Source organism: Schistocerca americana, chromosome 1 (genome assembly GCF_021461395.2).
Source record: "Schistocerca americana isolate TAMUIC-IGC-003095 chromosome 1, iqSchAmer2.1, whole genome shotgun sequence".
Taxonomy (NCBI): domain Eukaryota; kingdom Metazoa; phylum Arthropoda; class Insecta; order Orthoptera; family Acrididae; genus Schistocerca; species Schistocerca americana.
The window spans coordinates 1,041,016,316-1,041,140,022 of NC_060119.1; the positions used below are offsets into that span (position 1 = coordinate 1,041,016,316).

A 123,707-nucleotide genomic window follows, 5' to 3' on the forward strand; every position below is an offset into this window, starting at 1 on the left:
TCGATGTACTGTGGAGACCTCACGCCCCACGTGTTGAGCAATTCGGCGGTACGTCGACCCGGCCTCCCGCATGCCCACTATACGCCCTCGCTCAAAGTCCGTCAACTGCACATACGGTTCACGTCCACGCTGTCGCGGCATGCTACCAGTGTTAAAGACTGCGATGGAGCTCCGTATGCCACGGCAAACTGGCTGACACTGACGGCGGCGGTGCACAAATGCTGCTCAGCTAGCGCCATTCGACGGCCAACACCGCGGTTCCTGGTGTGTCCGCTGTGCCGTGCGTGTGATCATTGCTTGTACAGCCCTCTCGCAGTGTCCGGAGCAAGTATGGTGGGTCTGACACACCGGTGTCAATGTGTTCTTTTTTCCATTTCCAGGAGTGTAATACTGGCTACATTTCTTTGTGTGATATATCTGGAATCTAAAACAGTTGTTGGTAAAGCACAGCGACATGTTATCGTTAAAACTGAAGTATTATCAAAGGTCTTTCCCTTACGAACCAAAGCAGTTACCGACATTTGGAGTAAAGTGTGTAAGTAGGCTGTTTAGGTTTTTATTAGGATTTTATGTTGGTAAAGCCACGTAGCGCTCTGTATGAAAATCAGTGACTGTGCTATGTGAAGTCTGTGGCTGGTTTGGATTGTTGGAATATTTGATACTGTAGTGTTGGGCAGCTGGATGTGAACAGCGCGTAGCGTTGCGCAGTTGGAGGTGAGCCGCCAGCAGTGGTGGATGTGGGGAGAGAGATGACAGAATTTTCAGAGCGGACGATCTGGACGTGTGTCCATCAGAAAGAGTAAATTTGTAATACTGGATATCATGAACTGCTATATGTATTATGAATTTCGAACATTATTAAGGTAAATACATTGTTTGTTCTCTATCAAAATCTTTCATTTGCTAACTGCGTCTATCAGTGGATAGTGCCTTCAGTAGTTAGAATCTTTTATTTAGCTGGCAGTACTGGCGCTCGCTGTATTGCAGTAGTTCGAGTAACGAAGATTTTTGAGCGGTAACTGATTCATGAAATGTTATTGTCAGTGAGAGCCATTCTTTTGTAGGGATTATTGAAAGTCAGATTGCGTTGCGCTAAAAATATTGTGTGTCAGTTTAGTATTCCTCAGAATAAGTAAATAGAGAAATGTCTGAATACGTTCAGTTCTGCTCAGCTGTTTGAAAATCAAATGACGTAAGAGGTTTATCAGCACTGTAATCCATAAATTTTTCTAAGGGGACGTTTCAAATGTTTTATTTAAGAGGGACGTTCACTGTAATGCAACACAATTTTTCATCTGCCAATTTCCGTTCAAAAAAGCGTAATTTGTTGTGAGGCGCCGTGGAATTTTCCCGCTTCATTCCCTACGCTTTCATGTAGTTCTGATAGGTGCTGTCGCTACACGTAGGCTTCAAAATGGCGTCTGTAATGGACGTGCGTTCCAAGCAGAGGGCTGTGGCTGAGTTTCTTTTGATGGAAAATCAGAGCATCGCAGATATTCATAGGCGCTTGCAGAATGTCTATGGAGACTTTGCAGCGAACAAAAGCACGGCGAGTCTTTGGGCGAGGCGTCTATCATCATTGTAACAAGGTAGCGCAATCTTGATCGATCTTCGGCGTGCCGACCGGCCTCACACAGCTATCACTCCTGCAATGTTGGAACGTGAGAACACTCATTCGAGGTGATCGACGGATCACAATTTGACACTTCACTGCTCAAGTGGACGCCTCTGTTGGAAGTGCTTATACACTCTGAAACCAGTTGGGGTCTTCAGAGGTGTGTTCCTGCTGGGTTCCTCGCCGCCTAACTGAAGACCGTAAAGAACAATGAAGGACCATTCCGTGCAGAACTGCTTAAATGTGATGAGACTGATCATGACAGTTTTTTGTCGAACATCGTCACAGGTGGTGAAACGTGGGTTCGTCAGTTGGAACTGTAAACAAAACGGAAATCTATGGAGTGACGCCACACCAGCTCGCCTCAGAAGAAAAAGTAAAGCACCACATCCTCAGCTGGTAAAGTCAAGACGACGCTCTTCTGGGGCTCTGAAGGGGTTATTTTGTCCTCCCTCGTGATGCAACGATCAGCTCGTATGTGTATGGTGCTACCCCCAAGAAAGTGAAGAAACGAATTCAAAGTGTTCGTCACCACCAAAATGCAAAGAAACTTCTCCTTCCCCATGAGGAAGCAAAGTCTCACATAAGTCTGCACATACGACACCGGCTCACATAACTTCATTGGTCAGTTTTTCCCCATGCGGATGAGTAGCAAAAACAAACCATTAATGTTTGGATACAGCATTAGTAGCGTACTACTTGACGCAGTCACGTACTTTAAACATCGGTGTATAATAAACTTTGGTTTATTGGAAGAATTTTAGGAAAGCGTGGTTCATCTGTAAAGGAGACCGCATACAGGACGCTGCTGCAACCTATTCTTCAATACTGCTGGAGTGTTTGATATCTGTACCAGGTCATATTGATTGAGGATATCGGAGCAGTTCAGAGGTGACTGCTAGATTTCTTACCGGTAAGTTCTAACATCAGGTAAGTGTCCCGGAGATGCTTCGGGAACTCAAATGGGAATCCCTGGAGGGAAGGCGACGTTCTTTTCAAGGAACGCTGTGTTGAGAAAATTTAGAGAACCGGCATTTGAAGCTGACTGCCGAATAATTCTGCTGCCGCTAACATACATTGCACGTAAGGACCGCAAAAATAAAAGACAAAAAATTAGGGCTCATACGCAGGCATGTAGACAGTCGTTTTCCCCTTACTCTGTTTATGAGTGAAACAGGAAAGCAAATGACTAGTAGTGGTGCACAGTACCACACATCGTATGGTGGCTTGCAGAGTATCTACGTAGATGGAGATGTAGATCTAGCACGTTCCGACTTCCACCTGTTTGGTCCAGTTGCTGTAAGACATAAAGAGTACGACTCCCGGCTGGTCTCGGCGGAGGTTCGAGTCCTCCCTTGGGCATGGGTGTGTGTGTGTTTGTCCTTAGGATAATTTAGTTTAAGTAGTGTGTAAGCTTAGGTACTGATGATCTTAGCAGTTAAGTCCCATAAGATATCGCACACATTTGAGTCCGACGCCGACCAGTGGAGTGGTACCATGCAGGCATACACGCCCTCCGAGTAATGGCCGGTTCCCACTAGGGCTGCCGCGCTTCAAAACCGCACGGCAGAGGCGTTGTTGCCATGGAAACGCCGTCAGCGGCGCGGCACAGCGGGGTCTGCGCCACGGTTTGCCCATGTCGAAACGTTGCCGCTGCCGCGGCCGCGTGCTGCACTCCGGGTCCGCGCCGCCAACCACAGAACGCACTGAGCGTGACTTCAGGTACGGAAACGCGGACCACACGAACTTCCGCCGAACCCCTGGCGCGGACGCAGTCGCAGCTATGAAATACTTATCATCCGATTTCAAGGAAACTATTCGTTAGAAAAGTTTAATTCTAGTGCATGTTACAGCCAGATATCTTCTCTCGACAAAGTACCGAATTTCTTTTCGTTATTCGTTGTGGTTACATTCTGTATGCATTTACGTAAACCATTACACGAAATTTTAATGAGTGTGCAGAGGTAAAAGCGCATTGCTTGGATCATGCGTACAGTTCATTTTAGGGAATACATTATCGTGTATGAAATTTAGTCAACATATCGAAATTGTTTTTAAAGTTGAGAGCAGAACGATAGGTATCAACGTTCTCGAGATATTGAATGATATGTCGGTGAACGGGCTGTGCAGTGACATCGCGCTCGTCGCTGTCGATGCGACCGACACTTCGTCCTGATTGTCGTAAACCATGTGGTTGTATCAACCGCAAATTTCGTAAATGGTTCAAAAGATTGAAGCGTATTTTTTTATATATATATAAATCTCCGACACAGCCGGGAATCGAACCCGGACCCCTTAGGACGGCAGTCCATCACTCTGACCATTTTTTTTTCCCCGGCCAAGTACTCTATCAACTTTTTGCTATTTTTCTCAGACCGCTTTTTTTTTTAACCTAATAAAATGTTAGGGAAAAAAATTGGTTGTGGCAGGACGTGAACAACCGCCCCCCCCCTCCCACACCCCCCAAAAAAACCTCATTATAGGACAGTGACGCTATTCATTACACTTTTTTTATGTTAAGGAAGGTAGGAGAGACAGAAACCTTTATTATTCACAAAATCAACTTAGTGCGTCCTGACACATGATAACTGTCCTGGAAGGAACCTCGCTGCCGTCCAATCATGCAGCATGAAATAATAACAAAATCAAAGTGGGGCCACCTCCGGCACCCTAAACAAAATCTGAAGTACATCCATTTGCTAACTGTGCAAGCGTTAGTTCTTCCTACGTCGCACACTCGCATAGTGTTCTTAATCGATCATTTTACTTCGTCGGTTTCACAACGAAAGCACCGCCGCTCATCTTTGCGCACCCGGCACACCCCAAGTATATGGCGGATCCGCAAAAACCGTTACTAGGAAATTGGCATACCAATCCTTGTACTTTTGTAGCCGTAATTGTTTTGTGTGTCCGTCCTGCAAGTATTGCCAGTAATCCAGGACGTTCAGTATTTCGTACGTGTGTCTCTATAGATGTAATGGACCGTCATATCTGTGATCCACGCCACTGCGTTCGTCTTATGACGCGGAAAATACGTTTCCTTAGGAAAAAATACTATGTCAGAATAGACTGCTGTATAGATACTGCGCCGCATGAACGCGATTATCTTTCTTGCGAGAGTCCAGGCAGCCAATGCCTCGCCGCAGACCAGCCGAAGGTCGTCCGTATCCAGCACGCCGCATTGCTGACACAAGGGCGAATCCGCCAAATGTATTGCGTACTTTTTATCATTTGTAGGGCATTTCCGGTTGACGACAATGTACCATGTTGATCTGACTGTTGTAGGTAGGTGGGGGTGGTTGACCGTGCGCCACACCACGTGCCAATTAATAGCTGGATGTTTCCGTTCCACCCTATTCCGGGCGATCTGTCGAAGAAGCAGATGGTACACGTCCTTCGATGTCGACTGTCGGGTCGTCGGTAAACGCTCTCGAACGTAACTGTGTTCCACGATGAACGTGCGCACATACGTTAAAGGGGGCGATATATGGCCGACACTGACTGGAGGAAGATGCGATGTTGGTACGAGTTCTTCGATGATCGTCCCCGTAAGCGAGTGATTCCTGTTGCGCCACCGTTTGAGCATAGTATTAATATACATGGCACGCGCCTTCTCATGCACGTTCACTGAACGAACGCCCCCATCTCGCGCTGGGTAAGCGTGTTGTACTGTACCTTAAAGAGTTGTCCCAGGCATACATAGTACCCAAAAGCCGCCTGAATCCTCATAGCCATCATGCGCGTCAAGGGGAGAAGGTGTGTCAGATGGCACATCATGAGCACGAGATAAAGTTTGACGAGTAACACTCGCTGCAGCATATCCATCGACCGTAGGGCGTTTAGTCAACTGCCGTGCGGACTCTGAGTAGCAGTCTTCAGTAGTTGTCCGCAGCCGTTCTCGCTGTCTCTTTATGCAAGGTGATATCCAAACAGCGGAGGGTTTGCACCGCAGGTAACGGTCCTTCCGTTCCTGGGTCTAGTCCACGCCCCACATGCATGAATTGTGATTTTCGGTAGTTGACCACACTTCCAGCTGCCATCCCATACGTCTGTAGCCAATCCAGTGCTGTTTGAGTCTCCCCCCTCATTCCGTACGAGGAACACAATGTCATCCGCGTATGCTCTGCATTTGAATGTTAAATGCCGTAGGGAGATCCCAGTAAGGCGGCGGCGAAGGCCTGCGAGGCACGGTTCTAAGGCGATCGCATAAAGGAGGATCGACGAGTGGCAACCCTGTCTCACTGATCTTAAGATCTTAAAATACTCAGTTCTCCCTCCGTTGACTACCATCGCTGATCTGGCGCCGTGCATCAGCCGCATCACAGCATTGGTCAATAATGGCGAGACACCCATCCTGTTCATCACCGCCGCGAGGTACACATGATCCACGCGATCAAAAGCATGATGCCGGCCGGTGTGGCCGTGCGGTTCTAGGCGCTTCAGTCTGGAACCGCGTGACCGCTACGGTCGCAGGTTCGAATCCTGCCTCGGGCATGGATGTGTGTGATGTCCTTAGGTTGGTTAGGTTTAAGTAGTTCTAACTTCTAGAGGACTGATGACCACAGATGTTAAGTCCCATAGTGCTCAGAGCCATTTGAACCATTTTTTTTTTTTTTTTCAAAAGCATGATCGAAATCTACTGCAACCATCGCCCCCCGGAGGCGGCATGCAGCCGCGAGGGCGACTACGTCACGATAGTCTCCCAAGGCTGTGTGGATACTACTGATGCCGCCAAGACAAGTCTGATCGCCATGTATTCGATTCTCCAGCGACTTTTTGATACGACTGCCCAGGATGCGCATGAAGATCTTGTAGTCACTATTAAGGAGGGTCAGGGGGCGATAATCACAAGGCCGTTTGCCACCACGGGGCTTCGGTATCGGTATCATGAGCCCTTCCGTGAACTGAATGTGAACCGGTACTTCTTGCCGCAGAAGCTCATCAAACATACATAGTCACATCGGTGTCATAATGGTCACAAAGGCACGGTAAAATTCCAACGGGAATCCGTCTGGACCTGGGGACTTGTTGCAGGCACCGCGCGTAATCGCTTCCTCCAGCTCCTCATACGTAATTTCAGATAACCCGTCCGCTTCCCTGTTCACACTCGTCGCGACTGGGATCTCTTCCAGGACGTTCCCCAGCTCCCTCTGACCCTCCCCGTTGCTCGCATAGAATCTGCTAATATGATCCGTGAACGCCTGTGCAATGCCCCTTTGTGTTGTAAAACGACGGCCATCGCCGAGATCGATCTCATATATTAAATTCCTGCGTCTTCTTCGTCTTTCCTTTATCACATAATGCATCGAGGGAACCTCGTTGGGCAGGAAATCCTGCGACCTCGCACGTATCATCGTACCTACCATCCTCTGTGTTGCAAGTTGTACCAGCTTCGCCTTAACTCGGTAGACGGCCGTCTGGCGTTCTGATGTAGGTGGTTGAGCTAACAGTTCCCGGAGAGCCGTAAAGTAAAACTCCGTGGTCGTGCGCTGCCATTGAGAAACCTCCTTCCCGTAACCTATTAACGTCCTCCGTAAAGCTGGCTTCGCGCACTCGATCCACCACTGCAGGACAGAACCGAAAGAATTTTGTCGACGGAGGCAGCCATGCCAAGCGTCCTCCACCATACGTCGGCATTCTGTATCTCGCAGGTGGGATACGTTCATCTTCAAAATACCTCTCCGTCTCCATACTTGCTGTCTATCAAGGTTAACCGTACAAATATATGCCTCGTGGTCTGTAAACGCTGTCGGCCATATTTCTGCGTCCACCGTCGACATTGCCAACGCTTGAAACGTAGATCCGATCCAAACGGATCGCGGAGTGGCTAGTGCAAAATGTATATCCTGGCTGGTTGCGATACTTCAGGTCCCATGTATCGACTAATTCCAGCCCGTTGATCAGCTCCTTAAGTTCTTGGCTAGTAGTATAGTTAGGTTGTTGGTCCTTTCTGTCGAGAACACAAATAAAATCTCCGCCGAGTATGTAAGCATCGAATCGTCCCTGGAATAACAGTGTAACCTCATGGGCGTAAAAATCTGCTCTGTCCATTCTCTTATCCGAGCCTGAAGGTGCGTATATGTTGATCAAACGTATTCCACCTGTGGTCACGGCCGCACCACGGGCAGAAGGCAAATACTCCGTCTGCACGTATCCCTTCCTTTAATAATATAGCTGTGCCAACGCCTCTCTCGTCACACGGGGAACAGTAAATGTCGTAACCGTAAAAGTCCGAGGGGGGAAGTAACCTAACATCCTGTAATAGTGCTATGTCTAAATCCGCAGCCTTTATCATGTCACTGAGCATCTTGATTTTTACCGGCGTCCCAATGCTATTGATGTTAACAGATCCTATCCGATAAGCTTGTTGCATGGCGGTCAACGTAGATAGGGTACCGTACGGTCGCTTATTTTACCGTACATAGGCTGCTGTCGGACTAACGTGCCCCGCCGTCCCATCATATGGTCTGCCGTTATTCCGTGCACTCTGCCGGTTTTACACCTGGAGAGTGCGTGGGAGCAGTTCCTCCGGCATCATCTGTTCCCCACGGGGGTGGGTCTTCTGACCAGTCCCCTAGTGTCCCATCGTTGTCGTGCGGTGCAGGCGCCGTAGCCTCCTCAGTAGCCTGTTGCCGTCTATCGAGCTCCTTCGCTGTGTCTGGAGCATCGACAGCGGTAGGTCGTACCGCCGTCCCGCTGGCCACCGTTGCATCCACGCTAGGCAGTTCTTCTGTATCCATGGTCGTCTGTTCTGTACCCGTTGTCTCAGAATTGTCTGCTATGTCAGAGTGGTCCTTCTCCACCGTGAGGCGGCGCTTCTCCCGGAGTTTTGGTGATCGCTGTTTACGTTGCCGGGCCTCGGAATCAGAGGTCAGCATGGTCTCCAGTTGTTCGTGGGGGACGTCGGAATCGTGCGCCGTCGTATTATCGACGTCTCCAAGTGCCTTATCTGAAGGGGCAGCAAGCGGCACCGAAGAGAGCGTGTCCTGTGACTGCTGCAGGCGGTCCAGCGCAACGTCGTCCTTCCATGGTTCGCCACGATCTGCCGCTGTCTGTGTGTTCTGGTACGCGTCTGTCTCGCAACCCACGTCATCGCGTAATGCGGCGACATAAGTCATGGGGAGCACAGTCGGATGCGGTGTGAGGGGTGGATCATCCCGTGGCAGCTGTAATAACCTTCGTTGAGCACACTCAGAACGTACGTGTCCCTCCTTCCACACCCAGAGCACGTCCTTGGTTGTCCGTCGTAGATGACAATCGCCCTACAACCGGCGATGTACAAGTATGAGGGAACGTGTTTTCGGAGTTCGATCCGTATTTGTCTGACGCCATTGAGGACAGGATACGTCTTGAAACTCGACCATTTTTCAGGTACGTGGGATAGGACCGTTCCGTAAGGACGCAGGGCGTCTGTCACCAATTCTTCTGGCACTTCGAATGGAATCTCAAAGACGCGGATCGTTCGGAGTCTCATGCCGGCGTGTTCAACTGTTACCGCTCCAACATTCCCGTCCGAATGACAGAAACGAAGTCCTTGTCGGTGTCGAAATAGGAGTTCGTCACATGCCGCTTCATTTATGAGCTTGACATAGACCACGCTGATGACTATAGATAAGTGTATTCCAACTAGAACGTCGGGTTCGATTTTCACCTCGTCCCGTAAATAACGTTCGATCTCGTAAGCCTTCGGTCGAGCATATTCGTTAACAAAACTAAATTTCAGTGTCGATTTGCGGAACGATAAGGCCATGATTCGTTCTATGTATACCGCGGCACACCACTACACACTTAACGTAAACACCTCTCGCGCAGACATGCGGCAGGGACGTAAACACCGTCCGAACCGCTGCGCCCCTGAAGGCTGACTGCCATCTGAGCTATCCAAACACGACTCAGGCCCCATCCTCACAGCTCTACTTCCGCCATTACCTCGTCTCCTACCTTCCAAACTTTACAGAAGCTCTCATTCTGGATCCAAAATCTATTTATCTACCGATATATAAAAGTACCTACAGTTTTCCAAAATGGATAGATGAATTTTTTAAATGACATCTAGTAGCATGTGGAATTAGTATTACAGTGACATGGAACACGTTAATATTTACAGTAATCTATATAGACTTACAGAAGTTAAACCGAAACTAACTGCTGGTATGTCATAAGATGTAACTTGCTAAGTATCTACAGCTATTGATTATTTGCTTTGGTAAGTAACAAACGTTTTTTTCTTGCTCTGGTGTACTTTATTTGTTCAAGACGCGTTTCGCCTTTTACTTGAAGGCATCTTCGGTGGAATCTAGAATGGTTCAGTTTTGTTTTGATATGTGATCCTTGCAGATTATAAAACAGTTCACATCTTTTTTACGTAACTGATTACTTACAGTTAATCGAGTTTTTGGCGGACATCTGCGTTTCCCCTCACCTGCGCACATGCTGGAGGTTCAATTAAAACTTAGATTATGGAACATAAGCAAATTTTCATATTAGCTCTGCTTTCTTCTGTCACTAGCTGTAGGCATTTTACCGAAAACTCTGATTTAAAGTCGTAACTACAGTGTGCTCACTTCATGTCCTTTCGTGTTTGGTTTGTTTATGTACATGTTGCCAACCTAAAGAATTATATGCTGAAAACAAATGTTTGTTTATTTCTGTCCTCCTCATACATGTACGTGTGTGTGGCTAGCAAGTGAGATAGTTATACAAAGTTGGCAGTAGTAGTTGTCTGACAGTGGTTGAAAGGTTTGGTGTTCAGCTGATTTCAGCTTTGGTTCAAATGTTTTGTGGAGGAGTTCATGTATGAGTAAATTCACTGCTTACATTAATAGATAAAAAAGTAGAATAACATTTCAACAAATCATTATTATGAGAATACTAGCACCTAACCTCTTTGCCCTCACTCTTACATGAACTACTCCACAAGATATTTAAATCAAAACTCGAATCAGCTGAACACGAAAACTTTCAACTGCGCTCTGGCACATGTATATTACATTCGCATTCAATTTCTTCAGCTCACCATGGCTAACTACATGAACACATAAACAGATTTAAAGAAAACAGAATGAACAGAGTTTAGTTTTCAGCATATGATTCTTTAGGTTGGCAACGTGTACATAAACAAACCAAATAAGAAGAGGCATAAATTGAACACACAGTAGTTACGACTCTAAATCAGTTTTTGGTAAAATATTCGCATGTAGTGACAGAAGAATAATTATGCTCCACACCAATTAGCGCAAAGAACATAAAAATTTTGAAGGAAAAAGTCTCCAACGTGAAATTAATGTGCTTAGGTTTCGTAAGTGATTTTATAGTGCGATCTACAGCCTGCGATCAAATGAGTGGAAACGCAGACTTCAGCCAAAAATTCGATTAACTGTGAGTAATTACTTATTCACGTAAAAAATAAGACTTGAACTGTTTCATAATCTACAAATAACACAAAGGTTCCACTGGAAGTGCCTTAAAGGAAAAAGCGAAAAGCGTACAGAGCAAACAAAATACGTCACAGGAAGAAATTGGCTTTTGTTATTTACAAAACGAGTATTTCTGTGCTTGCTGCAGGTGATAGCCACGTAGACAAATTTCTTATTTATTATTTCGTTCTGCCTTAAGATACTTTGTTTATCTGCAACGTTTAGAATACTTTATAATTACATGTAATAACATTTGATTGCCAACTACTCTTTCCAGCATCGCTAAAACAGTTTTTATAGTCAGATGTATAGTCTTTGATAAGTCGATTTCTTTTACCGAATGATTTTAACTCCCTGATCGAATCCCTGTGTCAAAGATCTTGGTTTAAAGCACCAAATATAATATTATGTGTATTATTTGCAATGTCCATAAAGTCTCACTGATCACAAATGTTCAAATGTGTGTGAAATCTTGTGGGACTTAACTGCTAAGCTCATCAGTCTCTAAGCTGACACACTACTTAACCTAAACTATCCTAAGGACAAACACACACACCCATGCCCGAGGGAGGACTCGAACCTCCGCCGGGACCAGACGCACAGTACATGTCTGCAGCGCTTTAGACGGCTTGGCTAATCCCGCGCATCCCACTGATCACAGACTTGCAAGTAGTTATGAAGGACCAGTCATAATAATTGCTTTCACAGTTACCATTTTAAGCGTTATAATCCAATTGCCGATTCCATATTTGGTTCCCAAAATACGGAATTTATTTTTTGTTTGACCTGCTTTCCGCGACAAGAGGCAATTAAAAATACACTCCTGGAAATTGAAATAAGAACACCGTGAATTCATTGTCCCAGGAAGGGGAAACTTTATTGACACATTCCTGGGGTCAGATACATCACATGATCACACTGACAGAACCACAGGCACATAGACACAGGCAACAGAGCATGCACAATGTCGGCACTAGTACAGTGTATATCCACCTTTCGCAGCAATGCAGGCTGCTATTCTCCCATGGAGACGATCGTAGAGATGCTGGATGTAGTCCTGTGGAACGGCTTGCCATGCCATTTCCACCTGGCGCCTCAGTTGGACCGGCGTTCGTGCTGGACGTGCAGACCCCGTGAGACGACGCTTCATCCAGTCCCAAACATGCTCAATGGGGGACAGATCCGGAGATCTTGCTGGCCAGGGTAGTTGACTTACACCTTCTAGAGCACGTTGGGTGGCACGGGATACATGCGGACGTGCGTTGTCCTGTTGGAACAGCAAGTTCCCTTGCCGGTCTAGGAATGGTAGAACGATGGGTTCGATGACGGTTTGGATGTACCGTGCACTATTCAGTGTCCCCTCGACGATCACCAGTGGTGTACAGCCAGTGTAGGAGATCGCTCCCCACACCATGATGCCGGGTGTTGGCCCTGTGTGCCTCGGTCGTATGCAGACCTGATTGTGGCGCTCACCTGCACGGCGCCAAACACGCATACGACCATCATTGGCACCAAGGCAGAAGCGACTCTCATCGCTGAAGACGACACGTCTCCATTCGTCCCTCCATTCACGCCTATCGCGACACCACTGGAGGCGGGCTGCACGATGTTGGGGCGTGAGCGGAAGACGGCCTAACGGTGTGCGGGACCGTAGCCCAGCTTCATGGAGACGGTTGCGAATGGTCCTCGCCGATACCCCAGGAGCAACAGTGTCCCTAATTTGCTGGGAAGTGGCGGTGTGGTCCCCTACGGCACTGCGTAGGATCCTACGGTCTTGGCGTGCATCCGTGCGTCGCTGCGGTCCGGTCCCAGGTCGACGGGCACGTGCACCTTCCGCCGACCACTGGCGACAACATCGATGTACTGTGGAGACCTCACGCCCCACGTGTTGAGCAATTCGGCGGTACGTCCACCCGGCCTCCCGCATGCCCACTATACGCCCTCGCTCAAAGTCCGTCAACTGCACATACGGTTCACGTCCACGCTGTCGTGGCATGCTACCAGTGTTAAAGACTGCGATGGAGCTCCGTATGCCACGGCAAACTGGCTGACACTGACGGCGGCGGTGCACAAATGCTGCGCAGCTAGCGCCATTCGACGGCCAACACCGCGGTTCCTGGTGTGTCCGCTGTGCCGTGCGTGTGATCATTGCTTGTACAGCCCTCTCGCAGTGTCCGGAGCAAGTATGGTGGGTCTGACACACCGGTGTCAATGTGTTCTTTTTTCCATTTCCAGGAGTGTAGTTTCATACGACGTTCGTGCATCCTTTAATACGCCTGTGAATGGTCACATGATATCTGAAGTCAGCGGAAAAGCCTCCGCTGCACAAAAAACTTATGCCAGCATATGTAAAAGTTCATTACGATACATTTTCCACTGATGATTTCTACATAGTTCGAGAACTGCCGCCGGGCGGGGTGGCCGAGCGGTTCTAGGCGTTACAGTCTGTAACCACGCGACTGCTACGATCGCAGGTTCGAATCCTGCCTCGGGCATGGATGTGTGTCATGTCCTTGGGTTAGTTAGGTTTAAGTAGTTCTAAGTTCTAGGGGACTGATGACTTCAGAATTTAAGTCCCACAGTGCTCAGAGCCATTTTTTGAGAACTGCCAGTGAATTCGAAAGTTATGGGTAATATGTAACCAGTTATTGGTTGTTGTTTCATGAAGGAATACATGCCACTTTTTGAGAACTGCCAGTGCATCGAAAGTTATGGGTAAAACGTAACCAGTTATTGGTTGTTGTTTCATGAAGGAATACATGTCTTATGGAAAATACTACAAATGGCGCAGTGGTCATAAAGTAATTAAACTTCATCATTTGCTGACAGTTGCCATAAGGAAACTGCACTCAAGTCGTAACTTTTCCCTAACAAAAAACTGTTTGCAGAGACTAACAGAGATGTATACACAAACACATCACAGATATATTTCCTAGGGGCTACATTTAACAAATATTGTGGAAATAAATACGCAACTGACCTAACTAATGAAAAGTGATGTTATTTGCAGTGGGGCTGCATAAACAAGAAATAAAATTCGTCTGTCTGTTCATACACTGTTCTACGGTAGTCTATCCTCTACAGGTCTCTTCATCTCTACATAACTACTGCAACCGACATCCATTCTAATCTGCTTACCATTGGCAAGCCTTGGTCTCACTCTACCATTTTCCCTCTATTACCAAACTGACGATTCTTTGACGCCTCGTAATATGTCTTGAATTATTCAAGTTCCATCCCCTTAATTTGCTACCATTTACTGTCTCTTTAGTTGTAAACTGCAGCTCGTAACCAATAAATTATTGTCGGTTTGCGTTTGCACCGGGAAATGTCTTATAATTTAAAATCTTGTTTCGAAAACTCTGTTCCAAATAAGTATTATTCTTTCATGATTCTTAAGCAAGGTGCTGGCGATGATTACATTATGCTGTGTGCGAAATTGTATCAGGTGGCTTCCACTTTCATCCCTTCCCCCAAGCCTTTGTGTTCTTACTGTTTTCCTGTACCTGCTACCGTATCACATTTTAAATTTTTGTCACGCTTAACTATCTGAATAACCTCATTTATCGTACATTGTTTCAATGTGTTAGGAGATAGTGAACAATCATAAACGGTAGTCATGAAATCTGTTTATGGTGAAATGAGAAAACATGAATAATCTACATCTACAACTACATGGATACTCTGCAAATCACACTTGAGCGCCTGGCAGAGGGTTCATCGAACCACCTTCACAATTCTCTATTATTCCAATCTTGTATAACGCGCGGAAAGAATGAATACCCATATCTTTCCGTACTAGCTCTTATTTACCTTATTTTATCGTGGTGATCTTTCCGCCCTATGTAGGTCAGTGTCAACAAAATATTTTCGCATTCGGAGGAGAAATTTGGTGACTGGAATTTCATGAGAAAACTCCGTCGCAACGAAAAAAGCCTTTCTTTTAATTATGTCCAGCCCAAATCCTGTATCATTTCTGTGACACTCTCTCCCATATTTCGCGATAACACAAAACGTGCTGCCTTTCTTTGAACTTTTTCGATGTACTCAGTCAGTCCTACCTGGTAAGAATCCCACACTGCGCAGCAGTATTCTAAAAGAGGACGGACAAGCGTAGTGTAGGCAGTCTCCTTAGTAGGTGTGTTACATTTTCCAAGTGTCCTGCCAATAAAACGCAGTCTTTGGCCAGCCTTACACACAACATTTTCTATGTGTTCCTTCCAACTTAAGTTGTTCGTAATTGTAAATGAAATATGTGAAACAGTACATTGTACAGAAATTGAAAAATTGGTATGTCATCACCCAACTTCGTCTTTCCTTCATGTAGGTGTAAGATATAGTTAATCAGATGCACCGGACGTTTCAGTGGGTCCCGCCCTGTACCTCAGTGGCTGTCCGTCGTGGGCTACCGTTTCCAGGTGGGAACGCCAATTCCGCGAGCCGCTGCGTCAAAGCGGAAAACGCTTGCCGCTGCCGTTGCCGCACGCTGCACTACCGCACTGTAGTGGGAACCGGCCTTAAGGTGACGTAAGAGCGTTGCATTGAAATGAGAAATATAGGATTTTGCAGTCAGAATAGCGGTGAATAATATCTACATCTACATCTACGAGGGCTATCCACAAAGTACATAACGTTTTGGAATTAAAAATAAATAAAGTATTGGAAAACTTTTTTATTATATACGGATGAAAGCCACACTTAAATACTACTTTTCTATGTAGTTGCCATTTATATTAAGGCACTTATCGTAGCGTTGGACTAGCTTGGAAATTCCCTCGTCGTAAAATTCGGCCGCCTACGCCTTCAACCACGTGGTTACCTCTTCTTGAAGCTGTGCGTCTTCATCAAAACGCTGCATAGCCAACCACTTCTTCATTGCTGGGAATAAGTGGAAGTCGCTCGGTGCCAGGTCGGGACTGTACGGCCGATAAGGAAACAACTCCCACTTAAAAGACTCGAGAACTTCACGAGTGGCATTTGCCGTGTGGGCCCGGGCGTTGTCGTGAATCAGCAAGATCTTTGAGCCCAACTTCCCCCTGCGCTTGTTTTGTATTGCTCTTCTGAGGTTGTGCAGAGTGTGGCAATACCTTTGAGAGTTTATTGTAGTGCCTCTTTCCAGGAAATCCACAAAAATCACACGTTTTCTGTCCCAAAAGAGGTAATCACGTGGTTGAAGGCGCAGGCGGCCGAATTTTACGACGAAGGAATTTCCAAGCTCGTCCATCGCTACGATAAGTGCCTTAATTTAAATGGCAACTATGTAGAAAAGTATTATTTAAGTGTGGCTTTCATCTGTATATAATAAACAAATTTTCCAATACTTTATTTATTTTTAATTCCAAAACATAATGTACTTTGTGGATAGCCCTCGTACATACATACTCCGCAATCCATCATACGGCGCGTGGCGGAGCGTTCCTCGTACTACAACTAGCATCTTCTCTCCCTGTTCCACTCCCAAACAGAACGAGGTAAAAATGACTGCCTGCCTATATGCCTCTGTACGAGCCCTATCTCTCTTATCTTATCTTTGTGGTCTTTCCGCGAAATATAAGTTGGCGGCGGTAAAATTGTACTGCAATCAGCCTCAAATGCTGGTTCTCTAAATTTCCTCAGCAGCGATTCACGAAAAAAACGCCTCCTTTCCTCTAGAGACTCCAACCCGAGTTCCTGAAGCATTTCCGTAACACTCGCGTAATGATCAAACCTACCAGTAAGAAATCTAGCAGCTCGCCACCTGAATTGCTTCTATGTCCTCCCTCAATCCGACCTGATAGGGATCCCAAACGCTCGAGCAGTACTCAAGAATAGGTCGTATTAGTGTTTTATAAGCGGACTCCTTTACAGATGAACCACATCTTCCCAAAATTCTACCAATGAACCGAAGACGACTATCCGCCTTCCCCACAACTGCCATTACGTGCTTGTCCCACTTCATATCGCTCTGCAATGTTACGCCCAAATATTTAATCGACGTGACTGTGTCAAGCGCTACACTACTAATGGAATATTCAAATATTACGGGATTCTTTTTGCTATTCATCTGCACAAATTTACATTTATCTATATTTAGAGTTAGCTGCCATTCTTTACACCAATCACAAATCCTGTCCAAGTCATCTTGTATCCTCCTACAGTCACTCAACGACGACACCTTCCCGTACACCACAGCATCATCAGCAAACAGCCGCACGTTGCTACCCACCCTATCCAAAAGATCATTTATGTAGATAGAAAACAACAGCGGACCTACCACACTTCCCTGGGGTACACCAGATGATACCCTCACCTCCGATGAACACTCACCATCGAGGACAACGTACTGGGTTCTATTACTTAAGAAGTCTTCGAGCCTCTCACATATTTGGGAACCAATCCTATATGCTCGTACCTTAGTTAGGAATCTGCAGTGGGGCACCGAGTCAAACGCTTTCCGGAAGTCAAGGAATATAGCATCCGTCTGATACCGCCGGCCGGAATGCCCGTGCGGTTCTAGGCGCTACAGTCTGGAACCGAGCGACCGCTACGGTCGCAGGTTCGAATCCTGCCTCGGGCATGGATGTGTGTGATGTCCTTAGGTTAGTTAGGTTTAATTAGTTCTAAGTTCTAGGCGACTGATGACCTCAGAAGTTAAGTCACATAGTGCTCAGAGCCATTTGAACCATCGTCTGATACCCTTCACACATGGTTCGCAAGATATCATATGATGTTTTAGAATCCGGAATAAAACCTACCTGCTTTCAGAAAGAAAAGTGTTGCAATCGTTATTGAACGGCCCTCGCATCTTCTCCATCCTCGCGGCGATGGACAAGTATTATTACAATCATTAATAGAGACGTGAGCCACAAATGTCACAGGTGTACAGACGCTACGTCAGGGACATTCGTACGTTTGCGACCACAGCAGGAGCGGAAAACTCCCGCCGGCAGCGGGTATCGCCGTTTCGGCGCCCGACTGACGCATCGCAGTCCGGCTGCCAGGCTATTTATACAGCGCGGCGCAGTGGCACACCGCCGCACGGCACCGCCGCTGCCACTCTGGCGACCTCAGTACCTGGCATCGCGGCCGTGGCATTGTTCTCGCGGGGGACCCTGAGGGACGGAACCACAGGGGCGCCATTCTCAGGGCGCTTCCTCGGCAGCCGCCAGCGACGTCCACTGAGCAGACCCTACTCGGCGGGTACACTGCGCAGCTGGAGCACTTCCACTAAACAAACTCAGAGTGAGCAGTGACAGCACCAAGGACACTCATCGCTTCGAGGTAACCTACCAAACGTTCTTAAAAATAGGTGCCCAAGAAGCAAATTGGAGTAAGTTGTCAGTTCCTTACTCTATTTCATTCCATTCATCTTTCTCTATTGTTCTGGAGGTACCGTCACAGCCGGCCGGGGTGGCCGAGAGGTTCTAGGCGTTACAGTCTGGAACCGCGCGACCACTACGGTCGCAGGTTCGAATCCTGCCTCTGGCGTGGATGTGTGTGATGTCCTTAGGTTATTGATTGGCGACTCCATGGCGTGTTGTGTGCACCACGACCAAACAGTGGATAGAATTGGAAGGAAAATCAGCATTGGCCGTATTATGTTGTTTTATTGTCAGCAACATCGATTTTCGGTCACTTAGTGACCATCCTCAGTGCTGTGATATACAATTAAAATTGGTAGGCACCGGTATCAAGCTATAACCACAAGCTTAGAGCGATCACATGTGATTTATTTAATCGTTCTAAGCTTGTGGTTATAGCTTGATACCAGTGCCTACCAATTTTAATTGTATATTACGGCACTGAGGATGGTCACTAAGTGACCGAAAATCGATTTTGCTGACAATAAAACAACAAAATACGGCAAATGCTGATTTCCCTTACAATTCTGTCCTTAGGTTAGTTAGGTTTAAGTAGTTCTGAGTCTAGGGGACTTCAGATGTTAAGTCCCATAGTGCTCAGAGCCATTTGAACGATTTTTCGTGCTGTCATAGTCGTACGCCTACAGTAATGAACGACACAGTATGTCAGTTTGAAAATACAGTGGGTCATAAAAGTTTAGTCTCATGTACCGGAAAGCCCCTTTGAAATGAAATACAGTTGAGGAGCCCAAATAGGGTTCTCATTTTTTAATGTTTTATTGGCTACGGCCGCTGAGCCTTACACCTTTTCGTGCTCAAGTGAGTTTACTTCAGAGCCTTGTTTCGAGATAATCTTGGAAATTCCGCGATAAAAAATACGATCTACAGGTCCGTGACAGAGGGTGAGTCACGTAAGACGTAACACCCCTTTTATTTCGTGAACGGCTCCAGAGATCTAACCGAAGTTTCTGACAAATAGTAGTACGCTAAGGGTATTTAATACAGAATCTTAACACTTCTATCGATGAAGATAAATGAAGCAACTATCATTTTTTAAATAGAACGACATATTTTTTAACGGCGTGCGAAAGCACTTAAAAAGAAGAGTATGGTCATATAGTGCTTGTTAATTCAGAGATAGAAACACTTCCCAAAAGAATCCCAGAAATATTCTGAAATTCAGTAGGAATTAGAGCGAATTCGGCTGTTGCATTGTTAACACGCTCATGCCGAGCTATTTCACTGTATCAAGTCTTTCGATTGTGTTTTGTCTGTACTCCAGGACTAACAGGAACTGCGTTGACTGTCCTCAGATCGTATCTGCTTTAATAAATGGTTCAAATGGCTCTGAGCACTATGGGATTTAACAAAAAAAATATTCAAATGTGTGTGAAATCCTATGGGACTTAACTGCTAAGGTCATCAGTCCCTAAGCTTACACACTACTTAACCTAAATTATCCTAGGGACAAACACACACACCCATGCCCGAGGGAGGACTCGAACCTCCGCCGGGACAAGCCGCACAGTCCATGACTGCAGCGCCTAAGACCGCTCCGCTAATCCCGCGAGGCGTACACCTGATAGATGGTGTTTTTTAAAATTTCGCACCAGTCGCATAACAGTGATGCTGCTAGCGCCACTGTGAGAAACAAAATGGTCGTGAGTATTAGACACCTTTGAGATTGGAGTTATTGGGCTGATGTTAGTTAAGAATGCCTTTAAGACGACAAAGACACCATTCTTATCACCTCACTTAGTTAACGGGGTCGTGTACTAGGGCGGAACTTAACATCTGAGGTCATCAGTCCCATAGAACTTATAACTACTTAAACCTAACTAACCTAAGGACGTCACACACATCCATGCCCGAGGCAGGATTCGAACCTGCGACCGTAGTAGTCGCTCGGTTCCAGACTGAAGCGCCAAGAACCGCTCGGCCACCGCGGCCGGCTCTGCTTTAACATTTCTTGCATGTAGGCATATACAGCACTCCTGAGAAGTTCGACGTGCTACTTCAATATGGCGAATGTCAAACAAGTGCTGTCGGAATGGTAACTGATGAAACGACACTGGTTTCCATAAAAACCTGGAAACGTACGCACATTTTAAACACATTTCTGAAGCCGCATCTGATGCACCAGAACCCAGCATATGGCGCAATGCCGTATACAAAACTTATGGCTTACCCTGTACGTATGTCTTATAGAAAATGAGGTTTTTTTATGTTAGGTTGGCTCGGCTCTAAGCACTATGGGACTGAACATGTGAGGTCATCAGTCCCCTAGACTTAGAACTACTTACGCCTAACTAACCTAACGACATCACACACATCCATCCCCCAGGCAGGATTCGAACCTGCGACCGTAGCAGCAGCGTTGCTCCGGAATAAGGCGCCTAGAACCACAGCGTCCGGATTATGTTAGGTTGGTGAATAAGTTCATAGCTTTTTTGTTTTGCATGTTGGTATTCCGGTCGCTATGGGTTTGAGTTCAGTAGCCAGCCGTTGTGGCCGAGCGGTTCTAGGCGCTGCAGTCCGGAACCGCACTGCTGCTACGGTCGCAAGTTCGAATGCTGCCTCGGGCATGGATGTGTCGTGGTGTCACCGCCAGACACCACACTTGCTAGGTGGTAGCTTAAATCGGCCGCGGTCCATTTAGTACATGTCGGACCCGCGTGTCGCCACTGTGTGATCGCAGACCGAGCGCCACCACAAGGCAGGTCTCGAGATACGGGATAGCACTCGCCCCAGTTGTACGGACGACATTGCTAGCGACAATACGGACAAAGCCTTCCTCTCATTTGCCGAGAGACAGTTAGAATAGCCTTCTGCTAAGTCCATGGCTACGACCTAGCAAGGCGCCATTAGCCTTACCTAGTTGAGAGTTATCGTATAAATGTCTCAAGAAGAACGTTGTAAACCAACAAAGATTAAAAGTTAAGTATATTCCAAAGCTACGTATTTTCTTTATAGCAGTCATAACGTATCCTGTTGCAGACTTGACGCCAGTCGGCGTGTGTGTATGCGTGCCTTTCGGCTCCCTTCTCAGTGTGGCGTAGTTAGCTTGTTACGCCACAACAGATTGGCGACGAGGAAGGGATCAATCTGTTGTGGCGTAACAAGCTAACTACGCCACACTGAGAAGGGAGCCGAAAGGCACGCGTACACACACGCCGACTGGCGTCAAGTCTGCAACAGGATACGTTATGACTGCTATAAAGAAAATACGTAGCTTTGGAATATACTTAACTTTTAATCTTTGTTGGTTTACAACGTACTTCTTGAGACATTTATACGATAACTCTCAACTAGGTAAGGCTAATGGCGCCTTGCTAGGTCGTAGCCATGGACTTAGCAGAAGGCTATTCTAACTGTCTCTCGGCAAATGAGAGGAAGGCTTTGTCCGTATTGTCGCTAGCAATGTCGTCCGTACAACTGGGGCGAGTGCTATCCCGTATCTCGAGACCTGCCTTGTGGTGGCGCTCGGTCTGCGATCACACAGGGCGACACGCGGGTCCGACATGTACTAAATGGACCGCGGCCGATTTAAGCTACCACCTAGCAAGTGTGGTGTCTGGCGGTGACACCACAAAAGGAATGCGTTACTCTTCGGTTACACAATAAACCAGTCAAACTACACGCTATAAATTCAACTGAATACTTAGCAATTACAATTACGAACACCTTAAACTGGATAGAACACAATGAGAATGTTTTGAGGAAGGTGAACCAAAGACTGCGATTTATTGGCTGAACGCTTAGAAGATGCAATAGATCTGCTTGTCCGTCCTCTACTTACCAGACAGGATTAACCAAGTGCATCGAGACAGTTAAAAGAAGAGCAGAAATAAGGACACACAGGATTTGGGGTGGACATCATTAAAACAAGGGCGTTCCTCGTTGCTGCGGGATCTTGGCACGACATTTCAATCACCATCATTCTTCTTCGAATGCCATGGTAGCGCGGTTCCGGACTGAAGCGTCTAGAACCGCTCGGCCACTAAGGCCGGCGGAACAGCTGACTCTGGCCGTATTCCTTTCCAATCCAGTGATTTTCTCGGAATCTTCTTGCCAAAGATTTCAACGTCAATACTAACAGATGCTATATCACTGTAATTGACTTTCCTAGAGCTACTGAATAAAGCTGTGAAAAGTATACGAACCCATTATAAAATTAGTTGTTTCAATATCTCGGTTCACAGGCCTCTCAGAGTTCAGAACACTATGCGTACAAAACATTACGTACCCCTCGGCGTACTATAAATTGCGGAAAACCATGTACAGTGACCAAGAGAGTAACACGCGTGTTGAGTTCGTAGTGTATGTACGTCGATGCGCTGTACAGCGAAACAGACGCAGTACGTTAGATAACTACAGTTCTATTCCTTTTAAAACGCTTGTAAAAATGCTAAAGCAAATTGCAAGAGATCTCGGTTTACACTCTGCATAGAGGGATTCACATTTAGTAATAAAAACCTGTCTACATTGTGAAAATCAAATGTTATATGTGTTTGGATGCCTGACAGTGCCCATTATTTCTCAGGTAATTGTGAACCGATGCACGTCTAAATAACACGCAGTTGTCCCGTGATTTACGAGCATCATTCGCTTTAGTACACTGTTCGACAGTGACAGTAACTGTAGCATTCGAAGAAGCAACCTTTCTTGAAGTGAAATAGTCAATAATTGAACTTTTGTTTCCTGAGCCAATGTAGATGGAAGACTACCCACTGTACGCTTGCCCATCTTTATAGGAATGATGTGCAGTTTGTGAGCTGCAGGATTTGATTTGTTAGTAATGTTAGTGTCATGATTTGCCGTTAGGCGATTGTAGTGGTACGGCAACATAGGGTTGAAACACAGTAATCGGTGTGCATTACAATTGCAGGCAGTCAACATGGGTCTGGGACAATGTGGGCAGGGCTTTTTTCGTAAAACTGTTTCATCAAAACAGCAATAATGCTGCTTCTCTTCGCGAGTGTCGACGTATTACGAGACACGGAGAGGTCCTCCTTCCGGACCGGAGTTGAAGAACATGATTCTGAAGTTCGAATTAATTTGGTTATTTTTCCTAAGAGAGACCGACAGCCAATGGAGTCATAAATTGTTGAAGAAGTTTCTGTTGCCATGGCTGAGGACGCTGGATGCAATGTGTGATCGTCAAGCAGTGCACCACCTGTGTCACGACAGCTGAACATTCCATGGTCCACTGTTCGGAAAATACTTCAAACAACTCTGAAATTATGTCTCTAGTGCGGTACCTGGCTGTCATGGATGCAGGTGGCCATCATATTGAGAGCGTTTGAAACCCAGAACATTGTAAGGAATTAACTGTTACCCCCTCTCGCGTCGAATTTAAAATATATTTCTTTGAATGATTTAGTCATTATTTCTCACCTGCATGTCCTTACTAAATGTTCCTACTAAGTTTCATCAGCCTACGATAAGTAGTTTTTCATGGACGCCCCCTCAAGTAGCGAAGGTTCGATTATATCCACCCCGTGTGTGTAGGACGTATCGATCATTGTGGCGAAGAAACTTTGTGCTGTAGAGGTAAAAGAACCCTTCGTTACACATTCTATCGTGTCTTGTACAGTGTATATGTTGCTCCAAACGCAAGACAGAAGATGATACGTGGGTTCTGGTTATACCGAGAGATCTCTTGAAGTAGTGCATTTTTTGCGTTGATGCGGACTAGAATACAAAATAATTTTGACATAGTTGCATTATCTATCATGAGGCTCAAATAAAACATGGTACAAATATTGCTAGGATTTTGCTGACACTTGACAGTTTGGTATAGGAGTGGCAGACATTCCTCATCTTTTTCTGGAGACATTATCAGAGGCCTAAACTACTCAGGAATCTGTTACAGTCTGTTGCAGTCAAACAAGCTCAGTGATGCAGACTTCATAAACAACCTTTCAGTAACTTACAGGAATGTATCTTGAACACGTATTCATCATGCACTGTCAGTCATGGATATAATCCTTAGTGACTTGTCAGGCACGCCTTATCGTCAACATGTACTCTCCGCCAATATTGATGCCACCGTAGCAATTTCGTTATTGTCGTCCTGTGTCTATCCACAGATTGCTAACTCCTTCTGTCATATTTGCTACTGTTGTCGTTTTCAGTCCGAGGACTGGTTTGAACCATCTCTCCACGATGGTGTATCCAGTGCAAGCCTGTTCATCTCGACATAACTCCTGCGACCTGTATTAGAGCTGGATCTCTCTCGACAATTTTTACCTCTCGAGCGTCATTCCATTACTAAACTGAGATTCCATCATACCTTAAGCTATGTCCTATCAACGGATTCTTTCTTTTAGTCAGTATGTGCCATAAATTCGTTTTTTCCCCAGTTCGGTTCAGTACCTCCAATAACCAAATTCTGAAAGTAAAAGCGACAAAATACAAGGAGAGAAAGGTTATACATTACGTGTACAGGAACTAGACTGAAGTTTTAAGAGTCGAAGCGCCTGAAAGGGAAGACATTAAAGTTCAGAGAAAAGAAATGAACACTTCGGTGTTTGCAGATGACCGCGCAATTCTGTCAAGGGCGGCAAAGTACTTGAAAGTTGAGCTGAATGGAGATCTATCCATCTAATCTTCGGCATTATTCTGCAGTACCACATAGAAAAACCTTCTATTCTCTTTTTCTTCGTTTTCATCTTGTCTGTACTGTTTGTGGGCACGTTTCACTTTCGTACATGACTGCACTCCGGAAATGACTTCTGAACACTTATAGCACATACATATTCGATGTCATCAGATTTATCTTTTTCAGAATGTTTTCCTTTCTGTTGCCAGTCTGCATTTTATGTCATCTGTTGTTCGTTCATAATCGCCCAAACAAAGAAATTCGTCTTCTAATTTTAGTGTCTCATTTCCTAATTTAATTCCTTCAACATCACCTGATTTAATTTAACTGCATTCAAATATCCTTCTTCACTGGTATTCATCTTCTAACGCGTTTTAAAGACACTACCCGTTCCCTTCAATTGCTTTTCCAAACGCTTTACCGACTCTGCCAGTACTACAAGGACATCGGCGTGCACTGAAGTATTATTTCATTTTGAACTTTAATGTCTTTTCCAAATGTCTTCTAGGTGTCCTTTATTGTTCTCGGTGTGCAGATTTATTAAGATCCGGGATGAGCTACAACTCTGTCTGCACCACTGTTCCCCTTTTATGTCCTTCGACTCCTACAACTTGTCTAGTTCCAGTACAAGTTGCACACAGTGTTTCATTCCCTGTATTAATACCCTTATTACTTTCAGAATTTCAGATGGTATACTGCAGTCACATTCTAGAAATCTAGAAATACTACAGGCGTAGGTTTACCTTCTTCGGTCTGTTTTCTGGTATACATCATAAGACCAGTGTCGTCTCGCGTATGCCAACATTTCTATGGAAACAAAACGCATCACTCCAAGGTTGGTCTCTACCAGTTTTTCCATTTCTGTGTAAACAATTTGTGTCTGTGTTTTGGTCCAAATGTCTCTAAGCACCATGGGACTTAACATCTGAGGTCATCAGTCCCCTAAACTTGGAACTACTTAAACCTAACTAACCTAAGGACATCACACACATCCATGCCCGAGGCAGGATTCGAACCTGCGACCGTAGCAGCAGCGCGGTTTTTGACTGAAGCGCCTACAACAATTCGGCCACAACGACCGGCTCACAAGTAAGCCCTCCATACTGTAAATCACGGTTTTTCATGCGCTTCAAATGTGTTGTAGAGGCGCTTACCCTGAATACCTGACTATCCGGTTTTTTGGCGACGGGCCTTGGTTGTGAGAAAATCGATATTGAAGTTCATTACGCGCTTTGTATACGCGTAACATTATATACAGGGTGAGTCACCAAACATTACCGCTGGATATATTTCGTAAACCATATCAAATACTGACGAATCGATTCCACAGACCGAACGTGAGGAGAGGGGCTAGTGTAACACAAACCTACGTTTTTTTAAATGGAACCCCGTTAGCTTTGTTAGCACATCTGAACATATAAACAAATACGTAATCAGTGCCGTTTGTTGCATTGTAAAATGTTAATTACATCCGGAGATATTGTAAGCTAAAGTTGACGCTTAAGTACCACTCCTCCGCTGTGTGTACGTTTACCTCACCCCTCATCGTAATGTACATGTGCGTCAGTGAAAAAGACCAATAAAAAGGTGTTAGCATGTGGACGTAATGTGCTGTTCCAGTCTCTTCTGTACCTAAGGTCCATCACCGTTCCCTTTGGATCCCTACGTAATTCGGTGCTCTCCGATACACACGATCGAACAGCGGAGGAGTGGTACTCAAGCGTCAACTTTAGGTTACAATATCTCCGGATGTAATTAACATTTTACAATGCAACAAACGGCACTGATTACGTATTTGTTTATATGTTCAGATGTGCTAACAAAACTAACGGAGTTCTATTTAAAAAAACGTAGGTTTCTGTTAAAAAACATACTTCCGTGCATTTTGTATGGTTTGTATTAACCACTTACACTAGCCCCTCTCCTCACGTTCGGTCTGTGGAATCGGTTCGTCAGTATTTGATGTGGTTTACGAAATGTATCCAGCGGTAACGTTAGGTGACTCACCCTGTATATTCCGAGCAAGCCAGCGTAGCGCAGCGGTAAAGGTTCACGGCTACTACGCTGGATGTAGTGTTCTGCTCGTGTAGTTTTTTTTTTTTTTTTTCAAAATCGACCGAATTTTTCAATTTGATTTGAAAGAAAATCGACAAACAGTGTAATGTGTGCGACATTATAAAGATATATTCAGTTATTAATTTTCTCAAACATTCATTCCGTTTGTGGTTCGCAGTTGGAGTTCCAAATATTCGTACAACAGTCGCTTCTTGTATTACCTGAAATCGATCTCCACCCTTTATCGTCCCCTCTCCCGTGAATACTGACCGAGCGAGATGGCGCAGTGGTGAGACACTGGACTCGCATTCGGGAGGACGACGGTTCAATACCGCGTCCGGCCATCCTGATTTAGGTTTTCCCTGATTTCCCTAAATCACTCCAGGCAAATGCCGGGATGGTTCCTTTGAAAGGGCACGGCCGACGTCCTTCCTCTTCTTTGCCTGATCCAATGAGACCGATGACATCGCTGGCTGGTCTCCTTCCCCAAACAACCCAACCCCAAGCCAGAAGAAGATCCATAAGTAGAGGAGTTGAACGAATAATCAAAAGGCGAAATCACAAATGTCATTAAATATGCCGTAAATCCCATCCGCGATTTGAATCTCGCAACGAATACACCGCCTAGCGCGATCTCTGCCAATACCGTTGCAGTTGGTGATGACATATGTATCGCAATACGGGACCTCTTGGCCGAAAGACAGATCATTAATGATTATGAATTGATAGAGTTCAAAGAAGAAGATGAATTGGGGGAATATGATGCGAACCACAAACGGAATGAATGTTTTAAAGAATTAATAACTGAATATATCTCTATAATTTCGCACACCTTACACTGTTTGCTGATATTCTTTGAAATAAAACTGAAAAATTGGTCGATTTTATAAAAAGAAAATTACACGTGTAGGATTCCAGCGCTGTAGCCATGAACTTTTACCGCTGCGCTACGCTGACTTGCTCGAAATATATGTTACGTTACAGGTATACAAATCGTGCAATTATCTTCAAAATCAGTTTTTTCAAAATCCAAGTCCCGTCGATAAAAAGCCGGATAGCCAAGTACTCCGGGTAAGGACCTCTAAAACATATTAGAAGCGCAAAAAAATACGTGATTTACAATATGGAGGGTCCCCTTGTCAGTGTTTTGCAGCCACGACTTATCACATTGATAATTTGGCGATATTTACACCTGTCAGTACCTTATTCTTCACATTAGGAATGACTACATTCGTCTTGTAGTCTCAGGGTATTCCGTCTGTCTCAAATACGAGGAGCGTTCAATAGACAATACAACACATTTTCTTCTTGGCCACTTTCGCTTGACAAAAGGCGAAATTTTTTATGAGACGTCGTGAAATTTTCCCTCTTCAGCGTCTACAGTTTCATGACGTTCCAACAGGTGGCTGCGCTATACGTAGCCTTCAAAATGGCGTCTGTAACGGAGGGGTGTTCCAAGCATAGAGTAAATATCTCTGGAGTGAGCATTGCGTTCTGCGCATGTTGTCAACATTAAACCAGGATTGTCACATGTTTTCGGGACTTCGCTGTGCGAGTGTGCTTTCCGCAGAGTTTGAAGTTTATAATATCAAGAGTTTTTGTTGTGCTTTCACCGTTTGTTGATAGTGTAATAGCGATGGTGAATTACTGTTGTTGCTACGTATACAAAGAAAAATATGTGAAAGGAGGGATAGCAACTTTTCATGGGTACTATGTTTAAAAATTTCGAGACGCATTATAATTAAGGCTTGATTCTGTAGACCTATTTTTCTACGATTTTATGACTATATAATAGATATTACGGCTCTTACAAAAGCTTGCAAACAACCGCTTCCTCTTTTCAATTTTCTAGTGGAACAGGAAAGGGAATGGTTAGTTGTTTCAGCAAATACTATCCTCCATGCATTTATCAGTGACTTGTCTATTATGTATATAGATTTGAAAGACGTGAGACAGATAAATTCAGCAGATTGGGAGTCTGTAGTTGTCTTCGTATAATATGAGTGTCCAAATCTTTTTGTTTACTATAAAGTTACAGTAGGAGACCAAGTTAAGTGTGTCTAGGACTTGGAGAATGATTATTTGTGGTTTATATTTTAGTTTCCTGAAGGACGAACAACGAGTAAAGATGTGGCTCCAGAAAATAAGTAGGAGTAATTTTGTCCCCACAAAATATTCCAAAGTATGTTCAAAACACTTTGAAGAGGAATGTTAGGCAGAGAAAAATTTGGACGTGTGTGGCTGAAGGTAGATGCTATACCAACTATTTTTAATTTTCCACAGCACCTACCACCAATTTCTGCATTCAGCTTAAATACATTTTCTGCACAAATAAAATAAAAAACACAATACTGTAGCTAATCAAAGTGCACATTCATCTTCTTTGGTGTATTTTGCCTTCAATTTATTTTCTTCGCCATTTGATTAAGAAGCGTAAAATATTAGTAAACATGTCCCCAAACTCTTTCATTTGTGTCACTTTCCATTTCCCTTAATGGTGTTGTATGGGCTGACTGTTACATGACCAACTTTATTTGCTTTACGGTACATTTATTCTCCGATCGCCTTTTTTCCCCCTTGTTACTCAGTCTACTATTTATTTAATAAACTGGGAGCAAGTACGTAAAATGAGTTAAATAAACACTTCAAAGTGTCACCAGTAAGAAAAATTGTGCTTTAGGTCGCAAAAACGAGAAAATAAATACGCAGAAATAGCAGAAAAAGGACGATTTAGCAGGGATATAATCGCTAATGTGTGGCAAATTCGGTGTTTTTCGGACACTTGCAAAAGTACTAGCGTACTGTCGAGTCGTTTTGCAAGACTATCACTGCAAAAATGTACGTCAGGCTCTGTAATACTATAAAGTGCCGTATCATACCGAAAACTACCAAAAATCGAGTGCATCTGATCTGTGACACCTATCGCAAAGAAGCAGAATGCAATATCACTTGACCTTAAAAGTTACGTAGCTGGTTTATTCCCGGTATCAAATGGATACTGTTAAAATGTCTGCGCAACAGATATAAATATTCCATGACACGTACGAAAAGAATCCGTCTGTACTAGGGATGTAGTGACATTCGAAATATACAGGGCACTATACGGACAAACACACGACGTCCCGAGAACACGTGACCAGGCCGGCAATGTATGTTGACAACACAAAATCTGTTCTGCGCATGTGAATGCTCACTCCAGAGATATTTACTCTATGGTTCCAAGCAGAGAACTGTCAAAGAGTGTCATTTTGCGGAACACAAGAGCATTGCAGACACTCATAGGCGCTTGCAGAATATCTACGGAGACCTGCGAGAGAACAAAAGCACGGTAGAGCATTGCGCGAGGCGTCCGTCATCATTGCAACAAGGTAGCGCAATCCTGTCCAATGTCACGTGTACCGGCCAGCCGCTCAGAGTTGTGGCGCCTGCGAAGTTGGAACGTTTCGACACTCTCATTGGAACGTTTGGGCGCTCTCGTTCGATGTGATCGAAGGATCAGAAACACCTCACTGCACAATTGGACGTCTCCATTGGTAGTGCTAACACACTCGTCCACCAGTCGCGGTGCTCAAAGGTGTGTGCCCGCTGAGTTCTTCATCGCCAAGCAGAAGACAGTGAAGAGCAACGAACGAACATCTTCGCGGAATTGCTTGAGCTCTACGGGGCTAATAGCAATAATTTTTTCAGGAATATCATCACAGGTTCCGACGTCGACCAGTAGAGTAGAACCATGGAGACATACAGCCCTCCCAGTAAGGCGACGTAGGGCCGTCACATTGAACGGAGATTAAGTTGAAAAATAGAATTTTTGTAGCCAAGAGAGTGACGAATAATATGAATTGGAATCCTGAATAAAACCGACCCGATTCCAGAAAAAAGGAAATGTGTTGCGTTACTTATACCCCTGCTGGAATAGTTGTGTCATGGCTTGCTCGAACAAGGATATGAATATTTCCGAGGTAATATAGCGCTTGCAGAAATTACTAGCATGACCCGTGGTTAACCCTCACGGATTATGAAAGAGTATACTAACAGCCTCCGCGGGCAAGCGCGAGGGTAGCGGATAGGGGGGGACCTGGTGCAATGACTTTCGCCGACGCCCGACAGCGTGCAGGTGATTCAAGCCTGGCACCGCGCCGCCCGCGTGGGCGTCTGTTGGTGGTCGCGGTGCCGCCCCCGCGCGTGGCTGCCTGCCAGTGCCGACAGCTGGGCCCGTCTTTGTGACAGAGTCGCCTCTGCTGCTGCTGCCGCTGCTGCTTTAACTACCCTTTGTCAGGCGAAGGTCCGTTTCTGTTTAGTATTACTCAGCTGCGAGTTTTCAAGGAGTAATTGCTCCTACACTAAGGAGAGTAAACGACTAGTTGATTTTTCAATAAAGTTTTATAGTTTATGTTTGCATATGTGAAGTTGAAAAACGCCATTTTAGTTTTGCCCATCAAGTCACGCCTCAATTTACGGAGGCATCTATAGTTGCTTGAAATATTGACACGTCCTCAAACTATTGAGACTGAATCACAAGGAACCCCTTGAGGCCGTCGCTGTGGCCGAGCGGTTCTAGACGCTTCAGTCCGGAACCGAGCTGCTGCTACGGTCGCAGGTTCAAATCCTGCCTCGGGCATGGATGTGTGTGATGTCCTTAGGTTAGTTAGGTTTAAGTACACTACTATCCATTAAAATTGCTACACCAAGAAGAAATGCAGATGATTAACAGGTATTCATTGGACAAATATATTATACTAGAACTGACATGTGATTACATTTTCACGCAATTTGGGTGCATAGATCCTGAGAAATCAGTACCCAGAACGACCACCTCTGGCCGTAATAACGGCCTTGATACGCCTGGGCATTGGGTCAAACACAGCTTGGATGGCGTGTACAGGTACAGCTGCCCATGCAGCTTCAACACGATACCACAGTTCATCAAGAGTAGTGACTGGCGATTTGTGACGAGCCAGTTGCTCAGCCACCATTGACCAGACTTTTTCAGTTGGTGAGAGATCTCGAGAATGTGCTGGCCAGGGCAGCAGTCGAACATTTGGCTCTGAGCACTATGCGACTTAACTTCTGAGGTCATCAGTCGCCTAGAATTTAGAACTAATTAAACCTAACCAACCTAAGGACATCACAAACATCCATGCACGAGGCAGGATTCGAACCTGCGACCGTAGCTGTCGCTCGGTTCCAGACTATAGCGCCTAGAACCGCACGGCCACTCCGGCCGGCAGTCGAACATTTTCTGTATCCAGATAGGCCACTACAGGAACTGAACTGCAACATGCGGTCGTGCATTATCCTGCTGAAATGTAGGGTTTCGCAGGGATCGAATGAAGGTTAGAGCCACGGGTCGTAAGACATCTGAAATGTAACGTCCACTGTTCCAAGCGCCGTCAATGTGAACAAGAGGTGACCGAGACGTGTAACCAATGGCACCCCATACCATCACGCCGGGTTATACGCCAGTATGGCGATGACGAATACACCCTTTCAATATGCGTTCACCGCGGTGTCGCCAAACACGGATGCGACCATCATGTTGCTGTAAACAGAACATGGATTCATCCGAAAAGATGACGTTTTGCCATCCGTGCACCCAGGTTCGTCGTTGAGTACACCATCGCAGGCGCACCTGTCTATGATGCAGCGTCAAGGGTAACTGTAGCCATTCTCTCCGAGCTGATAGTCCATGCTGCTGCAAACGTCGTCGAACTGTTCGTGTAGATGGTTGTTGTCTTGCAAACGTCCCCATCTGTTGACTCAGGGATCGAGACGTGGGTGCACGATCCGTTACAGCCATGCGGATAAGATGCCTGTCATCTCGACTGCTAGTGACACGAGGCCGTTGGGATCCAGCACGGCGTTCCGTATTACCCTCCTGAACCCACCGATTCCATATTCTGCTAACAGTTGTTGGATCTCGATCAACGCGAGCAGCACTGTCGCGATACGATAAACCATAATCGCGATAGGCTACAAACGTGATGGTACGCATTTCTTCTCCTTACACAAGGCATCACAATAACGTTTCACCAAGCAACACCGGTCAACTGCTATTTGTGTATGAGAAATCGGTTGGAAACTTCCCTCATGTCAGCACGTTGTAGGTGTCGCCACCGGCGCCAACCGTGTGTGAATGTTCTGAGAAGCTAATCATTTGCGTATTACAGCATCTTCTTCCTGTCGGTTTAATTTCGCGTCTGTCCGCCCCGGTAGCTGAGTGGTCAACGTGACAGACTGTCAATTGTAAGGGCCCGGGTTCGATTCCCGGCTGAGTCGGAAATTTTCTCCGCTCAGCGACTGGGTGTTGTGTTGTCCTAACCATCGTCATTTCATCCCCATCGACACGCAGGTCGCCGAAGTGGCGTCAAATCAAAAGACCTGCACCAGGCGAAGGGTCTACCCGACGGGAGGCCATAGCCACACAACATTTCCATTTCGCGTCTGTACCACGTCATCTTCGTGGGGTAGCAATTTTAATGGCCAGTAGTGTAGGTCTAAGTCTAGGGGACTGATGATCTAAGAAGTTAAGTCCCATAGTGCTTAGAGCCATTTGAACCATATTTTGAACCCCTTGAGTGCGAGGTCGCAAGTTCAATCCCGAGTGTGGCTCGTTTGAAATTGTTGTGTTAACAGTTATGATAGGGAAGATATTAGCTGCTAATCTCACCATGTGCATCAGTAGGGCAATAGAAATTGAGTGTCCAGGAGGTGCAGAGATCATCCTTCAGTGGTATGTATGTATTACACTTCGACATTCAGGAAGTGTTCGAAAAAAGCCTTTACTTTGCGCCATGAACACCGAATGAAAAATGGCACGCCACAGTGGTCGAAAACGTTCGCACAATCAAGATCGAAGGTGAACTCCTTGGGAATTACAAAACGTGCATGACGTTCAGCCAGTTATCTACTTTTAAACAATGCATTTAGAATCATATTGGTGTAAATGGGTAATGCGATCTGATGGAATTTGATGACATGCAACCGAATGAGAAACAGTCTGCCGTAGAACTTATCGTGATACTGGCCATCCTTTCAAGCGTGGCTGCGCACAATGCGAGAATATGTTTTAAAGGCACGGGAAAAAGAAACATCCAGAGGTGGAATTTGTCCAATGGTTCCAGGCGGTAAGACTTCCAATGTCGCACACTTTTTAAGAGTTATAGTTTACTCTAAAGGAGTACGGTTTTTTACGCAGGTCAGGAATGAAGCAAAAGCAAAAGCAGATACTGGCCAAAAGCAGTGCTTATATCGTATTTGTAGTTCTCTTACGCCAATTTTCGCACTCTTGCTTCCTGTGACGTAAATATTCCCTACTGCCCTTGCAAGATCACGCTTACGAAAAGAATCGTACGAGGCAAAGCACCTCCAACTTCTCGCAGTACAATACATAGCTTTGCAGCCAATTTTCTATCCACATTAACAGTCGGCATAATTGTATACGAATGCGATAAGGCACTGAATCACACTCATGTTCAGAAAAAAAAAACATCTCGAACGAATAGAGATATGAAGTTCATATTCACAAGACATGTACACTAGTATGATCTGCAGAAATGATAAGCATATGAACCATGTCGGCCAGCGGGCTCAGTGTCAACATTGACTCCGCGGTGCAACAGGACGCAGCCGGCAAAATGTACCTGCTGCTCTCGTTGTCGCTATAAACCGAAGATAATGGATCACTGTGGCTTGAGTAGACCAGCAAGATGCCTCGCAGACGTATGCACGAATCATACCGTCAAATAAGTGAATTTGAAAGAGGGCTCATTATTGATATGAGAGAATGTGACGCATCCATCTCAGAAATTGCTGCTCGTGTGGGACAAAGTATTTCAGCAGTGCAACAGGTGTGTGGCGAATGGTTCACGGAAGGCCGTAGAACATGACGAGATGAGTCAGATCGCACAATCATGAACATGAGTGTAGTTGACCTTAGTACAACTCTACTGGTACTTAAAATATCCAAGGTTCCTTTCAAGTTCATTTTCTCTTAGTAGGAAATGTCAGTTAGCAGTTAATATTTTTCTTGTCATGTTTAACACAATGTTTTCAAATGAATCTTACTAAAGACTGAACTTGCGACCTCGCACTCAAGGGGTTCCTCATCTTTTGATCTCACTGTCGTTAGAGTGTAATCATGGAACTAGAAGGGGGAGGATGGCGACCCACTCGTGACAATCCATTTTGCCCACAGGAGGGATCTCCGGTGCTCATTTGCGGGCGAGCTGAGTGAACCTCGGGCCGTCCTAGAGGGACTGTGACGAGCAAAAATCTCTTCCCCTGTCCACGGTTGAATTCAGGATCTTCAGAGCCGGAATCCGGTGCTCTATTCGCTAGACCTCCGCGGCCACACTTAAGAGCGCCAGTAACAAAATTTTAATCATCATCTCGAAAATATAACGTTGCATAATAAATACTTTATCTGTTTACATATACATGTCTGCATTCACAACAATCAAAACATCGCCGCCCATTGGTAAAATGGGGTATCGTGTGATAAATCGTTTTCGGCAGCAGCAGTTTGTTTGAAAAGACCGCAGCTACTTTTCTGTCATACTCTGACCTGATGGATGTAGGAAGAGTGCAGATTTTCTTCACGACGGCACAATGGGCAGGGGGGGGTGGGGGGGCTCTTACATCTCCTCTGTTTCAAGAGGCGTGTCTTGTGTCTTGGTAGCTGTTTGTAATAGACTGACTATACAAGTGAGGGGCTGTAGCCGGTAATGTACGTCAGTTACACCTTGCAGTGCTCTATCTGTTCCTATTGTACTCTAAAGACGATGTCCCCTTCGGTGCAGAGGATATTGCCGTGGCTTCGTTTATGAAATGATGCTTTTAAGGTTGTAATAATAGAAAAACCCTGTTTCGCAGGAAAGAGCCCTTCTTTACAGGTTGTAACGGGTATAACTGCAGATATTTTTATATGTGGTCCTTGAATATGTACACACGTAAGTGGGCTGGTTGCTTTCTCTGCGTCAAACTGTTTTCCACCAACACTTCACAAACATTATAATCTCCTTCCTGCACAGTCGTAGCTGCACCTCTATATGGACTATACTTGTCGGTATAGAATAACCGTCAAGCGTCCAGGCATGTCAAAAATTGACCTGCTACCAAGGGTAAAGTAAGCATTAATGGCTTGCTGTTGCCACATGTACTTGGATGTATTAAGCACCCTAAAACATTCTACTCCTAATAGCTACAACTATTAGTCTGCAAATGAAGTAAATACTGATGTAATATTGTTCAGTGCACTGTCTTCAGTCACAGAAAAAATGTCTACATCTAAAATCGTTATATTCAGTATAATTTAAGATACGTGCTATTTTACTCTGTGCTGTAGGTCTTACAAGAGCATCGTTACCACCAAATTCTTGCGCCAAATGAATACACAATGTGTCACATGTGTAAATTTTTAACACACAAATTCAATAATGCTTGATAACCCTTCATCGTAAATATTCTCAGCAGTGAAGCGAGTTATGCACACAACCTGATGCAATTAACAAAACTTTACACTCGTTACCATCAATGGCTTCGGTCGTCACATACACGACCCTTCATGTTGGCCATCGCCAACTCACTCGAAGAACACACCCTCCTGATGGAATTAACCGTCTGAATGAAAGAATTTATCCGTGACAAAGTTACGATCGATAGTTAAGTTTTATCTCTGACAAAGGTTATCTCTGCATATCACGTGTAACTCTGGTCACGCCCACTTTCTACGATACATAAGTCGCTCTCAGACGTCCGACCCGTCAGTCGGCAAGACTCACCGGAGGAGAAACACCCCTCTGAAGATGTCCAGCGAAGCACTGGACGAAACGTTAGGAGCTGAAGAGTTTCATGGACCACGACCTTACATCCCGCAAGGTTTACCAGAAGATATTTCATCCGGTAGTGAAAGCCTTCATACTATGAAAGAATTAATACCGTTTTCAAATACTGAATAGTGACATTACATAGGCGACCGCTTATTGTCGTAGCCGCCAACCTCTTTTCCTTTTTCTTGTGCCTTTGTACAGCATCGGCGAAGGATCGCCATAGTAACGGATTTGGCGTGATTAACTTAATTGGTGGCTGGATGATCTTCTTGTCACCGCAAAGTAATCTCCCTGGAGGGAGGAATGTGTGTGTCTCAATTGTCCGCGTGTAGTGTTATTCAAGTGAAAGTGAGCTAAAGTTTTCTACATGTTTGCGAATCATGTAACTGAGGCGGGGCTGGAGTACCAACCCGCTGTTCACCGCTTAAGAACCACATCTAGGCTGTCCGGTTCACCAATCCTCGTCATTAATCCGCGCTAATTCGATCGGGGATCGGTGCACCTACCCGTGTCTTTATCATTGCTTTAACATGAACGGATATCCGACTTTGATAATATAGTACTTCATAAAACTGACGTTAGTGCGCCCCGTATTCAAGCATACTCAATCACCCAACACTAACCAGCAATGACAACAGAGCTGCTGTTCAAACATTTCAGTCAATGAGGCCCGAAAAATCCTCGCTACCTGGCAATGGTCGGCTACACCCAGCCAATATGAAGCGACCATACTGTCTCCAGGTGACGCCGTAGCTCGCCACCAAGCCGCCTCCATTTCGTAATAGGCTGCTCGACAGTAGCGTTGCTACATATTGCACAATACTACGATTTTATGGATACTCATTTTCCATAAATTTTAAAATCTCCTTGGCCGTCTTTTGTCGTCGAGAAAGATCCTTTGTATTCATTCAAGGAACTAGGTGTTCAAACTAGGCCGTCACGATATATATATATTTTCACAAAACGAATCTGTGATAAAAAATCCGTGCCTACAACACTAGGCGAAAAACGACCTTTATTACCCATTATCATTTACGCAGTACCATAAAGTGTCTGACAAGTAGCAAAGCAACGTAATGTAAAAATCATTTCCCAATGTCAACTGAGTCTATTCCGCTAAAGAATTTCTGGCTAAAAACTGGTAGCCAGATAAAGAAAAACTTCAAAATGAAACTACGAAGGTTGGAGCTTCAATAGTGGCAACTATTTATTTAGATCTCATACAAAGCAGATACGTGTTTCATAGTTTTACTGACCATCAAAGTGGTCACCAGCATTGTGTATAACACCTTGCCACCGATGTGGAAGTCGTAGGATACTCTTAGCAGCGCCAGTTGTGTTGACAGCTCAAGCTCCGCGGTCTATTGCCCGACGAATTCGTAGCAATTCTGAATCGAATGCCGAGAAGTGTTTCCTTCAGTTTAGAAATCGAGTTGAACTTACGAGGGCTTAAGTCAGGGGAGTGGAGTAGGTGGTACAGCACTTAGCAGCCTCATCAATCAAACAAATCAGTAACAGCTTGCTTGCACTGTACGTGATTGAGCATTGTCCTGCAAAATGATGGTCAGGTCCTGCAGAAAGTGTCATCACTTTGTAACCTCCCCCTCACTTATCGACCTTAATGACAGTGAAAAATTAAACCGCGTGCACCTAATGGATATTTGGGAAAAGCAATCTTCACCGAAGTTAATTTGCCGGTAAAGAGGGAGGAAAGAGTTACATCTAAAAGAAAGGAAAAATGCAAATGAAATTGGTGGAAATTAAATTTGAGAACAGGGTAAAATTAATAAAGAAAGTAAATGTTACGTTAACAATTAATTGGAGTTAATTAGATATTGAGATTTGGGGAAAATTACGGTCGCCAGTCCTATGGACAACTACTATAATAACTGAAAAAGAAAGGTTATTGCACATTTAACTAGCACATAAAGCGTGGCAACTGAAGGTTGACACGTGTTGTGTGAAAACTGAATGTTTGTCAGAAGTAATAAATTTTGCTACACTCTGACTTAATTTAGCAAAAGAATTAATAAAACCAGAAAATTGAAAGTTAATTTAGTGACTGAAATTAATAGTGAACATTGTTTCTGAAGCACTACGAAATTCAATAAAATAAGGTTAGTTTGGGCTACCTCAACAATCATTTCAAAAGCTACTTGAATCTACGCAATTAAGAAATAAGAGATTTAACTTTGAACTTGAATTAAATTATTCAGAACAATTAACAATAGTAAAATTTAGTACGTACCAAGCTGAGCTGCAGTCACAGGAAAGCTAAAATACGGTAACAAAACTCGCACTCTTAATTTGTGCTTGTGTAATCTAAATATTGTAGTCAGCTATGAATACTTTAACTGAATTTTGAAATTAAAGCAGTGAAATCGAATATTACTTTATTGCTGGCGTTTGAATTTCAACGACACTCGAGTTCATTTCGGAAAAGGAAGGGACCCTGCTTGGTAATGCAATTCGGACAATGAGCAACAAAGGTTCATGCTAAGTTGCTGTAATTTAGTTTGGCAAACGGAACAATATTAAAAGCTGAGTTCTGCCATACAGTTCTAAAACTTTACGTGCTTCCAGTCTTCCTTGTTGGTTGATTGAGGGTTTGAAATCGTCGGTCGAGGAGGTGGCGACAGTCACTCATTGTCGGCCGTTGCTGTTGCAGAAACTGGATGATGGCGCGCCTTCTTCTCGACACGGTCACCAGGCGAAACGGGCTCTTGATGTGCGCCAGCTAATGCTTTCCGTCCGCGACACCGTGTGAGAAACTATAATCGCAAGTCGAGCGCAATTACATGCTGCCAAACCCCGAAAGCGCGGCAACTCGCGGGAGAGTAACACAACACACATGCTCCACCGCCCTACTCCAGCCAGACTCCCCCTCTGGTCTGACCGCGCTCCACGCGGCAGAGTTAACACTACCAATAATCCTAAACACTTTGGTTCTCCACACGACCTATCGATGTATTCGTTCGATAGCATAGTTTTCCCTAGGCAAGACCCAGCGTACAAATACAAATAGTATTTACAAACAAACCAATTATACACATAAATGCATATATATATATATATATATATATATATATATATATATATATATATACACAAATAGTAAAACAATTACAATATATAAAGACACAGAAATGTCATATCTTCAGGTAACAAAATAAGGAAAAATCTATAGTACAATAGATGGAAATAGAAGGATATGCGTTTCCGGCGCTATAACTTTTGTCTCTAAGCTGGTCGTAAGTTGTGTTCCAAAAACGAACAGCATAGAGACAGAAGTGATGACACGTTCTTCAGGACCTTACCATTATTTTGCAGGACAACGTTCAACCACGTACAGTGGAAGCTGTTACAGATTTGTTTGCCTGATGGGGCTGCTAATTGCTGTACCACCTACTGCAATCCCCTGACTTAAGCCCTCGTGAGTTCAACCCGATTTCTAAGCTGAAGGAACACTTCACGGCATTCGCTTCAGAACTGCTACAAATTCATCGGGCAGATGACCGTGCCGCTCGAACTGTCAACACAACTGCCACTACTAAGAGTATCCTACGACTGGCAACGTGTTATAAACAACGCTGGCGACTACTTTGAAGGTTAGTAAATCTTTGAAACACGTATCTATTTGTATGAGCTGTAAATAAATAGTTGCCACTATTAAAGTTCCAACCCTCGTATATGGTTCCAAAGACTTTTGCAAGTCTGAGAAAACTATTATGTATATATGAAGACTGAAAAACTAATGAAAATTTGTACCAAGGACAGGATTCGAACCCTGATCTCCTACTCTCTACGTAGTGAAGCTAACCACTACGCCCATTTTGGCACAGTGGTTTGCACCACTGCACAGTCAACTCTAAAACGCCTCCCTCCTCAAGCCAAATTCCCATTCACGTCTCAGTCCACTTAGTATATCCCCTAAACTCTAACAGCATTCCTGAGGTGCTATTCCAACATAGTAGGAGAGCCTCTACAATGCTTAGGGGAAATGAGCCGGCCGCTGTGCCGAACGGTTCTAGACGCTTCAGTCCGGAACCGCGCTGCTGCTACTGTCGCAGGTTCGAATCCTGCCTGGGGCATGGATGTGTGTGGTGTCCTTGGGTTAGTTGCGTTTAAGTAGTTCTAAGTCTAGGGGACTGATGACGTCAGATGTTAAATCCCATAGTGCTTAGAACCATTTGGACGATTTTTTAGGGGAAATGCCAAGTGGAGTGAGGCCTGAATAGGTATTTGGAGTGAGGAGGGAGGCATGATAGGGTAGTCCATACAATTGTGCAATTGTATAATTTTACAAAGCTATGATGGTTAATGCGTCTGCCTCGTGTGGAAGGGACACCAGTTCAATCCTCGCCTTTGTATAAATTTTCGTTCGTCGCTTCAGTCTGCACATATACATCACAGAAAAGCGTAGCTGCATGAGTAGGACTAAAAAAATGTGTACATTAATGTAGACGCTAGTCGCGTACACATGTTCTGTAAACTGACTCGTACCCTATCATTTCGGTAAGAATCGTTCAGATAGTCTGTGGAACATGTAAATAACTGAATACCACGCCGAGTGGACCTGTGGCCGTCCTGGAGAGATTAGAAGTAGGAAAGGTCCCCCCGTTATCTGGGATTAAACACAAAAGATCTAGGGCCGAAGTCTAGAGCTTTACCTGCTACCTGCTAGACGACCACGGACACATCTACACAGTACAGTTTGCAAGTTATTAAAGTCTTAGGTTATGAAAGTAATTAACGGACATCCTGTACGTCAATGTTGACCATTGGTATGGTGTCATAGTCCTATATCATGCAGAAAAAAATTGCGTAAAGTTGGGTGATGTGTGTATAAAATATACACACTTTTTTGCATCATCGGCCTTCTGACTGGTTTGATACAGCCCACCACGAATTCCTCTCCTGTGAAACCTCTTCATCTCGGAGGAGTAACACTTGCAACCTACATCCTCGATTATTTGCTGGATGAATTCCCTCTACAGCTCCCTTTAGTACAAAAGAAGTTATTCTGTGATGCCTTAACAGATTTCCTATTATACTGTCCCTCCTTGTGTCAGTACTTTCCGCATATTCTTTTCCTCGCCGATTCTCCGGAGAATCTCCTCATTCCTTTCCTTCCTTCGTTTTATGACGTATTAAACCAAACTGACACTGGCGTGTACCTTTCTCGTGTTCTGTTTTCCTACTCACAGTTGATATCGAGTTGGCTTTGGAAATACCCAACTAATGCCATCCGATCCTGAAATCTGTCACTGTAAATCCCAAAATCTCTCTCTAAAGTTCAGATATAGATAAGTACAGAATTTTATCGGCATCGGCCTGATAGGAGATATTTGGAATCTTCGCCGGCGTCTTGCCAGTATATAAGAGCGCGAGCATCATGCGACCCGGCGAGGTGGTTCGTTGCAGAACCCGGGAGAGCAGCAGTGAGGCTTACGAAGTATGGTGGTGCGCAGGCCGCTGGAGCTGCGCGCGGTCCCCATGGAGCTGCGGCAGTGGATACGCGGCGTGCTCGACGGCGCCAAGGACGGCCGCGCGGCCTGGGACGCCGTGTGGGCGGCCGTGCTGGACGGCGTGCTGCGCAGGCGCGAGCTGCCCGACGCCACGGCGTTCGACATCGAGCGCGAACTGCACACCTTCCTCAAGGACAGCAACACCGTGTGAGTACAACACCGAGAAAGAGGCGTATCCTTATTTCCAGGGTGACAATTATTGATCTACACTACTGGCCACTAAAATTGCTACAACAAGAAGAAATGCAGATGATAAACGGATATTCATTGGAGACATATATCATACTAGAACTGACATGTGATTATATTTTCACGCAATTTGGGTACATAGATCCAGAGAAATCAGTACCCAGAACAACAACCTCTGGCCATAATAACGGCCTTGATACACCTGGGCATTGAGTCGAACATAGCTTGGACGACGTGAACAGGCACAGCTGCCCATGCAGCTTCAACACGATATCACAGTTCATCAAGATTAGTGACTGACGTATTGTGACGAGCCAGTTGCTCGACCACCATTGACCAGACGTTTCCAATTGGTGAAAGATCTCTAGAATGTGCTGGCCAGGGCAGCTGTGGAACATTTTCTGTATCCAGAAAGGCCCGTAAAGGACTTGCAACATGCGGTCGTGCATTATCCTGCTCAAATGTAAGGTTTCGCAGGGATCGGATGAAGCGTAGAGCCACGGGTCGTAACACATCTGAAATGTAACGTCCACTGTTCAAAGTGCCGTCAATGCGAACAAGAGGTGACCGAGACGTCTAACCAGTGGCACCCCATACCATCACGCCGGGTGATACACCAGTATGTCGATGACGAATACACTCGTCCAATGTATGTTCACCACGATGTCGCCAAACACGGATGCGACCATCATGATGCTGTAAACAGATCCTGGATTCATCCGAAAAAATGACGTTTTGCCATTCTTACACCCAGGTTCGTCGTTGAGTACACCATCGCAGGTCGTGCGGTAGCGTTCTCGCTTCCCGCGCCCTGGTTCCCTGGTTCGATTCCCGGCGGGGTCAGGGATTTTCTCTGCCTCGTGATGACTGGGTGTTGTGTGATGTCCTTAGGTTAGTTAGGTTTAAGTAGTTCTAAGTTCTAGGGGACTGACGACCATAGATGTTAAGTCCCATAGTGCTCAGAGCCATTTCTGAACACCATCGCAGGCGCTCCTGTCTGTGATGCAGCGTCAAGGGTAACCGCACCCATGGTCTCGGAGCTGATAGTCCGTGCTGCTGTAAACGTCGTCGAACTTTTCGTGCAGATGGTTGTGTTGCAAACGTCCCCATCTGTTGTCTCAGAGATCGAGACGTGGCTGCACGATCCGTTACAACCATGCGGATAAGATGCCTGTCACGTCGACTGCTAGTGATACGAGGCCGTTGGGATCCAGCACGGCGTTCCGTATTTCCCTCCTGAACCCAACGATTCCGTATTCAGCTAACAGTCATTGGATCTCCACCAACGCGAGCAGCAATGTCGCGATACGATACACCGCAATCGCGATAGTCTACAACCCGACCTTTATCAAAATCGGAAACGTGATGGTACACATTTCTCCTCCTCACACGAGGCATCACAACAACGTATCACCAGGCAACGCCGGTCAACTGCTGTTTGTGCATGAGAAGTCGGTTGGAAACTTTCCTCATGCTAGCACGTTGTAGGTGTGAATGCTCTGAAAAGCTGATCATTTGCATATCACAGCATCTTCTTCCTGTCGGTTTAATTTCGCGTCTGTACCACGTCATCTTCGTGGTGTAGCAATTGTAATGGCCAGTAGTGCATAAGAAAAAAACGATGATTAGTTAAAGTTAAGGAGTGCAGACACTTTATTTAAAATGTAACGTCACTACGGATATTCGCATTTAGGTTGTGAAATTTTCGATATGCCTGCCATCATTGGCGATGATGTGGCGCAAACGATATCGAACTTCTGCATGACCCGCTGAAGTTTCGGAACATCGATGCTGTCGATGACCTTCTGAATGGCTGTTTTCAACTCAGCAATGGTTTTGGGGTTATTGCTGTACACCTTGCGTTTAATGTAGCCCCACAAAAAGGAGTGGCTTGTGTTCAGATCCAGACAATAAGGCGGCCAATTGAGGCCCAAGCCTCTTGGTACCTCAGAGCCAGAATGCGGTCTCGAAAGTGCTCCTCCAGGACATCCTGCTTCGATGGAGTCGAGCTCCGTCTTGCATGAACCACATCTTGTCGAAGTCAGGGACGCTTTGCGTAATGAGGATGAAATCATCTTCCAAAACTTTAGCTACCGTGCCATCAAGGAATATGGCACCCATTATCCCGTGACTGGATATTGCACACCACACAAATCACTTGAGGGTGAAGAGACTTCTCGATCGCAAAATGCAGATTGTCAGTCCCTCAAGTCCTTCAGTTCTATATATTGACTAACCCGTCCAAATAAAAGTGGACTTTGTCGCTAAACCAAACCATACATGGACATACTAATTCCCATCATGCCCCGAGGCCAACCGTGCAGTCTGAACGTCCCAACGCAAACGGTTCAGAAGTTATGACGATTTTATTTAATATAGTTCAACAATGGCCACCCTACATTTACTTATTGGCATTTGGCGTAAATCATGAAGGCAGAGAAGTCAGTAATGTCAGAGTTGGTGTGTAATATCGTTTAATAGTTTACTCATCTTGAGTGTTAAGGGGCGATCCGTTATTATTACTCAAGAGGAGATAAGCTTCTTGCCCAAGATCATTTATAAACAACTTTCACTGTCGACTACAGGTTTCGGTAAGCGTGGTTACCATCTTCAGATCTGGATAAAAGGTTATTACACGTCTCCTACACCGTTTGTGCAAGTGCTCTTTCTAAAACATTGCCAGCTACGCGTGGGACGAGCTCAACGTGGCATCGCCACGTCGTGTTTGTATTGGTTCAAATGGTTCAAATGGCTCTGAGCACTATGGGACTTAAAATCTGAGGTCATCAGTCTCCTAGAACTTAGAACTACTTAAACCTAACTAATCTAAGGACATCACACACATCCATGTCCGAGGCAGGATTCGAGCCTGCGACCGTAGCGGTCGCGCGGTTCCAGACTGTAGAGCCTAGAACCGCTCGACCACACCGGCCTGCGTTTGTATTGGTGTTTTAACCTTAACGCGCCGACCCATTGTTCAGCTCGTACCTCACTTGCCTGGCAATGTTTTATAGAGAACGTTTACAGCTGGTGTGGGAGACGTGTTATAATTTTTTGTAGAGATGCGAAAATGGTAACCATACCTACTGAAAGCTGTAGTAGACAGTAAAGGTTGTTTACAAGCGATATTGGCTAAGAAGCTCACCTTCTCTCAAGTAATATAACTTACACTCATTAGTCTATTATCAGTTAAACTTAATGGTACACTTTGTAAATTCAACACAGACCATGTGTCACCTTCTGACTCTTGATTCCTTGTGTCAGATTTTTGACGTTACTAGCTGTTATCCGCGGCTGTGTTCGCATACCAGACTTACTTCTGTGAGGAATATCATAAAATAAATAATATCTATACTAATAATGAAACTGTTAAACCTTAGTGTCTGAATGTTTGTCTGCTTGAGCGCGCTAATCTCCAAAATTACTAGACGAATTTCAGGGAGTTTTCACAGAAAATTTGAACCTAACTTGGGGTAACGTACAAACTTAATATCATGAGAATCGGATCACGGGGAAAAGATATTGTACTTTAAAGTTTTACGTAAAATCGTTTGATCATCTTCGTAGTTCGGATGTTTAATCATCATGCCGTAGTACACAAAGGGATCAATGATACCCCTGTAAGCTTCTTTAATTCAGTCACACATGTACACTTATAGAAAAAAGCGCAACACCAAAATATAATTAATACAGAGTAGTGAAATTTCAGGAATACATTTGTCGAGGAAATACATGTGATCGACATTGTACGGTCACAGATTAACGTAAGCCCGAGATCAGCCATTGCAAATGTGAAATGCTGGTACGTTAATAACCGGTGTAACCGCCAGAATGTTGAATGCAAGCATGCAGACGTGCCTGCACTGTGTTGTACAGGTGCCGGATGTCAGTTCCTCGCCTGCTGCATCTACTCGTTCAATACAGGGACGGTTAATGTTGGTTGTGGATGATACCGGACTTGACGTCCGATAATGTCCCACGTGTGCGCGAATGGAGTCCAAGGCAATATGTCGATACTCTGTACAGCATGTTAGATTACACGAGCGGTATCTGGGTGAGCGTTATCCTGTTGGAAAACACCGCCTGAAATGCTGTTCGTGAATGGGAGACCAGCAGGTCGAATCACCATACTGACGTAGAAATTTGCAGTCCTGTATCATACAAAATCGCACCCCAGACCATAACTCCAGGTGTAGACCCAGTGTGTCTTGCACGCAAACAGCTTGGATGCCGGCCCTCAATTGGTCTCCTTCTAACCAACATATTTCCATCGCTGGCACCGAGGAAGAACCAACTTTCATCAGGAAACACAATAGATCTCCACCCTGCCCCCCCCCTCCCCCCAGTGAGCTCTCTCACTTGACACCATTGAAGTCGAAAATGGTGATGGTTTGTTATCAGTGGAAAGCACGCTACAGGGCGTCTGGCTCGGAGATCTCCTTGAGGTAACCAATTTGTAATGGTTCGTTCTGTCACTGTGGTGCCATCTGCTGGTCAAGTGGTCAAGTTGCTGCTGCACGTGCAGTACGATCCGCCAGAACTGTAAGCCGAACACGATGGTCTTCGCTCTCGGTAGTACCACGGGGCAGTCCGGAGCCCGCTCTTCGTGCGACCGTACATCCTGATGACCACCGCTGCCAGCAATCATGTACAGTGGCTACATTCCTGCCAAATCTTTCTGCAATATGGTAGAAGAAACATCCAGCTTCTCGTAGCCCTAATACACGACCCCGTTAACTAAGTGAGGTGATAAGATTGCTGACTTTGTCGTCTTAACGCCATTCTTAACCAACATCAGCTCAATGACTCCAATCTCAAAGGTGACCAATACTCACGACCATTTTGATTCTCACAGTGGCGCTAGCAGCGCCAGTCTTATGTGACTGGTGCGAAATTTTAAAAAACACCATATTTCCGCGAGGTAAACGGAGCGGTCTAAGGCGCCACAGTCATATGGACTGTGTGGCTGGTCCGGGCGGAGGTTCGAGTCCTCCCTCGGGCATGGGTGTGTGTGTTTGTCCTTAGGATGATTTAGGTTAAATAGTGTGTAAGCTTAGGGACTGATGACCTTTGCAGTTAAGTCCCACAAGATTTCACAAATGTTGGAACATTTTTTCAGATGTAAAAACACGTCTCCCATTTTCGTTCATGTTTCACAACTCTTTCTTGGTGTTGCGATTTCAGTGTTTTCGGGAGTTTATGTCTGTGATAGAATTAAGCACTCCAATGTTATTTTTGCTATTACAAACTAACCTTGAATTCACTTGTCTGGGATATGTGGATTTACTGATTTTACTTTGTGTATTAAACCTAAAGACTTCGCTTTGCTTCTTTCGACACGTTTTATTTATATTCTTTGCTAGGAAAAACGAACTACGTGATTTCGGTGCCTACTTGTTACATTTTGATTTTGTGTTTACGAATAAAAATTCCTGGAAAATGGTGGCCTCATTCTGAAAGTTTGTAACATCACTCTTAATCATCATTTATACCCCTAGATTACCATAAAATTAATCTTACATTTATGCTACTACACACACAGAAAAGGTGAAGTTTCATAACCCGGTCCCCTTCCTGGTGATGGAATTTCAAACCCAGCAGCGTATTTCCCTGGAACTGCGGGCCGTGGGCGCTGGCAGAGACAGCTGCCAGTTGACTACTGGTGTCCGGCCAAGCGTCAGGATGGAAACGCTTTGCACCTTTGCAGTCAACTTTCGTAAAATCATCTATTGGTTCTTCTAAGACTTAAGTTGCTCAATCGGTGGAGGGGCAGTTTAGTGGCGACTTATGACTGCCACGCATGGTAAATAACGTGCGCCCCATGTCGTATACGATCAATATTGTCAAACATAAGTTATGATAATTACGACGATGAGCAGTTACTAGAACACGTGTGTATTATCACTATTTCAGAATTGTACAGTACTTACAAAGAATAATATGTGATAGAGTCTGAAGTGTGCTGTTGAAACATCCCCTTAGAAAAATTATGAATGACAGTGCTGGCAAACCTCTTACGTTATTTCATTTTAAAACAGATGAGCAAAACTGAACGTACTCAGACATTTCTCTCTTTACTTATTCTGATCATCACTAAACTGACATACAATATTTTTAGTGCAACGCAATCTGACTTTCAGCAATTCCTACAAAAGAATGGCCCTGACTAACAATAACCTATACCTTTCATGAATCACTTACCTCACAAAAATCTTCGTTACTCGAACTACTGCAATACAGCGAGCGCCAATACTGCCAGCTAAATAAAATATTCTAACTACTGAAGGCACTAACTACCGATAGGCGTACTTAGCAAATGAAAGATTTTGATAGAGTGTTCAAAAGTCATAATATATATATATCAGTCCATTACATCCAGTCTTACAAATTTACTCTTTCTGATGGACACACGTCCAGATCATCCGCTCTCAAAACTCCGCCGTCTCTCTCCCCGCATCCACCACTGCTGGCGGCTCACCTCCAAGTGCGCAAAGCTATGCGCTGTTCGCATCAAACTGCCAAAACTACAATAGCAAATATTCCAACAATGCCAACCAGCCACAGATTGCACACAGCACTGTCAGTGATTTTCATACAGAGCGCCAAGTGGCGTTACCAACATAAAAACCTAAACAGCCAACTTACACTATTAGACTTAGAACTAGATCACGAAACTATAGCTTCCTTTTCTTACAAAACAGCTGAAGCGCTGTTTCAGTCCATCTCTCGGACTCAGATTGTTCTTCCTTTCACAGAGAACAATAAACTGAGCAGTGTCGCCGCTGCGGTGAACAGTTTCGACGAACACACAGGCAGTAAAAGTAGGCATTTACGGATGGCTGCCGCAGCACGTTTGCAGCGAAATAATGTCTTTAAAAGAGCACACTGCTCGCTTTGTAGCACTGTAAATAGTGCAGAACTAGCACCATGTGGTCATGTGACCTTCCAATGCCGACGTAAGTCATTTCAGTCGAATGATGTTTGTGTGCCACTCGGTTGTATAGACTCAAAGCAATAAAATGGAATGATAGAGAGGAGCTTTCCGTTTAGATGTACCCGTGATCACACCGTTAATGAACTTGCCATATTTGGCGTATGAAAGCGGACTTTCCAACCTGTCTACAGGGAATGATGTACCACTGGCGGCCGTGTAATACACCATAGGGACAATGACCATAAAAGCATCCTAACCGACAGGGACTGGAGACCTTCTTGACGACAATTATTCGTTCCAAAGCCGACAGGAACTGCTGTTGACAGAAATGTAGGTCCTCTCAACCAGTTTCTAACAGGATGAAGGGTATTCCATGCATGCAACGTACATTTGAAATCGAACACAAAGCAAAAGACTGTTAATCACACCGGTACATCCAGTGGCACGTATTCAATGAACCTAACAACACAACCACTGGAGATTAGCTCAGTGGACGCAATTAATGTAGTCCGTCATGTCGTGAGTCCTTGTTCTCAAACTAAGCAAGATGATGAGTGTACCATCAGCACTATCAAGCTTTAATCCACAACGTGTGGAGCGTGTATGTTTCAGCATTTTCGGTGACGAAATGTTACCCTTTCTTTTATATCTCCGCTTTCCAAGATACCAACAGTCGAACTCACAGCGCTGCACAAGTGAAGACTGGAGGGTGAAAAGCTTCTAACAAGGGAAACTACCCATCGTACTCCCCTCAGGTTTAGTGGTAAAATGGCCCAGTGGGTAGCCCGTCGAAAATTGAACACAGATCAAGCATGAAAACAAGAAGAAGGTGTAATGAACTCTGAAAAAAGGAAGCAAAATAGAACAGTGAACGGTCCTAGCTCAAGATGTGCAACATAGAGCGAAAGTCCATAGCCAAGGTGTCGTAGTTACGTGGCCACGGCATTGGACTACGGTGGGGGAGACCTGTGTTCAATTCTTCCTCGTGCCTCACTTCTTTTCATAAAATTAGGAGCTGTCCGACCGTCATTGACGTGTGTATTCGCTGTAATCAGATTTGTGTCTTTGTCGTAGTGTTAAGTCCGTTTGCAACAGAGAGGTGTAAGGAAGGGACCTCCGGACGTACGTACCTCCTATTTGTTCTGCATAAGCAACACATGCTATGACTACTGCGTTCCGTTTTGGAAATTTTGACTCCTTTGTCGTAACATAGTTCCCACCCGTTTATTTGTTGTTCTCATTTCTGTGAGAGGTCTACGCGGCATCTCGCCTGTTCTCACATTCATCACTTTTACTTGCGACGGTAATGTATTCTTACATGACTGACGTTCCGTAAGTAATGTATGGTATGACAACTGCCAAGGTTACAGAAGAAGAACAGACACGCCAATGACCGGAGGGAAAGTTCATAATTTTGAGAAAAATGCGGTAAAAGGGAGACTTGATCACGGATCTGCCGCTTTACAGTACAACACCTTGATCACAGAACCATGATGCTGTGGTTCCTGCAATTCGCTCTATTTACACATCTCTAGCTTGGACCGCTCAGTGTTTCTATTTTGCTTCCTTTTTCACAGTTCAATACATATTCTTCCTTTTTCCGTGCTTGATCTGGGTTCAGTTTTACGGACTATCCACTGAGCCGTTTTACCAGTAAACATGAGGGGGGTGCAATGGTGAGTTTCCCAAGTAAGTGTCAAATCTCACATTTGTCGGAAGAATGGCAAAACAATATATCTCTCCTTGCACATAACAGATTAGTGCCCAAAAAAACGGAGATGGTATTCTGACACAAATCAGAAAATAAGTATTTTCTGAAGAACGGTCTAAGTGCATTAACGGTTCAAATAGCTCTGAGCACTATGGGAGTTAACTTCTGAGGTCATTAGTCGCCTAGAACTTAGAACTACTTAAACCTAACTATCCTAAGGACTTCACACACATGCCCGAGGCAGGGTTCGAACCTGCGACGGTAGCGGTCGCGCGGTTCCAGACTGTAGCGCCTAGAACCGCTCGGCAACCCTGGCCGGCGGTCTAAGTGCATAACTACGAAACTGAATAGATCTTGTTACCAATAAGAAACCTTTAAATATTCGTTCTTGCAGTTTGTTAGTTGGCTTGATTGCGTCCGACGAGTAACGCAAACAACAACAAATGAAACATAAGCGTGAAAAGCAGTCTGAAGATGAACGATTTTTGCAGGCTCTGAGAACGAATAAGTTCTCGCTCCATTATGTCCCATACGTGTTCAATTTTCAAGAGGTCTTTCTGGTCATGGTAGCTGTTGTACACCACGGAAAGCACGTTGCAACCCAGCACCCATATGTGGACGTGCATTGCTCTGCTGTAAAAGCTCGTGACCTCGTCTTCGAAGAAATGCACGCCAATAACAACCTGTTCATTGTAGCGCACAGAGGTTACTTTACTCTGCAGAAAAATCAAATTTCACGGCGAATTACAATTGATGGCCGCCTGCACCATAAAGCTGGGATGGAGCCTTGTGTCGTGGGCGAATGTACTCCTGAAAAAGTCGCTCACTAGATCTACGCTATATACTCACATACATACAAAACCCATTTCAATTACTGAAGACAACAGAGTTCTGTTACACACCCCATTCAACTCTTTCATGGGACCAAAGTACCTGTGCTTGACGATGGCGTCATGTCAGTGGTAGCACCCGACGGAAGCAGACATGATCTTAATCCCGCTGGAAGTAGACGGTTCCCATGGGGCCTTGGCACACAGAAGATGTTACGTGTGGCCGGATTCCGTCCTTCAATTATTTCGGTCGGCCCTACTACTCGCATAATGTGTCGATGTTGAACGTCCAGAACCTAGTCTAATTGCGATACATCCAAACAGGACCAACGTCCTGTTACATCGGAGAATGAAAAATGCGTCGAAAACCTCTGTTGAGGAATGCTGCCCCAAGGGATGTTGCTGCTCCTCGATAACGGACAACTACATATCGCAAACAAAATATGACGCAGGAGTTACGCCTATTAAAGTGGGAGACCTCGAGCACACGTCCTAGAGTCCTGAACTCTCCCCCATGTGATTATCACGCCTTCAGTCCGTAAAAAGTGGCCTTGAGGAGTGGACGATTCCTATCGGACGATGACCCGCAGAATGCGGTTACGGACTTCTTCACGCAGCAGAACACATTGTTTTACGAAACGAGTGCTTCGGGGGAATGATTGTCTCAAAGCTCACGGTACTTTTTCTGATCGACATTCCGATTCTGGACTGTGGGGTCTTCGAACGGAAACTTTTTATCGCCCCTTATAATTCTCTTGTGAAGAACAATAAGTAACACGAGATTTATCTCCTTCCAGTCATACACAAAAGAGGCATGTTTTGCAAGATAAGGCCCCAAAATCCTGATGTGATTAAAAAACTATTTATGGTATCTGTCAATAATATTTTTTGAAAGGAGTAGAAATACAAGATAAACCAAATCCCTTAATTCAGCAACAGACAACGGGATAAAAACGTCAATGTCAAACAGAAATAGGCCTGCTCCTAATCTTGACTCACGTGTTAGAAGAGAAACGTGATGTCTAACACAGAGAGCTTAATATTTCTGATGATAATGTTTACTCACATAGCTTTGCGTGATTCAGACTGTCACCGAAGAAGATTTAGCAATCCGCAGCGTGCTTTCGCATCTCATTTTGAAATAAATTTAATCCAGAATGCTTTGGCTCCATAGATAGTGTTACTCAGATCATAACTAAATAATGGCGTTATTTACGCACCGAAAAGTGATATGAATAGCCCGTTCAGAACGAGATCATGGACTAGTAATGGTAGAGTCACGCGTTGCCTTCGCCATCTAGGAGTCTATCTGTGAAAGTGAAATGTTAGAAGTGAGATAGGGTTGAATAACTTCTGTTTTTATCTACTGTCGCAGTAGCCTACTACAGCGCAGTGAACTTAGCAGGTTCATCGTTCTCATAATAACAAGCACTCACGTTGTCACGGAATTTATATCTAATACAAAGAATTTTTATTTGTACTGAAGTTACAGTTTCGCATTCAGTTTTCGTGAGAGATCCGGACGGATACAAATACTCAATACAGAAGTGTCTTACGAATAAAGTGCATTATTTGATCATGCAAGGCATTTTATTTTAGAATGTCACAAAATTTTTTTATCAAATCTTCGTAAAATTTCAGTTCTAGCTACGAGTTCAATGCTTAAATTTGCTAGCGGTTTTTTAAAAAGAAAGGTTTTCATCATCCGTCAGCACTCATTCGTGAGTTCGAATTTTGTGCTTTTAACTTATACTGGTTTAAGGAACAGTTGGGCAACTGTGAAGTTAATACACTGAATTCATCTTGTTTCCGTTTAAAGAATTACTTGACAATAGTTTAACACCAAAACTGCGCAGCAGAACAACGAGCGAAACTAAAACAAATAAAAATGAATAATAAAAGGGTCATATGTCTTGTGAAATGATTCGTCTAAATGTTAGAAATAAAATATGTTACAGAAATATTTGACTTACCTTCGAATGAAACCCGAAATCTTGTACAGCAAATGAGACGCGTTCTGTGTTTCTCTAATCTGTTTCACCATTTCGCCAGTTTCTTTTCAGATTTCTTTTTACTTTCAATTTTTGTTCAGAAAGCATGAAGTATAATTTATTTAAATATCTATCAGTACTCTTTTATTATTAAGAGTAATATAGATCAAGAGAAAGCAGAGACGTCTCAATTTATGCTGTAATTTGATTTTATTTTTTCGATGTGAAAGAACGAATTCACAATTTCTACATCAAAGTAACTTCTTATGCTCAAAATAGTTAGACCTTGAAGACATGAACTTTTTTGATAGCTCATTTATGTAGTTGGCAGCCAGTATTGGTGAAATATTTCATTTTCTCCTTAAATCACTGATTGCGTTTTACTTAATTACCATTACAACTTTGAAAGAATTAAATCATTTTTGGAGGAACAGACCTAATGCTGGCTAATTTGATACGCCATTTATCGACTTTCCACTTTTAGTTCGGTTAAGAAAATTCGGACAGTTACTTTCCTCAAAATCCTAACTAATTTTTCTTAATTACCTTTATTATTTGTAAGGAATTAAACCTTACATTTCTGAACTAGACTTCCCTCTGGTTCATTTGATATCTCATTTGTCCATTTCCGTCTGTTATTTATAAATATTAGGACAAAAAAGATAGTTTGATCTTTTAGAGTGCCTGATTTTCGCTCCACTGAAACATTAGACCAAATATGACAGCTGTGGGAACATTAGATCATTCAAATAATAAATCGCAGTTGCGGATCCAATTTCAATGAGCAGCACTGCAACAATCTTTTCGTGATAATGTAAAGCCTTTTCTGTATCATCAGGGGCAGTTCCGACATTTAGCTCAGATGTATTGATCCGGGAAAAACCAACAACGTCGAAATGCCTGCAGTTCTAGTTACATTCTTGGTGTACTTTAGTCGAAAGCTCTACATTTTAGCTTTACATCCTTTGTAATTTCATATGATTGGCTTTCCCAGACCGTATCTGCCACACGTTGATGGAACAAAGCTGAAACGTAAGGAACTAAGTTGATGAGTGCTTCGGTGCTGGATGAAATAAATCGATACAGTTTCATTTACTTTGTTTAACAATGTGGTCAAAACTCAGCTACAGCAAGAAGTTTTAGCTCTCTTAATATTCCAAGTGGACACTTTAGAAAAGCAATTAAATACAATATCAGTAATTCTCCACAGGTAAATAATCTGAACAATGAGGGCAAAAGCAACTATGAGCCGCCTTAAAAGGCAATAGAATAAATAAACACAGTAATTAACTCAGCGTCTACAAGGCGACCAATATGTTTAAATACAATTTTAAAACAGTTACAATATGTAGCTCGCTTTAGTTGGCAACCAATATATGCAGAATTTAGAAAGAAATTTGGCAACTAACCATGACAGCAGTCAGATTAAATTACCAAAACAAAGCGCATCAGAATATAACCATCCCCGTCTCATCATCGGATTTTATTATGCTTTTGAATTTTTACAATGTGTCATCCATGAGTGTAACAAAATCGCTTCACACTGCATATGTACTTCCCACTACCAGGAAGATCACCACACAACGGTATGTCAAATGTAAAAGTATTGGTACAAATATAAATATAACTATACTGCGCTGACTGCAAGTTGTCAGCTTCACTACCAGCTGGCAACAGACCAGAAGGTATAAAGCAACTCTTGAAGAGGAAGCTTTAAGAAACGACGCCCTGCATTGGGCTGCCTTATAAAATTTTTAGTTCTCTACAATGTCAAGGTCCATAAGCAGTAAGAGGTTGCCTGAAACACACGAGGTTTTAAATAATACTCCGACAAGCACACAGAATTAAACCTTTATTTAAAATATACAAAGTAGGTCACATATTTAGTCTTCAGGCAGTAAAACAAAAATTAAAGAATATACCAAAAAGCAATCATCTAAAAGGCCGTCAGTGTGAGAGGCGACAAAAATCAAAATATAAATACCGTTTAACGCAGAAGTATGACAGAACAAGTCCAAAGCTAAGTAACAATAAACGTGAGGGGTACTTCCGCCAGAGGCACAGAATTCATACAGTTTTATATACAATGTAAACACAAACAAAATGGATTATATACAATATCCACTCGCCAGCCTACTGCCGCGTCTATGCCGACAAGGCAATCCTCCATCAAATACTAGGCAGAACTTATCAAAATTTAACAAGAAGCAACACACTTGCTTATTGCAAGAACAGGGGATAACCAATGCGCCCACAGTGGTCAGGTCCGCACAATACAGGGTGTCCCACTCAAACCATCCTGTTTTCAGGGACGCAGGAGAGAAAAACCACAGTAGATACGACAATGAAAAATGCACCACATTATAGAGCATCTCAAAATTAAGGCATGTTCTTGTGAGTTTAGTACAATTCTAAGTTACTTGTGTAACCAGTCAATTATAACTGGGACATTTCCTGACTGGCTAAAATATGCAGATGTTAAGCCTCTATTCAAGAAAGGGAATAAAGAGATACCATCAAACTACAGACCGATTTTACTTTTGCCAGCATTCTCAAAAATTTTAGAAAAAGTAACGTACAGGCAGCTGCTCAACCATCTGACCACAAATAACAAATGGCTCTGAGCATTATGGGACTCAACTGCTGTGGTCATAAGTCCCCTAGAACTTAGAACTACTTAAACCTAACTAACCTAAGGACATCACACACATCCATGCCCGAGGCAGGATTCGAACCTGCGACCGTAGCGGCCGTGCGATTCCAGACTGTAGTGCCTTTAACCGCTCGACCACTCCAGCCGGCCACAAATAACATGTTATCAAAAACACGGTTTGGATTTCTGAAGGGTTCTGATATAGAGAAGGCTATTTACACCTACAGTGAAAATGTACTTAATTCATTAAATAACAAATTACAAGCAGCAGGTATTTTCTGTGATTTGTCAAAGGCATTTGATTGTGTGAACCACAACATCCTTTTAAGTAAATTACAATTCTATGGTGTCACGGGCAGCACTGCAAAATGTTTCAAGTCATACCTCACTAACAGGAAACAAAGGGTGTCAGTGCAAGGGACTAGTTAAATAAGTCATCAGTCACCATCAGAATGGGAAGAAATTACATGTGGTGTCCCACAAGGATCCATCTTAGGGCCATTGCTTTTTCTTGTGTACATTAATGATCTCTCATCAGTTACACTGCCAGAAGCAGAGTTCGTTTTGTTTGCAGATGACACAAGTATTGCAATAAATAGTATGTCAAGTGTAGTTCTAGAAAGATCTGCTAATGATATTTTCATGGATATTAATAAATGGTTTAAAGCCAACTCACTGACATTAAACTTCGAAAAGACTCACTATATGCAGTTCAGAACCTGTAAGAGGTTTCCACCCAGCATATGCATAAAATACGAAGAAGAGCAGATAGAAGAGGTTGACAGTCTCAAATTCCTGGGATTACAACTTGATAATAAATTCAGTTGGGAAGAGCACACCACAGAACTGCAGAAACGCCTTAACAAATCTGTATTTGCAATTCGAGTGTTAGCAGACAAAGGCGACATAAAAAGGAAAAAGCTTGCATACTTTGCCTACTTTCATTCCATAATGTCATATGGTATAATATTTTGGGGTAACTCTTCAAGTCAAACAAAAGTTTTCAGAGTCCAAAAGCGTGTAATACGTATTATTTGTGGAGTAAATTCACGGACGTCCTGTAGAAACCTCTTCAAAGAACTGGGTATACTAACTACTGCCTCTCAGTATATTTACTCATTAATGAAATTTGTCCTAAATAATAAATCTCTTTTTCCAACAAACAGCTCAGTTCATACATACAATACCAGGAACAAAAATGATCTGCACAGGGACTTAAAAGCACTTACTTTAGTTCAAAAAGGGGTCCACTACTCAGGAACACTCATCTTGAATAGTTTGACAGCAAACATAAAAAAATTAGTTACAAATAAAGATCAATTTAAAAGGAGCCTGAAAGACTTACTTGTGGCCAGCTCCTTCTACTCCATTGACGAATTTTTTAATAGAAACAAATGATGTATTGTATATATTCATACTATTAGTATTGTTATTTTAGCTTAAAAAAATTGACATGTTCCACATCCACGACGATCTCCTCAGCACGGATCTATGGAACGAAAAACTAATCTAATCTAATCTAAAGAATTTGTCTTCTCGCGTCAGAAGCGCCAAGTATCGTCGCCAGAGTGCACTATGGTCGCATGAAGTGAAAATGGCGACTCCACAGCAGCGTGCGCAAGCAGCAGTGGGGTTTGCAGAAACAAAATCGCCGATTACTGTGCAAAGAAATTATCGTCGTGTGTATGAATGTGATCCACTTGATGTGGAAACAATTAAGGAACGGTATAAGGAGTTTCTAGCAACAGGAAGTGTTCTGAAACATTCTCGCGGTGCACGTTACGGAATTTCTGAATAGACAGTGGAGGACATCAGACAAACGTTTCTCAGAAGCCCTTGTAGGTCAATTCGTCAAGCATCTAGGCAACTTGATGTACCTCGATCAACATTGCATCGTGTAGTTCACCAGCGTCTTCGTATGTGTGCTTACAAAGTGCAAATTCTGTAACTATGGACAACGATTTGCTGCGGATGTGCTCAGCGTATTGATATGGATGCCAGCTTCCTGGAAAGATGTTTGATTTCATTATGCAGCGTAAAATGTGGCCTATCGTACGAGAGTAGTGCATAGAATATTTGCACCATGCTAGTGACTTATATCTCACGTAGTGACATGTAAATCCAAATACGTTTCTGACTGCTAGCTTTCATTATTATATAGGAACTGCTTTACTGATGCTCTATAAAATACTATTTGTTAAAACATCATTTACTAAATATTGCAGTTGTCTTGTATCGATAACCCCTCCCCAGTGAGCCGAGAGGTCTCAATGCAAGTAGCTTTGCAATGTGGATCGAGTCAAGTAAGTATTAGCTGGTGCCTTTATGAAGTAACCATGTACATCGACCGTCAACGTATAACGCTTAAACGGCCATTATTTGCGTCTGTTTTGTATCAAGTGATACGTAAAAACGTAGAAACAGGAATTACAGTTTTATTTTTGTTTGTGCCTGTGAGGTGTTATCTAACTAATGTTTACCAGGTGTAGTTTAATCAGTATATATTATAAAAAAGGATGAATGTATCTTTGTACGTTCCACATCTCCTCCTAAACCAATTGACCGACTTCAACCAACGTTGGTACTCATGTCCCTTAGTGGCAGGCAACAATTTCTGTGGGAAGCGGGAACAGCCTACCTATCATAGTTCAAAAAATATGACGTCATAAACAGAGATTCGTGATAAAATGCCGCTTCATGCGTGAATTTTTAATAGATTTATTCTTTGCTACTAAGACACTCCTACAGTCGAGTCAACTGAAGGAAATATCTGTAGCCCGCCAGCGCTTCTGACAGATTTCGCCAGCCGGGGTGTTCGAGCGGTTCTAGGCGCTACAGTCTGGAGCCGAAAGACCGCTACGGTCGCAGGTTCGAATCCTGCCTCGGACATGGATGTATGTGACGTCCTTAGTCTAGCTAGGCTTAAGCAGTTCTAAGTTCTAGGGGACTGATGACCTTAGAAGTTAAGTACCATAGTGCTCAGAGCCATTTGAACCAATTTTTGGAAAGATGTTTATTCTCAGATGAGGCAATCTTTCATCTATCAGCAAGGGTTAGTAGGCATAATGTTCGGATTTACGGTTCGAAAAATCCGCACGTTGTCATTGAACATGTTCGTGACTACCCTAAATGAAACCCCTGGTGTGGGTTAATGCACGACAGGATTGTTGGACCGTTCTTCTTTGCGGAGTAAACAGTGATTAGGTCAGTACATCTGGATATGTTGGAGCAGTCTGTGTTCCTTCAGATACAAGACTTGCAATGCAACATCATTTTTCATCAAGATGGCGCTCCGCCATCTTGGTCAACGGCTGTTCGCCCGCTCTTGGATAAGAAATTTCCAGTCGTTGGATCGGACACAGAGGACCCATTGCCCGGCCACCACGTTCAGCCGACATTACGCCGCTTGATCTCTTCTTGTGGGGATTCGTGAAGCACCTCGAGTATGCGACCAAAGTGGACGATATTCCTATGATGCGACTTCGTATCACTAATGCGATTGTAACAGTAACAGAGGAAATGTTACAAAGAACTTGGCAAGAAATAGGATATACACTCAATATTCTTCTGGAAATGGTTCACATGTAGAGGTATATTGATGATAAATAACTTCTTTGAGATGTTCTACAATGTGGTGCATTTTTCACTGTCGTATCTACTGTGTTTTTTTTTTTTTTTTCTCCTGGGTCTTTGAAATCAGAGAGGTTTGAGTGGGACACCCTGTATAACAGCGTAAAGTGCCTCGATTGTCAGGATAGCGGAACCTTACGGCAGAACAGAGGGTTTCCCAAATTCAACACCTCTTCCCAGGGCCCGATATTTGTAAAGCAGATGTTCAATGTAGTTTCCACATTGTTCGTGGCTGAAATTAAAACCACCACAAACTCCCTGTCCACCAGGCAATCCAGCGTATTCCTGCACTCGGACTCATATTTCATATTCTCGACTGGCCGCTGCCCCAGCAGGAAGCAAACAGCCACGTCATACGGTGTGGCTACTCCCTTTAAACGGTCAACACGTCTGCCTCGACACTCCAAGCGTATCCAATTGCCGAAGTTAATTCCTCGCCGTTAAACGGAGCTGTCGGCAGAATGTTGCCCACAAGTTACAGCACTGCAGCGGACACACAGCCAATCCTTCGCTGTAGTTCATACGCGAGCATTTTTGTTCACGAACTATTACTCTGGTGCCGCTGGCGGGACGCCCGAGCCACAGTAACCATACAATGCGCCGAAGAAGTTACGCTACAGAGGCAGGTATCGATAAAGACTCTGGCAGGGCTCAAAAGCCTCCGAAACGCCTCACAAGTAGAAATCTGAAATGTTAGTTATTATTACGTCGTGTTTTTATGTATACCCGTATTTTGAACATACAGTTATGGAAACAGCCTACCAATTATACTTATGCATAAACCGTTCTTTTGTTTCATATTCTTCAATTACAACATTTGCGGTTTCTTCAGGAATCCTGTATAGGTATAAATTCTTGTTATGTAATTTATTTACCATTTGACCTTTACCTGATATCGTATCTTACATACGAAATGTGTAAGAAAAGTAATCAAACTGACAACACTGCGAGCAATTTGGCAACGCTTTTTGTTCTATTTGTTTTGACAGATGTCTTCAACCCTTCCAGATTCTCAGTCCGAGTTTCAGCTCCGTACAGGACGTGATTTTTGAGAGCGACATCAGCGAAGCTGTGTTTTTGTTGGGTGTTATGAAAAGGGAACACGGGATTGAAAGCGACTTTATGCCACAAAGTTTCACTTTAAATTTGGGGAATACGCAAGTGTGGCGTTTGAACAGTTGAAGGGGAACATTCCGTTTCAAGATAACAAGTTTTCTGCTGTCAAAAAATAATTTTTAAAGGCCGAGAACACGTTAAAGATGAGCCTCTCTCATAGAGACCTTCAATTTCAAAAACCGACGTTAACGCCGAACGTGTGCTTGCTCTTCTGAGATCAAACTGGCGTCATTTTGCTAGTCTGTAGAACATTCAAAAGAATGTGATCGACATTTTAAATGCCCTACCAGTTGAAGCGTTTCAATGTTGATACCAAGTCTCGGAAAAACGACTCCGCCTGTGTACAGCTGCCAAAAGGAACTATTCTGAAGGTAACAATATTGTTGCCGGAAAAAAAAATAAAAATTTTGGCAGATAAAAAGATCAATCTCATTACTTTTCTTACACACCTGTCAAGACCACACCAGCTTCCTGATCTCTCATGTCGATTTTCTAACAGTCTCTCTCTCCCTCTCTCTTCTCCGTCCCTCCGGCCGGACAGGCCTCGGAAGGCCCAACGGTACCAACCTACCGCCGTATCATCGTCGGCCGACAGGTGTCATTGGATGCAGATTGGTGGAGCATGTGGTCAGCACATACCCCTCACGGCCATTTTCCGTTTTCGTGACTGGAGCCGCTACTTCTCAGTCAATCAACTCGTCAATTGGCACCACAAGTGCTGAGTGCACCCCATTTGCCAACAATGCTCGGCAGTCCTGGACGGTCACCCATCCAAGTTCTAGGCCAGCCCCACAACATTTAACTTCGGTGATATGATGGGAACCGGTGTTACCACTGCAGCGACACCGTTAGCTTCCAACAGACTACACATGCGAAAATTATTTATTACCGGCACTTTAGTCATTATGCCAAAGTGTAGTACAGGTTGAGATAACTGACAGCACTGTGTTGTGTGCTACGACATAAGAAATCTGTTATGGCTTTTAGTGCTTTACCCTTAGGTCTAGGATAGTTTCAGTGGTAATGGCGAGGCGCAGCACTTAATAGTACGCTCTGTGCACAGAGAGGAGGGCCAGCAGGAGGCAGCCGGTGAGGCGTGGTGCACGAACCGCGGCGGGCCGGCGGAGGCGTGGAGCGAGCTGTGGGCGCGCCTGGCGGCGCGGGACGGAACCTCGGAGTGGCTGCATCTCTCCAGCCGCGGCTGCGGCCGGCACGCCGAGCTGCAGCTCGTGGACGCCGTCAACGCGAGGCCGCAGCTCAGGTGGGTGCTCTGCAGCCTCAGCTAACGGCCTCCGTGTGGCTACACAGACGAACAGCTGGCCAAAGACACTGCCCACCATTAATCACACCATATCAGTACGAGCTAACATCCCAAAGATGTTCGGGCTTACATGCGGTTCCTCTTCGTCGAAATGTCTTGGCTCAAACTCGTCTAGGGGTTGAACCGCACGTGTCATATTGCACGCCCTAAATTAGACACTTGTGACCCTTTGGTTAAATTGTCTGGCTGATGGCAAGTTTGCGAAATACCAAGTTAAGATAACATACAATAACAGTAATAATAATATAGGGAACTAAAGTAACGACCCATAAATGATGTAGGCCACACAGTTGCGTTTTTGTTAGAATAATTTTTATTCGGAAAGCAAACTAATAGCGAAAGTGGTCGTATTTAGAGTTACTGTTACACTCGAGCGCATATCTGTTTGATACAGTTAGATCATTCACAATCTCATGGCGAAACACAAGTCCAATACTCCGCCTCCCTAACTACACGAAAAGTTAGAATTCACACCAGGCGCGCGGCTGCTCACCGCTCAGTGACTAAGTCCCGCCACACCACACAACGCGAAATTTTCTAAGTCGTTTCACTTTCCTAGCTCCCTAAAGACCCAACTTCCGCTTTCGCGTCTCAGTCCGAACTGTGTCCTTTGATGTCTAGACTAGCACTGTACTCTTTGGTGTCTCCATCCGAACTGTACTCTTTGGTGTTTAGACCAGAACTGTTCTCTGCCCATCTCCGACCGCGTTTCCTGCGCGCCGAACATCTTCGCTCAACTGACTAGCGCAGTTCCCTTTCCTGAAGCCGCCATCTGATTGGCAACAGCTTATTCTACATTACTTTACATTTTAGCATATTTAAATAATCAAAGCCTGACAACGTTCGTGTTTAAATAAAGTAACAATAATATCCATTACATAATAAACGTTAAATTCTTTTAATGAAACCAATACAATTTCCTTCCTAACTCTGAATGTCACGGCCAGTAGCCATGGACCAACGTGCTTTCTGATAAATAAATAAAGAACAAAAGTAACTATTATCCACTAAACTATACAACAAATATTCTATTACCTAATGATTCAATAAGGTGTCGTGCTGTCATCGTTCAATGTGTTTTTTGTGGAGGAAATGATGATCTGATGCTTAACTGAAAATACTGATAATTTCAATTTACTATATCTTTTAAACAAATAAAGTTACAGAGTTGATATTTACATCGTTTGTCATTTGATGATGCTCTTGTATATGAAATGTCGATCGTTAAGATCGACCAAAGCGTTCACATTTTACCATTCAGATCTTTGTTACAAAACTTGTTCATTCTACTTTAACAGTAAATCACAAACTATTATAGGTATGATCAACATTCAAGTTTTATTGGGATCACCATGAAAATTTATGGAGGATGGCAGATTAAAATTACTGTGTCTTGATCTCTTGCAATACTGCAGAATTATATACTTTCCATAAATGGTTCCCTTTATAGCCGATCTTAGGTCCACCATATTTAACACTGCTATGTCTCCTCGAACACAAAGGGTTTCCCTATGACGTAGGTTCTCGTCTGTCTTACTCGCACACTACAGCGCTTAGGCCACATTCAGCACAATAGACGGTTTACCCATCTCGTGGCGAAGATGTTCGTTTCACAGTTCCTGAAGGCTGACCCTTTCGGCCATATAATTAAATGAGAGCGAAATGCTCGGTAACTCACATAAAGAAGGATCGCATATAATTTTACTTGTTGTGGGTTCATAATGGCTTTGAGCACTATGGGACTTAACATCTGAGGTCATCAGTGCCTTAGAACTACTTAAACCTAACTAACCTAAGGACATCACACACACCCATACCCGAGGCAGGATTCGAACCTACGACCGTAGCGGTCGCGCAGTTTCAGACCGAAGCGCCTAGAGCCACTCGGTCACACCGGCCGGCCTTGTGGGTATAAGGTATAGTACTAAGAATACGTAATTATGTTAAGTTACTCCATAAGTTCGTAGTGTTTTTGTTTTGCATGTTGATAATGCGTTTTCTATGACATTATTTATCGATGGTCACTTTTTATTTGTAAAAGTTCACTATAGCTATCCGAGTTTACAAATTGCGATGTTGTCATTTGAAGATAGTGAGTGGAGCTATAGACGCTAGAAAATAGACTGCCAAGAGGAGAAATCGGAACATTTCCAACATATTATTCTGTTTGAGTTCAATAGGGGAATGGCGACAGCGGACGTAGCTAGAAACATTTGCGCTGCGTATGGGGACAGTGCCACTGGACAGAGCACGACGAGAAAATGGTTTTCACGTTTTAAGGAGGATCGTTTTGACGTTAGTGACTCTCCATGTTTAGGAAGACCATGGGGGCTTGATAAAAATCGTTTAAACGCATTGGTCCACAAAGAGCCACGTCAGTGTACTCGAGAACTGGAAAACGTGGTGAACTGTGATAATTCCATCATCGTGGACATTTACGTGCAGTGGGGAAGGTTCAAAAATCGGGTGTATGGGTACCGAATACTCTAAGCCATAATCACAAAATATCTGCGGGTGACCACGCGTGCATGTCTGCTTACTCGTCATCAATTGGCTCGTGAACAACACGGACAATTCCTATCTCGTATCTCTACTGGTGACAAGAAATGGTACCTTTATGCTAACATATAGAAAAGGCTTGCGAAGTCATTCCGCAACCACCTTATTCCCCTGATCTTGCGCCATCAGATTTTCACCTTTTCTGCTCTCTATCGAGGAACCTTCAAGGAGCTTACATTCCGAATGGAAATGCGGCTGGCTCTGAGCACTATGCGACTTAACATCTGTGGTCATCAGTCCCCTAGAACTTAGAACTACTTAAACCTAACTAACCTAAGGACATCACACAACACCCAGCCATCACGCGGCAGAGAAAATCCCTGACCCCGCCGGGAATCGAACCCGGGAACCCGGGCGTGGGAAGCGAGAACGCTACCGCACGACCACGAGCTGCGGACGATGGAAATGCGCTCCGAACGTGGATCGACGAGTTCTTTGCCTCGAAACCACGTGATTTCTACAGTCGCAGGAATCGAAAAGTTTCCCTAGCGTTGGCAGACTGTTGTAAACAGTCAAGGAGATTTTATTATTTATGACTACTCTCCGTTATGTGTATTACTGTGTTTATCAAGCAAGCAAACTTGGATAGAACGTGAGCAGACTTTATCTGTTCATGTTCATTGCAAGTCAGCCCCGTATCTATGTAATCTTGTGATTTCTATCTGAACCAGGATACTGATGACGGCTAATACCGAAACTAGTAAAATGGATTAATAAATGGAGGAATACTGGATTCTAGTTTTCATTCCATTACAGTTGCTTCGCCTGCGACTAATCCAATTGTGAACTACACAAATTACACATATAACTGCTGCCTCATTCAGTGACGGCGGTCTGTTACGCCAAGGGGCTCGGGTTCGATTCCCGGCTGGGTCGGAGATTTTTTCCGCTCAGGGACTGGATGTTGTGTTGTCCTCATTATCATTTCATCATCACCAGTGGAAGGCAACGGGAAACCATCACTGGAATCACTTCCCTCGACGCTCATGCGATGGACGTCTCTGACGAGGCTTCCCCCATGGGGGCCGTAAGGCACAACACAAAGTTTAAGTTCATTCAGGGAACCCAAACCAATGGCTGACAGTCCGTGGTGCTCTACACGTCCTCATGCTATACATGTGGGTACTACTTGTCTTGCTGCAAAGAAGCCCATTACTTTACGTGACTGTACAATCATGGACGGCTGAGCGGGTAATGTGCCCTCTCAGGCGCTCTTTACGTGGAGCCGCTTAAATCCTCCATGTCGTTGATTTCGACCTTCCTCAACTCAATGATTCCATATCTGCACTATACTCATGGGATTCCGATCATTGGGAGAACGATAAACCGCTGTCTTGGTAGACCATGATCTTGCCACTTTCTGTAAGTATGGGACTTAACTTCTGAGGTCATCAGTCCCCTAGAACTTAGAATTACTTAAACGTAACTAACCTTAGGACATCACACACATCCATGCCCGAGGCAGGATTCGAACTTGCGACCCTAGCGGTCGCGCGGTTCCAGATTGTAGCGCCTAGAACCACTCGGCCACTCCGGCCGGCTTTCTGTAAGTAATTCGAAAACTTACTGGTAGATGAGAATCGTGCAGCATAATGTTTCCTGATTTACAGATGTAAGTTGGTCATGTGGTTTTGACTTCTGTATGTCATCGATGTGCACGTTAGAGAAAGAGAGAGAGTAAGTTACTTAACTGTTAAACAATCTTTGGTCTTGTTGTGGCACAGTCTTTGGCCCTGCGCAGTCTGATACATTCTTAGTTGAAGTGTGGTAGGTGATGGACAAATTCAGCAGTACTCTGTTGACCTGTGATTTAAAGAATGTGGTAAAGGACAGCAAGGATGAGTATAATCTGTGCATTGAAAGGTGAAAGGAATATATATTTTGAATACGTTATTATTTCTGAAGAGAAGTTTGAGAAAAGGCTCCAGCATTGCGCAGCTAGGAATGATTATTGTCAGCTAGTTAACCTGATCGGAACTGAGCGAAAGACCAACCCACTTCCCTGAGTCATGGATTAACAAAAAAATGGTTCAAATGGCTCTGAGCACTATGGGACTTAATTTCTGAGGTCATCAATCCCCTAGAACTTAGAACTACTTAAACCTAACTAACCTAAGGACATCACACACATCCATGCCCGAGGCAGGATTCGAACCTGCGACCGTAGCGGTCGCGCGGTTCCAGACTGTAGCGCCTAGAACCGCTCAGCTACTCCGGTCGGCCATGGATTAACATGTTAACTGATTATGCTGTTTGATTTTTATGGAAAATCTCTTTTAACATTGTTCATTTTGTTAATCATAATATTGTTCAGACTCATGTTGTGTGTGAATATCACGCGAAGTATTACTCTGTTGTTTTTTTTAATACATACTTCATTCTAAAATCATTGTCTTGACATATTATTTCATAGGAATATTTTGTCTCCTCACCCCATTGTTCGTCGTTACGCTTAACCGCATGCAACAGTCTGAATGTGTATTTACAAACAGAAAACTAGCTGAGCCGCTGCCTGCTTGGTATTTGCTGTTGATTTTTTTTTTTTTACTGCAACAATGTTGTAAAAACTAGAGGTAGTGATAATTTGCATTAGTGCCAGATAATTGTTTTTACTTCAGTTGCGCATTTAACATAAAGACAAGCTGCACTCAGATAAGGTGCAGTTCAGTTCAAATTAGGTTCTGTTTAGTCAAACGTTAGCCTTCGAGTTGAAGTCGAATAACAGTTTGTGTGTTCATACTTTTGGTAATACGTAGACTTTTATAGAGTGGGAGGTAAAGTTATGCTAAATTTCATAGAAAAACGTGGTGAGGAGGTTACACAGAATATAGATGGCGTCATCCCTACCTACTCTGGGTGGTTGCTCTGAACTCCCATTTGCATATGTCGACATAGTATACGCACCAGTCCGCAGCTCGTGGTCATGCGGTAGCGTTCTTTGCTTTCCGCACCCGGGTTCCCGGCTTCGATTCCCGGCGGGGTCAGGGATTTTCACTGCCTCGTGATGACTGGGTATTGTGTGATGTCCTTAGGTTAGTTAGGTTTAAGTAGTTATAAGTTCTACGGGACTGATGACTACAGATGTTAAGTCCCATAGTGCTCAGAGCCACTTTTTTGTACGCATCACGAGTCGACCTTTGTCGCAAGCCACGTAGAACTACTTAAACCTAACTAACCTAAGAACATCACACACATCCATGCCTGCGACAGGTCGCGCGGTTCCAGACTGTAGCGCCTAGAACCGCTCGGCCACTCTCGTTGAGGTTCTAATTTCACTGGTCAGCAGAGCGATAACTGCCATGCAGGAGAAGTAGGTCTTTCCCTACATGATTGGGACAGTATGGGACACATTATTGTGGTGTTTCCATATCAAATACTCTCTGTTTGTGTAATAAACTCACGAAGGATAATGCAGCTTACACAAATTTTGAATGGAAACTGCTCGTAGAGGGCAAAGTATGGGAAATTTCATCCTGGACATGACTTTTACTTTGGCTGTTGCGTCTAACATCTGCCGCAAGTACTTGATTCTGGTGAAACTGTTGCCCTGACCACCTGTAGTGCCTAACGAGACGATTACATGAGCTACTATTGCCCAACTCCTCAAGAGACCATTGCTCTGGGGACCAATGCCGTTTAAATGTATGCTAGAGGCCACTTCAACCATAATAAGCATAAACTTTCCCTCGCTGCGTAGTTCAGTGGTTGCATTATTCAAGTACTTGAGCTAGCCGAATATCACATGCTGTGAGATTAGGAATACGGAGAAATTTGGTGACGCCCTGTGACTGGATACTTGTGGTTCAAGATGGAGGAGAAGCTCAGGCTGGCGAAGAGATCCTTTCTTGATTCCCCATAGATGAACGATACTAGGGGTGGGTGCGTATATTGTGGGATTTCACAATTGGGAGGATGAAGAGCGCGGTTGTTGGCTCTGCTGTGATACATCGACCATACGAGCTGTGTAGAAGGTTACAACAGCTGACAAAGAAATGTATTTTCGGCAAGACAAAATACTGTCCAGTTGCTCCGTGCATGAAAACGATGATGCCAGTCCGAAGCCGAGAAATCAAATGATTTCAATCCCATCGTAGTAACTCTGTAGTAGGATGCACAATCTGCCGAATCTACTCTTGTCACTATCCACAAGCTGCAATGGTCAGTAAATGATCGTTGATCAGACTGACTAACGCTTGAAAGACATTTTACAAATTGGTGCCGTTATTAACTAAGCCAATATGAACATCTAGACATGTGCTCCGGAAACCACTGTACAGTGCATGAAGCAAGATGCTAGGTACCAATATTAGGTAGTTTCTCTATTATTTCATTCATTAGCATGGTTTTTCCCCCCCATGAACCATGGACCTTGCCGTTGCTGGGGAGGCTTGCGTGCCTCAGCGATACAGATAGCCGTACCGTAGGTACAACCACAACGGAGGGGTATCTGTTGAGAGGCCAGGCAAACGTGTGGTTCCTGAAGAGGGGCAGCAGTCTTTTCAGTAGTTGCAAGGGCAACAGTCTGGATGATTGACTGATCTGGCCTTGTAACAATAACCAAAACGGCCTTGCTGTGCTGGTACTGCGAACGGCTGAAAGCAAGGGGAAACTACGGCCGTAATTTTTACCGAGGGCATGCAGCTTTACTGTATGATTAAATGATGATGGCATCCTCTTGGGTAAAATATTCCGGAGGTAAAATAGTCCCACATTCGGATCTCCGGGCGGGGACTACTCAAGAGGATGTCGTTATCAGGAAAAAGAAAACTTGCGTTCTACGGATCGGAGCGTGGAATGTCAGATCCCTTAATCGGGCAGGTAGGTTAGAAAATTTAAAAAGGGAAATGGATAGGCTGAAGTTAGATATAGTGGGAATTAGTGAAATTCGGTGGCAGGAGGAACAAGACTTCTGGTCAGGTGACTACAGGGATATAAACACAAAATCAAATAGGGGTAATGCAGGAGTAGGTTTAATAACGAATAGGAAAATAGGAATTCGGGTAAGCTACTACAAACAGCATAGTGAACGCATTATTGTGGCCAAGATAGATACGAAGCCCACACCTACTACAGTAGTACAAGTTTATATGCCAACTAGCTCTGCAGATGACGAGGAAATTGAAGAAATGTATGATGAAATAAAAGGAATTATTCAGATAGTGAAGGGAGACGAAAATTTAATAGTCATGGGTGACTGGAATTCGAGTGTAGGAAAAGGGAGAGAAGGAAACGTAGTAGGTGAATATGGATTGGGGCTAAGAAATGAAAGAGGAAGCCGCCTCATAGAATTTTGCACAGAGCACAACTTAATCGTAGCTAACACTTGGTTTAAGAATCATGAAAGAAGGTTGTATACATGGAAGAACCCTGGAGATACTAAAAGGTATCAGATAGATTATATAATGGTAAGACAGAGATTTAGGAACCAGGTTTTAAATTGTAAGACATTTCCAGGGGCAGATGTGGACTCTGACCACAATCTATTGGTTATGACCTGCAGATTGAAACTGAAGAAACTGCAAAAAGGTGGGAATCTAAGGAGATGGGACCTGGATAAACTGAAAGAACCAGAGGTTTTACAGAGTTTCAGGGAGAGCATAAGGGAACAATTGACAGGAATGGGGGAAAGAAATACAGTAGAAGAAGAATGGGTAGCTCTGAGGGATGAAGTAGTGAAGGCAGCAGAGGATCAAGTAGGTAAAAAGACGAGGGCTAGCAGAAATCCTTGGGTAACAGAAGAAATATTGAATTTAACTGATGAAAGGAGAAAATATAAAAAAGCAGTAAATGAAGCAGGCAAAAAGGAATACAAACGTCTCAAAAATGAGATCGACAGGAAGTGCAAAATGACCAAGCAGGGATGGCTAGAGGACAAATGTAAGGATGTAGAGGCTTATCTCACTAGCGGTAAGATAGATACTGGCTACATGAATATTAAAGAGACCTTTGGAGATAAGAGAGCCACTTGTATGAATATCAAGAGCTCAGATGGAAACCCAGTACTAAGTAAAGAAGGGAAAGCAGGAAGGTGGAAGGAGTATATAGAGGGTCTATACAGGAGCGATGTTCTTGAGGACAGTATTATGGAAACGGAAGAGGATGTAGATGAAGATGAAATAGGAGATACGATACTGCGTGAAGAGTGTCGCAGAGCACTGAAAGACCTGAGTCGAAACAAGGCCCCCGGAGTAGACAACATCCCATTGGAACTACTGACGGCCTTGGGAGAGCCAGTCCTGACTAAACTCTACCATCTGGTGAGCAAGATGTATGAGACAGGCGAAATACCCTCAGACTTCAAGAAGAATATAATAATTTCAATCCCAAAGAAAGCAGGTGTTGACAGATGTGAAAATTACCGAACAATCAGTTTAATAAGCCACAGCTGCAAAATACTTACACGAATTCTTTACAGACGAATCGAAAAACTAGTAGTAGCCGACCTCGGGGACGATCAGTTTGGATTCCGTAGAAATACTGGAACACGTGAGGCAATGCTGACCTTACGACTTACCTTAGAAGAAAGATTAAGGAAAGGCAAACGTACGTTTCTAGCATTTGTAGACTTAGAGGAAGCTTTTGACAATGTTGACTGGAATACTCTCTTTCAAATTCTAAAGGTCACAGGGGTAAAATACAGGAAGCGAAAGGCTATTTACAATTTGTACAGAAACCAGATGGCAGTTGTAAGAGTCGAGGGACATGAAAGGGAAGCAGTGGTTGGGAAGGGAATAAGACAGGGTTGTAGCCTCTCCCCGATGTTATTCAATCTGTATATTGAGCAAGCAGTAAAGGAAACAAAAGAAAAATTCGGAGTAGGTATTAAAATCCATGGAGAGGAAATAAAAACTTTGAGGCTCACCGATGACACTGTAATTCTGTCAGAGACAGCAAAGGACTTGGAAGAGCGGTTGAATGGAATGGACAGTGTCTTGAAAGGAGGATCTAGGATGAACATCAACAAAAGCAAAATGAGGATAATGAAGTGTAGTCGAATTAAGTCGGGTGATGCTGAGGGAATTAGATTAGGAAATGAGACACTTAAAGTAGTAAAGGAGGTTTGCTATTTGGGGAGCTAAATAACTGATGATGTTCGAAGTAGAGAGGATATAAAATGTAGACTGGCAATGGCAAGGAAAGTGTTTCTGAAGAAGAGAAATTTGTTAACATAGAGTATAGATTTAAGCGTCAGGAAGTCGTTTCTGAAAGTATTTGTATGGAGTGTAGCCATGTATGGAAGTTAAACATGGACGATAAATAGTTTGGACAAGAAGAGAATAGAAGCTTTCGAAATGTGATGCTACAGAAGAATGCTGAAGATTAGATGGGTAGATCACATAAGTAATGAGGAAGTATTGAATAGGATTGGGGAGAAGAGAAGTTTGTGGCACAACGTGACCAGAAGAAGGGATCGTTTGGTAGGACATGTTCTGACGCATCAAGGGATCACCAGTTTAGTGTTGGAGGGCAGCGTGGAGGTTAAAAATCGTAGAGGGAGACCAAGAGATGAATACACTAAGTAGATTCAGAAGGATGTAGTTTGTATTAGGTACTGGAAGATGAAGAATCTTGCGCAGGATAGAGTAGCATGAAGAGCTGCATCAAATCATCTCAGGACTGAAGACCACAACAACAACAACAACAGAATGGTTTTATCCGCGCCGAAATCTATCTTTTTTTAATCTCGTGATCCCTACGCAAAATTTGTTATCTAAGCAGCAGAATGTCCACACTCTTTCTTCAGTACCTGCTCTCGTAGTTTGTCCAACAGTGTCACGCGAGAGCAACTTCGCTTTTCATCCAGAGATTTCCCTTTATATAATATCTTACTCATTATGAAGTGGTGACTGTCATGCAGTCATTGGTCTCACCTTTATAGAGCCACGATCCCTGTCGTGATCTTTACCGGCTCTCAGCTCATCACCAGATAAGACGATATTCATACCTGTTTCAATCTCGCTTTTACAGGATCCTACAAAATAGTAAAGTGTTGGCGCTAGCTTTTTTGAATGTTTTTCCTAGATTTTAACTTCATTGCCTTGTTTTATTACATTATCCCTAAAAGCCGTTGGTCCTCGTAATGAGGTGGTGTCGAATGCGATTCGATGTCCATATGTTCCCTCTTGGCTGTTTTTTTCGGAACAGTGTAGCCCTGAACATTTCTCACACTAAGTCGGAAATTGTTGTATGGTGCGTACTGTAACCACAACATAGTGTAATGAATCTCACAGGTACCTTACGTCCCAGGAGTTCTGAGTACTGTACCTTCTTGTTTAGGCCTTCCCTTAATTCGCAAGGGCAGGGGACTGAACACAGATGTAAGTTTGTGGGTGTTCAGGAACCGTTCTGAGGTGTTTTGCTTTTACACTTCGCCTGATGCGGCTTGCGAAATTAGCAGGATCATAGCCATTTTCACGATAGAATTTAATACTTCCCTTAGATCTTGTGGCAGATTTCCGGCGTCGCAAAAAAAGCACTAAGGTCTTCAGAATACTGTGGTTCTTATTGGGATGGCTTTGGCAGGGAGTGTGCAGATATCGGCCCGTACGGATGAGTCTCTTTTGTGCTGTATATCTCAGTTACCCATTGGATTTTCGACGGAGGAGAGCATAAAAGCCGACACGCCATCTACCTCTACCTCCACCTGGAATTTGATGTAGACATGAATGGCGTGCATCTGAGCCAATACCTTTTCCAATTTTCCGCATCCTTAGGGCTAGGTAACAAATGTGTCATCCATATAGCGATGAAAGCGTACCACACTTCTGCTGTATAATCCGTGCCCTGGGGGTTGGGATAACAGCCCAGTTGTAGACGTGTGGTCTGCAGCTGGATGTGTATAGCACCAAGTACATATTGCAGTGTCCTATGGCTCACCTTGCGTCTGCTAGGCCTGAATGTCCCGCTCGCAACAGAAGTACATGCTCGGTCGTGCTTCCTTTTATGAAGTGATGCTGCAGCTACACTGAGGCGACGAAAGTCGTGAGATAGCGGTATGCACACATACGGATGGTATCGCGTACACAAGGTATAAAAGGCCAGTGCATTGAGGGAGCTGTCATTTGAATTCAGGTGATTCTTGTGATAAGGATTCAGGAAGCTGAGTTACATGGAATGAACTGGCTCTTGTGGTCCAACTGAACCGATCATTGCCTGGGAATTATTATATTCGTCTGCTTGGAGACCGTTTGCAGCCATTCATGGACTTCCCAAACTACGACGGAATTTGTATGGATGACAATGGACCATGTTCAAAAATGGTTCAAATGGTTCTAAGCACTATGGGACTTAACATTTGAGGTCATCACTCTCCTAGACTTAGGACTACGTAAACCTAACTAACCTAAGAGCATCACCCAGATTCAGCCCCGTGGCAGAATTCGAACATGCGACCATAGCAGTCGCGTGGTTCCGGACTGAAGCGCCTAGAACCGCTCGACCACAACAGCTGGCCAGTGGAACATGTCACCGGATCGCAGTTGTTCGCGATTGGTTTGAATAACATTCTGGACAGTTCGAGCGAATGATTTGGCCACCCATATGGCCCTAAATGAATCCCAACGAACATTTATGGGAAATAATCGAGAGGTCAATTCGTGCCCAAAATCCTGCAGCGACAACACTTCCGAAATTATGTACTGCTATAGAGGTAGCATGGGTCAATATATTCGTAGAAAACTTCCAACGACTTGTTGAGTCGATGCCACATCCAGTTTCTGCATTATGCCGTGCAAAAGGACGTCCGACATGATATTAGGTGGTATCACGTGATTCTTGTCAGCTCACTCTATTGTGACTGTAGGAAAACACAGTTCTGCTTTTCAGTAGAGAGCACGTAGCTTTCAGTGATGTCGTCCTTCAATTAACGCTCTAATTTTTCCAATAACACTGTTAAAATTAAACACACAAAATACTCGTACTACACAACATTCTACATGACTGCCTTTTTCGTAAATCAGTACATGACACTTGTTAGTAATAACGTTTATCACACTTCATGATCTTGGAATCAGTGCCAGTGATCAGTAAAACTCTTCTTGGCATTTACACATTTCACCTCCAGATATTAATAATCATAAACCTCATTGTAACCACATGGGACAGCACACTTCGGATTCCACCACCCAACTCCGCCATCAGTAACTGTGGAGACTTCTGCCTCAAGCGTTTCGACCAATAACTGTCAAGGAAAAGCAATACTACCATGTATGGAAGTTCTCCGAACAGCCAGTGAGAAGTCTTCTAGTGAAGAGAAGTCTCCTTAGCTCCTGACTGACACGCCACGACTTCACAATGTTACACACACTCAGCAGGGCATGTGACGCATGACTCAACATTACCATTTGCCCGGTGCTAATTTGGTTCAAATGTTAGAAACAGTTTAACTTTGCTAGAGCCGTGCCGAAGGTGATGTTTTCAAATATTTCCAGTTCTCTTACTGTCGGTGGAACTGAGGTCCCTCAATAGTTGCGAAACCGGTTGTTTGTGTTTATTATAAGTGATCTGAAGAAATAAAGCTACAGTGGAACATAGGACATTTCATTGGGTTTCACTGGAATAGTTTTAGAATCCTGTAGTGTAACAACATACTATTTTAGCTGTGGTTGCCCCAGTTTTAAAATTATCTGACATACTTTCATCACGACGTCATACATGAGCAAACGTCAAGAATAATGACGACATCAGAGACCACAAATGATGCAAAAAATGCCGTTTCTACGTAGGGGCCTTTCGGAAGAAATGGAAAGCTCGTCCTCAGCTCTCTTACGAACCAGACGTCCATTTACTACCCTCTTCTAATAGACAGATTTTGTTAGCAATGTCAGGTTGACAAAATGTTGTGCATGTTCCATTAAAATGCAAGTGAATTATTTGATGGTTTCTTCACAAAATAAACACGTATTAATTGACTCTGTTTCTTAAGATTAATGAGTCAACATCTATGAAACCAGTAATTTACAAATGATGACCTGCAGCTATTTAACACTATAACACGTAATTGAGGAGAAAGGCAAATATTTTCAGTATCGTATGGGTGGTCGTTTGGCATGAGCTTCAAAAAGCTTTGCATTTCGCCAAAACGCCACAAACGACTGTCAGTCCTCTCTTAAAATAGAAATTGGCTAGGGAAGATACTGAGATCACTGAAAATTGAACTGAGAACAAAACCATCTTGTAAATTAGACCTTCCACTGTTATTGTTCACAGTTTTCATAGTACCAACGATCGGAGCATTACCAGCGAAAAGAACGTTTTAAGATAATTGCAACGAACTGACAACTGACATAAATTGTCCCGTTTCGCACAACATCCCTTACTTTATGATAAATTCGAAGAAGTTGTAGTAGTTCATACTTAACCACAGTTACCTACTACTAACGAACTCTGCTCTGTCGGGGATGAGCCTTTTACGACAGTGAAGATGTTCGACGCCTTGTCCCACAGCTCTCTGACATTATAGACATTATAATTACAAGCAGCGGAAACGATGACAGTCATAATTAGACAATTAGCAGCTCACCACGAAACGTTTTCAGTCAGTCACGAAGAAGGACACCGGAATTTGTTTTTCGCCCAGCTTCCGCATCCACGTAGCGGCGGTCTTATAACGCGGGAGGCGTCACGCACAACTGTCCCTGCTTATAATTACTTTTTGCGCAGGATCCATTTAACACTTTAGTGACGAAACTTGGGGGGTGGCGTGGAGCAGAGTATAAAACTGGTTGGTGTGAGTGCTACTGATATTTTTTTTGTCTTCGAAGCTTTTTTGCATTAAAGCAATCATAGGTTCTTCTCTTACTCCATGCGGAAATCCAGTAACGAAGCTTCATCATCATCATTATCTGTCATGGTGAATGGTGGGAACACAGTCACATATAACAATAACAATTAATAAAACAGCCTCAGAGTACAGCTGTGTTGTAACAACTTTCAATGCGTTAAACGTGTAATTCCATAACTGCAGAGTGGAGCTAGTTTATTTATTGTTAACCTACGATACCTTTACCATTCCGAATAGATTCATATTGATATCAAGATTAAATTCACCTTGCTTTTAGTGATGAGATACATGGTGTACTCGGTATGTGTGCTAATGTATGTATGTGTGGTACCTTAGTAAGAACATACATCAGTGTGTTGGTTGTTTATTCTCTGCGTCGAGCAGTCTTTCAGAAAACACGTCGCATAACTTACTACCTGATGTTTGCTGCACAGTCGTAACTGCACCACTAAGTGGATTACACCTTTCGGTATAGACTACGCATTTTGCGTCCATGCGACCAAAGTTCAACGCCTGATCTGCTGCCCAGGGGAAATAAGCTGTAATGGCTTGCTCTTGCCTCATGTACTTGGAGGTACTAATCAACCTCCAAAAACACAGAACTTCTAATAGATATTATTATTACTCTGCAAATTACGTGAATACTGATGTAATGTTATTGAGTACACCATCCTAAGTAACCTATAAAAATATCTGCACTTATATCAATTACATTCCACGTGCATATACCGGGTGATCAAAAAATCAGTAAAAATCTGAAAACTTAATAAACCACGGAATAATGTAGATAGAGAGGTAAAAATTGGCACACATGCTTGGAATTACATGGGGTTTTATTAGAACAAAAAAAACAAAGTTCACAAAATGTCCTAAAGATGGTGCTGGACAGGAAAACGTCAGTGTCTGCGCATGACAATCGTGTATAAAAGGAGCTGTAATGAGATAGAGAATCAAGAGCAGCGTAGTGTGCTGCTGCCAGCCCACCTTATGTAAGGTGTTAAATAACAATAAAGAAAAAAAAGAGAGAATCAGATGCGCCAGCAGTCGCAGCATGTTGACGTTACCTGAGAAGGCGCTTTTAGTGAAGCTGTATTATCAGAATGGGGAATGTGCTAGTTCAGCGTTAAAATCCTATCACCATAGGAAGGGGATTCGAACGGGTAAAGGTCCGTTGACAAATACAGCTGTGGCGAGAATGATTTCGAAGTTCGAAGCCACGGGTTATTTAGACGATAGACCCTGTAGTGGACGACCGAGCACAAGGCGTAATGTTGCTGAGACAGTTCAGGAAGAAATGGAGACTGTAGCGGGTTCGTCTTTGCACGGGGAAGTCAGCGCTCGTGTAGTCGCACGTCGCACGGGCATTTCACACGTTACTTTTTGATTGGCACTTAGGCGTACCCTCCGATACTATCCGTACAAAATCCATCGGCATCACGAACTGTTACCTGGCGATTTAGTGAAGCGGAGGGCATTTGGGGTGTGGGCGTTTCAAAAGATGGCGGAAGATGACGATTGGTTGAGTAACGTGTTGTGGACCGACGGAGCTCATTTCACGCTCCGAGGGTCTGTCAACGCCGACAGCTGCAGAATTTGGACTACCGAAAATCCTAGAACTGTCGTGGAAACTCCATTGCACGACGAGAAAGTCACGGTATGGGTTGGATTTACCACATCTACCGTTATCGGGCCTTTTTTTTTCGAGGAAATGCGTGATTCTGGTTCTGTAACTGCTACCGTGACGGGTGAGAGCTACGCCGATATGTTACAGAATCGCATCATCCTCAGCCTGGCTGATAAACACCTGCTGGAACGTACGATGTTTATGCAGGATGGCGCTCCCCCCTTATTGCTAGACGCCTGAAAGATCTCTTGCGCGCGTCGTTTGGTGATGATCGTGTGCTCAGCCGCCACTTTCGTCATGCTTGGCGGCACTTTATTAAACAAAGCAGCAGAAACCATGTAGGAAAATATCGTTGTAAAACGGGCAACAGCTGGTGTGACATCTTTCGCATAGGCAACTCAACTTTTACAGGAAATGATAAGAACGTACACGGTTCCATCCATGGATTTATAGATGTTTACTTTGCTTACCTGACAAATGTCGGAGCCAAATTCCCCCTGGGGGGAAAAGAAAACTCTTGGGACTCCCCTCTGCCACTTCCAGCTTTCTTGCTTCTTGGATGAAAAGGAGTAAGCTCTGTAATTAGTCATATCTTAAACTACTGGCTCTGCTCTTCGAGTGTAAGAAGCAAGCGTATAAAAAAAATTGTATGTCACCCGAATAATCAGGTACAAAGCAACAAATAACGAGGAGAAATTTGCATCGCTTTAGTTAGTGTTAACTGTTGCGTATGAGAATTCCTAGTTCAACTGTTTTTTAAAATGGATTTTATATTCTTCTTCTGTGACAGGATCTGTTCTTGATTTACTTCTTTTGTCTAATCTTAGGTGTCTGAAGACTTTGAAAGCAAGTACTTTGGTCCGGTTCAATCACACTGCATTCTTTTAAATAATCAAGCAGAGAATCACAAACACTGTTACACCAGAGAATCAGAATACCATAGGGAGACAACATCGCGGTCAAAATGAAGGAAAGTGAACAATCCTCCGACATGTTTTTGGAAGTCAAAACTCAGGGTCGTGGTAATGGTAACTCATAAGGAAATAACGAAATCTAGAGGAAAATAATAAATTAATGTATTCACGTTAAGTCAAACACATTAAAGTTCTTTCTGTGCAGGTGTATAATACAAAAATATACAAATACACAAGCAGATAATATTTTTAAACAGCAGGTACACACTTTGAATTAGATATATTTGCAGTTTTATTGCTTGTGCGCGCGGTTATATGCTATGCAGTTATTATGCATGATTTCTAAGAAAATCAACAATTACTTATCTTAAAAGTTCGCACACGTATTATCTCGCTTTCACAACAACCACAGAATGACAGGTGACTAAAATGATGAAGCCGTAACCGTTTGCGGCTGACGTTCAGCTGAAACAGGAAATCGATCACGTGACATTCCTCACTCACTACTTTTTAGGGTTTCAGATTGATAGCTTGTGCATTATACACTGCGACATTTCAAGGCAGCGGCGCACTGAAAATTTATCACAACACGTAAATGTGGGCAACAATTGTTACAATTAAACGTCAGTTAGCCGTACATCAGTTGTAAAAGTCCTTATGGAATTCTGAGATGCACGATAAAAATGTTCGAAATCTTATGTAATCGATGTGGTCTTGTGGTTAAACATGTGCAACGGCATGGTGATACATGCTTCTTTTTTTATCTTAGGGTTTGTAACACATTCTGTGACTGTTATTCATGTAACAGAAGAATCAAAATTTTAACCATGGCTGAAGCAGCAACTGTTGAAAATCTTTAAGGTAAATGATAACAACCAAACAGTTGCAGAATGAAGATTGACTGAAATCCTTGACCACGGTTTCAGTATATCTAAATATACCTTCAGAAGCAAATATACACCTGAACAGGAAGACACCTTCATTAGCAAACAACTTAGCAACATAACTGAGATAGAAGAAGAAAAACACTTATAGCTTTAAGTAACCATGGAAATTACCAAAATATTATAAGCACAAAAACTTTTAGTCACTTACTAAAATCACATCCTGCAGTGAAGATGCATAAAACAATTATGCAAAAGGCGTCGTCAGTAGTTAAAATTAAAATATCACCTCCATCTGTACAGGATAATTATAAAGAGATGGTCGATGCGAACGCGGCATACTATCAGTGCTTAGCCTGTGAACTAACGTGAAGAGGGTGTGGAAGCACTAGGGCAGACAATTTCACCGAGAGAGTGCCCCGTACATCATCGCATTTACGATGCAGCAGGTGAAAGGTTTGGCTCAGCTCTTACATAAAAGGAATTTCATACGCTACGTGCTGTCATCCTTGCGTCATAGCATTTTGTAGACTGAAGAAGGGGGGAACTTTATAAAATAGTCTAATCTTGTCATGTGCTTTGTTTCAAAATACTGAAACAACTTATAGTTTTTAATGCCTTTTTGTAGTAGACTCCGTAAACGTTTAAAATTTTTCAGCGAAACGTAACTAAAAAATTGAAGACTTAGTAGCGAATGTGACTTTTTGCAACAAATGTCTTATTCGACCTTGCTGCCAAACACTTTGTTGTTTATTTACATATTTATTCCCTCAAACCGGTTCCTGGCGTTAGGAACTTGCTTATTCTGTATAAGAAATAGTAGTAGATAATAATAGTGATGCTGTATTTGTTGGTTGCTAATATTTACTGGCAAAATGCAACCTAACACCAGATTGCGTACATACGGCAATCCTGTGTGGCAGTTTTTTAGTACGACTTAAAAAGAGAGAGAGATTATTAATTGATCACCGATGCGTCGGTTCTCGATTGTGTTCTGGAGACGTACGGATTGATTACGCGAAGGGGTTTTCTTAATTGACCTTTTGACCCGGTTTGCCTTCACGCAATCAGAATCTTCGATGAAAATACCTAAGGGACCTATTTGAATATAAAAATGGAAATGAAAGCAAATTAGTGGAATTTCGTAAGAGAAAGATTAACAGATCGGAAGCTGAACACATTGGTGGTCTCCCAAATACAATCGACACATCGCGATAAAGAGCGAACCTGTAACAAAGCTCATATACAATTTGAACATCATTTTTGGTTAGTGAAAGAAAAGAATAAGAAGAAAATTACTGCATCGTAAAATATTAATATATTTTGAACAGATTGGCTTTAAACTACTAGACATTGACAAATTCACAATAAATGCATGACTTACATCTGATATTTCTTTTGTGGATGGCGCAGTCGAATAATCGCTGCTCTGTCAGTCCGTTCCTTCTTAAAATTAAATGTCCTTGCGTGTGCGATAGTACATTGTATCCTCAACCGAGTTACCGAAATGTTTGTTCGTCGTTTCACAGTTCTTACACAAAATAAAAAGACAACTTGTAGCAATGCTATGTAGTACGTCTTAACATGTCGGCGACCAAAAGTACAAGTTTTAATGAAGTCACTAGAATATTTCTTAACAAAAGATAGATTGTTCTTTCAAATGTTCCGCAGCTTCTTGCTATCAAGCGCTGCGGCAATGATTTTAAATATCTGCGCCCAGTGGCTCAAAGTGTTTAAACGCTGAACACGCGTCTTGGTATAGGCACACATTAAAAAAATATTTCCTCTCCTTACTCTCGCGCTGTGATGCTTAGCATCTTTACGAACTACAGCTCGTTGGCTGTTCTTTTCTTTTATGACAAATATGTCATAAGCAAAGTATCTGAAATCCAATAATATTACAAGTTACAACTACAAATGTCGCCATCTGCAGTGTGTTCTTCAAATCTTATCTACTGTATGTTATGACGTGTTTTCAAGAACTATTGTCGCTGTTTGCAGCATATTTTCTGTGCTTTTTTCTGTTGCCGTTTTTCCCAGCGTACCGTACATCATGTCATCTGCAAGTTCGTTAGACGGCGTGCCACTAGACACAGCAAAGTAAAATCTTTCGCACTTTATGATCCAAAACATTATGCCATCTTCCTATTCTCGTGTGTGAACTTTCCTCTGTCTAGAATTAGCTGCACGCCGTCCTACGAACTTGCAGATGACATACACGGCAACAGAAATAGCACAGAAAATATGCAGCAAAAAGCCACAACAGTTCTTAAAAACACGTCATAACATACAATAAGTAAGATTTACAGATCCCACTGATTATGGCGATATTTGTCGTGGAAACTAGTTTGGGGGAATAAATAAGTAAACTCACAACAAATTGTTTTGCATCAAGGCGGACTCACAATTCCCATATTGTCATTTTTCCATGCAAACACCAACCAAATGGAAGAGTTGCAAGATAAAGTTATTGTCATATTCATAGTTTCAAGTTCAGGAGCTTTCTTACAAATCTAAATATCTGTAAAAGCATGCTTCATATTTTCAAGGTCAGGAACTTTCTTACTCACCTGTATATCTGTAAAAAACATGCTGTGTATAAAAGTCAACGACGACGAAATTTATATTTTTTTAGCTTCTTTTAGTGAAGGAGCAATCACAGGATAATATTAAACGATACGCATTATTCACTAGCACAAACCGCGACTCGGATGTACTATTAAAGGGTAGGAGGTAAAGTGTGTGGCGCTCAAACTTTGAAAAGGCTGCCGCCTGGCTTCAAGTAGAGTGCGGACTTTCGTTAGCGGTGGCACTAGGAAGGTGAGCATGTTGTGCCCATAGCCTCGTCGTCTCTCGGTCACATTTTATCCCCCCCCCCCTCCCCTCTAGAGCCTGAGAGTAGTTCTCCAGCCGCTAGACCACCACAGCCACAGACTTTGCAAAGCTAAATGTGTAATATTAAGAAGTGAAAGAGCAGTTTACTGCAGAAATATAGCATAGCTTACAGAAAATGTTATATATGAACTAGCTATACTGCGTAGTGTATAATCGCAGTTCATAATAAAAAAATTATAGAAATGTACAACGGAAGTGAATAACAAAGGAAATATGAAAATTTTGTAAATAGCTTTGCGAAGGTAATCACTGTAAGAGAAATGAGAAAACATCATAGCAGGAAACGTTGTGAGGCGGGACGAAGGATTTTTCAGTGAAAGCGGGAATGTGTCAGTGTCATAGCACAATGACTAAACTATGGAACATGTCCAGCAAACTGTTGAACATGTTGATTATCTTCACTGTCTGGAGACGAAATAATTAACATGGCATAGTCAGATGTAGAGAGCACACTGAATGAGAGATGAATGTATCTCCGGTGTCTTCGTTATCTCCTAGTCTGTGTGGATTCCGAACGCAAGAGAATATGACGATTTGAAGGAAAGGAGAAAGAGACAGGACGGCAAATCAAAGTTTAACCTCGAATGACGAATGTAACGCGTTGCCTCTGGTTGTTAATTGTAGTTAGTTTTGGTATTCGATCATTATTTTCTACATTGTAGCATCGCGGTCTGCATGCTTCGTTTCGAGCTAGGCTTGTCCTCTTCAGACGTGTACAACGCAGTGTGTGAAAGGAAAGCCCCTATCATTTTCTTTTTTAGAATGTCAGTTTCTTTGGTGTCAAAGGGCCTGCAACAAGTTGCTTGCATAATTAAAAGCATGATGGCTCAAGGGTCGTCTAGTGCGAACAGCAAAAGCTAAAGTACGCCTCTCGAGTGTGCCATATGACGGCAACTTCCGTGTAGCAGCCACTTCTTCTTGTTGTATCGCACGATGAGAAAGTGATGATTCTGCGAGCAGTTTATCGTTCCTCCTGACTTCCCTCTTTCAAAAATGAGTAAATCAGTGTGTGTGATATCAATGATAGAAACACTTGTACTAAAGTAACGTTTAATTTCTAATAACGGGGCAAGTGAACTATCTCCACTTATCCTGAACTTCTATTGACAAAACTGGTAACAGCTCAGTGCAGATACTTTTCCGCTCTTCTTCGGGCAAGAGGATACACTTCCAGAAATAGGAAAAGAATGGCATAGTAAACTCTCCTATGCGGAGTAGTGACAACTTTATTTGTGTTAAAGTCTCTAAGCCTAATTCAAATAATGTAAGCCTAATTTAAATAATGTAACTACGAAAGATTTTTCTTTGGGATAACATGCATAAATAAAAATAATATTCAGCTAGGAGGATATAAGTGTATTTTGTTAAATTGTGGAAACTGGACTTACGCTCACTCATTGATTTTATTAGGATTTTATACTTTTTTTTTCATTTCTCTCAGGTCCACAGCAACACCCTACAATGTTCCATATTTTAATCCCACTATTTAATCATCATGTGTCTTGATTTATAATTTCTCTCTCTCACAAATACTTAAAGTCTAATTTGTAACCCAAGAGTGCTATTACCAGCGTATTCAGTATGACAAACACTTCGTTTACAAGTACTGAAGCCCGACGTCACTTGTAGTGATTTGATCTTTCAGTATTAGTGATGCAGTTTAGATTTCACTGAGAGCTGTGGCACTTCATGTGGGCAGCATTTTCGTAGCATTCGCCCATAAGAAAAATATCAGCACTAATGCTACCAGCTGAGAATCCACCATCTTACGCATGAGTCATCAGTTCTCTCAGTCCTCAAATAGAAGGTACAGGTTCTTTAATCTGCGTTATAGTCCTAAATACGATTAATTTGATGAAGTGCACTTAAAATATAAAACATTTCTGTACACACAAGCCACAGTAGGGTGTGGGGCGGATGTATCAGAATCATATCCCTCAGTTCCTGTTATAATTAAGAATGTGAAACGTCCCCTTTGAACAATTATACACGACTGTCCTTAAACTGATACACAATATTTTTTTTTTAGCGCAACGCAATCTGACTTTCAAAAATCGCTACAAAAGAATGGCCCTGACTAACACTAAACTATACCTTTCACAAATCACTTACCTCACAAAAATCTTCGCTGCTCAAGCTACTGCAATACAGGAGCGCCACTACTGCCAGCTAAATGAAAGATTCAAACTACTGAAGGCACTAACTACTGATAGGGATAGTTAGCAAATGAAAGATATTAATAGAGAACAAACACTGTATTTACCTTGATATCATCATGTATAAATATAGCAGTTCATGACAAATTACAAATCTCCGCCATCTCTCTCCCCACATCCACCACTGCTGGCGGCTCACCTCCAACTACGCAACGCTACGCGCTGTTCACAGCCAGCTGCCTAACACTACAATGGCGAGTATTACAACAATGCAAAGCAGCCACAGACTGCACACAGCACAGCCAGTGATTTTCATACAGAGGTGGCGTTACCATAAAAAAACCTAAACAGCCTACTTACATAGAGAAAACATAAACAGCCTACTTACATAGCCCCCATGCTCCCCACAAAAAATTTTACAAATTGGTTTGGGCAGTGCCCAATACAGATTTGAAAATTTTTTTCATAATTACAATAACAAAGATATCAAATGCACACACTTATTGATACAATGTTGGTCAAAAGCTAAAATTTTGTCACAGTCCATAAAGACAGTCCTGATCATTCATTACGGTAAAATATAGTGTTTTTCTCAAAGTCTGAGCAGTAGAAGAAAATGCACACGGAAGTAGTGGATTTCCATGCAGTCTTGAAGAAGTAGTGTTGTCCTTCCAACGGAAAGACAGTGCTGACTCTCGACATGCAGACAAGTATTGGGTCACAACAGAGCAAACCCACAGCAGAGTCATTCGAAGTTTGGAAGAATATTGGTAGGTAGGTCATCACAGAGCAGACCCACTGTAGTCCTGGTAGAGATTACGGTATTGGTGGGCCACCAGAGGTGCAGACCCACTGCAGTCCTTGTAGAGATAATGGTAATGGTGGGCCATCAAAGATGCAGACCCACTGTAGTCCTTGTAGAGATGGCCAGCAGCCATCTGTTGCGAATGTGCAGGCCAGGTTCGTATCCTGGCAGGGTCGCCATATGAAACGTCCCCTTTGAACAATTATACACGACTGTCCTTAAACTGATACACAATATTTTTTTTTAGCGCAACGCAATCTGACTTTCAAAAATCCCTACAAAAGAATGGCCCTGACTAACATTAAACTATACCTTTCACAAATCACTTACCTCACAAAAATCTTCGCTGCTCAAGCTACTGCAATACAGGGGCGCCACTACTGCCAGCTAAATGAAAGATTCAAACTACTGAAGGCACTAACTACTGATAGGGATAGTTAGCAAATGAAAGATATTAATAGAGAACAAACAATGTATTTACCTTGATATCATCATGTATAAATATAGCAGTTCATGACAAATTACAAATCTCCACCATCTCTCTCCCCACATACACCACTGCTGGCGGCTCACCTCCAACTGCGCAACGCTACGCGCTGTTCACAGCCAGCTGCCTAACACTACAATGGCGAGTATTACAACAGTGCAAAGCAGCCACAGACTGCACACAGCACAGCCAGTGATTTTCATACAGAGGTGGCGTTACCATAAAAAAACCTAAACAGCCTACTTACATAGAGAAAACATAAACAGCCTACTTACATAGATAAAACATAAACAGCCTACTTACAAATGGTACGCCGAAAGAAAGATTTAACTGTCAGAAATTTCCAAATTTTCTGTCGTGATCATTACTGATTAGATAACTAGGAGCAAATAGTATGCATTCTGTCTCACTCTGAACGTTAACTTTCGGAAGAATGAGAGTAAGATACTTCACGAGTTCTACTAGAGCAGAACTCTGCTGCTCACTGACCATTGACGAACCAGTCCTCTGATCAGGACCATAAAACATTGTGACCATACGGAAAACGGAGTTTGCAGATTCTGGGAGACGTGTCAATTTTGTATCTCTCGAACCAACCGAATTACAACACTTACTTGGTGTTGAATTCTGGAACGGTTTACACACCTGATTAAATTTGTAAATTTTGTGTAAAATGTTCCTAAACTCATACCTTTATATTATTTATGGCATTATGCTTATGGGTCACATTTTTAAAAATAATTACCATATTAATTAGACACTTAGCTGAATTCAAAGTGCGCCATAATGGTGAATAAGACCCTACAATCTGAGTCCGATATTTTAAAATCGGGCTTTATTGTGCAATGCTTTCAGAGGGGACCAGTTTTGACATTTTTATTTCATTTATTTTTTATTTGGAGTAGAGGATGTTGCCGAAGGCCAGTCAATAGTTATGAGAAATAAGTCGTTACGGGGTACTCTAAATTCGTAGAACCTCAGAGCAGATAAAAATTTTCGTTGGAACTCTTAGCCGCTACAGCTGATGTGAAACATTCCAACTTCTGCCAGAACGCCGGTCATTACTTTGGTCATGAATGTTAGCGATGATAGCAGAGTCATCCAAAGTGGTGACACACACACATGCACACGCACACACACTAGCGTGTGCGCCTAGGTATACACAAACACCCCGATCTACACACAGCTGAAGGCTGAAGTTGTAGATGATAATGATGTGCTTTCAAGCATTCCAGTAAATGTTCGCCCGTCAATGTTTTATTTGAAGACTTATAATGTCAAAGGTTATAAATGAAGTCTCTCAAATTTGTCAGTCGCATCGATAAAAAATGGTTCAAATGGCTCTGAGCACTATGGGGCTTAACTTCTGAGGTCATCAGTCCCCTAGAACATAGAACTACTTAAACCTAACTAACCTAAGGACATCACACACATCCATGCTCGAGGCAGGATTCGAACCTGCGACCGTAGCAGTCACGCGGTTCCAGATTGAAGCGCCTAGAACCGCACGGCCACACCGGCGGCGCGCATCGATAAACAATGTACTTAATTGAGTCTAAAACATTGAGAAGGTATTCTGATAATATACACTTATGTGATAACACAGACTTACGTTGCTCTACTCATCACTCAAAGAAAAAAAAAAAGAAGAAGTCAATCTGAAACATAAATATTTAATTACGACCGTTCTGACTGGTATGATACAGAACTGAGAGGTTCCGAGAGCCATTAAGGAAGTTTTTCAAGTCCCTTTAATATTGAGGGACTACGTTTTGTTTGCTGTAATACCATCACAGAAATACATTATCAATGGCTTAATTAGTAGAACTACTGTAATAAAAACGTTCCTGACCTATTTTAAACTTTTAGAAGCAAATAACCAAATTATATTCATGAAAAAATCATTCAGTACAGTTTTCTGCTTGTTACACAACTCCAGTCTTCGGATTAGAGTAAAGTGTTTATTGGAGAAATCGCGACATCAACAGGTCATTGTTTTTGGATTCCACAAACATAGCTGGTCTTTCAGAGGAACTACGGCATGGCGTACGTCAGCACGGTCTTTCCACTTTCGAAGGCAACAACATTTTTCCATTCATGTGTTTCAGTGTAAGGATTTTTATTAGCTGTTTGAGGTGGAGGCGTACGACACACTTCGATCGTACTGCATCTGACGATCTTACACCACTGCACTGACAACAATGTTTCAGCAGCATCTTTAAAATGAAAGACGTCAATTGTGTGCAGTGGTACAACATGGAAGGGGTTCGTAGCTTTGGCTTATTCAGCAATCTTGTGTAAATCTTGCGTAACAGATACCTTCCTTGCCTTTCTATTACCAAGCACCATCTGGTAAGGGATGTTTCAAACATTTTCTTCACGACTTGACACCTGGAACAAATCTAGGGACGTGTGGCACGGTACCGAGAACACAGCAGCACTGAAAACGCATTTTGTGAAAAAAGGCCACTTACTTTATTTAATATTTGCACTCGTCATTTGTATTATCAACTAGCATCCAGGAAATAGACCTTGAGGTAACTGCTGCTAGACAGGCATCAGTTATTGTATTTAAATTGTATTTTGTGATGAGAAGGTGTTAGTTGCTTTCTTTTAAACATTAATGTTATTAAGGGCAACTGCTATCAAATTAGCTGTACAACAGCAGCAGTCATGTGTGCAAATAAAGGCACCTAAAGTGTGCATGGACTGTGGGAAAACAGGAACAGAAGAGAATCGAAGCTTTTGAGATTTGGTGCTACAGAAGAATGTTGAGAATTATATGCACTGATAAGGTAAGGAATGAGGAGGCCCTGAGCAGATCCGAGAGGAAAGGGCATGTGGAAAACACTGACAAGGAGAAGGGACAGGGTGATAAGACATAAGTTAAGACATCAGGGAATGACTTACATGGTAGCAGAGGGAGCTGTAGAGGGCAAAAACTATACAGGAAGACTGAGACTGGAATACATCCAGCAAATAACAGAGGCGTAGGTTGCAAGTGCTACTCTGGGATGCATCCTATCGTCTCTGTGGCTGGTGTTTTTATGACCTTCCAACTACTGTTTTTTCAGTTTATAATAGTGCGTAGACTTGAAATGATAAGAAAATTATTTTTTATTATTATTTATTTATCTATGGTTTTGAGCAGCAACGACAATACAGTCAGCAATAGTTACAAAAGTGTCATATTAACGTAATTGCAATTTCCACACAAGAACAATAAAAATAATTTGAGAGACCAAAATAAGTTTATAACGTAAAATAAAAACACTAAGAGGCGAACACCAGAGATCCAGCAGTAGTTAAAACAATACCAAGTTAACATTAATTAAGTTCTAACAGTAAAATAATGACAACCCTATGAAGTTCAAAGAGAAGCTCGTTATGTAAATTAGAAAACACAAACTTACGACCCAGGGTTTGAACCGCGCCCCTTCTAGAGGAAGATGATATCCACAGCAACTTATAATTAAAATCTGGAGAAAGGCATCATTTATAAAAATATAAATGCTTTAAGCAAAGTAAAAAGACAAACGGACGTCCCTGTTTTCTAACAGGATTGGTTCCATGGGAGGACAAGATACGCATAGCTAATAGGCCAAAGCGAACATCGGCGTCTTTTAAATAGTTCGCGAGCAAATACCTATATACAGGGTGATCAAAATGTCAGTATAAATTTTAAAACTGAATAAATCACGGAATAATGTAGATAGAGAGGTACAAATTGACACACATGCTTGCAATGACATGGGGTTTTATTTGAACCAAAAAAATACAAACGTTCAAAAAATGTCCGACAGATGACGCATCATCTGATCAGAGTAGCAATAATTAGCATAACAAAGTAAGACAAAGCAAAGAGGATGTTCCTTACAGGAAATGTTCAATATGTCCACCATCATTCCGCAACAATAGCTGTAGTCGAGGAATAATGTTGTGAACAGCAGTGTAAAGCATGTCCGGAATTATGGTGAGGCATTGGCGTCGGATGTTGTCTTTCAGCATCCCTAGAGATGTCGGTCGATCACGATACATTTGCGACTTAGGGTAACCCGAAAGCCAATAATCGCACGGACTGATGTCTGGGGACCTGGGAGGCCAAGCATAACGAAAGTGGCGGCTGAGCACATGATCATCACCAAACGACGCGCGCAAGAGATCTTTCACGCGTCTAGCAATACTTAGTATTTTTTGGTTCTAATAAAACCCCATGCCATTCCAAGCATGTTTGTTAATTTTTACCTCTCTATCTACATTATTCCGTGGTTTATTAAGTTTTCAAATTTATACTGACTTTTTGATCACCCATTATATATCGAACCGTAGATGTAAAGGAGTTACAGTTGTAGGGCGGAGATAGCCCCTCGAAACCAGTTTTTTTGTACTAGACCACCTGTGCGGCCAAGTACTTTGTACACGACACCGCCAGGCCACGCCACCGCCGTTGTCCTGATCACAGTGTCGAGAAGCGATTATGTTCAAATGTATAGGTGGGCGTTGTAACATCTGTATCCAGAGTTACGCGGGTGAGAGAGGTCACATGACGTCTTCCAAGCATCGAGGAGGTGAACCACAGCTGAGAAGACACGTTTGTTTGTGTGGCTGGTAGGTGGCGGCCTTTGTAATGCTGGGATGTGTGCCATTCACAGCGTTCTTGGCCGTCGGACACGAAATGTATACCAATTTGCATTCGGAATGCAACGATGCTGCTTGTCCACTTTATCTTTTTTGAACAAGTATGCAGGCGCCATAGTATTTCTAAAGCACAACGTAAATCTAATTTAAGACGAGTAGAATTGTCGTCGAACTTCGTGGCGTCTGACAAGGCGGCTGCCTTGCTCCAGTGGAATCCGGTGCAGCCTTCATTTTCCTCTTCCCCCTCATTCCGCAGCTTCACTCGCCGCTGCGCTCGGAGTGGTAGGCAGGAGTGGAGACGAGGTGATGTTCGACCAGGCCTGATTCAGTGTGAGCAGAGCTGTAAAAATGCCGTAAGCCAGCGTGGACTATCTAAGTAAGCGTAGGCTACAGTAGTTTTCCTAGTAGCTTTGGTCAGTTAAGCTCGTACCTGCATTACCTGTACATTAAGTGTGTTGCATATCTATCAGGAGTTACATCATGACAATCACTTTCTTCACATATGCGAGCAGTGTCTTACTGAACTCCCCAAGTAACCGGAAGCGGTGAACCATCTAGAAACCGAGATACGATATATAAAGGGCTGTGTAACCTGTGGAACGGTTTTGTTCTATAAAGTTATCCTCCTGTTTGCTGCTTAAAACTTAACAGTATTTATAGCAAAACTGAAATTGTCAACGTTTAATTCAGGTTTTGTTCGAAAATTGTTGATTTTGTAATGTGAAACATAGGGATATTGTAGTAGGAGAAAAAGGAAACAATACAGATTTATCATATAGCACTAGAGAGCGCTATTTCCTCAAAAAGTAAAAGTAAAATAAAGAATCACAAAATGAAAATATATCAGACAAGGTCTCAGTACTTCCTCAACATTATATAAAACATAATAAAATTTCTTGGGCTTCCAGCCCCGTCAAGTTGTTTAAAATCCACGAGCTTTCGGCCGAGTACTCCTCGCCCATTGTCAAGTGGTGACTGTCTTCTGGTTGCTGCTATCCTCCTCATATAGCCGCGCTGCCTGCCCTAACGTCATTGGTACCCGCTCCGGCACCATATATGGTAATGTTAGCGTTGTGCGGCCGCCGCGCTCGCTTCAAACTTCCGATGGCCGGGTCTCACGCTGAGCTTAGCTGTAGGCCGCCCTCTTTATTGAGCGTGTTGTCACAAATTTTTATTGCTATCTCTTCTTTTATTACGCTATCCCAAAAACTGTTAGTCCGTTTGATAATAGATGTCTCGTCGATTGCAATACAATGACCGTTTTCTAATACATGCTCTGCTACCGCTAATTTCTCTGGGTAACGTAGACGAAAACATCTCTCGTGTTCTACACAGCGGTGTTCAATGGTACGCACAGTCTGTCCGATGTAGAACTGTCCACACCCACATGGTATTTTATATACTCCTGGCATTCTGATGCCTACGTCGTCTTTCAAAGGCCTCAAGAGTTGTCGAATTTTTTCTGGTGCTCTGAAGACCGAATCAATTTTATGCCTCTTTAGGACCCGGCTTATCTTCCCTGTTTTTGAGCCTCAGAACGGCAAGGACGCAGACTTTTTCGAGTCTTCCTCGGAGTCTTTCAGCTTACGTATTTTCGGAAAGATAGCTTGTGAAATTGGTCATTGTTGTAGCCGTTTTCCTTGAATACTTTCCGTAAGTGGCTCAGTTCCTTCGGCAAGTTTTCAGAATCTGAGACGGTTTCGGCTCGATGCACTAAGGTCCTCAGAACAGAAAAGTTTCTGCGGCGGATGGTGATAGCTGTTAGCGTGCAGATATTGGTCTGTGTGGGTGGCTTTCCGGCAAACGCTGTGGCTGAGACACACATTTGCTTTGTGGTGGACGAGGACATCAAGGAACGGCAAGGCACCATCTGTCTGTATCTCCATCGTGAACTTGATGTAGTCATGGGTGTTGTTGATGTGGTCCAAGAGTTCTCCCAGCTTTTAACGTCCATGAAGCCAGACAACGAATGTGTCGTCGACGTAACGATAAAAACAAGTAGGGTTTTCAGGAGCCGTGTTCAGAGCGATGTTTTCAAAGTGCTCTGTAAACAGATTGGTTACAAATGGAGGTAATATGATTCCCATCGCAACGCCGTCCGTCTGGTTGAAATATTCTCAAATGGCTCTGAGCACTATGGGACTTAACATCTATGGTCATCAGTCCCCTAGAACTTAGAACTACTTAAACCTAACTAACCTAAGGACATCACACAACACCCAGTCATCACGAGACAGAGAAAATTCCTGACCCCGGAAATATTCTCCATCATACAATAAATAGGATGACGTCAGACTATGCTTGAATAAATCCACAACACTGTCGTCAAATATCTGGGACAGCAGATCTATAGAGTCTTTAATAGGAATGCGCGTGACCAATGACACTACATCAAAGCTGACCATAATATCCCCTTCTCCAAGACGCAGGCATTTAGTTCGAGTGATGAAGTCGACTGTATACTTGATGTGGTGCTCACAGTGACCAAAGTACGGGGAAAGGAGGTTGGCCAGATGTTTCGTGAGTCTAAGTCGGCGATGCAATGGTGCTCACGATAGGACGTAGAGGAGTGTTCTACTTGTGAACCTTTGGAAGCCCATACAACGTAGTTGGTCGAGGTGCCCGAGGGTGGAGATTTTTGACGGAGCTCTACTCTAGCGAAGACATCTTGAGAAGCTCCTACGTCTTCCTCATTATTCTTGAAGCTGGGTCCTTTGACAGTTTTTAATATGTCTCCTCCTCCAACATCAACCGAATCTTCGCGTTATAGCAGGCTCGTTTCATAATGACGGCTGGAAGCCCGAGAAACTTTTATTAGTACATATCGCCGTGAAACTATGCACTCCTATATTGCAAGGTGTACAACTTCGCTTCCGCAGTTTTTCCCCTACATTTGAGGCTTTAATGAAACAATTTGGTTACACATGTATCATTCGAAGGCCGGCCGGTGTGGCTGAGCGGTTCTAGGCGCTTCAGTCTGGAACCGCGCCACCGCAACGGTCACAGGTTCGAATCCTGCCTCGGGCTTGTAATGTCCTTAGGTTAGTTAGGTTTAAGTGGTTCGAAGGTCTTGGGGACCGATTACCTCAGATGTCAAGTCCCATAGTGCTCAGAGTCATTTGAACCATTTATCATTCAAAGTATTTTCCATCGCTGGCGGCTACTTTCTCCCGTCTTTTGGGCAGTGTACGAATCCCACGACGAAAAAATTTTTCATCTTTGAAACGATCCACGAATCGATCCAATTTGTGACTTTTTCATGAGATCGGAAGTGTTGGTCAGCCAGCCCACGCGCCATTGATCAAAACAGGTGATAGTCAGAGGGAGAAATGTCTGGAGAATACGGCGGGTGCGGTAGCACTACCCATTTTAACGTTTCCAAGTACGTTTTAACCTCTTTTGTAACGTGGGGTCCAGCGTTGTCGTGTTACAACATCACTTTATCGTGCCTCTCGCTGTATTGCGGCCTTTCGACTTTTAATGTTCTGTTCAAACGCATTAATTGCGTTCGATAACGAGCACCTGTGATTGTTTCACTTGGTTTAAAACCTCATAGTACACGACGCCGACCTCGTCCCACCAAATGCAGAACATCATCTTGGAGCCGTGAATATTCCGTTGGCCGTCGACGTGGAAGCATGGCCGGGATATCTCCATGATTTTTTGCGTTTAGGGTTATCGTAATAAACCAAATTTTCGTCCCCCGTGACAATGCGATGCAGAAATCCCTTCCGTTTTTGCCTCTGAAGCAACTGTTCACAAACACACAAATACCGTTCAACGTCTCTTGGTTTCAGCGCACTCGGGACCCACGTTCCTTCTTTATGAATCTTTCCCATAGCCTTGAGACATTTTGAAATGGTTTGCTGTGTCACTCCCACTAATCGTGCCAGTTCTTCTTGAGTTTGACTCGAGTCTTCACTCAGAGATGTCTCCAATTCTGCATCTTCGAAAACATTCTCTCTTCCACCACTATGCCGGTCTACGACGTCAAAATCACTGTTCTCAAAGCGTTGAAACCACTCACGACACGTTCTTTCACTAATAGTGTCCTTACCATGCGTACCTGAGAACATTCGACGAGACTCAACAAATGACGAGAATTACGCTCGCAGACTGACATTTTCAATCAAGAACAACTTTAAGATGCAGACACAAATCGACTAATGTTTGAATGAGGTTATGTTGACCGAGGTCCAATCTGCGTTGTCGGCAAACGGCGGAAGTAAAGTTGTACACCTTGTATATAAAACATGTTTCTTTTCTTCATAAACAAATTTCAGGTAATCAGTAATAACGGGAAACTCTAACATTTGATCATGATGAAGAACGTTCACTTGAGTACAAAATAATTATTATATATACACTACTGGCCATTAAACTTGCTACACCAAGAAGAAATGCAGACGATAAACGGGTATTAGCTGGACAAATATATTACACTAGAACTGACATTTGATTACATTTTCACGCAATTTGGGTGCATAGATCCTGAGAAATCTGTACCCAGAACAACCAACTCTGGCCGTAATAACGGCCTTGATACGCCTGGGCATTGAGTCAAACAGAGCTTGGATGGCGTGTACAGGTACAGCTGCCCATGGAGCTTCAACACAATACCACAGTTCATCAAGAGTAATGACTGCCGTATTGTGACGAGCCAGTTGCTCGGCCACCATTGACCAGACGTTTTCAATTGGTGAGAGATCTGCAGCATGTGATGGCCAGGGCAGCAGTCGAACATTTGCTGCATTCAGAAAAGCCCGTACACGACCTGCAACATGCGGTCGTGCATTATCCTGCTGAAATGTGGGGTTTCGCAGGGACTGAATGAAGGGTAGAGCCACAGGTCGTAACACATCTGAAATGTAGCGTCCATTGTTCAAAGTGCCGTCAATGCGAACAAGAGGTGACCGAGACGTGTAACCAATGGCACCCCATACCACCACGCCGGGTGATACGCCAGTATGGCGATGACGAACAGACGCTTCCAATCTGTGTTCACCGCGATGTCGCCAAACACGGGTGCGACCATCGTGATGCTGTAAACAGAACCTGGATTTATAAGAAAAAATTACGTTTTGCCATTCGTGCACCCAGGCTCGTCGTTGAGTAAACCATTGCAGGCGCTTCTGTCTGCAATGCAACGTCGAGGGTAACCGCAGCCATGGTCTCCGAGCTGATAGTCCATGCTGCAGCAAACGTCGTCGTACTGTTCGTGCAGATGGTTGTTGTCTTGCAAACGTCCCCATCTGTTGACTCAGGGATCGAGACGTGGATGCACGATCCGTTACAGCCATGTGGATAAGATGCCTGTCATCTCGACTGCTAGTGATAGGAGGCCGTTGGGATCCAGCACGGCGTTCCGTATTACCCTCCTGAACCCACCGATTCCATATTCTGGTAACAGTCATTGGATCTCGACCAACACGATCAGCAATGTCGCGATACGATAAACAGCAATCGCGATAGGCTACAATCAGGCGTTTATCAAAGACGGAAACGTGATGGTAAGCATTCCTCCACCTTATACGAGGCATCACAACAACGTTTCACCAGGCAGTGCTGGTCAACTGCTGTTTGTGTGTGAGGAATCGGTTGGCAAGTTTCCTCATGTCTGCACGTTGTAGGTGTCGCCTCCGGCGCCAGCCTTGTGCGAATGCTCTGGAAAGCTAATCATTTGCATATCACAGCATCTTCTTCCTGTCGGTTACATTTCGCGTCTGTAGCACGTCATCTTGTTGGTGTAGCAATCTTAATGGCCATTAGTATACAAATTGTACGTGGATGTATACTGTTGTTGTATCAAAAGTAGATGCTTTGTTGACATAAAGGAACAGAAGTTATGCACTCAATTAATTTTTATTACGTATAAAATGAAATTTCTATTCTTTTAAAGATATAAAACAGCTAATGGATTGACACTGAATGATGAACGGTTCTAGTTACATGGAAAACAAACGACACAAACAAGAAAAAACAAAGAGAAGTAATCGGCTCCCAGGTTCTCACTCACACATTCATTTGTATCTTTCCCTAGTTATAGCACTGTTACTACTGGTCATTGTACCACTTGCTTCGTCATTTATGTACCGGACCAAAACTACTGAATCGTCGTTGTCGGTGAGCGCATCTCTTAAAGTGTGGCCGAGCGGTTCTAGGCGCTACAGTCCGGAGCCGCGTGACCGCTACGGTCGCAGGTTCGAATCCTACCTCGGGCATGGATGTGTGTGATGTCCTTAGGTTACTTAGGTTTAAGTAGTTCTAAGTTCTAGGGGACTGATGACCTCAGAAGTTAAGTCCCATAGTGCTCAGAGCCATTTGAACCATTTTTTTGTCTTAAAGTGTGACTGATGTCGAGACGCAGACAGAGGAACTGAGCAGCGCCGTGTGTCGTGTGCTGTGTGTGCTGCAGGAGCGTGACGGTGCTGGCGAACGTGTCGCCGTGCAGCGAGTGCGCGGCCGCGCTGCGGCAGCTGTGCGGCCGGGTGCGGCTGTCGCTGCGCTTCGCGGCGGTGTTCGCCCACCACGGCGACAACCACCGCGCCGGCCTGCAGCAGCTGGCGGCCGCCGGCGCAGAGCTCGCCGTCTTCGGGCCCCGCGAGTGGGCGCTCGTCGTCCACCGCCAGGTCCGCGCCTCGCTGCTGCCGCGCCTTCCCACCCACATACTCTGGCTCAGCCTCCACTTTTCTCCCCCTTACTGTCCCTCCTACCTCCTTGTGGGTGCTATCAACTTACGTTACTAGTAGAGATGGACAAACTCGTTCTTCATTCGGAACTAGTTCACTGGTGATCGCTCTTTTTTGAGAATCCTTCATTTTCACTCGTTCACCGTTCATTTGTGCTTGGTACACGGTTCTTGTGAAAAATTGAAAATTAGTAGCGTAGGTGACTGAAGATGGAAGGCGCCCAGAGGCGGCACTTGTCTACACCCTGGAGTACAGAGTTTTTATTCATAACAGAATTTTCAAACACGTAATTTTCGTGTTTGTGCAAAACCTCTCGTTTAGCCAACTGTAGCGTTATGTGATGGAAGTGAAACGTGGACGATAAAAACACTCCTGGAAATTGAAAAAAGAACACATTGACACCGGTGTGTCAGACCCACCATACTTGCTCCGGACACTGCGAGAGGGCTGTACAAGCAATGATCACACGCACGGCACAGCGGACACACCAGGAACCGCGGTGTTGGCCGTCGAATGGCGCTAGCTGCGCAGCATTTGTGCACCGCCGCCGTCAGTGTCAGCCAGTTTGCCGTGGCATACGGAGCTCCATCGCAGTCTTTAACACTGGTAGCATGCCGCGACAGCGTGGACGTGAACCGTATGTGCAGTTGACGGACTTTGAGCGAGGGCGTATAGTGGGCATGCGGGAGGCCGGGTGGACGTACCGCCGAATTGCTCAACACGTGGGGCGTGAGGTCTCCACAGTACATCGATGTTGTCGCCAGTGGTCGGCGGAAGGTGCACGTGCCCGTCGACCTGGGACCGGACCGCAGCGACGCACGGATGCACGCCAAGACCGTAGGATCCTACGCAGTGCCGTAGGGGACCGCACCGCCACTTCCCAGCAAATTAGGGACACTGTTGCTCCTGGGGTATCGGCGAGGACCATTCGCAACCGTCTGCATGAAGCTGGGCTACGGTCCCGCATACCGTTAGGCCGTCTTCCGCTCACGCCCTAACATCGTGCAGCCCGCCTCCAGTGGTGTCGCGACAGGCGTGAATGGAGGGACGAATGGAGACGTGTCGTCTTCAGCGATGAGAGTCGCTTCTGCCTTGGTGCCAATGATGGTCGTATGCGTGTTTGGCGCCGTGCAGGTGAGCGCCACAATCAGGACTGCATACGACCGAGGCACACAGGGCCAACACCCGGCATCATGGTGTGGGGAGCGATCTCCTACACTGGCCGTACACCACTGGTGATCGTCGAGGGGACACTGAATAGTGCACGGTACATCCAAACCGTCATCGAGCCCATCGTTCTACCATTCCTAGACCGGCAAGGGAACTTGCTGTTCCAACAGGACAATGCACGTCCGCATGTATCCCGTGCCACCCAACGTGCTCTAGAAGGTGTAAGTCAACTACCCTGGCCAGCAAGATCTCCGGATCTGTCCCCCATTGAGCATGTTTGGGACTGGATGAAGCGTCGTCTCACGCGGTCTGCACATCCAGCACGAACGATGGTCCAACTGAGGCGCCAGGTGGAAATGGCATGGCAAGCCGTTCCACAGGACTACATCCAGCATCTCTACGATCGTCTCCATGGGAGAATAGCAGCCTGCATTGCTGCGAAAGGTGGATATACACTGTACTAGTGCCGACATTGTGCATGCTCTGTTGCCTGTGTCTATGTGCCCTGTGGTTCTGTCAGTGTGATCATGTGATGTATCTGACCCCAGGAATGTGTCAATAAAGTTTCCCCTTCCTGGGACAATGAATTCACGGTGTTCTTATTTCAATTTCCAGGAGTGTAGCTTAGACAAGAAGAGAATAGAAGCTTTCGAAACGTGGTGCTACAGAAGAATACTGAATATTACACGGCTAGATCACATAACTAATGGAGAGGTATTGAATAGAATTGGGGAGAAGAGGAGCTTGTGGCACAACTTGACTAGATGAAGGGATCGGTTGGTAGGACATGTTCTGAGACATCGAGGAATCACCAATTTACTAATGGAGGGCAGCGTGGAGGGTAAAAATCGTAGAGGGAGACCAAGAGACGAATACAGTAAGCAGATTCACAAGGATGTAGGCTGCAGTAGGTAGTGGGAGATGAAGAAGCTTGCACAGGATAGAGTAGCATGGAGAGCTGCATCAAACCAGTCTCAGGACTGAAGACCACAACAACAGCGTCATGTGGCTGATCGCAGTGAAATTATATGAGGTGGCGCCCGAAAAACTGGCCGCGAGTACAGATCGCTCGCCAATTACGCACGATTTGTTGACCGCTACGAACAGAGTAGATAAACATGTAATAATTAGGCAGTGAACAAATATCAAATAAGCTAATGCAAACAACAACTTCGAAACAATAGATGACGACTGGTAGGCGACAGTGAACAGTCTAGTACTCGGGGCCGATTTTTAGTGCAACACCCTGTACCACTGAATAATATTGTTGGAGTCATATTCTCTTTACAAAATGTGACACCTGACACTCGATTGTGGAACGCGGACTTCATTCGCTTGTAAGTCGGTCTACCTTCCATAACAATGAATATGCTCATTTACCTTGGATCAAAAAAATACGGAAAAAGGGGCATTCGTGTGTGCCGTGCCGACTTCCTTTGCAAGTGTAATAACAAAGAAATATTGCCTTTTTATAAGTATTTCTTCTGCTGTTCATCGAAATAGCGAAGTAAGCTGACATGCCGTTTTGTTGCCTGAAAACATGTATTTATTACATACCACGTAATTTTATGTAATTTGCGTAATTTTAAAATACATTTTAATAACCGTTCATGGACGCTGAATAGAATACGAAAAGCACCACAATTTTAGAGTTAAAAAAAAGGTTTGAAACAGATCTAGAATGGGCGTGTGCAGCTGACGAAACGAACAACTCGGATACTGCACTACCTAGGAACAGTCGGCGATGGAACTGCGACGAGTCGCCACGCCAAGAACGACGAATCCGGCTGAGGGAGACCGAGACAGACGGGAACAGGACCGAGGCTGGAAAGAGACCGGCCGACATGCCGTTGCGGGAAAGAGACCGACCGTTTCCCGTTCCCGGGAACTGTAAGTAGAAAGCCGCGACCGAAGTGAACTGTGAAAGACCGTTCCTTACAATTCGTTCATCGCTCGTTCCGTTCAACTTTATGAACCGTTCCTTGGACCCGTTAGCTCATGGACGACCCATCTCTAGTTACTAGGCCTCTCGATTGTCTTAAGAAAAACAGCCCATACTCCGCATACTTACAAGGGGCATTGAATAACTAATGCAACTCATTTTTTCCTGAAAGCAGGTCGGTTTATTCAGGATTCCAGTAAATCACATTATTCTCCACTTCTTTGCCTTCAAAAATCTATTTTTTTCAACATGACGATCCGTTCAATACGACGGCCGTAGATCACCTTACTGGAAGGGTCTGTATGCCCCCGTGATAACACTCAACGGGGCGACGTCCGAGTCAATACATTCCTCATCATCCACGTACTGCTTCCCGCGGCTCTAGGCTGGTTGAGGAAGAGAAGTCCGATAAAGTTCTGTGAGTTCCTGTCAGGTGCGCAGATTTGTGAGCCCTTGCGTTGTAATGGACAACGAGAAGTCCTTTTGCATTTCTGTGACCACGATCACGCTGAAGTCGTTTATTCAATTTCCTGAGGGTGGCACAGTACATTTCAGAACCGATCGTTGCATCAAGAGGGAGGACATCAAACAGATTAACCTCTCCAGAGTCCGAGAAGACCGTTGCCATGACTTTCCCTGCTGAAAAGGTGGCTTTGAACTTTTTCTGCGAAAGAGAGGTTCAAAATGGCTCTGAGCACTATGGGACTCAACTACTGAGGTCATTAGTCCCCTAGAACTTAGATCTAGTTAAACCTAACTAACCTAAGGACATCACAAACATCCATGCCCGAGGCAGGATTCGAACCTGCGACCGTAGCGGTCTTGCGGTTCCAGACTGCAGCGCCTTTAACCGCACGGCCACTTCGGCCGGCCGAAAGAGAGGTGCTTTGCCGCCAATCCATGCACTGACGTTCTGTTTCTGGTCCGAAAAGATGACCCGATATTTCATAGCTTCTGTTCGACAAGAAATTGTCACGATCAGCCTCGAACGCGCGAGCGGTATCGCACAGATGGTCCTCAGTTGCTCTTATAGTCCCCTGCTACGCGGCGAGGAATCCAACAGGCACACACTTTTGGCACCCCAGCTAGTGGACGAATGTGTGAGCCCTACCAAGAAAGACGTCCAGTTGAGCAGCGAGACGTTTGATTGTGTCCATCCATGACCTCGAATGAGAGTGTCCGCACGTCCAAACATTGCAGGAGTCACAGCTGTGTGCGGGTAGCTGGCTCGCGGGGGACCGGACAGGTTTGTGCCACCTTGTTGTGATGACGTCAGACGTCTCGCCCAACGACTTTTCGTGTTTTTGTTCACTGACAGTTCTCTGTAGACATGCTGCAAGCACCTACGAATATCTGCGATGTTTTGATTTTCCACCAAAAGAAACTCAGTGAGAGCTATCTGCTTGGAATGCACCTCAGATACAATTGCCATTTTGGAAGCTACGTATAGTGGTGCCATGTATCGGAACTTCGTGAAACTATACTGGGCTGAAGCAGGAATACTCTATAATGTTCCATATCAAATTACGCTTTTTTTTCCAACCGATACTGACCGAGGAAAAAAAAAGTGTTGAATTACTTGCTGAACGCCCTCGTATATTACTAAACAGCTAACAGTCCCGGTCCCAATTTGCCTATCTAACGGCATCCACCTGCTACGAAAGAAATTATTTTCAATATTTCTTAGAGTTATTGACGAATATAAACATTTAAATGCTCTTATAATCTACTTATTAACGTTAAACGTTTACCGCGGTAAGACAAGTATCTGTGTTACAGAACGACTATCCTGGAACCCAGAACCCGAAAGTAAATACCTGCTGGTGGTTCCTTATCAGACAGCCTCCAGGGAAATAAAAAATGCCAATTACAATATTTCGCGTCATTAGGAGGGACAGTCAAATGAAAATGATCCAGATCGAAAGGACGTGAGCAAACTGTTTATTATTTCAAAAGTAATCGTTTATGCATTTAGAGGTATTTCAAGGGGATGAAATAAGTTCTGACCACTTCCTAGTCACTCCAAAGATTGAAGTATAGGATGGAGGGAACAATCAAATGTAAAGAAAACCCAACGCCAAAACTTGAAATAATAAGTTCATATTCTGCAGAAAGAAAGCAAAAGCAATTTATATCAACGAAGGGTCACACTCTTATTGCAAATGGTTGAAACTAAAGACGATATTAGAGTAGTATGGGAAAAGACTAAAAGCAGCAGTGTTGAAAACAGCCAATGAGGTACTAGGGAAAAGTAAAGAATCAAACCAGAAAAGAGGTCTTAAAATATGAAATACAGAAATAACCAACAATATTTTAAAAAATTCTTATAACGCCTATTTGTCTTGAAAGTGTCTTGAAAGGAGGGTATAAGATGAACATCAACAAAAGCCAAACGAGGATAATGGAATGTAGTCGAATTAAGTCGGGTGATGCTCAGAGAATTAGATTAGGAAATGAGACAAAGTAGTAAAGGAGGTTTGCTATTTGGGGAGCAAAATAACTGATGATGGTCGAAGTAGAGAGGATATCAAATGTAGACTGGCAATGGCAAGGAAAGCGTTTCTGAAGAAGAGAAATTTGTTAACATCGAGTATTGATAAAAGTGTCAGGAAGTCGTTTCTGAAAGTATTTGTGTGGAGTGTAGCCACGTATGGAAGTGAAACATGGACGATAAATAGTTTGGACAAGAAGAGAATAGAAGCTTTCGAAATGTGGTGCTACAGAAGAATGCTGAAGATTAGATGGGTAGATCACATAACTAATGAGGAAGTATTGAACAGGATTGGGGAGAAGAGAAGTTTGTGGCACAACTTGACCAGAAGAAGGGATCGGTTGGTAGGACATGTTCTGAGGAATCAAGGGATCACCAATTTAGTACTGGAGGGCAGCGTGGAGGGTAAAAATCGTAGAGGGAGACCAAGAGATGAATACACTAAGCAGATTCAGAAGGATGTAGGTTGCAGTAGGTACTGGGAGATGAAGAGGCTTGCAAAGGATAGAGTAGCACGGAGAGCTGCATCAAACCAGTCTCAGGACTGAAGACCACAACAACAACAAACGCCTATTTATAAATATGAACAAATGAAGCCTGGGAAATGTACAAACAGAAAAGAAATGAAACAAAGAATTTAATAAAAAGATACTATAGTGAATCCTCGGAAAGATTCATTGCTGATTCTGAAGATGACTTTCGCTAAAGACAGAATATAGGATTTGAACTTGTGGGTCATATGAATAAAACGGAGAAAGATACTGGAGCCATTAATATGATAACAGAAAATCAATGGACACACCGTTATATTCCATAAAAACTGATAGTAGCTCTGCATATCAAATAGACATAAAAGAATTTAAAGCACCCTTAAATGCAAAAAAAAAACAAAAAAAAACGGGGAATCTACTGGCCTAGAGGGCATTAATGCTGAGTTAATCAGATATGGAGGAATCATTTTCGAGTTTTTCTTCATCCATTTCTTAAATATGCACTGGGAGAACGGTTCAGTACCTGAAGTATGGACATAGCTGAATTTCAGTCCTATTTCTATATTTTAAAAAGTCAATAAGAAGGGTTCAGGAAATTATAGAGGAATAAGTCTACTGGAGCAGGATTTAGAATTTATAGGAAAATTCTTTATCAAAGATTATGATCAATCGCTGATGCAATAACCTCAAAAGAACAATCAGGATTCAGAAAGACACATTCGTGATGACATACTCATAATAAGACAAGTTAGTTGGAAACGTCGGGAATTCGTCTTCGAAAAGCACTTAACGTTTGTTGATTATGAGAAAATTTTTGATAAGATGAAAAGACCTCTTTTGTGGAAAATTTTGGAAATGAAACATTTTTATAAACACCTTATTAATATCATAGAGACTCTATATATAAATACAAATATAGTTATAAGTCCTGGTTCGAAAATGTCAGATGAAATTTTAATAAATCAAGGAATTCGATAAGGGTGTACTCTGACACCCATTTTATTTGATTTATATACTGATGGCATAGTTATATAGTGGAAAGATAAGACACAGTCAGGAATTAAAATAAGATCTAGCGCACCATTAAATACTCTGGATAATTTACAAACAGAAGTATACAGATTGAGCCAACACGAGATGTATTACGGTTTAACTATATCTGCAGATAAGAAAAAGATAATGGCCTTCAGAGGAAGGAATGCAGTCACATCGAAAATAATAATAAATGAGAAAATTTTAGAACAAGTATCCCACCTCAGGTATATAGCATGTGATATTATTTATCACTATGACAAAGAAACTGAGAAGGTCAACAAATACCGAGGATATGTAGAGCAATTGGAAGAACTTCGGAAAGAAAACAAGAACGGAAAATAAATGAAATTCTATGAAGTTCTGGGTGTATCTTCTCTTGTATATGGACAGCCGGTAAAATCCAACTGACATAAGAATTGAAGCCAAACGATCACAACAGCGCCAAAAATTTGTCCCTTGGGTGCTTGCGAAACAAAGAATGGACAACAATATCATAATGAAAATAATGGTCACTGATGAGGCGCCCTCTGTGTTGAATAGCTTCCTGAACAAGAAAAATTGCAGCATTTTCGGCACTAAAAACCCTCGCGAATAACGAAGAAGTCATTATATCCATATTGAGTGATTATGAGGTGTGGCATATATAAGACAGTATAAAAAAAAAAGATACATGACGTATACAGGCAACAGACGAAGTTCATGAGATATGGAAGGGGCTGTAGTAAAATGGATAAAATAAGGAATGAAACGATAAGATCAGATTTACAACTCTTTTCAGTTCATGAAAAGACAGAAGTGAAAGAAATGGAAAGATCATATTGGTAGAATGATAGAAAATAGAAAGAGGATATTGAGTTGTCGGCCGACGGAAAGAGAGAAGCAGATACACCTTGTGTGGGATGGATGGATAGATGGATAGATGGATGAATGATAGAGACCGCAACAGGTGACTACAATACCTAATCCTCGGAAGCAGATGATGACAATGATGGTGGTGAAAAGTAATCAACTTTTATTACATTCATTCCACTGCGAGACAAATAGTCATTTCCTCGAAGAAAAAATATTTGCTGTATCATGATTTATCCCAGGCGTGCACCTCCCGTTTCGAAGAGAATTGACGGCCACAAATTCCTTCAGGGCTCAGAAAGTATGGAAATCGCATGGGGAGAGATCGGGAATGAATGGAGAATGTGTAACAGCTTCCCAGTGAAACTTCGGGAGCGCACTTGAAACGGACGTGGCAACATATGGCCCCTCCTAGCGAACTCGACATTGTACATTTTAAAAGGCTAAATTCCCAGTTACCTGTTATTAGAAGAAAATGTGCAAGGCCTCTTCCAAATTGGCGCTTATTGACGAGATCGTGTGCTCCAGCATCGACGTTGGTGGTACGAACGTGAAAAACTATACCCATTCGTCTGTGATATGTTTGTAGTGCAGTTTGCCATTGTTCACAGCTCGTGACTGGTAGGCTTTACCCAGTACAAGAACTTGCAGAGGGAATTTGATATATGGCTCAACAAGATGTACTATCTAAAATGCATAAAGACCGTATAATGGAAAGTTTCGTAACAGACTACCGTAAGGAATAAATTTATCACCTTGTATAAAGCTTACGACAAACCGGAAAGGTTAAGTCACAGAGAAATGGCAGTGTTTGTGGACAAGGTGTTGTTTGCACGGTGAAATTCGAGAAGATAGCGTTGGATGCTGTGGGAGAAGATTCACAATAAGTAATCTTGGATTCGAAGACAAGAGTGTGGGCTGCCTGTGGTGTATAAATAACACCCCTTATCATAAAAATGTGTAGAAGCAATGGTCGCAAATTAATTTGAACAATGGAGAATCCTGTCAATGGATTATCTAACGCAGTACTACAAATCTGATCTCTCTAGGTCACGCATGAGCATACTTCAACCTTAATGTGTTTTAGTTATTAAAATCCAAAAACCTTTTCGTCAGTTTTCTGACTGCTTCGATGCGGCCCTCCACAATTTCCTCCTTGTACCTATCTCTATATTTCAGATAAGCACCTAGAAAAAAGTATTCTGTTATTTGTTAGATGTATTCTCATCTTCGTCTCCCCCAATAGTGATTGGCTTTCGCGACTCCATCTGGTACTACAGAACTTATATCTTGAAGTCTTAATGTATGTCCTATCATCCTGTAACTTCTACTTATCAGTGTCCTGAATACGTTTCTTTCTTCGCCGATTCTGCGGAGAATCTCCTCATTCCTTACCTTATCAGTCCTCCGAACTTCCAACATTCTTCTGTAGCATCAAAGCTCAAATGTCTCTATTCCTTTCTGTCCCGGTTTCCACACAGTCCATGTTTTACTCCCATGCAATGCTGTGTACCACAGGCATATGCTGGTGCTGCTAGAGTACTTTGAGTGACGAATTCCCTCTTTTACCGAACTAGTCTGCTTCCTATCTCCTGCTTGCTTCATCCGTCACGTGTTATTTTGTTTCCTCGATACCAGAGTTTCTATAGTGCGTCAACCACAGCGTCCCCAATTCTTATATATTTTTATAAGGTTCACTCGAATCTCTTTTCTGTCTTTCTCAGTACATTAGTCTGCATTTCGCTGATTTAAAATGGAAAATATATAATATATGAAATAGCTAAATTCTTAATCATGAACTGACGAATTTATTATTTACAACTGTTCGCAAATTCTATGGTTACCCTTAACTTCCACAAAAATGATCCAACAGATACCTATAGTACTTAATTTGTCTAGTGTTAGCAAAATATTATTGTCGTACTCAGTCTCCTTCTCCTCCTGCACTTCAAGGGTTAGGCAATATGGCTCTTCTGACTTCACATAATTAACTCAACCTCTTTCTCGGCCGTCCTACATCTCTCCTTCCTGAGACTTTGTTCATAACGTCTGGTGTTCTGTCTCATCCATGCACTCGAGGTGTTGTCTCCATTCTTCTCTGTATTTTTCAGTCTTCTCATTTAAATTATAATAGCCAATTCTGTCAGGACATTATCACTTTTTATTTGGTCCGTCCTTCAACAATCCCTGACAGTTCTTGAAAATCTCATTTATGTTTACTGTGTGCTATTTTTTGTCTCCTTTTTGCACAGTTTTCCACTTAATCGCTAAATCAGGATAATACGAGTTAACACACACATAATAGCACATGTTAACAAGTATGTGGGAAGGAAAGCACGTATAAACTGAGGATGGGAATCCCTAACTTCTGTGATTTCCCTATATCACTCCAGGCAAATGCCGGGATGGTTCCTCTTAAAGGGCACGGCCGACTTCCTTCCCCATCCTTCCCTAATCCGATGAGACCGATGACCTCGCTGTCTGGTCTCCTTCCCCAACCAAACCAACCAACCCTAACTTCTTACTTTGTTGTAATATTATTTGTTGTTCAATATTACTTGTCAGTGAATGTTACCGTTGGCTTACTAATCTTGATGGCTAATACGTTTATCCAAAATATCGTTTTGCCAACTGATAGCGCATCCTAAGTACCATCTGCAGACACGTAATCGATTATTCTATTTATTTAGATCGGCAATTGTAACTTTATCTGTGTTGTACATCACTCAAACAACAACATTAGTTGTAATTTTTAAAATACACTGTCTGACAAAAACAAGGGAAACATCCAGAAGCGCTAGAAGAAAGGGAATAAAAATTCACGGATAGAGAGGGTATGTGATTTTATTTCAGTGATTACAAAATCGAGTCAAATTTATATTGACTTTGGCAGTATGAGGCCATATGAAGTACAGCGTTTCACACCCTCTGGCCAGGATCCATGCACTAATTTGTTTGGGGGTGTATCCTTTGCTGAGGCAGAATGACCCGCAGTTGTTGTAACTGGTCACTGACATCTTAGATGCTGGCACTGGGGCGGAGTTGACACATGTTTTATCAGGGACAGATATATAGAAACTGTTGTTCACAGGAGTAGCTGAAGACTACACACACGGTTTATATAGAGACGTGCAGATTGTGGATGAGCGTAGTCCCGTTGTAAAGCGGCGTCACAATAAAGTCGAATGAGAAAGAAGTAACACATCACAGCGCAATATTTACGTGACTAACCGCTTTGCCGTCAGTCCGCTCAATGAATACCTGAAGACTTTCCCTATGGCTCCCCACACTATGAACCCGGGACTAACACCGCTCTCAAAATGTTGGAAGAATGGGATCTCTCGTTAGGTCGTAAACATATTCGCCAACGATGGTATTCCGGAGTAGTGCAGAACCGCGATTAGCCGCTGAACAGAGCGCAACGCTTTTCATCAGCATTTCATGCTCCCACGCCACGACACCATTCCAAACGAAGCCGTCTGTATTGTGGTGTTAGCGGCAGCCTACATATTAGACGGTAGTTCTCTAGTCTGCCTGCTGCTAGCCTCCGATCAAATGGCGCGGGATGACACAGAATGTTCCAAGGAGGCTGTTAATTCTTCTCGGACGGCAGAGGGAAATGTGAATGGATTACTGTGTGCTTGGAGCACAATACGGCGGTCAGAGGTGGTTGGCCAGAAGCTTGACGACGAGTATGCCTGAATCATAGTCTCATGCAGTCCAACATTAGGCCTCTATCACACTCGAACCCTCGAACTTCCGATGTTGCAAGATTGGACCATGCGGCCAAGTGGAGCCCCACAATGTGGCACTTAACAAACTCTGTCTGTTGCGGATAACACTGAAACGAGGACGGGGCATCACCGTGTCTTTCACCGTGACCACACAACGTCTAATGATATTCACGGCCGTCGTGTGTCCAACCAGTCCTAGTAATGAAACTACACGTGAATCACACTAATCCACAACTGAACGCTAATCATTTAGATACCCAACGATTGTTCATGAAAGACGTTATATTTACATCCGACTAAGACCTCTACGTGCTTTACACTTTTGTCACCCAGTCTAAATAAGATACAGCGCAGTTAAAAGTTTTGTATTAATGTGCCTCACTTTACCTACAAAATAGTAGTTCTAGTTCCTCTACATCTACAAATAGTATTTTTAGTTTTTCCATACCTCTACTGCAAATCAAATCACTGTTGATTTCATGCGGATGTCACACACTGATAAGCCAAAACATTATGACGGTAGCACGTCCGCGACTCTTCACAGAACATGGGGTTCGGAGGCTTGTCTTATCTGTAAAGTAGGGTAGATTGTGATCTGTGGCATCTCTGCCGAAAGAGCACAATGCTGATGCACGCACAAGTGTTTCGCAGCATGCCGTTCAACGTAGATTGTTGAACATGGAGCTCCGCAGTAGACCACCCCTACGTGTTCAAATGTTGACCTAACGAAATCGTCAAATACGATGGCAGTGGGAACGGGCTCATCGGGATTCGACCGTCGATCAATAGAAACGTGCCGTCTTTTAGAGTAAACCACATTTTGCTACGTTAGGTCGATGGTCTTCTCCACAAACGCCGTTATCGATGTGAACGGCAGCTCGAAACCTACAGCTCACCACGGACTCAGGCTGGTGGGAGCCGTGTTATGCTATGGGAGACATTCTCCTGCGATTGCATGGGACCTGTGGTAGTAATCTGAAGACGAAAGCTGCGAGCCACCAGCACCTCTGCATGCTTGATGTCTTCCCCAACGGTGATGTCATCTTTCGGCAGTGAAATAGTCTCCATGGCTCAGAGCCAGAATCGTGCCACAGTGGTTTGAGGAGTAGTACACTGAACTCACGTTGATGCTTCGGCGGCTAAATTCGCCTGACGTAAATCCTATGGAATCTATCTGGATCGCTATCTGGGGCCATCACCGTGTATGCAAATCAGTGGTCCCTTATTTATGCGAATTACCTGAAATGTGCGTAGACATCTGATGCCACATACGTCCACAAACCTACCAACAGACTGTCTGATACATGATGCGCAGAATCAGCTACATATTTCGTTCCACAGACACACAAAGAAGCTATTAAGCAGGTAAAACGGAAATTCCGTGTGGCTAGGGGGTCCCGTCGTTGCCTGGTGCAAGTTTTTGGAGTTGACGCCATTTCGGCCATGGGGATGAAATAATGATGATAAGGACAACACACAGTTCCTGAGCGGAGAAAAATTTACGACCCAGTCGGGAATCGAACCCGGGCGGTTAGGTATGACATTCCTTCGCGCTGACCACTCAGCTACCAGGGGCGGAGACTAAGCAGGTGGTCATAATTTTTGGCCCATCAGTGTATATGCCTCTTCAGTCTGTAGATATGCCGTGAAGTTAACTTTAGAATTGCTTCTCACCCAGGAAACAGTGACACCAGCCAACCTCAGAGAGGAATCTATGGTTTACTAAATCCCCAGTATCCGTCGTCGACATGCTCTTAGACTGTTTGAAACATGGAGTACCTTAAGAGCCATGACTAAGCTCTTCCGATGAAACTCTTCCGCCGGCCGCTGTGGCCGGGCGGTTCTAGGCGCTTCAGTCTGGAACCGCGCTGCTGCTACGGTCGCAGGTTCGAATCCTGCCTCGGGCATGGATATGTGTGATGTCCTTAGGTTAGTTAGGTTTAAGTAGTTCTAAGTTCTAGGGGACTGATGACCTCAGATGTTAAGTCACATAGTGCTTAGACCCATTTGAACCATTTGAAACTCTTACGCTAAACTCTGGAGTGATCACTTTTTATCTTACATAATCAAAGCCTGCATGTGTAGAAAACATGATTTTCCTTTAACTCTGCAACCTGCGTAATATGTGGACTAAACTTGATTTGTTTGTATTTTTTCTATCTGGGTGTCCTGCTTGCAATTTCTTTTTGTACAGTACAGTAAGATGTAGATTATATAGGGTGATAACATGATGATTTTATAAACGTATCAATTTGGGGTAAGCGACTATAGTTCGAAAACGCGCGAGTCGACAGTTAAAGGCGAACATCTTTCCGATACCTATGACAGTGGTCCTCTGCTGCTGCAAGCATTCTGCTCTCCATGTGTTGGAGGAGGTAGTACGGGCCAAACCAAGAAAAAAATGTCTAATAAACGTGGGAACTAAAATGCATACCTCATGGGCTGCGACTATTTTTTAAGTAATAGAACCCAGTACGTTGTCCTCGATGGTGAGTGTTCATCGGAGGTGAGGGTATCATCTGGAGTGCCCCAGGGAAGTGTGGTAGGTCCGCTGTTGTTTTCTATCCACATAAAAGATCTTTTGGATAGGGTGGATAGCAATGTGCGGCTGTTTGCTGATGATGCTGTGGTGTACGGGAAGGTGTCGTCGTTGAGTGACTGTAGGAGGATACAAGACGACTTGGACAGGATTTGCGATTGGTGTAAAGAATGGCAGCTAACTCTAAATATAGATAAATGTAAATTAATGCAGATGAATGGGAAAAAGAATCCCGTAATGTTTGAATACTCCATTAGTAGTGTAGCGTTTGGCACAGTCGCGGCGATTAAATATTTGGGCGTAACATTGCAGAGCGATATGAGGTGGGACAAGCATGTAATGGCAGTTGTGGGAAAGGCGGATAGTCGTCTTCGGTTCATTGGTAGAATTTTGGGAAGATATCGTTCATCTGTAAAGGAGACTGCTAATAAAACACTAATGCGACCTATTCTTCAGTACTGCTCGTGCGTTTGGGATCCCTATCAGGTCGGATTGAGGGAGGAAATAGAAGCAATTCAGAGGCGGGCTGCTTGATTTGTTACTGGTAGGTTTGATCATCATGCGAGTGTTACGGAAATGCTTCAGGAACTCGGGTGGGAGTCTCTAGAGGAAAGGAGGCGTTCTTTTCGTGAATCGCTACTGAGGAAATTTAGAGAGCCAGCATTTGAGGCTGACTGCAGTACAATTTTACTGCCGCCAACTTATATGTCGCGGAAAGACCACAAAGATAAGATAAGAGAGATTATGGCTCGTACAGAGGCATATATATAGTCATTTTTCCCTCGTTCTGTTTGGGTGTGGAACAGGGAGAGAAGATGCTAGTTGTGGTACGAGGTACCCTCCGCCACGCACCGTATGGTGGAATGAGGAGTATGTATGTAGATGTAGATGTAGATATGCTTCATAGTAGTAAAGATGCACAAGTGGTCGTAGCACTTGAGAGATCCACTTTAGAGCCCATGTTTACTGTACATTTTTTCTTGTTTTGGCCCATACTACCTCCTCCCACAACATGCAAAGCAAAGAGTTTGCAACAGAAGAGACCTAGAGGTATCAGAACAATTTTCGCTTATAATTTTCGACTCGGTCGTTTCCGGACCAGGGTCTTTTATCTTAAATTCATACATCTACACTTCTCTATCGTTGCTGGAAATTAGTAACATCATCAATGAGTCACCCTTGTATGTGGCCATAGTGACAACAACAATATCGAATGGCTGTATGATAACTGTAGCAGACAGTTACTAACCAGATCGTATATCCTGCAGGTAGCGGACAGAAGGCACCCTGAAGATGAACTTGCGAAGGAGGCGCGACCAGAAGACGCCGCCTCTCGGAAGCGTGCTGCCTCTGAAGACGTCCAGAGCCAAGAGCAGGCGACGGCTCCCAGCGCGAAGAGGGCGCGCGTCTGAACACGCGGCCCGCCGGCCCTGCACTGCTGCTCCACCCAGATGCTCTGCTGCGCGGGCCACCACCTGCTGTTCACACCGTGCCTTCGTAGCCATCTTTTTAATCAGATGTCGGGTTGATTGTTTGTTGACAAAGAAGTGTGGCAGAGAACTGCGGCGGTGTTAAGTCTGTGAGGCTAAAATTACTTTATCAGAAAATTTTCTCAGTATATTGTACCCTCTGTTAAGGAACAGAGGTTCATACATTTCGACTTGCATCCCGTACCCATGATATTATTAACCAACAATAAACGCTAATTTAAACGTTTTCATTTCTAACCTCTTTTGTGAACGCTTTATTTTCCTTAAACGCAGTGACAAGTACGTGGTAAGACAAATGTGCTTCATTTGTCACTGGCCGCAGGACAACATAGTGAGTATATGTTTAAAGAAACGGATATAATACTCAAATTTAAAATACGTGTGAGTATATAAGAGGTACGTCTAACTTGTGTAGTGGCGTATAAGTAAGGAAGCGGCTGTGCGAACCGATCTTCGCAGACAAGGGCGGAAAATCCGCTGGAGAGTCGGCATTGCACTCTCTGTTCTTTGTCGCATGCCCTGGTAACTGGTAACACTGAGCTGAGCGCCATGCTGAGCCAAAATTTATGCTTCTGCCTATCCCTATACAACATTATTTTCGTCAGGTTTTCCGTTTTCCGTCGTTCCTTAGTTGCTTCAAAGTTGATGGAGATATGTTCCGTGTTGGGAACTAAATGAAAGGCAGTTTGGTTTTTGCCATACGCGTTTCGCTTCTTTTATTTATGAATCGTCCTCAGTGGCCTGTAATACTTGTGTAACAGTTGTAAGTAGTTTACTACCTTCTTCTCGCGTTTGCCTCTTGTTTTTCAGGTTAGAAACACCTTTGGCAGTGTAAGTTTCGTGAGGTTAAATTATTGTTTGGTGTTCTACGTCTGCATCTACGTGATTACTATGCTATTCACAATAAAGTGCCTGGCAGAGGGTTCAGTGAACCACCTTGAAGCTGTCTCTCTACATTCCACTCTCGAACGGCACGCGGGAAAAACGAGCACTTAAATTTTTCTGTGCGAGTCCACTTATTTTATCGTGATGATCATTTCTCACTATGTAGGTGAGTGCCAACAGAATGTTTTCGCAATCGGAGGAGAAAACTGGTGATTGAAATTTCATGAGAAGATCCCGACGCAGCGAAAAACGCCTTTGTTTTAATGATTGCCACTCCAATTCATGTATCATGTCTGTGACACTATCTCCCCTATTTCACGATGATACAAAACGAACTGCCCTTCTTTGTACTTTTTCGATGTCATCCGTCAGTCCCAACTGATGCGGATCCCACACCGCACAGCAGTACTCCAGAATAGGGCGGACAAGCGTGGTGTAAGCAGTCTCTTTAGTAGACCTGTTGCACCTTGTAAGTGTTCTGGCAATGGCTCAAATGTGTCAAATGGCTCAGAGCACTATGGGACTTAACGTCTGAGGTCATCAGTCCCCTAGACTTACAACTACTTAAACCTAACTAACCTAAGGACATCACACACATCCATGCCCGAGAGAGGGTTCGAACCTGCGACCGTAGCGGTCGCGCGGTTCCGGACTGAAGCGCCTAGAACTGCTCGGCCACACCGGCCGGCTTCTGGAAATGAATCGTAGTCTTTGGTTTGCTTGACCCACTATATTATCTACGTGATCGTCCAATTTAGGTTACTTTTAATTGTAATTCCTAAGTATTTAGCTGATTTTACAGCCTTCAGATTTGTGTGACTTATCGCGTAATAGAAATTTAGCTAATTTTCTTTAGCACTCACGTGAATAACTTCACACTTTTCTTTATTCAGGGTCAATTACCACTTTTCGCACCATACAGATATCTTATCTAAATCATTTTACAAGTCGTTTTGATCATCTATTGACTTTACAAGACGGTAAACAGTCTAAGGCGACTACACAGATTGTCTCCTATGTCGTTAATATATATCAGGAACAATAGAGGGCCTATAACACTTCCTTAGGGAACGCCGGATATTACGTCTGTTTTACTCGATGACTTTCCGTCTATTACTACGAACTGTGACCTTTCTGACAGGAAATCACGAATCCAGTCGCACAACTGAGGCGATACTCCGTAGGCACGCAGTTTCATTAGAAGACGCTTGTGAGGAACGGTGTCGAAAGCCTTCTGGAAATCTAAAAATATGTTGCTTACGATTTCCAGTGTTGCTAACTATGTGTGCCTTCGTGGACTTGCAACACTGGAAACTGTAATTACTGGATAATGCATTTATTACATGTATAAAAATAAACATGTACTGCAGCCACTGAAGATGCTTCATATATGTAAAAGATGCGTATGGCAGAAAAACTAACGGCCTTTCACACGTAGTTGAAAAAATATACCTTCACGAAAAAAAAACATTTGTTTGGAAAATTGTCGCAGGATTGCAGCCTTAGAGACACTACAGTGGCTAACTACACTCATTATGTTCAAATGTGTGTGAAATCTTATGGCACTTAACTGCTAAGGTCATCAGTCCCTAAGCTTATACACTACTTAACCTAAATTATCCTAAGGACATATACATACACCCATGCCCGAGGAAGGACTCGAACCTCCGCGAGGATCAGCCGCACAGTCCATGACTGCAGCGCCCTAGACCGCTCGGCTAATCCCGCGCGGCTACACTCATTATACCTGAACTCGCACGGTAACAAGTGTTGTACACCCGCTCCCAAGCGGACGCTACAGTCAGATGTGGCAGAATGACGCTATTGACTGGACCGTTACGTGGTACGCTGACTATCGTGTACCGTCTCACAACGCACCTCCTTCCATGCACAACACTATAGTATTCTGATTCCTTGCATCACATTTTTTCTCGCAGTTATATGTCAGTTGATAGGTCTACTGTTCAACTATGGTGAAGTATGGTGAATGGAAGGCAGTGGCTAAGTAAACTTTACACAGAATGACAACGCAAACAAACTCACTAGTACGTAAGTAGCCTGTATTTTAAACAAATCACATGGTTTTTCCGTGTACTCGTATTTTGATGCGTCTTCACGTTTTACTGCTAGTCTTTTTCACTTGCAGTTTATCATGTCTTATCTTAAGACTTTGTACACAAAATGAGTAGGGTATCAGAAAGAAATCGAGGATTAAACATATTTGCCAATTAAAACCATGTGTCGCAAATAATAAAAGGAGGCTAATTGCTCAAGTATAAACTGCAGTATAATAGTAAATACTCGCTCCACAAGTGATCCACCAGTCTTCTCCAGACCAAAAAGAAGTATACATCTACAAACTGTGCAAACACTGTGAAGTGCATGGCAAAAAATATTTACTGTAGCACCACATATTATAGTTTCTTTCCGTTCCGATAAGTATGGAACTGCCAAATGCCTCTGCGCGTGCTGTAATTAGTTTCGTTTTCGCGATTCCTAGTGGACCGATTTGGAGGGGTCTGGAGAAAGTCTGTTGATTTTTGCCTTGGTGCAGGTTCTTGAAATTTTACAAATAGGTTTTCACTAGATTACTGCCGTTTATCTTCAAGGGTCTGCGGTTTTCGTGATGCTCTTCGTGAGTCAAACAAACCTGTAAACAGTTTTTTTTGTAGATTCACTGCATTTTCCCAGTACCCAGTATGTAAACCGAAGTCTGCAACCTACCTCATCTACGACTGAGTCTATGTAATTATACAATTTCAAATACCTCCAAAATGTTACCCAAAGGTATATGGACGAGATTACTAATTCCAGTCGTACCTTATTGAAATTTGGCCATGGATACTATAAAACCCAAAATATAGAGCCCTTAATGACATCCCTTTTGACAGCAAAAGATATAAAAAGTAGTTATCACGACCTTGACGGTAGCTATTGGAAACAAAATACTAACTAACACTAGTGAAAGTTTGACCACCAGAAATACTAGGGAACTAACAACATCTATTCTACGGAAAGAACTAAATGAAAGACTATCAGATGGTCACTTAATCTACGAAGCATGAAACTTTAAATAAAGAATTCAAAATATAAGCGATTGCAGTCTTTCTCGGCGTATTCCACTGATGAATTCTTCTCGGGTTATCACTTCTGGCGAAGTGAGATGAGAGAGAAGATGATGGGTACGAAACTCATTGGAACGTTGCGACAAGACGACACCACCACTCGGCTGATAACCCGTGAAGAATTCATCAGAATTCAAAACATATGCTTTACGATGATTAAAACCCAGACAAGATAAAGTGATCAGAGATAACATTTATTCAATAAAAAAGCTGTGGCCGCCTCGAGCTGTAAGTTCGCAGCGACTACAATGAAAAACTTCAATAGAGATGTTAATTCGCTCTCTTGTAGACGTCGCGATAGAAGCATGCTTATTGACCGATGTTAGATTGTTTCAGACCGATCTAGAATTTTAAAGTTTTTCATGTATCTTCTTGACGTGTTAGTCATGGTTGTGAAGAAAAGTGATAGAACATTTACCGTTTCGCCAGACAACGAACAGAGATATTATACGCGAGGGAAAAGTAATTCGTGTGATACTTAATCAATTCTGGAACTTAGTCGTCGTGATCTGTGATCGTCACGAAAATTGAAGGACACAGCAATATACCAAACGCCGACATAAACTCTACAAATAGACTTGAGTAGGAAACATATACACGCAGTCATGAAGAATTCACAGATACGCAGTGTTGTCTGAAGCTGTAGTCAACGTCAGAATTGATGATGTAAATCGTAGCTTCAGTTCCTTGAATGACAGATCGGCGTTCTTTCTAGTGCAGTGGTTAGATAATTCAGAAGCTCAATAAACTCAGTTACAACTTAAATACTTCGTGTCGTCTACATCATCTAATTGAACTTTATTCTGTAAATGTGAAACAATTATTTTCTTGCTCCATCTTGCTCTCTCTGAAGATGGCTGAAAGATATACAGCCGAAATATTAGAAGAAGAAGCAGAATTTATGCGGCTGCATTCCCGAAATTTAATGGAGCAGTCTTTGCGCCGCGAAAACCTGAAGATTCACAATTATTTTCTTGATAGAAGGCTGAAGGCAAAGGTGATTGAGTGACATTATTAACAGTGAACAGTAATTGAATATTTTATTACGACTCTTTCTGTAAGTTATTTACAGAATACATTATCTCTGGATTTACGACGTAGGAGCTATTGAATTAGTACCGTAGCGACATATTAACGACGCTATAATACTTTACAAATCAACATCCTCGCATGACTATAATGTGCCATTGGCTTGAATGGTGGAACTTATAATTCGAGGTATCATATTATCTACGTTTGAACGTTCATTTGCAAACCGGGCATAAAAACTACTGTTATCAAGCCCGTCGCGAACAGCCGAAGAATATTTGGTTTATTGTTTCAGATAAAGGGAGTTGTTACGGTACCGAGTTGTGCAGTCGCTGTGTGTAGCAGTAAACACCATTGCTTCAATTATAAGCGAGGGCTGCTTATACATTCCGGCGTGCTGCTCCATCGATACGCGGATATCTGCTAAAGGGAGATAGTATCTGAAAATAAACAAACAAAGCGAGGAGTTTGTTCTCGTATTTTGTAAATATTTTATCACCTCGGCACTGAAAAACTCGTATGGCCCAGAAAAACATTCCGCTCCGCATGATAAATGGGAGCTCTTTTTGAAGGTAGATAGAAGTAAGATAATGAACATAAACAAGAATTAAGACGTGATTCTGATTGATTACAGTGTCAATTATGAATCTCTGGATTCAGTTAGATAAGACACGTAGTGTTAGCACGCAAACACATCTGAAGTCAGAAAATGCACGGAATTTTGGCCCTGGTCATTGTCAAGTGACTATTTGTTGACGTGTGTCGTTGTTTTTATGGAGATTGCTTTCCTTACCCAAGCAGCGAAATTATAGAGAGCTGGTAAAAGAGAAATGGGGTATCGCATTGATGGTATTCTGAAAGGAGAAATTTTCCTCTAACATTAGTCTTTCGACCGATGAAAACTTTGTTTTGAATCGAAGGATCTGGTGTATTTTCATCCTATAGCCAAAACCCAAATCAGGTCAATGCACGTACGTGAATTTGTTTGTGTAAGAATATAAAAAGAACGTACTTACTGCGACAGTATGGGCGTCTTTTTTCTGTTAGTGTCCGTCTGTCTGCTTCCAATTTGATGGCCAGTTGGTAAATCACTTCACACACTTTTACAGAATCTGTATGTATTTACACTGCGATAGCGAAACTTGGCCACCATCCAGCATGTGCTATGGAACTGTTGCTTGTTACGATCTTGACACAAAGATATGATATAGGCCTACTTTGCTAGAGCGTCAAAGATTTTCTTGATATGCTTAAGTGATTGTTGAATAGTACTGTCAGAATCAAGTTATTTTCAAGCAAATGTGTAACTTTTTTTGAAATGCTAATTCTATTTCGATGTTGCGCAAAAACTCGATGAAACCCCTTTTAACGTTGTTAAACCATTAATTGTCTGTCAAACATTTACCAATCTCTGAAAGGGTTTCTTACGAAAATATGACAGATTTTCATTATAATTATGATGCTGAAGTAGGTTTCAAGATTCGGACGAGGATTCTATCTCATGTAAGATGACTTGGGTAAATAACACTCTGGATACACTTAAGTTGCGACGTAAAGTCACGCAGGGGGCCTGCGAGCATGATGCAAAGTCGAAACCAGTTAAAAACATTAAAATAAAAAATAAAATAAAAAAGTCGCGTTTTGGACGCAGCCAAACAAAACTCATTAAGGAAAAGATACTGAAGTTATTATAAAAACATTGGAAGTAAAGTAATCGTACCAAACAACTGTCTCCATAGAAAGTATGGTGGCGCACGTGTACGTCCTCACTAACGGTGCTCAACTGTTGGTGAGTCGCCTTTGTAAAGACTAGCCACAAAAATACGCCACCAGGTGGCAAGCCTCTCTGGATACAGTGGCGGTACTAGCGTCCACGGAAACTAACGAACAGCCTGATGGAGAACCAGCATTGAAAGTTAGTAAGAAATTGTGAACAGAGACCCTTACGTAGGACTAAATAAAACATTCAAATTACATACGCAGAAGCGTATTAAGGCAATCGCATGGATGATTTTGGCTCTGGTACAAAAAGGGATGAAAATATTGCTGAAGTAAGAAGGGAAAGGGAGGATGGGGGGGGGGGGTTACAGAGAAGTGCAGCACCATACAGGGGAAGTAAGAAACGAATCACGTGCTATTTTGGGCGTGTTTATGGATTCTTTAATTGTGATTGGTTTGATATGTTGCTACCCAGCCCCCCCCACACACACACACACACACAGACACATCCCTTTCCATCTCCTTTTATCCCTTCATAACGTGCCCTCATCAGTCTTCTGACTGGTCCACAACAAATTTCCTCTCATGTGCCACCCTCTCCATCTCACAGTAGCACTTGCAACCAACTTCCTCAATTATTTGCTGTATGTATTCCAAACTCTGTATTCCTCTGCAGTTTTTATCCTTTACACTCCCTCAGCACCATGAGAGTTATTCTCTGATGTCTTAAAAGATGCCGTATCATCCTCTCCTTTCTTCTTGTCAACGTTTTCCATATATTTCTTTCCTCGCGGATTCTACGGAGAACTTCCTCATTCCTTACCTTACGAGTCCATCTAATTTTCAACATTCTTACGTAGAATCACACCCAAGATGCTTCAGTTCTCTTCTGCTCTGATTTTCCCGTACTCCATGTTTCACTCGCCATACAAACGTATATCCTGAGAAATTACTTCCTGAAATTGAGGTCCATGATTAATACTGCCCCTTTTGTCAGTGCAAGTTAGATTTTTACATACTTCTTGCTCCGTCCATCATGGATTATTTTTTTGTCTAGTTAGCAGAATTCCTTAACTCCATGTAATTAGTGGTCTCCAATACTGACACTAATTTTCTCGCTGTTTTCATTTCTGCTACTTCTCATTACTTTCGTTTTTCATCGATTTACTATCAATACATATTCTGTACCCATTAGACTATTCATTCTATTCAACATACACTGTAATTTTTCTTCACTTTCACTGAGGATAGCAATGTCATCACCGAAATATATCACTGATACTCTTTCACCTTGAATTTCAATCCCTCTCTTGAATTTTACTTTTATTTCCGTCATTGCTTCTTCGCTGTATAGACTCAACAGTCGGGGCGAAAGATTAAATTCCTGTCCTACATCCTTTTTCATCTGAGTGCTTCGTCCTTGGTCTACTCCTGTTGTTCCCTCTTGGTTCTTGTACATATTGTGTATTACCTGTCTTTCCCATAGTTTACCCCTATTTTACTCAGAATTTCGAACGTCCTGAACCATTTGACATAGTCGAACGCTTTTTCTAGGTCGACTAATCATATGAACGTGTCTTGTTTTTTCTTTAGTGTTTTTCCATTATCCAGCGCAACGACAGAGCCGCTTCTCTGGTGGCTTTACCTTTCCTAAAGCCAAACTGATCGTCACCTGACAGATCCTCGGTTTTCTTTCCCTCTAGTATCCAAAATGAACCACGTAATGCATTAATGCACTTCTGCGTATATAGTTTGAACACTGTAGTATTGTACATACCTATACGTATAGAATGTTGTTCACATTTATTTACAAATATTCAGCGCTACTTTGTAATTTAATTACTCGTTTATTAGTGTGGACGATAGTAACACAGCTGTGTCCATACAGCCATGCCACCGAGTGGCGTATTTTGGTAGCTAGTCTTTGTAACAACGTCTCTCCATCACTTGAGCACTGATGACGAGAACGTAACCGTGACACACTACTTCGCATGAAGGCGATTTGTTATTCCTGATTAGTTCGTTTCCAATATTTTTTAAATAACTTCGGTATCTTTGCTATTAAGAACTTACGTAAGTTATGTTATTGCTAATGGCTTTGTATTCTGGTTTGGTATAGACCTTCTGAGGATGGGTTGCGATCGAAACGCGTCAGTTTAGAATTTCCTTTTAACAGCAAGCGACCAGTTCATTTCAAGGGACCCATTAAGCAATGTTAACAGAAGAGCTCTCAGTTTTATTTTAATTTTATCCGTATTTCGCAGCTTCAGACGTGACTGTATTCAATACCCTGGATGTATGAATTAAAAAACGCCTTCAGTCACAACTTTTCGTGTTTTATTAAGTACATGACGCATTTCGGACACTGTGGGTTCATCATCAGGTGTAATTTGTCTTAATACATGCTTTGTTTCTTATCTTGAATGAGGTGAAATGCATATTCCTGTCACGAAAAGGTTTAATGTTAAGTTATCAATTTCGTAAGTCAAACGCGGATGCACAAGTAAACTAATTTTTCTAAGACATTCACAGAAGAACATAAAATTATTACTGGTTCATGAGCTTTTAGAAGACTAAAGAAAATAGTACTTCACCTTGAGGTGACGATGACAATCTCTGCGTCGATGTCGTCGAATATGACATATATTTTCAACTTTACAGGGCCCCCTTCCCATTACCAGTTGCCATGTAGCACAATATAACCATTCCACATCTTTACAGGTGAAAGTCTCATTCCTTGGAACTGCAGCTATTTTAGATCCGCGTCCTTGCAATCTGATGGCTGACTACTGACTTGTTTAGAGGCAAATTCTGCCATTACGAAAACGAGAGTTCGTTTTTACTTCAAATGAAACATCATCCTTTGCCATAAGGTTGTGGAACTTCTTAACGTTTGCGAAAAACCTTGTTAAGAATACCCGAAGAGAAAATTTCGAGGGATAATTACATATTTTTTTAATAAATGGAAGGGTAAAATCATTTCATGCTAAAGGGCAAGATGCATACTGTGACCGA

The 123,707-nt window shown here is 43.3% G+C and overlaps 1 protein-coding gene across 1 annotated transcript; it reads left to right on the forward strand.

The window, feature by feature from the left end:
• The first annotated feature begins 18,062 nt into the window (after positions 1-18,062).
• Positions 18,063-114,160, forward strand: LOC124549434. Its single transcript, XM_047125244.1, has 5 exons — positions 18,063-18,291; positions 42,329-42,532; positions 62,503-62,700; positions 97,920-98,133; positions 113,713-114,160. Exons 2-5 carry the CDS (start codon positions 42,354-42,356, stop codon positions 113,854-113,856), a joined length of 735 nt encoding a protein of 244 aa, XP_046981200.1. The 5' UTR covers positions 18,063-18,291; positions 42,329-42,353; the 3' UTR covers positions 113,857-114,160.
• Positions 114,161-123,707: the final 9,547 nt, after the last annotated feature.

Bases quoted from the DNA above. Each gene is read 5' to 3' on its own strand.
- LOC124549434 (XM_047125244.1), top strand. From the start codon at position 42,354: ATGGAGCTGCGGCAGTGGATACGCGGCGTGCTCGACGGCGCCAAGGAC. The intron at 42,533-62,502 runs GTGAGTACAACA...CTCTGTGCACAG, and splicing joins CTCAAGGACAGCAACACCGT to AGAGGAGGGCCAGCAGGAGG. The intron at 62,701-97,919 runs GTGGGTGCTCTG...TGTGTGCTGCAG, and splicing joins AACGCGAGGCCGCAGCTCAG to GAGCGTGACGGTGCTGGCGA.